The sequence below is a fragment of the Falco cherrug genome, chromosome 3 (genome assembly GCF_023634085.1).
Source record: "Falco cherrug isolate bFalChe1 chromosome 3, bFalChe1.pri, whole genome shotgun sequence".
NCBI classification, from domain to species: Eukaryota; Metazoa; Chordata; class Aves; order Falconiformes; family Falconidae; genus Falco; species Falco cherrug.
The window spans coordinates 46943896-47088074 of record NC_073699.1 but is presented as its reverse complement, the minus strand read 5'-3'; the positions used below and the strand labels follow the sequence as shown (position 1 = coordinate 47088074).

At 40.3% G+C, this 144179-nt stretch overlaps 4 protein-coding genes across 9 annotated transcripts in view; 1 reads left to right on the top strand and 3 right to left on the bottom strand.

Moving 5' to 3' along the window:
• Positions 1 to 2994: 2994 nt before the first annotated feature.
• On the bottom strand, positions 2995 to 10119 carry LOC102047420 (cytochrome P450 7A1). The gene is made up of 6 exons (XM_005443218.3): positions 9957 to 10119; positions 8429 to 8669; positions 7153 to 7766; positions 5682 to 5812; positions 4563 to 4738; positions 2995 to 3946 (listed from the first exon to the last, which is right to left on the bottom strand). The coding sequence occupies exons 1-6, from the start codon at positions 10034 to 10036 to the stop codon at positions 3647 to 3649; spliced, it is 1542 nt and encodes a 513-aa protein (XP_005443275.2). The 5' UTR covers positions 10037 to 10119; the 3' UTR covers positions 2995 to 3646.
• Positions 10120 to 25620: 15501 nt separating this feature from the next.
• On the top strand, positions 25621 to 42789 carry SDCBP (syndecan binding protein). The gene is made up of 9 exons (XM_055705450.1): positions 25621 to 25757; positions 30304 to 30369; positions 33269 to 33347; positions 37025 to 37134; positions 37454 to 37612; positions 39033 to 39208; positions 40438 to 40609; positions 41173 to 41264; positions 42073 to 42789. The coding sequence occupies exons 2-9, from the start codon at positions 30319 to 30321 to the stop codon at positions 42125 to 42127; spliced, it is 894 nt and encodes a 297-aa protein (XP_055561425.1). The 5' UTR covers positions 25621 to 25757; positions 30304 to 30318; the 3' UTR covers positions 42128 to 42789.
• Positions 42790 to 46966: 4177 nt separating this feature from the next.
• Positions 46967 to 86620, bottom strand: NSMAF (neutral sphingomyelinase activation associated factor). 2 transcript variants are annotated; one of them, XM_055704692.1, is made up of 31 exons: positions 86453 to 86618; positions 75962 to 76051; positions 75786 to 75864; positions 75630 to 75697; positions 75503 to 75539; positions 72706 to 72756; positions 70155 to 70226; positions 69715 to 69762; positions 69565 to 69617; positions 68929 to 69058; positions 67900 to 67971; positions 66928 to 67036; positions 64262 to 64438; positions 63257 to 63336; positions 61752 to 61842; positions 61593 to 61656; positions 61424 to 61475; positions 60303 to 60423; positions 59866 to 59997; positions 58038 to 58080; positions 57418 to 57581; positions 56301 to 56409; positions 54818 to 54876; positions 54041 to 54108; positions 52306 to 52373; positions 51947 to 52070; positions 51137 to 51220; positions 49943 to 50093; positions 49438 to 49540; positions 48312 to 48421; positions 46967 to 47325 (listed from the first exon to the last, which is right to left on the bottom strand). In XM_055704692.1, exons 1-31 carry the CDS (start codon positions 86503 to 86505, stop codon positions 47231 to 47233), a joined length of 2757 nt encoding a protein of 918 aa, XP_055560667.1. In that variant the 5' UTR covers positions 86506 to 86618; the 3' UTR covers positions 46967 to 47230. The 2 variants fall into 2 exon arrangements, 1 of the variants encoding a protein (XP_055560667.1); XR_008731333.1 differs by lacking the exons at positions 46967 to 47325; positions 49943 to 50093 and having other exon boundaries at positions 86453 to 86620.
• A 51643-nt stretch (positions 86621 to 138263) lies between these two features.
• TOX (thymocyte selection associated high mobility group box) overlaps positions 138264 to 144179 on the bottom strand; it is a 225191-nt gene continuing 219275 nt past the window's right edge. For all 5 annotated transcript variants that reach the window (XM_005443215.4, XM_055705182.1, XM_027811164.2 and 2 more), the window contains 2 exons: positions 142009 to 142160; positions 138264 to 139720 (listed from right to left, as the gene is read on the bottom strand). In XM_005443215.4, the coding sequence (XP_005443272.1) occupies positions 139684 to 139720; positions 142009 to 142160 (189 nt within the window). In that variant the 3' untranslated portion in view covers positions 138264 to 139683. The remainder of the gene's footprint in view (positions 139721 to 142008; positions 142161 to 144179) is intronic.

Below are 144179 nucleotides of genomic sequence, written 5' to 3'. Positions count from 1 at the left end.
AATGCATAAACATTTGGGTGTTCTGGCCATTCGTTAGTCATATCTGCCCTAGCAGAAGTATATCTCTTTTCCATTGGACTTGAATTTCTTAAGTTTTCTTTGAAAACAAAGCTTTGTACTTTCCATATTGGAGTAAATAATTTTTAAAGCAAAGTTGTTTATCATATGCATAAATACGTATCACAAAATAAAAAAAAATATTATAGTTATTTTAATTGCAAATAGACCTTTAAGACCATCAGTTTAGATTATTTCCATTAGAAATCCGTAGGGATTTACGCAAGTTGCAATGAGGCACTTTTTGTTTTAGAATGTCAACAATTTTAGAACTGACTTCAAACATAAATTTGTAAATAGCAGTCCAGCCTGACAGAACTTCACAGTTTTTATTTGCTTGCTCTTCATCTTCTTGGTGCAAAATTGGCTGAAGGCTGTAGGCAGAACCTAACATATTTGTAGCATTTATCTGGTACATTCTGAACATTAAAGACTGAGCTAATCCTCACTGAAAAAACCAATATGAAAAGTAAAACTCTAACAGAAACAGAAGCTTCTCCCTATATGTCTGCTGCAATGAAAAATGTGGCATGGTTCTCCCTAGCTGAACGTCTGGTTAAAATGCTGAAGTCCCTATGAAGGGTTAGAGAGATCACACCAATATCTTTTGTAATACCCTCTATAGATCAGCCCACGTAGCAAGTATCCAGAAGGAATGAAAAAGTTATATAAAAAGGGGAGGAATATAGTAGCTGAGGGGAGAATGGGTTTCAGAGTCCTGGGAAAGAAAACAGGCATCTGACCTAATGTAGACACTGTCAGCATAGTGGGGAAGACTAGCTAATGAGATCAGGTCAGTCAAGCAAAGCCCTGAGAGCATAATTCCAGTGGATCAGGATTAACACACAGCAGAGGAAGGAGAAAGTGCCAAGAAGACCATGCAAACATGGAGATGCTGGCTTTTGTATCTCCTGTGCCATCTCCGAAAACATTGGCACTTGGCAATGAAGTCAGTAACCTCCCCACAATGTTCAGGACTTGGCTTTACCCTGCAGAGTGAATCCTGTGGTGGTTTTGCCTTCCCCCCAGTTTTCTACTGTTGGTAGCACAGGCAGGACATAGGAAACCACAAAACCACAGATGAAATGCAGAGAGTGAATTTGCTTTCATTACCAGGGCATCCCTGAAGTAGCACCCAGGCAGAGGCAGACAAGTGGGGATGCAGGCACCTTGGAGCTCTGTCCACGCCACAGGATCACCAAAGCTGCTGTTTTCCCCTGTACTCATTCGTGCGGGTGTAGTTTACCGCTGTGCTTTGATCATTCCCACAGCAGGGCAGGAATCTCAAGCATTTTCAATAGGGTGCCTCTAAGTCTATCATAGGCCTATGTTATCTAAACACAGATGTCTTACTTGTCCAACACAGAAGGCTAAACAATTATTAGTTTGATATATGTGGTTTTTGACACCCTAGCTGAAAGTCACTTGAGCATGTTTGCAATCCTCCTCTCCAGTCTTCCATTATTTTCCCACACTTGGGTAGCTGGAGGTCGTATCAGCTCTAGGAGCTACTGAATACTTCAGTTTCTCATAGACCAAAAGAAACAGAATACTTCAGTTTCTTATAGAGCAAGGGAGCTGAGAGAAAACATTAAAGCCCAGTCAGATCAGTTTGGAACAGCCAGTTTGAAGGAGGCAAAGGATGTAAAGGAAGGCTTAATTTTCCAGGGAACCTAGAGTTGCTTTAGCAGTTGTCTTCTTATCTTTTATTATCTGCTGTTGGAATTCTATGTTGAATTCCTGTTCATAAAGGAAGAGTATATTGCTTAAAGCATTGCATAGCTTTGCTACCCTCAGAAGCTGTTGTTTTAAGTAGGATTTCTCTAAGAAAGGGGGAGTAGATACTCTAATGGTAATAATATGTGCCAGGGCACATGTAGTGATAATGTCAGACTTTCATGTATTCTCTGAGTCAAAGCTAGCTTACATTGAATGTGCTGTAATTTATATAAATCATACCAAAATATAATTGACAGAAGTATGAAAACAAGCTGTACATAAAGACTGGATACTTCCCTTACCAAAAGAATCAAAGTAATAATTGAAACCCATTTGCATTACACATAATAGTTGAATATTACATGTATCGCAAATGGCAACAAATCGGTGTTCTCTATTCTCCTTTAAGAAGGAAAAGAGATTAAATAAAATTACAAAGACAACACACAGCTAATAAATAATCACACACTACAGAATCTTTTTATTTACCTTTGAATATTTAGCACAGTGGATAGTGAGAAAAGAAATGGATACATAATTTAAAGCAGTTCTAGGACTCAATCCAAAATTCAGTGTTTAGGAAGACCTCTATCAGCTAGACTGGATGTCTTGCCAGAATGTGAAATTTGAAAATATCTAATAGTCCTGTACCTCGTCTTCTGTGATGAGGCTTACTTTTGAGTCAAGGACAAAAGGTCTGACCATAAGTCCTTCAGAAACATGCAAACCCAGGATAAAAACAGTATTTTAAATCCATTTGTTCTTTTCATTGGCAGATGATAAGAAAACTATCTCTTTCAGCCTGAAGATGTTTCATTAAAAAATGGGCTTTTGTGACATCCATCCATCCATCAATCATATGCAGCAGGAAAGGATAGGGATGTTAGAGAACCAAATTTTATTTTCTCTAGAACAATTGCTCTTATGGAAATGCCACCACTAAAAATGAAATATGGGGGCATACTACCCATGATAACTTTAATTGAATTAGACTAGGAAGACCTAAGGAGTATGACCAGTGGAGGCTACTGGAATTATGGAGTTCAGGCAACTGTGCAAAATCCAGCTAGAATACTGGTGAATATAGGGTAGCTATTTATTTATCTCCATATTGGCATTGGAGCTGGCTAGTTTAAAGCTGGCTTAGGTGGCTTTGGATAAGTGCATAAATCTTTGATAGCATTAAGACATTAAAATGACAAGCAGTCTGGAGATGCATTTGGTTCAGCCAATATCGTTTATTTTAATACAGTTACAACTTTCTGAAAATAAGTATATTACAATGAATATCATACAAGTTTTGTAGTTTCACTAGAACGTGAACATTTCTGTAGGTTTTCTTCAAGTCTTTTTCTAGTTTTTCATAAAACCATAAAGGTACTTCCCCAGGAAACTGTCCCCTCCTCACTGTGAATCTGTCTTTATACAACAAAAATTTTATTTTGTCTGTGGGGAGAACCACCACCCCCAACATTTCACTTATAAAAAAGAATAAGTTTTAACTGTAGTTGAATTTTGACAATCATTTTGAAGTAGCAGATTAAATTCTAACTAACTCTGGGAAAGTATTTGCTGACAGAAAAAAAAAAAAAGAACTATTGTACTCACACAATTCAAAATCTTAACTTGCATTTCAAAATGGTTGGTAAAAGGGGAGTCATTTGCATCAACACAGTGCATTAAACCCACCGCATGCTGGTACCATAATGGTATACATTATGCATTTTCCATTAGACTGATGAATTAGCATCTTCATACAGATTTCCCCCCAAGTCTTGCAATGCTTCATTTGTATACATGCATAAAACATATATAAAGCATATGTTATATAGTACATAGTTTATATGTATAATATAACATATGTATATATTCATAGGCATTTCAGTCTATACCTGAAATCAATGTCATTGACTGGTTGCAAAATACCCAGTCCTGCACGGGATTGGTCTAAAGAAGGGCATTGCACGTTATTGTCCACCAGCTCTATCTCAAAATATGAAAAAACCAAAACCAAAAATTGTTTAATTTCATGGACAGCAAATAACCTGCCAGGGCATTTTGCTATGCCTGTCCCAAATGGCATATAGTAATACTTCAACTTGCGACCGTTGCGGTAGAAGTCCGTCTTTTCTTCTCCGTTCTCATTGAGAAAGCGATCATATTTGAATGTCTGTAAATAAACCCACAAAACAGTTACTTGGTATTTTAATGTCTCCAAAGACTAGAAAATGCCATTAAGACATGAAATGCAGGCTGAGGAAGAAAAGCCTCTAGCAGTAAGTGTTGTACGGTAGCACCAGGCCCCATGGGGCTGTTTTAGAGAGGGTGGCATCTCAGTTCTGGTATGTGCGGCATGATCCCAGGTTCTTTGCTGGTAACTCTCCTTTTCTGACCTCTGAAAACAAGGTTTATAACCTGCGTTCTTGGTCATGCAGTAGAACTGAAATATTTCTCATTCTGTGCCTTTGGGAAAATACTATCCTTACCCTTGACCTCCCTCAACCCCCCCATAACGGTGATCTTTCCTCACGGAGGAAGGCAGTAAGTAGAAGGCTGTCTTGGGCTGGCAGCACACTTTTTGGTTAGACTGAAACATGTTTTGGAGCTAGTGCTTGCACTGACTTTATTCTTTTTCTTGCCTACCATTACGTCTCCAGGCGTAAGAGCAGACTGCCCGGAGTACAACAGAAAACCAGTCGCGGGGGCACCCCTGATACATGCTCTATTTAAAGGCATGTCAGCTTCTGCTAGAACTCAGAGTTTAATGCACTTTGCTAAATACTTACCAAGGGATCAGCATAGATTTCTGGATCAAAATGCAACAGTTGAGGATAAAGAGCTACGATATCGTCACTGCGAATGTTGTAAAACTCATTCTCCAAGTGCAAAGTGAAATCCTCCTTGGCAACTCGGAATGTCATGGATGCACTTGATAGCCTCATTGCCTCCTTGATGATGCTGTCTATTAGGAGAGGAAAAGGAACGATTACCATGGAAATGGTATGTGTGTGTCCTTGAGGGAGATCATGTATTTTGAACTATTTCAGACCCATTACCAAACCCTGCATTTATTAGAAGAAATATTTTAAAATATTTTAACAAAAACTTTCTAAATGCCTAAGAAAGTATCTTTCTCATTTCTTTTTAGCACTATTATCTCTTCTGCAGATAATACTGAAAACATAATCTGCTTTCCCCTAGAAAAATACTTCTAGTTGATGCAACAGAATATTTGAAAGTGAGACACATTTTCACTCTGAGATAAAGAACGAACCAGTCGTAACTGGAAACATAACAAGAAAAGAAACAGTGCAGTGATCAGGATTTTCTGAAACTTTAAGAGGTGGTGCATAGAAACCAGTATTCAGAAAAAGTAACTTGGGGGTTTTTTTGTTTCAACATAAGCTGATTTTTTTTTTAAGGCCACAGTAGTTAAAGGATGACATTTTCAAAACTCTCCATAACTTTGACACTTTTGAAAATGTGCCCATAATTTGAATAATATTAAGAAGAAATAAACCTAGTGGTGTTAGAAGATACTGTTTCACTTTGTAAGAATTGGGATATAAAATTTGGCAACGCTGTTTTATTTGATCTAAAGTCATTACTAAACAAAAGACTGTTCTGAATTATCCATAGGTCTCCCATACTATGTTATGTAGCTTTGTAGCCGTATCGAGACATGCCATTACCCATGAAAAAGTGCTATACACGTGAATTTTTATACTCAGTACCACCTGGGACATTGGGAAGACTGATTGTGTTGCTCAGAAACATGTAGGGTTTTGTTCTAGCATTTGTTGGCTAATTCCATAGTAATTCTGAGCAAGCATTTATCTGGTAACAAATAAACACTGTGAATAATGTGGGGTGATTTCTGGTACTCCTGCATAAAGTAATCCTACCTAGTACTGGCATATTATCCAGCTGTTTTCGGTTCAAGGAAATATGTTTGCCATCTAAGCTGATCTTCTCTCCAGCACTTTCCAAAATACTTTGCACTTCTTTGGTAGCAGCTGTCATTGCTTCTGGATTCCTAAGATCAAAAGAGCAGAAGTATAACATAATTTTACACTTAAGAATGTTTTAAAAGGGGTTTTGTCATTAATTTTCTTCCTGACTAAAATTTAGTTTGATAGCTGACAAGTTCAGCCTTTTAAAATGAAAATGTTGCAGGAAAATGCTGCAATTACACTTTTTCAGGTATTGGCAAAGGTACCACAGCTTCAAAAAAAGGAAAAGAACCACAAGTATTTGAGTCCGTCTCCAAAGACAAGCAGGACAGAACTGATTTGCATAACTCAGGTAATAAACAGTAATATCACTAAAAAGGAATGCCAGGAACAAGAAATAAAACAATTAGATTAGGGAATATCCCCACTGCGGGTAGAAAGTTTGGGAACAGGATTATATATCAGTTTTATAACGTCACTTATCCTGGATGATGTCCCATTACGTAGCAATATTCTGCCTCGCTGAAAAGAATCTTCCTAATACTAAAAGTCCACATAGTATCCTTTGCTGTCTAGACTTTCTTACAGACATGGAATGTATGAGCTATGGTGAAATTTGTATACATAACAATACAGGATGCAATAGTGTCTTGATGAAGGTACAATCAGGGTGTTAAAAGACTAAAGCCAGAAGACCTAATGCCAATGCATTCTTGGAGTGAAAAGCACTAAGGAACCTCAGTTTTTAGCGTTGGCAGGTAGATATGAGGGTGCAAGCCACTGACAATAAAAAACGTCAGCAATTGAGATACATACTTAAGAGTCAGTCATGTTGAGGTAGATTATACTCCACAGAGACCCACTCTAAAATGGACATTTAATAGTCTTATCTGAACTTGTGCACTGCTCTCATGAGTAACAAGTTCAGCAGCTGCAGTCTGCACTGCAGCCTCAGTAGGTTCTATCAATATATAAACTATTCTCTATTATCTATCTGTGAGAACAGTAATGAAGTTAAAGCTCATTTTGCCTGCTCTAGTGAGACAGTCTAAAAATGTCTGATTATATTGGGAGCCTTCAATACAATTAATGTTCCGACTGCAACCAACAACTTTAATGTCATATCATATAGATTTACTTCAAAACTGTCTTGACAAAGAGTAGCATTGCCCCAGTGTGCTTTTCTTTAAAAAAAAAAAAACCAAACTTCTGCAGAATTGCTCTGTGGTATTACTACTTGGTCTCAGGTGAGTGAAGAGTGTTTCTGTGGAAGTCCAGAACAACATGGCACTTCTGTTGTAATCAGTAAGCTTTTTGACACTGATGAAGTATCAAGCAGTGGAATTTGCCTGTATTAATGAACTGGTTTCTGAAAGATATGAAACTTTTTTCCTGTTTGGAAATAAGAAGCATTGGGACTTACTTAAGAAGATAGAACAAGCTCCAAAACGTGGCAGGAATGGTGTTGGCTTGTGAGGCCCAGAGCACTGCCACATGGGTCTTCGCTTTTTCCATGTCATCGAAGGTTGACAGAGTGTCATTCAGGAACATACGGAGAGTGACAAGCTCAGAGAGGTTGTCTCTCTTCAGGAGGTTCTTGTGGAGGAGTGCCTCTCCCAGCTTCTCACGTGCGCTGTGGGCACTCTTGAAGAGGTGGATAGGCAGCCCCGCCACGAGGGCTGGAAAGATCCTATCAAATTCCTTAAAGTTTTCAAGGGCATTTAGGATATGAGCTCTCTCAGTTTCCTGCTTTGATGATAGATTCTTGTCATTATTTGAATTAAATTCTTTACCAAAAAGTGTTAAAAAGCCAGACTCGAACATCACCTGGCAACAGAATGTATAGAGTCCTTCTGTCACCCAGATATTAGACTGAAGTTTAGATGTTCTTGACTGCAGCATGACGTACTGTAAGTTTTCCATCATTGCTTCAATGAGGGCATCTAGGGCATTACCTTGAAGCGTTCTAATGAAAGTCTGATGAAAATTTTCAGTGGTGTTTCCCTCTGCTGGGTCAATGCTACCATGCCCAAAAGCCTGTCACAAAATAAATTGTATGCATGATCAATAAGGCCTGTCATAACCTTGATGATAAATGTTAATAGAAATTAAATCCAAAGTATAACTTCATAGCTTACTAGAGAAAATAAAGGTTATCAGTACTAGCACTGATGCTTTCTCGCTGAGCCATAACAGTGAAGTGGGCAAATGAAATAGATTCAAATACATGCTCACAATTAAATGGACATGGTTACCTAGACCTTCATTCAGCTCCCGTTGACTTTAACAGGAGCCTTTTTGCTTACTTCAGTAAGAGTTTGACTGAGCTCCTACAGTGTTGCATCATTTTTTAAGGCATTAGGACCAAAACTTCCATAGCAGTGAGAACCTCCTGAAGAAGGTTTCAGCAAGCTACATTATCATTTTGCGGACGGTGTTAATTGTATTCCTGCTTTAGCAAGTTGGGATACTATGTGGCTAAACAATGTCATTCTTGGATAATTCAAACCATCGCAAATTTCCTTTCCATTAAGGAAATGGAAAAAAAGACCCCAATGTTTTAAACCAATAAAAGTGCAGAAATATGAAACCAATTCTATCTCAAAGGCACAGTTATGATATAGGGATTAACTGGGTACAACTGTCCTGCCAGCAGATACTTTGCATGTTAAATATTAAAACCATTTTTAAAGTAGTACCTTGGCAGAAGTAGCAAAATGGAACTTCTTCCAGTCCAAGTGTTTTCCTTGGCGTATCAATGCATGGTATGAAAAAGGGTCAGTGAGGAAATGAATGTATTTCCCCGCTACTCGGCAAGTGAAAATGTGGCCATGCTTCTTCTGCTTTTCTCTGAGAAATTCAAGAGGGTTGGCACTAAACTGCAAGGCACAGCCCAGGTATGGAAGGAACCCATTTTCAAGTGGTGGCTCACCTTGTCGCCTACAAAACACAAACAGAAACTGAATTTGTAAGTATGTATAAGGATCTCTTCCCCAGGACTACCAGGTAAGTAAAATACTGATGCTACATTTTTGTAATGTGAAAAAATACAAAAAAAACCCCAACCCAAACCACCAAAAAAATAGTATATTGACAAATATTATTCTCCCCTTTTAGGACTGAGCCTATTGTGAGGTTTATGGTGTGTAAGAAAGAATAACTTTAACAGCCTGTATTATAATAAACATAATAAAACACAGTTCAATTATGTCATCTTTCTTTTCCCTAGATCAGGAATATACTTTTCACCTGCAGAGTTGTTGTCGTTAGCTAACATACATAGTTATGTAATTGCCCCATAAATTAATAATCCATCCCATCAGTATCATCTGATAAATTTTTGGGCAACGGTATCCACAATTCAATTTGAATACCAAGGGGAATAGCCTTTTAGCGTAGAAAGTTTGTTAGTATTGGCATATCCCATTTGGACCAGATCCTGCTGAAAGCAGTGGGAATTTTGCTATGACCTTCAGTAAGCTTAAGAGTTAGCCTTTCAAGCAAACACATGCTGTAAGTTAGGCATATACTTAAATGATTTTTTTGTTATTCTGAGTCAGAAAATGACTTTCCTGAATAAGGACACCGTGGCTGCTAAAATAATGAATACTTTAGCTTTTCCAATAAATTCGTAATGGTTATTATCTGAAGATAACTATTTTCACCCTTTTTGTTAAGAGTTTAAAGTAAAACAAGTAATGACTGCTAAAAATACAAAGTTACAACAGGTAAGCAAATTATTTGCTCCTTAAGTAAATATGCCAGTAGGACAAATGCTTTTAAGGAATTAGACATAATAAGGTACATAAATATCTGTATTAAACTGTGTTACTATGTATGATAGACTGATATTATGAAAATGGTTGTAAATAGGTATTACACTATAATTAGATATAAGAAGGTATTAGCTGTGATTACAATGCGGGTGAAACTATAGCCCAGGACTTTAGGAAACCAGAACATGCATATTTTTGTTTCAGTTACTTCCTTTATTCATAGATCTGTGTCTACAGCTATGTCTAGGAATTACCTCACTATTAAAAAGCCCATACACAAACATGCTATTGTAACATAAATCTCTCAAAAGACCAAACTACAGTGTTGCCCATGCCACCCTGCACCTGTCCATCTGACAGTCTTCAGATGACACTTCTTTTAGTTATGTACACAGTATATTTGATAGAAATAAAAGCTAGGTACACTGAGGTACAACTGTAGATTCCTTACCTTCTCCTCCTCCCTTGAAGAAACCAAAACCCACAACAGAGTATTATCAATGTTCCCCAGATCCATGATGTTATGAACATTTCTGGTGATGCCCAAAAACTTCCAAGTGGAAAAATGGTAACTACCAGTATGGCAGGAGAGGTGACTGAGAATGATACAGAAGACAGGTCACAATTTATATCCAGTGGGTGCCCCACTGTATCTAATGGCATTCAGCCAACCTAGCAAGCTATTGATTAACCATTTCTGGAGAGACCCTGTATTGTCTCTCTTCTGACATTTTTCTTCAGAGAGCTTTGCTGGATTGATGTAGGCAGTTGCAGACATGGCCTTGAGCTGATGTCACACATCAGTAGCAGTTCCAAAGTAATCAAACAGCTGTAATAGCTGATAATTTGAAGGTCTGTCAGGTGTGGTTTGATCTATCCTGCAGATTTACCGATTACAGTTTATAGTTCAAGTTTAGCAATATATGAAATGGCTACCAACAGGTGTCCAAAGGATTCAAGCTAAGTGGTGGCTGCAGCTCATGTTGTCCTTTAGCTGCCAACCTGCTCACCCCCTCCCTTCTCCTTCTCGTGGCCTGCCCTGGTTCCATGTACCGCTGTGAGAGGGGATGGTGAGGGTTCAGCTGTGGGCAAAGGGATGGTTGTGGAGATGAGCTTGCTCCCTCTAACTACGTTTCTCTGGTAGAAAGGGAAAAATGGGCTTTTATAATGCAGCTTGAGAGAAAAGAAAGCAGGATTAGACAACCATACTGGTTTGGGGTTTTTTCATTGTCTTTGGATCACCCTTTATTTTCCCATTAAATTGTTTTCCCTTTCTGTCGCTGACCAGGGAGAGCTCAGACTCTAGCTTTGTAGCAACTGGCATCAAGCTGTTGAGGAGGCAGCTCAGGTAGCATATAGTGATGACTCATTAGTCATTCAGGGCCTAATATGTTTCTAAGAGAGAAACATGGGTTTAAGTCACTTCTTCAGGCTCACTTTTGTACCAGTTTTTGTTAGTGTCCCTACAGCTGTGTGATAAAACAATAAAGATTTGGAACTTTTGCTGTCCAAATCAAACACTGCACTGAAGGTGTTGAGCTGCAAACCTGGCAGATGGGAACATTATCCTGGCTTCAAACCAAGGAAGGCAGTGAGGCATGGGGATGCACATCTGAGGCAATTTTTAAGCTGCTATACTGAAGAAATAAATTATTTTTTTAGCATTGAGGTTTTCCCCCACTTAAAAAGCCAACTCCTTTTGAGTGTCAGCTCAAGATCCAGTCCCTCACCCCACTTCCATTTAAGCACAGGCGTACAGGCATTTCTTTCATTTTCCTGCTTTTTCATTAGCTGAATTTAGTCTGTTATAACAGAATGTATAGAATTTATAAAAGCCATGCTTTCCCATTTTCTGCTTATTTCCATTATGGGAAATTTCAGTTCTGGGTGTCATCTTTGACTACAGCCTATCATTCCTCATCCTTAACAAGTACGATAATTTGTGTCTAATTCTTATTGCATGTGTAGGTCTCAGCCTTTTTATGTCCAAATGACAACGAACAACAAAGTTGGAAGCTTCTGTCAGTCAGGAACAATGTTTAACCAGCAACAGATACCTGTGGCTCCTCAAACTATCATGCACCAGGTAGAGCTGCCAGTCACACTTTTTCCTTGCATGGATTGGGTAGTTGTACTGCAGTGTGATGATAACATCATTTATAAAAGGTATCCCGCTGCCAGAACAGGAGTAACTTCTCTAACGCTGCCCGCCTTCTTTCTCTTTTTGATTTGTGCATATATAATACCACTAAAAGTGTAACCAGGTGCAGGCAGAGAAGAGAAGCTGCTTGGCAGCCTACCTTAAATAATTTCTCTTTCTCTCAGGAAAACCAGATGTGCCCTGTCTTTTCCATTTAAAAGACCCTTGTGTGGCATCCCCCTTGATAAATAAGTATTATGATAGAACAGAGTCACTTTTTCCCAGTTTCAGGTGCCTTCTAGTTCCAGATCATCTCCCACCTAGTTTCTTCAATAGGCAAATCTACAGCCCCAAAGCCAGCCAGTACTATAGTAGGGTGCAGCCTGTGACATATGTCCTTGTGATAAATGTAAGCGGGAGCGCTGTTTGCCATAGATACTCTCCCACATTCAGCAGATGAGAAATGTCAATCTCCTTTCCTTTAGACCAGCGGGCATTAGGCTTTGCTGATTTTTCAGCAGTACCAGTAGAGTGCCCCGACATTCTGGATATGGTATTTTGGCATTCTTCAATTTCAGACAGAGCCACAACATCTGGCTGGACGTTGGGTCCCATTTCCCACTGCCAAAGCTCATGTTGTCCCACTGGTTGACAGATACTACATTTTCTGCAGCACACTGCATGTTGTGTATGAGGTTGGTTCTCTTGCCCCAGTCCAAAAAGGCAACAGGTAGGAGTTATGGATGCAGTTGGAAAAAACATACTGACTCATTTTGCCTTGGCTTTGTGAAGCAAATTTGTCGTGTAAATGGTAAGAAGAATATTAGTGCAAAGAACTGACATGACCCGGGCTCAAGACTCACCTCAGGCCAATGTCACCAGCAGCAATAAAGCACCCCATATCCTTGAATGTATAAGGCTTTGTCATTGCAGGTTTGAATGTGGGTGTTCATCCCTTAAGAACAGTGGAGAAACACAGTGATGCATTGGATGGTAGTTAGAAAATACAATAACTTTTAACAACTGTCATTTGACTTTTCAGTTAAGCCCTTGTACATAGTGAACTAGAACCAGACCAAAAAGAGCAACTAAAGAGGACGTGGATGCAGACAAAGCAGTACCCTGACATTTTACCTACTATGATGTGTTTAGCACAGACTGTCTGGCTACCCACACTGGCTGCAAGGTCAGCAGAGACATGGTTCTGCTTGCGCCTTCAGGACCACGGCTTTGTCAAGAATGATGCATGTTAAGAAAGATTGCACCACTTTCGCCAAAAGGGCATCAAGACATTTTTTACCTAGCTATGCCCGCTGACTGTGGGCAGAGGCTGCCAGGAGCACTCTTGTCTATCACCTCTGCTCCAGCCAGTGAAATACGTTTGGTTGTGGTCTTCATGGAGCCAACACTGTTTCCATAAATCAAACAGGCCCAGCTCACTTCTGTGGTAACTCGTGAAGCCTGAAAGCAGCCTTCTGGCTTGCTTTGTACAGCTGCTTGGAAACAACTCACTACTCATCCAAGTCCTCCCCCCGCCCCCCCCCCCCAGCTTCATGTCCTATGTTGTAGCTATATGGCTTTTGTTAGTCATGACCCACTCATGGTGTTTAAATAGACAATAATACATAGGTCAAGCTAAGGTGAATCGTTTTTTTTCCAGGGTTACTGATGGCTTCATAACTCAGGAGCACTGGTACACAGAAAGATGTGTTGGAGTTATGAGAGGCTGCTGATTACATTTGGCAGCAAAAAGCAAATTTGCACACAGCTAACCAGAAAACCTGCTTGTTCACTGGAAGTAAATAAGAGGAACAGCTTATAAAGAAATAATGTACTTTTTTCTCTTGTGTGTGTTGCAACAACTGGGTTAATAACTTTGGCCAACAGATGAGAAACACTGAAACCAAATGAAAAAAACAGGTCATCTGTGTGAAGGCAGCCCTGCAGTTCACAGGGCAGGAACAGTCTGACAGGCTACAACCGCCAGGAGATGGAATTGCAGCTATGAAACATTTCTGCAGCTGTGAAACAGTGGAAAAAGTGGAGCCATATTAAAGGAAAACCTTAAACAAAAAGTTGCAGAGCTGAGCTGTTTGTAGCTCAGAACCTTCTGCAGCCAGAAAACTGCTAATAAATAATTCTGTGTCACCACCTACTGGTAAAAGTCTTCTAATGGGACTTGAGTGTTCTACAGCATTGAACTATGCTAGTCAATTACATTTCTTGTTTCTAGAAAAGAAAAATGGTATTTATTCTACATGCCTATGTATTTTTCTTTGTATTTACATACAAGTATAGCTTTTTTGAAAGTTATCATGCTACTAGTTTCTGGGGAAGACTGACTTTGCCTTGTTCTGACAGTGGGGTATTTAGGAGCTGTTGATTGCTGTCTGTTCTGATATGCTGGGTAAGACCGCTGAGGTTCCTGAGGGCCAAGCTGAAAACCTGGCTTTTCTGAGGTCACTGTGAATGTTGCCATATTGATTTCAACGGAATCAGGTTTTACTCTTCTCCAGCCATGAGAAGCAGCTACTTTTAGAGAGGAATGACAGCTGTCATCACAAAGGATCCTGTACCAGCATCAGTGCTGGCTTGACAGACCCAACAAAGTCTAGAAACTGGAAAGCATCAGCAGTGCTCCAGGCATGGAGGGGAGAACGCTGGCTGCCGTGTTCACTAGTAACAACAGGCCTGACCTCCAGCCTCGGCATGCCATAGCCCAGCCTGCCTTCAGTGCCATTTCCAGACATCAGCACTGGTTCTCAGTGCCATTTCCAGACATCAGCACTGGTTCTCAGCTGTGTGTTGGCAAAGACCTGCCCTCACAGGGAGCAGTTAACAGCAGACAAGCCATTAAGTCCTGTGCCTCATCTCCATTGCACTCTGTTTTTTCTGCGTTTGCCCTCAAATTAAAATTACTACTAGGAAATGGAACTACAGCACTTCTTGATTGTTGCCTGTTCTGACCCCATCTTATTTTCTCTGCCATTTTAGGGCTCTGTTGAAAGAGCATAAACTAGCTGCTGTTACCAAGTGATCGTGCCAGAAATGTAGTATCTCCCCCACCGAGACTGTAATCTCAAAACTAAATACAACAGATCTCTAGCTGGATTCGCCTTTTCCCTGGTTTGGGTTGGGTCAATGGAAAAGGTGGAAATCTTGTATACCTGAATAAGAATAGAGCATCTAAAACAACTTGAGTAAAATGATATGAAATACGCTGTAGAGAATAATGCCAATCAGTTTAATTATATAATGAGCTACACAATCTACAATAAATTCATGCTACTGCAGTATCACTTTACAGGTCTATTTTAGCATCTGTCATGGTTGTTCAGAGAGCAGATTTTGTCTACATTGTACTCTGCCTTCTGCAAAATTTGTGAGTCATCTGGCTCCAAGAAAATAGTGTGCTCATATTTATTTTATTATTAATAATAATTTTTCTGTAATTTTTTTGAATGTAGTATGGTAGAGATACAAGTCTTTTGTAATCTGACATCTTTGTGATACCCTATCATTTTTTTCATTATGAAGCACTCTGCATACACAATGTCTTGTATTTGCATTATGGTAAGGCAATCAACTTTGGTGTGCTATGAAGTTGGACAGGCTTGGGAACCGGGTTTCTTTGCATCTTGTTTCAGGACCATTGCCCCTGAGCATTTAAATAATACTATGGACAGATGTTTCCTCTAATGACCAAGTTAATATTTACATGTTTATCTGAGAGTATCCTCTCAATGTGCCCATATATCAAATAGTGAAATTTGCTTGCTTACACCATATCAGTTCATTTTGCCTCTGAGATTTTCTTTGGTTTTTTGGAATGTCAATTCAAATACTAGTAACCTTTCCATCAAAACCTGGAACTTACAATGCCACTATCTTCCCTTTAATATCCAGCATTATAAATTAAATCTCCCTAACAAATAACATCCTTTCATTTGAATGAGAGTACTTTAATAATACGTTGCATTCTGGCATAACAGGTTTCCTTAAAATTGTAGAAAAGGGAATTAGGAAACTTATGGTTGCTGGTAACAATTGAGAATAGTAAGATTTAAGTAAGTTACTTTTTTCTAGGTATCACAGAGAAGAAACTGTAAAGAAAGAGAGCAATTATGGAAGTGGAGAACAAATAGAACTGAGATGGGAACACAAGCAGGATGCAAAATAAACCATGAGCCGTTATTACCATGAGGCATTATTGAATGAGTACTCAGTGCAGCAAACTGCATCTTCTTAAAGCATTTTTTTTTTAAACTCTGGAGTTGAATGGTATAATTTGATAACAAAACAGTGGCTTCTATATTATCCCATTACACCTAAAAGCCTAATTTCAGGTACTCAGAATGCTGAATAAGGAGAAATCAAAGCTTAAATGTGATTACAGAAATGATGCACCTCACTACTACCAAATAATTATTTGGAGAAAGGTAGTTAGGTAACAAGCCAGTAGAAGATTACTACACAATTGTCTGGATGAACATGACAAGCTATTCTGGGCTGCCCCAGCAGATGGAGTAGGGAATGTAACAGCACCTTCTGCCTCCTTTTGCTTCCCTTTCGTTTTCTTGCACTGCTGCAGTTCCTTTTTTGGTTTGGTTTTTTTCCTCCTCCCTCCTCCTTTTTTTTTTAAAAAAAAGTGCACCATCCTGCCTCCCACATACCATTGTAGCTTACTAGTTGCTCTTTTTCAACTTGTGGCGTGGATTCATCTGCCTGAGTTAGACATCCATTAAGTGTAGCTCTTAATTTATGTCCCCAACTTCATCATACTCACTCACAACTCCCTTTATATCTCCATTTAGAAGCCACTGAGATTGAGATGTTGGAAGGTCCCTATACATGCAAGTTGATATCAGCAGTAGCAAGTGGTGTGAGAAAATAGGAGTGGATATGTAGAGTGAAATGGTGCTGAAGACCTGATGTCCACTCTATCCACAATTTTTTTGTTGTTGTTTTTTTCTTCTGACTTCAAACTAGCTCTCTGGCTCAATGGACTGAATACTCACCAGCAGAACAGACTTTATGTCCTCCTGTATTGCAAAGGTTACTTTCATCTAAAATGCAAAAATGCACTTTGTGAAGTCCAAACCTGCCTCACCTCAATGCAAAGCAAAACATTGTAAGGGGACATCTGGAAGGTTTGTTTTGCACTCCTACTCCAAACTAAAATGCTAAAATAGGCATGCCCAAGTGTATTTCTACAAACATATGTAAGACCTTCACCCTTTTTACATACACATCCAAGAAAGATACTATTGCATATGTCTTGATGGATGCCCAAATCTCATGTTTGTCAGGGAAAAGATAAAAAGCTGGCCAAGCAAGTAAAAAAAAAAAAAAAGCTCCAAATCAGCAAAAAGGCTCAATCACCAACAAGAAAGCACCAAACCCTTTCACAGATACCTTGGCTGTTGGTATGTCAGACACCTTAAATGAAGAACGAAGGAGAGTAAGAGAGAAGGGTTATTTTGCTGTTCTCCTCTCCAAAACAGCCATTTAGATGAAATCAATCTGGTTTGAGCTTTAACAGAGTGGAAGATAGCTTCAAGGCTTTGGCAACATCATAGGAAAATAGGAGAAAGCAGAGACTGGCTGGCCAGTTTGTAAAGGACTGGGTGAGTATTTAAGAAAATATTAAGAATAACCAGTGACACTGGTACTTACTCTGTGAGAAGGATGGCATCTTCAGAAGCACTCTTGTTCACAGCTATTTCCATGTTCTCTGGGCAGGTGCTGATATCCCTCCGGTGCTGCTGCTTGGGTTTGTGCCAGTTCAACAAACTTCACATCAGGTTGCTAAGAGGTTGGCTACACACTCCTTTTGCACCTGAACTGATCATCTTGTACAGTGCCAACCTCCATCACTGCAGTATGAAGGAAATCAAAAGCTCTACCACCATATTGGTAGGTTTGGCTAGGAGCCAGCCTGGGACCTGTAGCCACAGTGCAGACTCTCCTTTCAGGCTGTGGCCACTGCAGATCTGAGGGGAGATAGAGGCCAACAGGGAACCAGCAGCTGGAAACCATCCCTGAGTTCCCCTTCCTGGTGATTTCAGTTGCTCTTGTGACCACTTTGGGATTGGAGAAGTCTCCAGAAATTTGGGGGAAACGGCGAAGCTGGATTAACAATGCCAGTTGGAAAGGATCTGCAGCCTGGAAATGATGGTGGCTGCCTAGTGGGCAAAGAGCAGTTGTCATCACAACTTTCCTAGGACAGTTTTTCTCTTGTTTCAGGATCCTCTATCACTTTTCCCTTGGATCTATGTACTAACACAGGGATCGTTCTCTGAGAGCATCCTCGGCAGGTTGTTGCTAGCCTATTGGCTGTTTTGGGAAATATTGCCTAAAACAGTTGTATATAAATGTGTCTTTTAATGTCAATCTGAGCTTCATTGGACTGTACAAAATGTGAAGAACTGGGTGAAGAGTGGGAAACACAGCTGTGTGACCGAGCTACATTTTACTCTTCCAAGGGAAAATACACATGTCCTTCTACTACTAGAATACTTGGATATTACATTTTCTCCATCTCTCTGTGCTACTTTCTATATTACAGTATTTATTGGAGGATACAAGTGAAAAGTTAAAGAATGAGTGCCTTTCTATATTGCAGGAGAAATCTGCCAGTCGTAGCTTCAATCTTTTTCTGTCATATATTCGTCTTCACGATCATATTTCTATGCAGCCAAAGCTTTTTTCCTCTCTTCCCCCGCCCCCCCCCCCCCCTTATTTTTTTCTTTCTTTTTTTGCCCTAAAGGGAACTGTGGCAGTGAACAATGCCTTCATTGTGCAGAAGAAAGGAAAAATAAGGCATGGTGTTGCAATAGACATAACATGAAAGCAAGTTCAAAGTGTGAGGCAGCTCAGCTGCCCAGATTAGATTAAAGAGATGAATATGGGACCATATAAACAAGCTGTCCAAAGCACAGCCCACTAGTTTTACATGTGAATCAGCCTTCTGGCCTAAGACAATTTAATTACGACTGCAGACAGATGGCTAATTTGAAAAACTATCTATCTGTGCTGATGTTTAAGAAGGAATTCTGATTTTCTACTATCATAATTGCTGTAATATTGCATTTGACCCATTTCTTTCTATACGTTTTTATATTATTTTTTAACTTCAATAAGCAAAGACTAGAGATTTACCTCTTATGGCTTTGCTTTGCAGATGAAAAGACTTAAACCACAAACAGAAAGACAAAAATGGAAAAAAAAAAACCCAACACTAAACACGAAAACTGACAGATGAGGGATGACAGGTAGATGTTACAGAGAACAGGACCTGAGGGAGACAAAGACAAAACACAAAGTAAGACATAAGCATTGAAACAGTTGGAAAATTTACAAATGGAAACAAATTATCGCTTTTCTTCACCAATTGACAAGCCATATAGCTCAAGACTGATCTCATAAATTAAACAGATTTGGTGTGGTCAGAAATGCTGTGGCAGCCTTCCAAAAAACACTCCTGAGCCACGGAAAGCATTCGGGTTGCTGAGTCAGTGCAGAGACAGATCCCCAAAAAAGCAAGGGCGCCGTGCCAACAGCAATACATGCCTTTGGGTGAGCCGCCTTCTGATCGCTCATGGCAATTCAAGTTCCCATGACAGTCTCCCCCAGAATTTTCTGACTGGTCTTCAGATTTCCAGTGGTGACAGATGTAAAAGGGAAATTCTAATTATAACTGTTCAGCAGTGGTAATTTGTGACCAGGGAATGATCTGGCATGAAGGGCAAGGAGGCTCAGCTGCAGGAACGGGTTAAACTGGCTGGAAGCGGGAATGCCAGAGACAGAACAGATTCCTTGCAAAGGAGTAAAGTTTCCCTTGGTGATGAGATATCAAACAGCCTCAGCATTGTCTTGTAGCCATCCTGAAATGGGAGTGCGCAGTGACCCAAGCTCAGGGGCCACCTTTGGGAGGCAGAGCTGGGCTGGGGGATGGACCCACAGCCCGGCTGAGGTGCCCGGTGTGACCACTCTTGGGACTGGTGCTGGTGCAAGTGTATATAAGAAATCTGCTTGTGACGCATCTTTGCAGATTCCATGGAGAACTGCATATTGCAGTGGGACTCTGCCCAATGCATTGTTCATTAGATTTTTCTTATATACTTAAGCACAATTGCATGTTTAATTCGCCTCCAGGGATATACCATCAAAATTCTCCAACAGATGCCACTAGTGAGCCTTGCTGAAGCGGTTGACGTTGCTGTCAGCCCCAGCTCTGCTCCATCTCTTTTTCCAGAGGTTACAGCATTGGCAGCCAGAGCCACACAAAAGGAGTGCCCACCTCTGTTCCACCACCCCAGCCCAGAGGCCAGCGCCTGTTCAGATCTATCCTCGCTGATGTTTTAAGGCAAAGTGCCAGGCTCCCATTGAGGCATTACAGCTTAGGTTTCCTCATGCTGTGCTTGCTGCAAGCACTTGTGCCCTGTGTTCATGAAGTGCGAAGGTGAGGTGGCCAGGGTGTCCTCCCCGTGCATACCAGCAGCCACCATGACATTTGCTGAGTGATTTCAGTGGAGCTTCTCGGGCAGTGGCACTCAAGCCTGACCAAATTCCTGCTGCACTTTCAGCTGATTCCAGTGCATCACTGTGACCCAGTAAATGCAGAACACGGATGTATGCTCTGCCAGGCTATTTTATTTACGTGTTTTGAGGGCAAAGGGATCTGTTTGTAGTCCTCTAGTCCAGCCTCATGCTTCATCTAGACCACAGAATGTCACCTAAATCAGAGACCATAACCTCAGCCTGAACCAGACTGTATCTAACATGAATGTATAAAATGTTGATTTAGAGACACTAGGAGAAAGGAAAAAATATTGAATCCCTGGGGAAGCAGTTAAACAGTAAAAATTGCCATTACTGTGAAATATACGCCTTACTTCTACTATGTCTATCTGGTCTTTACAACACAAAAACAAAAAATACAGATTTTTAAACACTGAAATATACACCAGAAATAGGAGAGAGCTGTTTGGGCTATTTAAAGTCCCTCCCAGCGAAGTCCCACTTGCGCATTAGGCACAGGAAGAGCACAGTCACCCCTCCCGTCTGACCACACAGAGCTCAAATCCACCCCTTCCTTGGCTCTCTTTCCTGTCTTCTGTCTCCTAGGACTGGCTCAGGGTCATGCATGAAGGTGCCGGTTGTCTGCAGGACCTCTGCTTCATCTCTTGTAAAGATTGGAACATGTCTAATGAACAATGAGGAGAGAGGAACATCTTACTGCTCACGCCCTGGATAGGCAGGCTGCAGAGCTGGATGCTGTTCGCACCTCTGCTGTAGTGAGAAGTCCTCTCGCCAGGCTCTCCACAAGCGGTTCCTGTACTTTCCTTATTTTCCAGTTGCCCCACTGAGGCTCTAGAGTCTAATCTGCAGAAGTGTTGGGTGCACACAACTGTGGATAACTGGCTAGCTGAAAAGGGTCACATAGACATAGTTCAGCTGGCTGGACAAAAATGCACATCGCTCTCAGCTTAGCTGAAGTAAAGCAAAAATACACTGTCTTTGGCTGTTCTTGTTACACAGTAACAGGAAGATTTCGGTGGGAAAAGAATGTTGCAGGTGGGAACAGATAACTACAGAAGAGAAACTAGGGGCGGGCTTGATATTTAGGCAACTAACCAATAATGAGCTTAACTTTTGTAATATGTATGAGCTAATTATAACAAGGCATAAAAGGTGACTGTAAGGGACAATAAACGAAGTCTGCTGATCACTCATATTGAGTGACTGTGTCTTCCCTCCGTCGCGACACACAACCATAAGTGAAGTCAGAAAGGTGATTTAACAAAAACATCTTCTATATTTTCACAAACATGAGACGTGAGTTTGTAGAACTGAGAGCTCAGAATAATGCATTATGAACATATTCAACTTAAGTGCCTGAATCCCCTGTGCGTATCCTGGGAATTACGATAGCAAATAACTGCATGATTGTTTGCACAGCACTCGGACACTAGAGTGTTACTTAGAAAAGACAGTGACATTAGTATTTCCATCTTTAGAGTGGAGTTTGAATAGGGGACAGGAAATCAGGCATGAAACTGCCAAGTGAACAGTGGAAAATCATACACTCGCTGAGCACCATCCACCCTGTGGGCTGGGGAGAGGACAATGAAAGTACTATATTATATTGCCCTTAAAAGAGAGGATCTAACATATATGATCAGGGAATACTTGGAATCTAACATATATGAACATATATAATCATATATGAACAAAAAAACCTCAAAAACTTCTTGTTTACAAAGTCTACAGGTGTAGTGCACAGCTTAGTGCAATGCAGCACAGTTACTTAAGCTGGTTTGGGGCAGGTTTGTTCTAGAAATACAAGCAGGAAACTCCTTGCACCTGGCTTAGAGCAGGCCCTGTTAACTCCCTCATAACTACCCCAGGTACAGGACCACTTCAATACAATTATTCTTTTTCCAGCACTGACAGGGTGCTGTCTTTCACAGTTTGTACATGTTTTGAGCGGCCACTGAAAATGTTTCATTGTTGAATGGGTGGAGAGCTTCCTAGTGAACAAAAGCAAAATTTGTTTCCATCTTCAAAGCAGAAATGTGAATTTTTGGGTAACAACCATGTATTATTTTATTAAGATTTTTACAACAGCTGAGACTGATACCAATCAGTAGGTGGTTTCTGTTATTCTTTGAAAGTTGGCACAAGACTAGTAAAAAGCCAAAACCAGTATATTGACGATGGAAAATTACCACGCTATTGCCCATCGGTGTTCTACTTTCAACAAGAAAAATCCGATAACTTGGCCATTTGTTCCACCTCTCTCAAAGAACAGATAATCTTTTTGCAAATACCTCAGGAGCTGATCAGGAGCCATTTGTTTGGGTGATTCACCTCTGACTCCTTAGAGCTCCCCAGTCTCGGTGGAGTTCTTATAAAGATATGGTCAGGCCCGCCTGCTGCCCCCTCCAGACTCTGGGGCACAGAATTATCTCCCCTGTCCCAGGTCCTCAGTTCATGTCACAGAGTGACTAAGGCATGTGCCAGACCCTTCCAAGCTTTGGTTTCCCCAGGAAGGAAACAAGACTAGAACTGTAGCTGGAATTGCTTTTGGGCTGTGTGTTTGAAGGATATTTGAAGGACCAAGACACGCCAAACTGCACTGGTTGCACAGATTAGCCATTTTCCAGCAATTATCTTTCTGTTTTACTATGTTTTGTTCCTATACTTAAATGAACAATAATTTTGAGAAAGCTTTTCAGTACAACAAGGTTCATTTTTCACTGTCTAAAACCTGTTCTTAAGCAAGAAGCAGCAGCCTCACACTGTACTTCAAAATATTTATTGAAATTGCATTTCATGGTACGTTTGGAGATGAGGATGATAAGATTTACTTCTGTTACCAAGGTGGATGTTCCTCAGGTGGATATGGGTGCCAGAGCTACTGCCTGTAACCCGGACTTCACTTGTTCTTAGATTACGTATTAGTAATAGTGCACACACAGTATGCTCAACAAATAATAGACTATATGGAGCCAAGTCTTTGGGCTAAGATATCATCATGAAGAAAATGAACATTCATTATGTGTGTAAAATCAGAAAGTGTGCACTAACAGTGCAGGTATGACATCCACCAACAAAGGCTGCTACCTTAATAGCAGGCTGTCGCAAAAGACCACGACAAGAGATGAAGTAATGTAGAAAGTACCAAATAACAACCTACCTTTCTGGAGAAAAGAGAGGTCTTTGCAATGAGACGGGTATTGAGTGCAAACCAAAAGAAAATATTGCAGTTTACTTATCAGCACCAGCACCATCTGGACGACTGTCAACCACAACCTGCAATTCCCATGCTATATGGACACTGCAGTGCTCTTGGTTCGCCAGGATGGGTACAGGGCTTCACCGTGCTGAGCTCATTGCAGGATGAAGAGTTACACACTCCGTCTGACACGCTGTGTCTGTCTGATGCTTGGTTTTCAGCGGGGGTTAAACCACGGCAGCATACAAAGTTTTAAATCTTTCACTGCACTAATGTTAAAAATCACTTTTGGCTACACAGAAAATTTAGCACTTCAAAAGTAGTAATCATCTGTCATTATTAAACCAGAGCTAGATTCCCTCCCTCCCTCCTGGCCCCAAAGGCACCTAACACAGGATTTTTGTGAATGCATACCCTATGCCCAAAACTGCACTTCATATATATTTAATGATCTGTAGTTGCATGACTCAGTAGCCAATGGTTCAGGCTCTGGTACACAGGAAGGTGCCAGCCTTGGCTGATTTTTGGGTGGAGAAGCAGAAGCCTTCTGAGCAGCTGGAGAAAGGCTGTTCCTCTGTAATTCAGCATTGCTGAGGCTGCTACCCCAATCCTACGCAGCCCTGCGGTGCTCACCAAGGATGCTGGCAACTGGCGAGGATCAAGAAACAGGAGGATTGGAAGATACATATTGCAACAAAGTATCTGTTTAGCCAAGGTGAGGTTATAATTGTTATAAAGCTCAAGTGATGAAATGGCCTGTTAGTGCTGGAAGAAACGGAATCGACCTTCCCTCTCATTCCCGCCTCTCCTTCCTCCTCCTCCTTTCTCTTGTTCCCAGCCGTACCGTCCCTTCCCTTGCTCTGGCTGCTGTTGGTGCTTGTGAGATCCTTTTGTTGCTGGTTTGGCTTACTAACCCAGCAGAAAAGCATTCATGTTTTTCGGTGGATTTGATTTCTGCTCGAGCTGTCCCACAGAAGAGCCTGACAGCTGCTGGGACTGGCTGAGGACAGGAGAAAGTGACTGGAGATGGGAGCAGACCTTCCTCGCTGCTGGCAAACTGATGAACTCCTTTACTGAATGCTCTGGTTTCTTAGCTGAAAAGAAGTGTTGGGGCGCTCAGCACATTTCATTATCTGTATGATGAACAAGATTTGACAACAGGCAAAGAAGGAGGCAAAGACTCTTAGCAAAGAAGGATTTTAACGACTGAAAATGGATGCCAGAGGAGTTAATGGTATAAATAAGGCCAATGCGGAACAATTATGGTAATGGAGTATGAAAGCCTCTTTCCGAGTGCGTTCTGGGATTTCCCTGTGGCTGGTGTTCTTTACTATCACAGCTTCTCCAGGGGAGCTTCCCCAGGGGACATGCTCTGCCCCAGGCGTGTCCGTGGGGGCGGCTCGGGCAGGCGCTGCCCCGCCGGCCCGTGAGCTGGCCCTGCCATACCGTGAGCTGGCCCTGCGGCCCCGTGAGCTGGCCCTGCGGCCCCGTGAGCTGGCCCTGCGATACCGTGAGCTGGCCCTGCGGCCCCGTGAGCTGGCCCTGCGGCCCCGTGAGCTGGCCCTGCGATACCTTGAGCTGGCCCTGCGGCCCCGTGAGCTGGCCCTGCGATACCATGAGCTGGCCCTGCGGCCCCGTGAGCTGGCCCTGCGATACCGTGAGCTGGCCCTGCGACACCGTGAGCTGGCCCTGAGACCCCGTGAGCTGGCCCTGAGACCCCGTGAGCTGGCCCTGCGGCCCCGTGAGCTGGCCCTGCGGCCCCGTGAGCTGGCCCTGAGACCCCGTGAGCTGGCCCTGCGGCCCCGTGAGCTGGGCCCCATCCCCGCCGCCCCGTCCCCGTCCCGTCCCGGCGCACCCACGCCCGGCCGGCAAACACGCAGAGCAGAGCCGGTACAGGGCAGTTAGCAGGGTGCGCTTTATTGCCGGGGAAAAAAACCAAGAAATGTTGGAAGATGAACAGAGAACTGTACTTTTTCCTTCACGAAGGTGACAGCTGGGAACCAATGAAGGCAGTGCAAAGGCAGTAAAAAATGAAGAATGCCAGCGGCGAGCCGCCGCCTAGGTAAAGCAAGCAGCCGGTGGGGAGCGTTGCCGGCCGCGGTGGGAGCGGGGGCCGTGTCTAACGGAGCCGGGCCGCCACCCCCCGGCCCCTCGCCGCTCCGCCGCCGGCCCCGACCCCCGCCCCGCGGCGCCACCTTCCCCGCCCGCCGGGCCCGGCCCCCTCCCGCCGCCGGCGGAGCATGCGCGGGGCCGCGCCAGTTCCGCCCCCGCTCCCCTCATAGCGGCGCTGCCGGGACCCACGGGAGCCGCCGCTGCCCCTTTCTGTGCTGAAGGGCCCTGAGGAACGGCAGCCGCCGCCTCGGACGAAGGTACAGGAAGAGGCCGCGGCCGGCCGGCTGGCGGGGCCCGGTGCCCCGTGTCCCTTTGTGCGCGGGCCTGGGGCGGCGGCCAGGCCTCGGCGGCGAGGCGGCGCGGCGGGGAGGGGAGGGGGCGCGGCGGGGAGGGGAGGGGGGGCGGCGGGGAGGGGAGGGGGGGCGGCGCGGCGGGGAGGGGGGGCGGCCGGGCTGCAAGCACGGCGGCCGGGCATGGCGGAGCGGGGAGGGGGCGTGCCGGGGAGGCCGGTGCCGGGCTGGCTTCACTGTGCCGCTGGCGGGGGCAGCGTTTGTCCCCGCTCCGCCGGGGAGCCGTGACGGGCTCCTGCGGGAGGGGGCGGCTTTCCGGGGGCGGCCGCTGCCGGGCGAGGGGCGCTGCCTCCCCGAGGGGCCTCTCCGTCCGCGGCCGGGGAGAGCGGCGGGCGAGCGAACGCCAGTGTGTCCGCGTCCTCCGGCGGTCGTGGGCTTGGGGGTGTCGTCCGACCCCGGTCAGCCCCCGGGGCCGTTGCGTGAGGGCCGTGCTTCTCGGGCAGCGCCTGTGAGGAGGCCGGGACGTTTGTAATAACTTCTTTTCAGACAGGCTAAATATTGCGGGGGGTGGAGTGGATGCGACCGGCCTTTTCGGGTAAGCGGGCCGCGCTTCGGGTCTGAAATGGAGGTAGCAGCTTTCAGAGCTAAATGTGTAACGAGAGCAGTCGCTCAGAGGCTAATTGGGTGTGTGTCAGAAGGGACACGCTGAGTTACGTTAGTGGAGGGCTCGTCTTGCGAAACGGTTGCTCAGTTCCTGATGTCTCAGCCTGACCTTCAGGAGGTTTTGCCCCGGATCTGCTTCAGAGGTGAATTTTGGGGTTCCGAAGTGCCTGACGTCTGGAAGTGGAATCCAGTGTTTCAGTACTGGCGTTGTGGGCTGCCGTAATGTCTCCACGGGCCACTGGCAGAAAACACCTGTGGGTGGTGGGGTTTGTTCTGGTTTGGTTTCTTCCCCCTCCCCCAGTACTGACGGCGGGTGCTTCCAGAGACGGCCGGCGCGGGGGCTCGGCGGGGCCCTGTGCCGTGTCCAGCTCCGCGCTTTGACCCGGGCAGCGTGCCCGGCAGCCCGGCTCCTCCCGGCTGTGCCGCCGAGGGCGGTTCGGGATCGCTCCCCCCCGCAGGGCTTCCTGCCGGCCCCCCCAGCCCGGGCCGGGGCCTGGCGCTGCCCTGGGCGAGCAGGATCTGCTGGGTGGGACGAGCTGGCCGGCAGCGGCAGCCAGGCGTTCCAGCCGGGGGCACTGAGAAGTGGGGGGAGTTCTTAGGCCATCTCTCCTGCTCCACACTCTTCCTTTGGGTTTTACTTTTGCTTTCCTAAGCGCTTGCGTCCCTCGCAAGATGCAGGAATATGGAAATGATCAGGGAAAATGATTCTGATGTCACTATAGGCCTTTAACAGAGAAAAGGAGGTTATAGTGACTCCTGTTTTGTGGTAGCTACTGCCCAGTGCCTCAAGCCACTACAGTGCCTGCTGGAACTCCTGCTTATGCTGTGAATAATGCTGCACAGAAGTTGTGGGGAAGTTCTTCCTGCAATTACTGGTCCCTGACAGTGACAATTGTTAAAAAAAATAATCATATTTTAAACTAGATACAGTATTTTTGTGGGTCTGGCCTTACCTGGCAAGGGGTATTCGTGTTACAACTGCCTGTGCAGAAATTGCAAATACCATATAGAAAGCTATGAGCTCACTGAATGCAGTTACCGGGTGACAGTTATTCTGGCTGGTTAGTTGGAAAACCAAAACCAATAACTAGTAAGATTACAAGGAGGGAGCTAGCCTGGTGGCTCCTTGGTACCATGGTGAATGCTTGGGTTTGTGAGCCTGTGGCTGGGGGTTGTAAAATGGCAGGATAAGCTGTTGCAGTGTTGTCTGTGATCCAAGAATGAATGTATATACTTAGCTTTGCTTGTATCTTTCTACCAAAAGCACTGTGCCTCTCTTTATAAATTAGAGGAAGGTTGAGGTTGCCTGTTGATGACAAATGTCACCACCAGTAATTGTGTACAGACTGAGATTGGTCTGTGGAGAAGAACTGAAGCTGGCTGAGGAATAAACATGCTGGGGTTTGCGGCGTGGAAGTGTCACTGGGACAAGGGATGCAGCAGACCCTGTGCTGTGCTCTGCTACTGTGCGGATGTCGGAGATCACAGTCTGCAAAAGGCTGCCCTTGTGCCCCTTGTTGCCCTACAACAGGGTGATTCCTTTGGGGACACACTGTCCTTTTCCTGCCTGCATGCTGCTGGGGGTGGGCTGACTTCAAACATGTACCAGTGCTTGGACCGGCACCTGAATCTACTAGGGCAGCTGTAGTGTAGAATTAGATGGTGAGTCTGATGCTGTGTCTGACTTGACCGCTGTTAGCAGCAGAATGCAGCATCTGGGCACCACTTACCTGAGCTTTGCTGGACTCCAGCTTGCATTTGCTATTACCTGTTTTGGATGAGCAAGAGCACCAGACTGTTTCAGGTCAGTACTGGATTAAAATGGAGCTTTAAACTGGGTTTAAGTATGTATGTTTAATTTATAAAGCTTCTAGGCTTCAACCATGTTTGGTTTAGTTACAACAATTAGTCAAAAATGTCAGTGGCAATTAATTGTTACAACATAACTGGCTGCACGTTCACAGTTTAGGTCTCAATTTAGGGCATGCTTTTTGAAGTTTTATTTGTAGCTTGATATGATACTGGAGCTGTTGAGCGCTCTGCTGAACAAGTAGAAAAGCTGTTGATGAGTTTAGTGTAATACAAAGATGTCTGTTGTGTTACTGCAATATCACATTAGACATTTTTTTTTTAAATCACTTGGTATCTGCACATACAGAAGCAGTAGCTCAAGGATTTGTGCAGTGGTCACTTTTAATCTGGAATTTTTGCGGAATTGCTACACTAATAAGGACCTCTATTGTTTGGATGAGTAAATGAATCCCCAAACTGGAAGATTTTAATAGAGCTGCCTCACTAAGGGCCTTCTGTAACTTGCAAAGCTGTATCAATCTTGTTGTCTTCTCTTTCTGTTGTCTTGTCCCCCCCCCCCCCCCCCCGAAAATGTTCCCATATGTTGATGTGAAATATTTTATTATGGTTTTGAAGAGTTCAGCTGACCTAGGTAAGAATGTGAGTGAGCTCTGGAAAAATGGGGTTTCCTGAAGCCTCAGGTGCTCAGCCCTAGCACCAGGCGAACTTCCAGCTCCGCCTTAGAGGATCATGTGAAATGTGGTGTGGGTTGTCTTTTTTTTTTCTGGTTTTGCTCCCTTCCCCCCTCCTTGGTTTCCTTTTGTTGTATTACTTCCTGATAAGTTGTTACAGGGCTCTCCCAACATCACATGAGAGCCAGCCTGGAGCCTCTGTGTTTTGAAACTCACTACTGACTGAATCTTGCTGGTTTATGGTCTCTTGGTGCAATTAATGTGCTACAGATGGGCATGGAAGGCAGTTCTTTTCAGTGGCTTATTAATTAATGTCATGGTTTAACCCCAGCAGGCAACTAAGCATCACACAGCCGCTCCCCGCCCCCCCTCCCCTGCCACCCTGCAGTGTAGGGGAGAGAACTGGAAGAGTAAAAGTGGGGAAAAAAAAAAACCCTCATGGGTTGAGATAAAGATAGTTTAATGGGACAGAAAAGGAAGAAAACAATGATAATAAAAGAATTGCAATATACAAAACAAGTAATTTGCGATACAATTGCTCACAACTTGCTGACCGATGCCCATCCACTTCCTGAGCGGCAGCCCCTGGCCAGCTTTCCCCGCAGTTCGTATACTGAGCATGATGTCATATGGTATGGAATATCCCTTTGGCTAGTTTGGGTCAGCTGTCCTGGCTGTGTCCCCTCCCAACTTCTAGTGCCCCTCTCTCACTGGCAGGGCATGAGAAATTGGAAAGTCCTTGACTTGGTATAAACACGACTTGGTATAAACACTACTTGGCAATAACTGAAAACATCAGTATGTTATCAAAATTACTCTTACACCAAATCCAAAGCACAGCACTGCACCAGCTACTAAGAAGAAAATTAACTGTCATAGACAAAATGAGGACATTAGAATATCAGAACTGATGAAGGTGTTTAGATCCTTTAGATAACAGGGTGAAAGCTTCTGCAGTTGTATATAAAATACTGTCCCAGTTGGGAGGAGGACACTAGGAGGAGATGGTTAGATTTTTTCCTCTTAACCTGCATCATCATTGCATCCTGGCCTCCTAAAGTCTGTCTTTGCAGTGCATCATGTGAAACTGTTTTCTCTGTATAGGCTTTCTTACCATTGAGACTTAAACTTTGACAACGCTAAGTTTATTAGGTAAAGCCTATTACACAAAGGCTATTGCTGATAATGGTTTAAATGGGTAGTCTTAATGGAATTTGTGCTGTGCCGGGTATCTGTAGTACTAAGACTTGCAGGTCACAGATCACTTATTTAACACTCTATGCCTGCTTGCTTTTTCTTAAAGTTGTAATACTAAGTAAATATCTCTAACTGCTAACCCTGTTGTTTGTTTGCCTCCCCATACCCAGTGAGACTGCATCAAAATGTCTCTCTATCCTTCCCTGGAAGATCTGAAGGTTGACAAAGTTATTCAGGTACGATGGGCTCTAATAAGATGAGTTTTGATGACAATAATATATATCTTGTGATATTTAATCCAGGGAAGGGGAGACTTTTGTTGTAGGTGAGAGTTCGTTTTACCATCACACTCTAAAAGGGAAAAGATAAAAAACCTGTGATGTTAAATATGATTAATGCTTATTTTACCACTGTTGGGTATATTTATTGTTTTATGTATTCATTAATAGTAATTTGTCTTTATGTTGGAATGTCTAGTTTTTTTGAAGTATAGGTACTTTGTCTTAAATAGACAAATGCGGTCAGTCTTTTCTCATACTTCAGCTCTGATGTGATGAATAGGTGTTGACTGCACTAATAGATCTGCTATCTCACTCCTGGTGTTCAAACCTGTGTCAGAAAACTGTCATGGTCAGTTGGGCACAACAAAAGAACACTGGGCTCTCTTAGTATCATCTGGCATCACAACTTGTCCTCTTGCTATTTCATGGTAGTGACCAGTTCTTTTAATATTTCCAAGATGCTCACATTTGTTTAAAACAGTTTATGTATAAGAATATTGGTAGCTTTATTATGAGACAGGATGAGGCTGAAAAAAATACCTGTGCAACAAAACAATGAAAAATATTAATGGATAAAAACTCCATGAGAAATTTGATATGAATGTATTTTACAAGGAGTTTCCTTGATTCCTTCAGCATTTTACCTAGCTCCCGTTCTTATTTCCTAAACTTAAACTGTATTGCCTGCCAGTTCAAACAGTAGCAATGAGTTATACTGCATTTTAATGTAGCTGCTACTGCTGTCCTTGTCCTTCTCACTGGGAAGCAACTAAGCAAACTGCACAGAACAGCTTATTAACTCTCCTGAGCTGTCCCAAAGTGGAGTGCCTCAGCCTCACCTGTGTTTCTGTGTGTGGGGTGTGCCTCTTGAAGTTGTGGGTGTTGTGTTGGGATTTCTCATCGTTGTCTGCCCACCCCACCCCTTTTATCTTATCAAAGTCCTTCATCTACAATCAGGTAATCCTGAACTGGGGGGGGGGAATAAAAGTACCCTGGAGCCAAGAATATGCTCCTTTGGCCTCTTAATGACCAACTGCTAGAGTTAATCTATTACATTTATTACAATTGTTAATTGTAACAAGTATGCCATTCCACTTTCACTGATATTTTTCATAGAACCATGGAATGGTTCAGATCAGAAGGGATCTTTAAAGGTCATCTACTCCAAACCCCCTGCAATAAGCACTAACATCTTCAGGTTGGACAGGGCTCTGAGCAATCTGACCCAGCTGATCTTGATGGTTTCCTGGGATGGGGCATCTACCATCTCTCTGGGCAACCTGTTCCAGTGTTTTGCCACCCTCTTTTAGTTGAAAACCCTTGTTCTGTTGCAATGGGACATGCTAAGAAGTCTGTCTCCATCTTTCTTACAAGCCCCTTTAAGTACTGAAAGACCACTATAAAGTTTCCCTGAGGCCTTCTCTGGGCTAAGCAACCCCAACCTTCTCAGGCTGTCTTCACAGGAGAGGTGTTCTGTCCCTGTAATCATTTTTGTGGCCCTCCTCTGGACCTGCTCCAACAGGTCCATGTCTTTCCTGAAGAGCTGAGCAGACGGGGAGAATCACCTCCCTCAACCTGCTGGCCACAGCACGTAGCAAAGGCTAAATTATTTGCCTCTCCCAAAAGGTACATTACAAAAATGCTGTTTCTTAAAATATGTGTCGGAGAGCAGTATTAGGAGAAAAGGAGGCAGCGTACTGAAAGATGAAGCCTGTATCCAACACAAATGTGTGAGATTAAAATGACTGCTGTTTAAAACAACATACTTGTTACATTAAATATTCTAACCTGTTCTTCTTGTCTAACGTTTCAATTGAAGGCTGTTCTTCTAAATACATCTGGTACTGATAAATGATGAGTCATTCTTGCTCTGAAACATTTTTCTAAAAACAACTTCCTGGAGAGTACAGGACTATGAGGTCTTCTATTTTAAGCGTGATTTCCTTAAAAATGTTAAGTAATTTGACTGTCACATTGTGTTAGATGATTTGTGTGTCCTGTTCAGTGTCAGGTTTCACTATGCATTTACCAATTTCACCCCCACCCTCACCTTTGACGTTCAACCTCAGGAGAGCTATTGGTATAGCTGTTTCCATCGCACTTAACAGGCCTTTCTAAGGCAGTTTTTCACTGATACGATTACACAAGGCCAAACATTAGTAGCTGAGGTGTTGAGAAGGAAGGAAGGAAGTTGGCTTTATTTTTAACTTATATTGTATTTATTAAATACATTCTCTTATATTTGTGAGTCAGTAAGCAATACAGAAATTAAGCTTAGTGTGTTTGCTGTAGTGGCAACTTCTGTAAAAAAAAATAATTTGATAAGTTCCATTTCTTTCAGAAGGTATTAATCTAGTAGTGTTGGGTTTTGTGGAACTTGCAACATTTAAGGGACCGTTGTAGAACTCATGAAGAATGTCTGTAAATGACAAAGAGGTAAAACAGCTGCTATCCAGCTGGAAAAAGTAATTGCAAAACACTCTACCAAAGTTCATACCTTGAAACTTAAAGTTATAAAGCTTTGTCAGCCAAGTTTAATGTGTCTTAAGGCTCTCTAACTTCCTTGATGACAAAAACAGAACAGGTTGACGGAAAAGCCTTTCTGCGTTATTACTGTAGCCTTGTCTCTGAGGGAGATGCAAGTTGATCTACTGAAGTACTTTGATACTACTACAGCATATTGTATTGAAGTTATTTATTTCAAAGAAAAACATGTGACTTCAGAACTTCAAGATGAATAGTAACTAGTGTGTACAAGAAAAAAACACACTTAGTCTTTGGCCTGGGTAATAAAGATGTAATAGACTTTTTTTTTCTTGTGCAAGATAACTTATGTGAGTGTCTTTGCTTTTAGGCCCAGACAGCCTTTTCTTCAAATCCAGCTAATCCAGCAATCTTGTCTGAAGCGTCTGCTCCTATTCCTCACGATGGAGGTAAGCTCATGTGCTGTATAGTATCCCAATGTTGTGGAATGCAGTTATGAAATACTAAAGTTAACAGTACAGTCAAAAATACCTATATATATGTAACCCTATTTATGAAAGGTGAGACTGTGCCTTCTTGGAAATGCCAGCACCCACCTTGGTGAAGGGTTATAGGAGTCAGAAAACAGTGTTTGCTTATAAAAGGAAGTTGTGGCAAACACTAACTCTTTCCTTTTCCAAGTAAGCCTAATGTAACAAGGTTTGCTGTTGGTACCATTTGAGCTCTTTTAAACTCTGACTCAAACACTTAGTTTTCCTTATTTATCACGTGTATATTTGTAAGCTTTAGAGGGCAGCATGAGACTGTCTTTCTTCTCTGTATGAGGTTGCTTAAGCACAAACACAAATCTCTTTCAACAGAGAAGAGCCCAGTTATAAACGATAACAATTAAAACAATTTTATTTTGGGTTCAATCAATTTAGGTTGAGAAACAATAAGCAAAAACAGCGCTGGGTGCGCGGAGAACTCAATTACTTCCACCACAGGCACACCTGAGTCCTAAAAGCAGCGTCTTTTCTCCCCGGATCCTGACCAATCTCTTCTTGCCGGATGTTCATCCCATCCCGCTCTTTCCCCATTGGGTTGTCAGGGTATGCCTTCTCCTCCTACTGGCTCTCCTTTGGTGTGCTTTTTTCAAATCTCAAGGTCTTTGTCTCCTTTGGCTGTCGTTTTCCTTATCTCCCTTGTCGGGCTTTTCCAAGCAGCGATTGCCTCAGGGGAAGGGGAAGCCATCACGTTGTCTTAAAGAAGAACCACACGTGCCCACTCGCCACAACTGCGATACAGGTCCCATATTTACACAGGGTACAACAATTGCACTTATCACAGTACATTCTATTTTTGACATGAATCATGACTGCGTTTATCACACCAGGAAGGTGGAACTTAATCTTACCATGTTATCAACATAAAGCTTCATACCATGTTAACAACGTAAAGCTTTATCAAGATAAAGCATTAGGTGAGATCTAATGCTGAATGACCTGGGAGCCCTGGGGGACAGCAATCTGGCCATGAGCCAGCAGTGTGCCCTGGTGGCCAAGGAGGCCAGTGGGATCCTGGGGTGCATCAGGAGGAGTGTGGTCAGCAGGTGGAGGGAGGTGATCCTCTGCTCTGCCCTGGTGAGGCCACATGTGGAGTGCTGTGTCCAGCACTGGGCTCCCCAGTTCAAGAGAGACAGGGAGCTACCGGAGAGGTTCCAGTGGAGGGATATGAAGGTGGTGAGGGGACTGCAGCATGTCCCTTGTGAGGAAAGGCTGAGAGGGCTGGGCATGTTTAGCCTGGAGAAGAGAAGAAGACCGAGAGGGGTCCTTATTGATGCCTAGAAATATCTCAAGGGCAAGCGTCAGAAGGACGGGGCCAGGCTCTTTTCAGTAGTGACCAGTGGCAGGTCAAGGGGAAATGGGCACAAACTGAAATGAAAGCAGTTCCTGCTGAATATGAGGAAGAACTTCTTTCCTTGAGGGTGACAGAGCCCTGGCACAGGCTGCCCAGAGAGGCTGTGGAGTCTCCTTCCCTGGAGACATTCAAAACCCACCTAGATGCGCTCCCGTGCAACCTGCTTTGGGTGAACCTGCTTTAGCAGGGGCTGGAGTAGATGATCTCCAGAGGTCCCTTCCAAACCTGACTAATCTGTGATTTGTACCTCCTTCTCCTCCTTTTCTCCCACAGACATGTACATCCATGAAGGTGCACAAGTATGTTTGAGGTCAGAACTCTGGGTTAGTGAGTTATACTTGGTCTAAAAAGCCTACAGCCTCTAACCAGTGTGACCAGCAGCAGTGCTGGAACAGCTGTCAACAATGCTGGTGGATCAGTTTGTAAAGCTTGGTGGATGTAACTTTGTCCCCTGTTCTCCTGTGGGTGCTGGTGTTTTTAAGATGACTTTTAAGGCAGGGGTTTGTATAGCTGACCAGAGCACTGCCTCTTGTAGATCCCTTCTGGAATAGATACTTACCTGGCTTAACTTCACCAGACCAGTTTTGAGTTAGCTTCAGCACTCCCTTCTTGGCAGCGTTCTTTCTGGTGTCCAGAGTTTGAATTTTCCAGAAGTTTTTGTGTCTGCCGGCCAAATGACAGAATTTTGATATCGACTTGTGCACTAATTGCTCAAGACCTGTGCGTAGCTAAAGAGTGGTTAATAATTTGGTATATCCCAAATGAAGGGAGGCCTACACCATCTATAGGATGTGCCAAACCCACCAAGAACCCTTCTGTTCTGGGAGAGGCAGGAGAATATACAACATCAAGAGCTTTTGGATGTGTTCTGCTATTTGGAGGTCTCAGTTTTGAATGAGAATGTAATACAGCGAGCAAAGATGCATCTTGTGTTGTGGTCTTTGATGAAGAACAGAAGAGAAAAATGGAGTAGCTGCAGAAGTCTTGTGCAGCGTTAATTGTATATAATCCTAGGGGCTTTAAAACACAAGGAAAAGTAGAAAGAATATTCATTGAAAGATTGTTAACCAGTATTGGTAAAACTACAAGCTGATAGATAAATCCTGAAATAAGATCAGACAGCTCTCATGTGAAGCAGTGTGCAAACATGACCACTGAAAGTATTAAGGAGCAAAAAAGTCCCTAGTTTATACTGGAATTCACCTTGCAATGACCTTTGTTCTGTCCCAGAAAAGTTACTTTCCGTTCTGGTCAAATGTAGATTCTTATAATAGCTTTATACTTAATAGTTTTATATATGTACCCATAAACAAACTGTGGAGCCTGCTTGCTTCCACGGCCGGCCGGCCCTTGCACCACCTCGATTTTCAAGTAGCCTGTTCTGTCCCCACCAATTCAGTGAGAACAGCAGGTGGACTCTCAGAAGAGTTCTTCTAGCTGCCACTTGTTAGTAGCACCAGTTAATCTGTGGAATGTCAAGAGCAGTATCAAGCTTATTTCCAGAGTGGTTTGACTCGAGGTCTGACAAGTCTGTCAGTTTAACTTCCTTTCCTCCCACTCCTTTCTGGTGTAGAGGAATCTTCTGCTGGGTATTAGGGGCCGTGTTTGTTTTGTCTTGTTCAGAAGCGTGTCTAAAACCACTTCAAAGCTATGAGGAAATGACAGCTACTTTATGATGACTGATACAGCAGACCGTGCTGTGGACCTTACAGCCGGGAAGCTGTCTTCTGCAGAAACTGCCATGCCTGGGATCTGGAATGTCCTTGGCATGGCCGTCTTTTGAGAGTGCTGTCTTGCACTTGCTGGAAGGTGGCTTTGCGTCTGTGTGCATTCTCCAGCATACCTGGTTTGGGGGTGGGAGGGGGAGTAGTTCCCCACTAATTGCCCAAAAGCTTTGGAGCAAGGGTGTGTCTTTATGGAGGGCAGCACAGTGTTGGTTTTGGAATTTAGCACCATGTGTCTAATGTTTGTGCCCTAAAGGATGAATGGAGTAACTGAACGTTCTCTGTAAGCTCTTCATCTCAGAAGTGCTGCTGGTTACTCAGCTAAACTGGACTAGAATAACAGCCCTGCTCCAAGTGTGTCTTCCATTGTAATTTTCAAATTAATGCGTTACAAAAGCACAAGATCTGTTGAAGTAATTATACATGTGAAAGCAGTAACTGCTCGTTCTGTTAAACCAACAACTGTACTGATGGAGTTTTTTTGTTTTGTTTTTCTCCTATAGGCTTATACCCCAGACTGTATCCAGAACTGTCTCAGTATATGGGCCTGAGCCTCAACGAGGAAGAGGTGCAGAGAAACTTACCGGTGGCAGCAGCTGCTCAGCCACAGGGTGTAAGTACCAGTCAAGCATGTTTCGGCAAAAGTATAAAGACTAAATGTATATCTAGCATTCTAGAGAGTAGATTACTATTTATTTGTTTTGAGTACCATACTTGACTGATAAATGAATTATTTTGACTAACAATACCTATTTTAATCTGGCCTTAAACCAAGCACTATATTTCCAGTGTTGGGGTAGGGGAGAGAGTGAAGAGAAGCAGGTGTTGTGAATTAATTTGTGTGGGTTTTTTTAAATATCACTTCATATAAACTGACATATACCTACTTTAAAAAAGTTGAAACTGTTGTCTGGTTATTTTGTTTTAATCAGCAACTGGTAACACGACCTTCTACTAATTACATGGTAGCTCCAGTGACTGGAAATGATATTGGAATTCGCAGAGCGGAAATTAAGCAAGGCATCCGTGAAGCAATTTTATGTAAAGACCAAGATGGCAAAATTGGACTTCGCCTTAAGTCTGTTGACAATGTAAGTATAGGAGCTTGCTTTTGCTTATACAGATATTAATGCTGGATTAAACTTGTAGTGAAGTTAGTGTATGGTCACAAAATTGTCTTCTATATAATGCTTGCTTATCCTTTATTGGGATTCTAAAATCCTTCATTAGATCAGTACCTAGATTTCCAGCTATCTGGACTAGGATCTGAATTTACAGTGACAATTTAACTTCCGTGTGTTTTGTAACATCTGAAAAATCCTTGTAAGTTTGGTTGGGGTTTTTTTTCCCCCACTTCACAGCATGAAATTGTCCTTGCAGAACTGCTGTGATACTTGTTAGCAGTTCAAGACTTCTTGTCTCTGTGGAAACACTGAGCGGTACTTAAAGCTCAGCAGTATGCAGAGAACTGCCCATGGCTTAAAGTAGTTCTTCTTATAGATTCTTGCAGTGTGTTGCTGGTGAGAAAGTAAGGATAAGGGTGGGCGTCATCTCACCTATATGTAAAGAGTAATTTCAGAGTAGGCTGCTTTTCAAATTTCCTTCAACATGAACATAGGTGCAAGGAGATCCTTAAATCTGCTTAGAAGCTTCTCTGTTTCAGTGTTGTTTGATTCTCAACATGGAAAATGCTACTTTGAGTGTTTGTTTTTCTCCCCTCGGGAAGGCTATTTAATTTGATTGTTTAAGAAAAAAATGTACTCAAGGTTTCATATAAGGTTAAAATGCTTTTTGTAGTTCTCGTAACGCAAGAAATGCTGATGTTTTCTTAGAGTAGATGTTTTTCTTGTTTTGTTTGTGACACCTCCAGCTCAAAGGTATTATCTACAGTTTGCCTTGATATGCTTTACTTGGTTTTCAGGGGTACTTTGACTAGAAATAGTTTTTTAACACCTTGAGTTTTTTAGAGGTGCTAGCAAGTCATAATTGATTAAAAAAAAAAGTTGAAAACAAATGGGGTTGTGAAAGAAGGAAAAATCTGGAACAGAGTTCCTAGCATTGCTGATTTATTCTCCAGCAATATATAGACTTAATGTCTGACAAAGGAATTGTTAGTTAAATGTAGAAGGAGATACGCAAGTTTACAACTGGTCTGTTTTGATCCAGTTCAGATTTCTTGTTAAAGCAGAATAATATTTACCCCTTTGAGTAAGGCTTTAATGTTTGTCTTTTTTTTAATGTTTAGAGATCTAGCCAGAACAACTTGCCCACTTCTGAATTTTATTCTAGCATTAATTATCTGTCAGTCTCTTAAAGACATCTATAAACAGGCTGAAATTTCAAAAACACCTCTTAAGGTGATATAGTTAGCAAATTCTTCTGTCTTTTTGGTTTGTATTACATAGAGAATGGAAAAGCTTAAAGGGCTGTGTGTTATGTCACTGGTCTTCATCTTTAGGGAAGAACTTCCTCCTTTTTTTTTTTTTACCCCCTTTTTATCCTCTTTTGTAGGGTATATTTGTCCAGTTAGTTCAGGCAAACTCTCCAGCATCCCTTGCCGGTCTGCGGTTTGGAGACCAAGTTCTGCAGATCAATGGTGAAAACTGTGCAGGATGGAGTTCTGATAAAGCACATAAAGTTCTGAAACAAGCTTCTGGAGAAAGGATTTCGATGATCATTCGGGACAGGTAAAGCCAACTGCAGATGTGGACTGTCATTGTCCATCTCAGAGTAGTAACTCTGGGGATTAGGTCTCCCCTTGCTTGAGCAGGACTGTGGGCATAATAGAATCTGTTTGTCCATGTACTTCAACAGTAAAGATACTCAGAAATGATCCCTTTTGTGGGGAACAGTCAAAATGGTTATTAATTTGTTATACCTCATCGTGCCCGGAGTGTGCACGGGATACTTGCATTTTCCAAGGTAAACTAGTGAGTGATAGCACAAATCAAACTTAAAACTCTGAATTCAAGAGTTCTGTGCTTTTTTTTTCAGACACAAATTGACCGTTGCTTATACTAACTGAAAAAGCAATGAAAGATGGTAGCAAAATACTTGCTATGTTAATGAATACATTTGCATTTTTATTTAGCATGATACTTTTCTTGTGAACTGTTCCTTACGTGTGGATTAATGTTAGTTTTGCTAGAAGTATGCTTGAACAATACAGATATTTAAATAATGAGCTCATAGCTATTTGTATGTAGTAATAATAGGTCAGATTCAACAGAAGTCTGTAGGTTATGAGAAAATGGATGGTATGACTAGGTACATGTCCTGAAGCTTTTTCAATGTTCATTTTTAAGAACCAAGTTTGACTCGGTGGAGGGAATGCTGCTTCCATTGGTGCAGCTACTTCTACCCATGTATTGAATCAAACTACTGCAAGCAGTAGATTCCCTGCTCTGTCTACCAGTCCTGTGCCCAACTCCTCGCCCTCTTCCTGGATTTACTAGCTTTTTTTTAAGGCACAACTTAAATGTTTATGGTCTGTAAAGCAGTAGAAATGTTGGGGAAGCCTTGTACTCCAGAATCCTGTGGTCTGCCTATAACTGTTAAAACTGCCTGTGCTATTTTATCTACTTTGTAACATTTGTAGAGAACGCTTAATTTTTGGTGGATGTTTGTGTGTGGGGGTGGGTGGGTTGATGTTGTATGCGATTTTTGTGTTACTATTAATCCAGATGGTGAAATGCCTGTAGAACAGGGAAAACATATAAGGTTTATAAACAAGTATATATTAATATCACAATACTAACAAAATCAAGTTAAACCCAACTACTTTTTGTTGTAGTTGATGTGTAAGTCTTTTAGAGTACAATTACCTTTTGTAAGTCAAGGATGCTGAAATACTGTGTGGTTCTTTCTGTGGCTTAGTAGACTGAAAGAATGGTTTTGCATTTTAAATGTCTTCTAGGCCTTTTGAACGAATCATTACTATGCATAAGGACAGCACAGGGCATGTTGGTTTCATATTCAAGAATGGAAAAATAACCTCCATAGTGAAAGACAGTTCTGCTGCAAGAAATGGACTTCTTACAGAGCACAACATCTGTGAAATTAATGGCCAGAATGTGATTGGATTGAAGGTGAGATAAGCAGCATATGGTGGGTGTGGGCAGCTGTGAGTTTGTGTGTGTATAGTAACTGTCTTGGAGATGGCAATGGATTGTAATATATTGTTTGATGTTCATAAAATCAGTCACTCATGAAAGGTAACAACTTGCTTGGAGAGAAATGTGTATTTTGAGGCTTCTTTGCAGTTCTGTATCTGTAGGCAGGGCAACACATTCTCTTCCTCTCTGCCCCTACCTGGCTAGGCTGACCCTCAGTTTTTATCTTTAATCTGACTTTGCTGGCAAAACAAAGAATAGGCTTCTCTTCCTGCCAGCCTGTGTCAAACTCTAGTAGGAATTCTGTGTATAGTGTCTGTATCCCTTCTCTAGGCAGTTTGTACTAGTGATAATGTGATAAGCAAACATCTATGAAGTGGTATTGCAGGTTCAGTGATTTGCCCTGAAGGTTAAATACTCCACGCAAGGAGTTGTGGGTCTCTTTAAGCTGCATGAAATGTCTAGAAAAAGCTCTCGAACAGCTGCTTTATTAGTCAGCTCAAGTAATGTTGCTCATATGACTTGTTGTTTAATAACAGGACCCCCAGATTGCAGACATCTTGGCAACAGCTGGAAATGTAGTGACCATTACTGTCATGCCTTCCAGTATTTATGAGTATATAATAAAGAGGTAGGTAATAAACAAAGCAAAGAAGCCGTGGTGTTAATTATAATCAAGTTGACAGTGACTGTTTTTCTGTAGGTTAAATAAAATGTACTCATGCTAAGACTTAATTAGAAACTTAACATGAAGACTGGAGAGGGGGTGGGAGGAATCTGAAAATTTGCTTCATCTGATGTTTTATTCAAACTGGTGTGTTTTGGTTGGTTTTAAACTAGTCATGTGTTAGTAATGCTTGTTTGCCTTCTCTTGAAAATGCCTTTTCTAAATGTAATTTGAATAAGACTTGAGTTTCTGAGAACTTTCAAGTACTTAAGTAACACAAATATTTGTTACCTTGTAACTAAAACACTGCTTCTAGCGCAACTAACTCGGGTGACCTACACGTGACTCTTGGCAGGATGGAGGGTTTTTTCTAATCCTTTGGCAGCAGTGGCTTTCTACATCTAAATCTCTCCTTCAAAAATGTTTTTGAAGCTGCTAGAAATTAATAATGCTTTAGGTATAATTGAGTCTTCCCCCTGCCCTCTTTCTCTCACTTGTGGTGCTACTCTGCTTGCACACATGCCCGCATCCTGAAAGATGGTTGTAACACAACTCTGTTACTAATAAAAACATTGAGTATCGTGGGCTTCCCTTCTGTGTGTGCAGTTTGGTGCAGCTCTCTGTAGCAACATATTTGTCAAAAATAGTGGAATAAAAGGCCAACTTTGAAGTAGTATTGAAGGGCTGGCAATGACAGAGGGACAGTGATCAGAAGCTTTAGTGGTCTTCTGCAGTTGTCTTACAAAACTGAATGCCTTTTCCTTTTCTTTAGGATGGCAACTAGCATTATGAAGAGCCTGATGGATCACTCTGTTCCTGAAGTCTAAACTTGCATCATGTATGTGTGTGTACATATATATAATGATGATTCCACTAAACTTGGGCTATTATACTCGGTGATTTTTTTTCTTCTGCACACGAGCCTTTCTGGAGGCTAAGAGAAGATATGCTGCATCAAGCATTTGCATCTATAATGGCTGGGAATGTTACAGTTCAACATATCTTGTTTATTCACAAACTGTAAAACTTGTAGCCTTATATGCTTGACAAATGTGAAATTCCACTTGTTATGACTTCTTTTCATAGGTCTTTTGGTTTACTACTACTATAAGCCATTGCAACTAAAGGAACCAGATATCACTTGCGAAGTCCCATGTTGTTACCTAGGACAATGCTGTGCTTTGTATGTCTAAGACGAATGAGTATTTTTACTGCTTTCTGTTCGCAAGAGTAGATCTGAAATAGCGTATTAGAAGTATGGCTAGTACTAGTTAATTTTTTGTTCTAGTAAATACTGTTTACACAGGAATGCCAGTTAAGCTGAATATAGCTAAAGGCATCATTCAGTAAGCGTATTAAATAAAAGTAGTGTACAGATACTCATATCTTTTTATTACTTGTTATACAAATTGTAACTAAAATGCTTATCTCTTGCCTTAACCATGTTCTTAAGGATTCAGAAGTAACCAAATAAATGACTGAAACTTTAGATCCTCTGTGTGTGCATACTTAAGATGAGCTAAGACGGGCTTGTTGAGGCCAGTTTCAGCCAACAACAAAGACATGATAGGAAATACAATTTAAAGTAGTCTTCTAAATAAGCTTGCTGCCTACAACGCTGAAATGTTTTAAAAGGGTAGATCTGGGATAATTTAAACAAGATCTGTGTAACTCTTCTCATACCTTCAGCTTAACACATGGCATGGCAGCCTAGCTCTTCTACAAGATGTACTGATTGTATAGATGCAACTTTATTTTAAAACTGTTTGCAGCTGACTGGGTGTACTGGGTCTGGTTGGGATGGAGCTAACTTTCTTTGTAGCAGTGGGTATGTGCTGTATTTGAGACTTGTGACTAAACCAGTGTTGATAACAGCCATGTGTTTGCCACTGCTGAGCAGTGCTTGCATGGCGTCAGGGCCTCTTCTGCTTCTTGCTCTGTCCCCTGCCCCCGGGGGGTAGACTGGGGGTGACCAAAAGGCTGAGAGGGAACATAGCTGGGACTGCCGACCCAAACTGACCAAAGAGAGAAATGCCATGTGGCTTGACACCATGCTCAGCAATAATCTGGGGGGAGTCTTTTCAAAGTAGTTGTTGCTTGGAGACTGGGCATCAGTCTGCTGGTGGGATGCGGTAAGTGATTGCCTCTACATCACCTTTTTTTTCCTCTCTCCCCCCTTTTACTTAGTTGAACTATCTTTATTGTAACCCACAAATTTTCCTAGCTTTTGCCCTTCTACTACTCATACTGTCCTGCTGTGGGGTGGGTGAGTGAGAAACTCGGTGGGGGCTCACCTGCTGGTTGGGGTCAACCCACTGCAACTGCTCATAGGCATGTTCAGCTGAGACTCTGTAAGTGATCTAAGTTAAACACTAGTCTTGGGGAACAATTTCCTCAGCTATGAAATGTAGGAATACTGAACTTCAGTCTCCCTTATAGTGGGCATTAGCCTAAAGTCAAAGCAACTTGCTTTAGTATAGGTATGAGTTGTTGTAAAAGGGGTGTAAGGAATCAGTTCAGCTATACTTCTAGAACTAACTTGGATCCAGAATTGGTCTGGGGGTGGGGGTATCTTAATTATTTACTTGCTTGTCCATCTAAGTAAAATAAAAGATGACTACAGGAGCTCCCACCAAGAGGAAAAGTAAACAGTTCATAGCTTGGCATTACAGTATAGTCTCGTGTACTGTCAACTTTATCGGCCTGGGTAGCTAGTTGCAGGTTTCTTCAGTTTGTAGGAGAAGCAGCAAAGGTGGTAGGGTTGAGAACTTTTGTTGTGGGTCTGCACCACAGCTTCTGTTCTTCCTGGGAGTGCTCAGAGTTAAGCTCAGCTCTACCTGTGAAGAAGAGTCTGTCTTGTACCTTCCTTTTTCTCTAATTTTTCAGTTATGGTAACTGAGAGGAAAAATTGTTACACTACTTCAGGCTGAAGTGGTGATCAAATTCATCCTGGGAGCCATTTTAATTGGAATATTTGGTTACTAAATGCTGTGCCTCTGGAACCATGGTGGCAAGCACTTAGTGGCAGTCATTGGTGACTTCATGTGGTGCTGGTAGGATTCAGCCTTATGGGCATAGGGCCTGTAGCAGTCATCTTTTAAGTTCCTTGGCAAGCTAGGTCACTTTGGTATGAATCCCTGGAGCCTCGAACAATGTATTATTGAAATTCTGATCTCTGCCTCTAACCAGTTTTTACTTAGGAGCAGATGATTCAGCAGGGAGGGGCCAGTTCTGTACCTGTTCAAGCTTTAAAACTCCTTATTTAAGTGAACCTGTTACCACATTACAGCTTGACCGATGGGGTTTAGGCCACCTGAATCTTGTGACTCCCCAAGTGCAAGTCTGGCTAAAACATAAATAGGTAGAGACAAAACCAGGTTGGAGGAATATACCCCCAGAGGAAGAATACACTTCTAGTTATCAACCAGGTAGCTGTAACAACAGGGGCCATCCCTTGGAAATAGGAGGGGTAGAACTTCAGTAGAAGTACTTAGTATACCTCCAGCTCTGCCATACAGCAACCAAAGTGAAAGAACTGATCCAAACCCTCTCCTTTCCATGCAGGAACAAGCTTGGACAGAAGAGTAAGGTATAGTTAAATGTACGTACACCAATAAACTTGGAGTTAAGCTGCAAGAATGTATCAGTCAATATGTAATTCCTTGCACGCATCTGATCAAAAAAAAACCCCAAAGATACTGATGATAACCCTGTTACTAGGTTGTAACTTGATTCCCCTCCTTCCCTCCCTTAAAAAGCTGCTTCATCACCCAAAGCAGCCTTAGCTGACTGAGCATTCTGTTTCATGAGTGCGCTTTACAGCAGAAAACAAACCTCAGCTGCACTTGAAGAGCTATGTGTGGTATGTATCCATATTTAACTAAAAGTAAAGGGTATCTTTTCTCTGAGGCAGAGAAATTTCAGATGTCACAAACTTCAGAGTCATTTTTCCTCTGGTTGACATGAGTGGGAGGCCCCCTAATGACAAAAGAGTCTAGTGTGCCCAAAATTGGGGTAAGGCAGCATCAAGGAAACAAGTGTGAAGGTGCATAGCATATTGTTGCTCAGGTAGTTCTTTTGTGGTTTTCAAGCACGCTGGCATATAACTTGAGTTGCAAAATTGCACATTAGCAGGTACAGAATACAAAAATAGGATGTGCTGAAAGGAAAAAGGAGTTACAGTGCACCTCTTAAACCCAGGCTTGTACTGTAATGCAGAAAACCAAAGCCTTGGGGGCCAGGGACAAAATACAATAGGGTGGAGGTAAACAAGCAATATGACAGGCACGCTTGAAACACCACATAAAAAGCTTTTAACACAATCCAGAAATGACCCAAGACATTTCCAGGCAAGCATAGAATGTGATTTTCTATCTCTTCTTTGCCTACACAGAGATTTATTTGGGAAATATAAATACAATGAAAGGTGAAGGATCAGGGCTCATGCTAAATATTCTGCAGCAAGACTGGTAACAGCAGGCACAGATGATATGGCTTAATACTTTGTCACATGTGCCTTCACCACACATACTCATTGATTACATAAAGATTCAGTTATTTGCTAAGCCAAGTGAGTAAAGCAGCTGAAATACCAGTTTGCTTTGACATCATGCTACTACCTTACTGAAAGGTAAGTTCAAACTCCAGCATAATAAAAAAAAAATTGGGAGACTGAAAAAACAGCACCTAACCATAAAACAATTGTTTTACAATGCCAGAGAAACACCTGTGCCCTGAAACAGGTGTTTTGGTATCAAAACCAAGGCAGGATATCTATAGACAAAGGGCCAGCTGAACATAGTTTAGAAGAATGCTTGGACTGGACACATTGACAGGCCACCTTAATACCAGCAGTAAAGAATACCATCAGAGAAATAAATATTGATCTTGGGTCATACTGGGGCAACATCACAACTACTTGTTGCTGTAATAAGCCACTTAAAGACTATTTCAAGTCTAGTTTCAGAACAGCTTATTGCAGGAAATCATATCTTAAGTCCTACAGAGTGTAAGCCTAGTACAACACTGCTTCGTCACTGGGTTAAGACAAGAAGGGACTGGATAAACACAGGAGCTGTAGCTCTGTTTAAAGGCTCTATTTAAATTCCATCTCAAAGATTGTATGAGTTGAAAGAAGTTGAGAACACCAAACAGAACAGGACAATGCTTAAGATTAAATATTTAGAGAAGGACAGCACCATAAGTGATAAAAGGCAGTAACAGCAGATCCTAAAACTAATTTCAGGTCCATTATTAGGGGAAGACTGATATCAACACATTACATGTGTTCTCTGTTAAGAGGATCACTTCCTTTCAGGCTAATATATTAATACTGTTTCTCAACAGGAAAAAACAATACAGAGTATGTTCTTATTCTCTATGCCTTTGCAAATAGCCACCTTTAGACGAGATAGTAGACTAGACTGACCACTGCTCAGGACGGCACCTCCTTGAGTGTTTGAAGTAGTATTTACCACTGTATGCATCGTCACTAGGAAGAAAGGTTGCCTACACAAGAGGTACATACATTATGTCATGAGACATGGCACTAAGCTGCAAGCATTCTTAAAGACTTAAGTTATTGCGAGTGTTTCCTCTTTGAAATCTGTTCAAACAGCAAGGTGTGATTCATTCTATGTAAATTAAACAATGACTGCAAAGACCTCTTTAATTATGAAAAATAGGTCTTTAATTTCATCTCAGATACCATTTTAGACAAGCATTTTCAGTACAATAGTTGATGAAAAACAAATGCATACACTATGGAAGTTAAGAGCTCTCAGTGAAGTTACCATGACATAGAAAGTCATAGCTGAACAAAGCTTCCTATCTGGTTGAACTTCAGCAGCCATCATTGCACAGAGTTAAGTTCCTTTAAAAGATTTGGTTTAAAATAAAGAGTTCATTTAAATGTCTGGAGGGAAAGGCACTTAGTATTGCAGTTTCCAGAACATGATTTGTTTGTCTTCCCCTCCTGTAATAACACTGTTGCACTGTTCATTCATCCACATGGACATTACAGCACCTGAGGAAAAAAAACCCCAAAACCAAACAAAAAAGTAAACCCAAATGCAAATAAAAGTGGTAGTTGAGAGGATGGAACAGATCTTTTTAAGAGCGTTTAGGATCGTATGATCGTTAGTTTGGATTACATCAACACCACATATACTAAGAACAGTTTTAGTAGGCTTCCAACTGGCTGCTTATATTCACACTAACAATCTCACCCTACATTGCCTCAGCTGCCCTGGGGTACTTGAGGGACAATGTCAATTGCCGTGTAGAATGCAGAACGGCACACTGGCAAAAGGATTCATAGGGATAAGGGGAGGAGGTTTCTTCAGAAAGTGAGATTTTCACTCCGCCATTTGGACTTCTCGTATTAAAAGTGTATTCACATCTTCCAGCATATGCTTAGAAGCTCACTTCTAAAGCTTCCCCTAGGTACAGAACGATCTCTACACACATCGAGTTCCAGAGTACAAGCTCATAGTAGGGAAGTTTGAAATAACCATTCAGGAAGGCAGCCATAAAACCGAAGCTGAATAAAACTTGAGGTTTTTTTTCCTTCACACATCCTGATTGCTAATGTACTGGAGACTGTACAGATACCTTTAAGAAGGCTATAAATCCCCATCCAAACCAATTTATCTAGCGAACTTCACTTAATTTGTTGTTAGACTTACAGTCTGGATAGACTAACGAAGTATACGATGCAGCCTGTACTACACTTTATTAGGGTTATGAGGTAGAAAAACGGTGACTTCTGTGATATTGTGTGAATTAGAAAAATGCCAAGTCATTTACCTTTGGTCAGTCTTGTAAACAGCAATATTCCTTCACTGTTAGGTTCATGTGGACCTACTTTTAGTTCTGGTGTTCCAGATAACGCTATCATCATGAAGAACTGCCCACTGACTGAGCAGATGACTCTCAAACTTTTCAGTACTAGCAGGGCTGGAAAACAGGAATCTTCCATCCAATTTGAGAATAGGAATAGCTCAGGCATACCTGTATGTCCTTTGATTCTTTCAGTAACTTTTCCTCCAAGAAGGTCCCAAATCAATAATTCACCGGATTGACCTCCCGATAAGATGGTATTTCCATCCCATTTGAAGCACCTGCAAATAAGTCTGTAATTAGTTCACTTCAAGCTTTTGTATAATGAGTCCAACACTTCCAAACTGACTAGGCCAAAAAGAATTGAAAATGGAGGTACAAAACTGAAAGAAATTCTACCCTTTAACAGTCTTTCCAGAAAGGTTATTGCCAAATTATTTTAGAGGGTTGTGTCCCAAACTTGCTTCTCTGTCTGCCCTAGACCCAGCCAGACCTTCCCCTGGCAGAAGGATGAAACTAATTCCTGTAACAGAAGAGGACCCAGTCAGCTGTACGCGTGTATAGTACCCGAGTGCTCACATGAACTACCACTTTTACTTCTGTCACTTCGCGTTCCTGAAACTGTCATCTAAAGTGCAAAGATGAGTTTCAGGGAAATAACTGAGCAAAACAAATAATATATGCATCTATCTATCTATCTATCTATATTTACGTATACGCACACACAAGAAACCAACAAGGATACTCCATGTACGGCTGCTATATTTTTACTCCAGTAACTGAGTTAGCATTCTGCGGTTTGTCAGGTAAACAGATAAAGAACTGCATTTTTTTTTTTTTTTTCCAAACCAAAACCAACACTAATTATGATAGCCAATCTTCTTAAAATTGTCAAAACAAAAAGGAAGCATTGGAACTAAAAAAAAAAAACCAACCAAGATTATTAACAGAGACGATTCAAGAAGAATCCTTGTTAGAAATTTCAGTGGCTCAACTGCTGGAACTGCTAGTTAGCTACAGTTCCCATAGTCTTTTACGGATGTTACAGTTGCTGTTGGAAAAAAACCCATGAGGCGATTTACTTAGATACTTGTTTGTTTTTGTCCCAGCTTGGAAAGCTTGACCATAATGCACACAACATGCTAGAACGTCAGCCTTTGCACTTTAAAAAGTGATTCAATAAAACAGAGTTGCCAGTATTACTGCCCCTTCCATTCTGCTGTCACCAGCCAACTATCATCTCCACAGTCAACTAGTGGGCCACACAGCTTCATAACCTGAATGGTGTCAGAATTACCTCTGTGGCTCATCAGTAGTTACAGAAGATATAAGCATTCCAGTTTGTACATCTATTACTTTAAAACAATTGTCCTCTCCTGCGCTAAGTAGATGTCTGCTGTCTGTACAAGAGAAAAAAGCAAACAAAAGAAACAATAACAACAAAAAAGCGCATGTTTAGACATTCAGTTATAGTTACCAAAGCAATCTGGGATACAGCGTGTTGGATGTGACACTGCCTGACCTACTTATTTATAGATAATTTACTGTAAATTAAGTCTCTAAGCAAGCAATGATAAACAAAACCGGTTAAGAGTCTAGACCACTGGTCTACAGTCTAGTATGGCCTTGTGTACAATTAATAATTTTTTTATAAAGGAGATGTGTGCCAATCCAGAACATCTCACCATCCCCCTTGAAGTAGTAATTCCAATTAAAAAAGAAAGGTATATTACATGACACCAGGAATAAGATTCCCTTTGGAACTCCCAAGGATGCGTATTAAAAACTGAAATCCAACGTACCAGGACTAAAAGCAGCATCAAACACAGTCCCAGAATGACATGGCAACTGGTGCAACACTGTTGCTGTAGTAACATCCCAAACACTAATGGTACCCTCTTTGGTTCCAGATGCTAGTATAGTGTTTGCAGCATTAAGGTTGATTGTATTTACCTAGAAGTTAAACATCCCATGATTTTCCTATTCTTTCATGTCAGCCATCTTGAGACAGGTTTTAAACATACACAAAACAAGGGCATTATCTATGAGATGATATTTTATTTACAAAAAGCTTTTCCATTTAATTCTGCAACATCCTTAATTAAGTACAATTATTAAAAATCCTGCCTGTAAAAAGTAAGAGATAGCTCCCTTTGATGATATTTGAAAATGCTTTTTATTTGCAGAATCAGAAATGCAAATTGACATTTCCGACTACTCTGAATACCCATACTCTCCATCTAATCTCCATCTAAATACAAGAATTTACCCTTAAGAGTAAAATTCTTTACTTTTAAGTCTTCCTAGCTGTCAGCTGTTTCCAATTCTCTTGGGCAGAGTTCCTAAATGTTATCAGAACTGTGTTGTAGTTTAGTAGTTGCCTGTGTTGTGACCTGTTAAAACTATTATGAAGGTTTAAAACACAGTAATTCTAAATATCCTACTAGAGTGATATTAGAAGCTTAACAAGTGTGCAGTTACATATTTATGATTCACTGCACACAATATATAGTTATAGTGAAATTCACTGATATGTTTTATAGCATGGTAAACAACTCAGAGGAATTCTTTTCCATTTGCTTGCCATTGGCAAACATTAAGAAGTTGTTGTAGTAATAAAAATACTTGAAAAACATTAGTCTTATTTCAAAAGCAAAGCAGCAAACACCACGCCCCGCAGTCTTTCCTGTCCCAGCTGGAACTTTGTACGTACAAGCCAAGCAAGGCAAATTAGGCACCTCTGTTTCCACTGTTGCTTCAGTCCCCAGGACAAGGCCATTCGAGCAGGGGAGCAGGGGACACTGGCGCAGCACGCATCAGACAAAAACCCCCAAAACGAAACAAAACACCCCTACACACACACGCTTCCCAAAACAACACCCCCACTTTAGCCCCCTAACCTAATCCTTGTGCTTTAGCACTACAGGTTGACTTTGATTTTAATAAGTAATTCATTTTCATATTCTGACATACTCTATCTCTACCCACATACTTACACTAACATCGTGTTCTAGCTCTGCAAGCAGTTCGAAGTGGTGTTTCTTATTGCTCAAGGTCTCTCCAGGAACACAGTGCCACACCTACAACACAGATATTTAGGTTTGCTCAAGGAAGCATTAATATAACCCTGGATGAGTTTCCTCAGTACTGAATTCTCACGTTCCCAGGAGGGCTGCTTGTGTTAACTGTGGGCCTTGCCTACATGGCAGAATACAGCAACAATAAACGGCACCTGAACTCATTTACCCTAAACAGAACCACATATGCTGATTCCAGATAGCTTACAGAAGCCTACCCAAGTACAGGTATATCACTGCACTGAACATATACTTACCAAAAAGCTGTACAAGGAAGGCTTTGGGAAATTCTTTCCTGTCCCTTATTTCCAAATTATCTTTCTACCTAACTGTAGGCATGCTTTTTCGCTTAGCAAGTTCCTGGTCCACCTAGCTGAAGAACATAAGCTACAAAACTATTAAACATTTTAGAAGCCTATTCCACTCAGCAAACAGAATCACCGGTCAAGGTCTCAGAACATTCTAGTTCCTCCAACAAATACAGACTGCCTCCAAAACTCCCATGTTCAGTTACAATGAATTAAATTTCTTTCAAGATAACACTTCAGCTTTGAAACAACTGAGATAAAGTTAAATGAAGAAGATATTCTACAAACAAACTTACTATGATACTAGCTAAGTTATTATTCTAGTACAACAGGTACGGTACATCCACTCCAAAGCATTTGGCTGGCTGACCATTACAAAGTACTAAATAGTTATTGAAGTATAACAACCCCACATACAAACCTTCACAGTGGAATCCCAAGATGCAGAATATAAACGCCCATCACGCCAACAGATCTTACTGACTGCATCATCATGTCCCATTAAGATGTCCTGCTGTCTTCCAAATGCAATTGAATAAAAATAGCTAATAGGAAAAGGTTAAAAAAGCATTACGTCTTCAGAAAATAAACCCCTTTTTTCCAAATAGATGAAAGTAGCTTTGCTTTTACAGTTTCTAGCAGAAATCTACTGAAACAAAAAGTAGAAACATAGACATTGCATTTTAACAATGAATTGCTGTATCATTATCTGAACCCATAAACATAATGACCAAGGCACTTGATGTAATTCAGTAAAGTCAACAGGAAGTAAATACATACATATGATTGTCCCATGAAGAACTTATGACAGTGGTATCTCCTGGTAAAATTAGACAAGATGACAAAGCCTGCAAGAAAAAATAAATAAAAATAATGTAGTGCTCGATTTCTTACCCCAATTCAAACAGATGTACATTAACATGCTTCTGGAGAACAAGCAGCGTTTTTATTCACACAACATAAAAGTGTTTTATGAACACTAACTATGAAAAACATTATGGGTTGGACACTGTACAGCAAAAACACTTAATCCCTCATAAATATACAGGTAGCACTGAAGTTCAAAAATACATACAGAACTGACAGATCTCTGTTCTTTAAATGCTGGTATTTCAAAGTTTGCATACATGGTATGCAATTTCTCATTCTGGAGAAATTGTGTCAGCTCTTCATCTTGTAAGCTACTGCCAATTTTACATGCAAACAGCTAACAGAAACTAAAAATGAAGGTTTCCTTTGATGTTTGTTCTCCATGACAGCTACTTACCATCTCAACTCTTCCAAACAAATGTAACCAATTCCTACTATTCTCAACAAGAAATATTCTTTACAGACAGCAGCTCAGCTACATTACCATCATGGGAAGCAGCAAAAAAAAAAAACCAACAAAACAACAAACCCAAAATAAAAAAAAAACAGTCCATTGCCTCTACTAGTATCATTACTTGTCACGTTTTAAGACTGTTCTAAAAAACAGTAAGCTGCTGGACTGTAAAAAGGTTACTGCCTCTTGCATTGCTGCAACAGATCAGCACTAAAACTACAGAGAGAAGAGTTTTTTTTTTAAAAAAAAGTCCTCCTCAAGCAAAAATAACCTTTGGCCTAGGAGTCAGCAAAAAGCTTCCTTTTTACAGTGCCAAGAAACAACATTCCTAACTTTGCTTGGCTAAAGCATTAGGAATTACTGTATCTCAACTCACCTGCTAGCATGTGCCATGGCAGGCCATGGGGTCTTGACCCTGCAACTTAATTGGGTACCTGTTAGAGCATGCTATGGCTTCTGTCTGGGTGACACGTTTGCCTTTTTTGTTCCCTCTAGAGATGAGGGTACAGAGATGGCTGCTACATCTTAGTATCTTGCCTCAATAAAGGATTCCAAACACGACAATTGGGAGTGAATCTCTATGACCTAGGTCAGGCCACAGTGTTCAAGCACAGAAAAATTAAATACGGAATCTCTTTTCAATTGCTGTTTTAGAAGCAAGGGAAAAATGTTGTTAGAGGTTGCCATGACCATGGCTCATTGAGAAAGGGCGGCTCAAATTCACCCAGCATAGATTCCACCCCGTGCTTGATTTTCCTCTGCCAGCTGACTCGCAGCCTTCAAACACTTGGGAGCAGTAAGGCAATGCTGGATGTGAGCACATGGGTGGAATTTAAGCTTTGTGATTCTGGTCCCAGTGGCAGTTCAAGGTTGTTCAGGAAGACTCCACTGCACATGCCAGACTATCTTTGTCTTCTGCAAGCCCTTCCTTGGAGAGCAGGGCAACTCAGAACAGAGCTAGCACAGAAGTGAAGTGCAACCATTTAATGCTTCCTTGCCATGTTTGCAGAATGTGCTTTGTCTCCCTGGAGGCCTGAGTGACTATCAGTTCACTCCACTAAATTATTCACACACAATACAGTTGAGTAGGCAGCGGAAGAAAAGAGGCATTGATGCATGCTAAGAACCATTTCTCCGAGTAGCTTTCAGAAGATACCCAATGATCTTGTTTCTATTTTGACAGCAACTTACCATGTTTGAAAAGGACACACTTCTCTGGATTTTTTTTGACTCTTTAGAAAACATCTTCAAAGTTGAATCTGTCAATGTACAAAATTGAAGACAAAATGACCGGTTTATATTATAGAAGCTAGTAATTTTGCTCCTGTTTGAATATTCAAGTATCTTACTATGAAAAGCAGGTATAGCTTTCTCATAGTCTTTGAGAAACTCTTTATAAAGCTTGTGATTTGAGCCTGGAACTGGCCTGTTTTGTACCAGTTACAGACAGACTGCCCCATGCCTATCAAACTCTAAAAGAACTCTGGTGTCTAAAGGGAGAAATTACCACCTTCCCAAGCCTAGACAGAGATAACATTGAAACCCTTGAGTCGAAGTGATCTGAAACTTAACAAATTTATATACTTCAGCTATTTAATTACAGGAAATATTTAACTTAATTTCTATAATAGGTGACTTGCAAAGGTGACAATCCAAAAGCCAAAGAGAAGTAGCTTTCACATATGAATACTGAAATCCTCTCAAACAGTAAGGAAGAATTGAACGTGAAGCAAAGACAAAATTCCTGCATTTGGCACAAGATAGGGCCACTTTCATGACTGTAAAAAAAACAGATCTCAGTGATTCCAGAAATATCCCATTTAATGTTATCTTTTTTTTGCTCTCAGTGAAGATATTAATGGGATTCAATCTTAACTACATTTCAGAGTTTCATGCTGTTTTGTTCACAAAACAGTAATCTGCATTTATGCTACAGGTTCTAGTAAATACCTCTGAAGTAATACTTACCCTGGGATGTAGTGAAAACAGAAGACCCATTGCAAGTGACTGCTATTCCAGTAATTGCCCTGTTTAATACAAATAAGTTTATAGGTGATTTCATAGGTTTTGAAACTTAACCATCATACTGTAAATTGACTGCAGGTAAAATCTGTTATTTGATCTAAGAGCTAAAACACTGAAGGAGATTAAAAGCACCACAGTGGTATCTTATATACCTAGAAACAATAATATACCTTCATATAACATGTGAAATGCCAGTACACGTTTCCCATATTGTTCTGCATGAACTTCATCCTCATCAGAAAGGACATTGCCATGTGAGAGGATAAATAGTTGCATAGTCCACCTTTCCAATTTGGGATTAGGCAAAAAAAACCCCAAACCCAAACAACAAACAACCAACCCCCCCCCCCCCCAAAAAAAAAAAAAAAAAAACCAAACCAAAACCAGAAAGCCAGCCAGGAACCTGCCTACAAGCAGATACTGAATACCTCAAGTGTCAGGAAATCAGAACTTGCATGTCTTTTCTACTCAAATTTGACACTGGCAAAGTCACTATAGTCTAGAAATTCAGACATATAGCTTATGTCAGGGAGTTGGTTAGGAAGGACAAAGCACTCTGCACAGCTAAAATCCTGTTATACAGACCTGTTTATTATTTTTCTCAGCAGTCCTCAGGAAAATAAAAAATAAAAAAAAAATCAGAAGCTGAAATTCAAGTCTGCTTTCAGGATCAAGATTTCCCTAACCCTAACAATCTGGTAACAGAGGCACTTTCTCACTACAAATATAATCTTGTTTTCTGGACAACAGAATGCTTCTTTTCTAGATTGGGTTACAGTCACCAAGAAAGTAGTTGCACTCAGGGTAGTAAGAAATCCTCCTACTAGTCCAGCCACTAGGACAAGGGATGGCACCAAAGCAAAATCTGTTCTTTAAAATATAGCTGATGTTGTTCATTGTTAGGTACTTTCAAAGTTCACCTGAAGTGCCCCTGCTGACCCATGGCTTCCTAGGAATCCATCAGAACAATAGTTTCGTACCTGGATTAACAGAAAACCTATAGCTGGAGACTTGGCAGACTGCTCATACAGCAGCAGCTCAAGGTGTACAGTAGCTGAACTTAAGTGGGTTAACCTTTCAAATTAAATGAGATTAAGTAGTTAAGTCTTTCTGGGGTTATAAATAAATAAATGGAAGTCTTTGTGTAACTGCTGCTACCATAGTTTTAGAGATGGGTAAGCAATATCTGCTTCAGGTACTAAAATGATAATGAACTTAGCTCTAGATCTGTATAAGAAACAAACGAACAAGCAAGCAAAAGATAATCAAGCTGACATATACTCATCTTGTGTAATCAAATCAATGAGCTGTCTCACAAAGTATTTACCTTAAACCCTAAGACATCATTCAGATGGAGATGCAGATACCCCTACCCCACAATTAAATTGAGCAATTTTGACTGTAAAAACAAAAGAATAGTACCTACTCTTTGTGAATTTTATATTGCTCATCTAATTTTAGTTTGGCAATATTATTCCAAGCAAGGGTTATACTTTCTTCTGTCAAATCTTCAAATGATTCCTCATTTGGAGAAACTGCAATAAAATGCCACAATAAAGTTTCATCACAAATAGAAAATAGATTTCAAACAATGAGGTAGCTGAAGTTGCAAACATAAATATGAAAGTACAGAAATCATGCAGAGCTCCAGAAATAAGAATTTTTGGCTAATGCAGGGAGTGACAATATCACAAATTGTTTTTCCAAATTTCTTCCTGGATGCATTATCTTACACAGTCAAAAATATTATTTTTCTCCCAAAACTGGAGCTTTTAAACTGGAGACTTTACAGAATACATTTCCAAAATGGAAAAAAACCCAAAACCAAACAACAAACCAAAAATGTTTCTGCAAAGATGTTCTGGTGTTCCATTGAGATGTCAAGAGCTTTCCAAATGGAAAAGTACCAGGGAAGTCACCTACTGTTACAATACAGCACATGCTTTTATTATTCTGTTAGGAATGTCACAATTTCTTCACACTGCACTGTTGCGCAAGGAAGTTATTCAGTCAACATTGTCCCTACAGTATGTAGGGAAAACAAAGTAATTTCTATACAGATTTTCATTCAAGTCTTGGAAAAGAAAACAAATTTGGACATTTAATTTAAATTCTATGGGTTTATTTGCAACAAGCCAACGGATCTCTCCAAAGACATGCCTGTTCAAAAACTGAACAAATCTTCACATCATTTAGAATGCCTGGGGATACAGTCATTGAAGGTGTTATCATATTAGCTTGATTTTGAAGCGTCACGAAAGGTCAAGGATGACAGTCCTCCCACAGCTTCAAAAGCAGAGGTTGAACAGTCCCAGAGAAGACCATTCAAACAGAAGACAAACCATCGGACAACACCTGTATTTTCAAATTTGAAACTGGTCTTGCCCATTTTTCTTTAATAGTTAGTTAATGGATTTATTTTGAGTTGGCCTACAGGAGAAGTGGCCAAGAGAGCTGTATAATGAGATGCTGTGGGAGAAAGATGCAGTACTTCTCAAAATTACAAATCTGCTACATTGTCAGTTTATTTATTAAACATTTACCTGGAGACTCAGTTATGGAAACACTGTGACTAGATGTTCCAGACAAGCTTTTCAACTTCGGTATTATCCTTCGAGGATGAGGAATTGTAAACAACTGTTTTGGCGTCTGTCCAAACTCCAAGATTTGTGTCAGCAGAGCTACCTTTTCATTGGGGTCCATAATACTTTACAAAAACAAGATATTTAATTAAGCCAAGTAGGCAAGTATTTTTTTTTCTTGTCCTCTCCCCTGAAAGCATGGGCCTGCACATGCAGTTACTACTGCACTATAGGCCATCACAAATTCTTACAGAACTGATTTACCACAGATGTGATGGACAGTCATATGACAGCTTCCTTATTTTGTTTATGTACGATGACAATATGCTCATAAATTAAAAAAATAAAGCAATTTCAGAAAAGCCGGACTGACAAAGTGTTCACATAACAATCAGTCAATGCATGCTGAAACTGAGAAACCTGACGCTGGTTCTCTGTGTATTTGGGAGTATAAAATGGAAGAGCTACACCATTCACATACAGAGCACTTCTACAACCAGCAAAGAACCTGGAGGGATACTGAGAAATTTAGCTAACTGCTTTAACAAACAAACAAAAAAAAGTGGATTCCTGTTAATTACCTGTTTAAATCCACTCCTCCTTCATAAGTTAATGGGTGAAACACTAGAAAATAAAAAGTTTATTTGTACAATGTAGATATACAAGGCTTATTTTCTTTGTTTTTATAGTAGTTATGCAAGATGAAGTTGTGATTCTTACTCAACTTGGTTATACCTAAGCAACCAAGCTATTTCAGCAAACTATAGAGTTTGAGATCTTGTGTTTTAATCCTGGGTTTCTTACCTGAAAAAAAGTTAGGATTTCTAAGAAACTCAAAGAAAGTTTCAGAAGAAATCAGTCCTTTCATAAATGAAGACTTATTTAAGCTTCATTAAATAACTCCCCACACATATACACAATAAAGGGAAAAAAAAGCACAGTTGCATAACTGGATCTCTGGTTATCTTCTCAACAGGTAACAAAATGTAGTAAAGAATGATCATAAAGGTCCGCCTATTCACCTGTTAATTTGCTATGAGGATAGCAGTTATACAGTGAACTACTTTGGGGTCTCTGCATAAGAACATGTACTTTATCTTTTGACACAGGTTCATTCATAAACAGATAAATTCTGTCTCTCTTTTCTAAAGTATCTGCAACTCGTTATGCTAATAACAATCCATGCTGCAGCAGAAATAGCATGTTGTGCATAAAACGTGCTCTTATTTGAGAGATAAAAATATAGGTGCCGTAATTTAAATGCTGATTTACCATATTCAAAGCCTCTGCCACATTATAATTGACACTTACGGTCACTGTACGGTTGGATGCCAACCCCTGCAAACCTAAAATATAGCCAATCATGATTTAAGGACATGTGGGTAAGCATATTAAAAAAAAACCCAACAACAAAAAACCCACCACAAAACAAATCCCATCATCTTACCCTGGAAGTAGTAAGCACGGGCTACTAAAATGAAGAGTTGCTTATTCCTTCCCTCCCCACTGTTGTAGGCAGGTTCTCTTTTGAAAGTTATTCTAGTTTGCACTTAACAAGGTATCTCAATATTGTCTGTTACTTGCAATCCTTCAAAAGCATCAGGGGTTCTGGAATAAACACCCTAAAAATCTAAAGTGCTAGTGTTCCTTTGCCAAGGAGACATTTCCTTACTGGGTAGCAAAATACAGCAGTTTGATATTTAGCTGTAAGTTAATAATTGCTATTACTGTTAGATTTAGATAAATTAAACACATCATCATAGCAATTACATAACAGCCCCTTTTGTGAGCATTTACAATGGCTACATACATGCTCTGAATAAGCTTGCAAATAGTGAAACTTTCCACATGTACAGTAAAAAGTATATACACTACTGCAGTAGTATATATGTGCATAAGGACAAACCTAGTCACTTGCACATTTCTTCCTTCATTCTTGCTCCTGAACAGTTATAGCCCATTAGCCCCTTCTTTCCCTTGCCACTTCTCTCAGGTGGAGTTTGGAAAATTGTATGGATATTCTCACACTGCAATCACGGTGTAGGGAAGTTAAATACATGTTCATGTGGAGATCCTACAGATTCCTACTTTTAATCGGCAGACACTAATTCCATACTACATTGCCACACAACGCTGTGCGAGAAAGTAACAGCAACGCTATAGAATCTTCTTGCCTACTATCTTAGGTACATCTTCAAAGATGCAAATTACGATGAAGGCAATAGACTTTACTAGATAAGACATCGATTCCAGTAACAAAGAACTGCATTTCCTTTAAGGACCAAGCATTCAAAGCAGTTTTGAACGCTCAAAACAAGTCAGACACAGATATGCTGTTATTTACAATTCCTGTCTAATTAAAGCATCCCTTTTTTTTATTTTTGCAATTTCTATAAAGTGTGTAATTACCATTGTGAGCTGCAACTGCTTCACTTCCTTTCTGCTTGCAGCCAAATATTAGGTCAATCCATTCATGAAGATGTTCTGATACATACTGACTTTCTAAAGCTTCTTGACTCTTCCGCAGAAAGTCATCAGGACCTGGCAAGAGAAAGGTTAATTGCAGGAGAAGATACCCCATTCAGTATTGGTATCCATCTCTGTTCATCTTCCTTCTTGAAAAAGAAACCAAACAAAAAACAAAGCCCAACCAACCTCAACAGCCCACACCAAACCTCGAGTTTGCTACAAAAGTTAAATGCGACTATTAATTATCTCAATGGTTTAAAGCAAAAAATCCTTCCTAAGAAAACAGAACGGGTATTTTTGAGAGAACCACCACCATATCCCAGGAATCTAGATAATCTTGAATTAATTCATAATACAAGAAGTTTGACTATTATTACCTGATGCCCAAGGGGGAAGCTCTACATCTTCAACTATCTTTCCACCTTGCCTTTTTCCCAAGTCCAACTTCAAACTGTTTACTAGAAAACTAGAATCATTTTCATAAAATTCTGGAATCAACTGGAAGAAGAAAAAAAAAGGAAATTTTGAGATTAGCCTAGCTTTGATCATTTATGTCAAATACAGTCAGTAAAAACTAAAAGTCGTCGAAGTTTGTATGTCAAGTCCTAAAGCTGGGTAGTAATTTTTCCAGGCTTTCTTCTTTGTCAATAAAGTAGTACTGGAAACTTCCTCCCATTACATCCTTCCAACTACTTCTAGGCTTTTTGAGTACCCACAAGGCAATTCTTTGAGATAAATTCAGAGTGGCATAAATATTTTTAACACGTAATGTGTGGCATACAAATCCATAACATCTAAGAGTATCTTCAGAACTGTCATTGCATAGCTACCTTCTTATTTTTAAGATATCAGGTAAGAGTCAAGACAAAAGTCTAGACTAAAACGAGAATGATAACAGAAGTTTCAGAGGTTAAGCCAATTATTTAAGAACCACCATAGCTAACCATTAACTATAGATATTTTTTTTAAAGTATCACTATTTTAGACTCCTTTATCAAAGAAGCATTAACACCCACTATCTGACAGTTAATCATTCTCAACATATTCTACAAGTTATGGTTTCTCTAAGGCTCAAAAAACTAAGATAAAACTACAGTTTAACCTCACCAGATGTACTGTTGTAACACAGCCAAATCCTTACAAGATTCCAGCAGACAATGCATAAAATTGCATCTTTTCAGCCCTATTCCACTCTGGTAATTCCCACTTATTCCAATAACATTCACAATAACACTTCTATTAAATTAAAAGCAGACACAGACAAGCAATCATGGAATTACAGAGAAAGAAGAAGTTAAAAACGTTAAAGGATTCATAAATTGCAGTCAACAGCCCCAACAACCCCCCCACACAACTACAATCCACAAACAAACCCTCTAAAAAATCCAACCAAACACACCCCAGCCCCACCTCAAAACTCTCAAATCAACAGGAGACATCTATGAACAGAAAGCTTAGCACAGATACCAAGGACTTCAATCATTTTCCATCCAATTACCTCTTTGAAATCTGTTGCGCCATCCAAACAGTTCTTCCATGTTTCTGCAAGACTAGATAACATGTATCAGTCACACATTTGTTAAAAAGCTATTTTTTAAGGCTTTGCACTCCCTTGATGCATATCTGAAAACAAAACCAATTCAGGTATAGACAAAATGTAAACAAACCTGTTGAACATTCTGTCAGCATGATCAAACTTTCCATTCTGCAGACACAGCATGTATTCTGGGGCTAAGGAGAAATAAAAAAAAAACATCAGCTTGCTCCAAACTTTGTCCACTTTGGAGGTAACGGTCTGCTCAGAGAGCATGTAAAAGCTGTCTTACCAACTCTAACAAGGTAAAACAAAACATAACCCGGAGATGAATAATGGCTCCCATACATGAACTTGGGCTCTGGCATTTCCTGATAACGTGTCTGCAACATATGAAGAAGAAAGAGAGGTCTGTTTAAAATCAGCACTCCTGCTTTCCTTCAATATTAAACACATACACACTTTTTATTTTTTTAAGACACAGACTAGGACCACCCTTATTTATTTTTTTTTTGTAACAATAAAAAAAAGCTCTAATAACCATAATCAGTAAATCAAGAAAGTAAAAAGTTGTTTTAAGTTATATTAGAGAGAGAGATATATATATGATATACATATATGTAATTTGTGTGTGTGTATATATATATCATCCAGAATTACCAGGGTTTTTTCCTCTCTCACTTTCACATGTAACTGCAGCGACTCAGCTTCAAAGGAGTCCAAACAAATACTTCCTTTTTGTCTTTCATGTGAAGTTTAATAAGTATGGAAGAACATACTGACTTAATTCAACCTGGAAGACTCTCTCCTGTTTGAAGCACCTAGGTGTTACCCCTAAAACCTATCATAATCTAAATAAAGTTACTTTTACTGTAGGCATGAGACAGCTAACAATTTAAGGACACAGTCAGATCTTAGAAAGAAAACTGTGTACTGTTATTGAAAACATAACATTTATCATGTTCCTACCTTCAACAACCTCAGGAAGCTTTACAATTTTGAAATATTTAATCTTTTTTGACAATATAATGCAGTTAGTCTGGCAATATTTTTGCTATGCTTCATTAAGAACTAATGAATGTTCTAAACCAATATGGTTATGTTCTGTAAATTTCAGAATAATTAACTTACCATAGAAGACAATGCTTTTATACAAAGAATTAAAAGCTAAGAAAGGGAGGATCTTCTAAGCTTGTAATTATGTGTTTGCTTACGTAAAGGAAGTCTGCCTACTTTGAGAAATAGAAAAAGTTTGTGCACTATTATCTGCATGTGCAAATTTTAGATTGGTGCTCTGATCTCTACGGATCCAGGTTTCCTCCCTTTGAAGTACTCTCCCTCGATTCAGCATTTTTCTTAAATGGAAGTACTTAAGTTTTCTACCACTTTGTCTTGTATAATTGATACATGTATTTTACATTATGCATTTAAATCCATTGGTCTTGAAGTTTTATATTTCCGTGTATGTTTATAGCATCCCAGTACCTGCCATACAAACGCACTCACAATAGTTGAATGGATTTGGGGATTTTATTTTAAAAGTGAGGTAAAACATTTTAAAGCATATCCATATGAAATGGCAGTAAGAGCAAGGAAACAGGTTCAAATGCTTTTAAATCAGTACCAATGAAATCAAGCTGAAAGGAAATGTGCTATGTTTACAGGTAAGTTTGCTTCTGATAAGGTTTATAGTTTGGTATCTACGTAATTCCCAAAACCTGCTTGACAAAGCTCCTTTTACTGCCAATATGTACAAGGCCCACAATGCACAGCACGTAAAAGCCAAGATATACATACCAATAGCCTATCCAGCCTTTCCTTATTCAGGGCACCAATTGGTTTGCTAAGGTCACGGAACGTTTCAGGCTTGGTCAGATCTAAAAAGATATAGTTAGACTCTAGGCATTCTACTAGACGGGAATGTACTCTGATCAATACTTGAAACCAGAAGACACCCCACCCCACCCCAAACAGCAATAAAACAAACAAAAAACAATGCAGAACCCCTCCAGTAACTTCTGCTCCCTAACTGCAAAAGAATAAAGTCTTACTGTAAATGGCTACTCATCATCTTCCTTCCAAGCAGATGTAATCTCATAGCTCTTGCTTCATTCAGAACTAGTACATGTACATGACATCACCTACTTAGCACAGGTCCTGCTACCTGAGGCACAAAATCAGCTGGTATTGTCTTCCTCCTACTCATTAACTATTCTGTCAGGCTACAGTTAAATACCACCAAACAATTGGATCGAGGTGTTTCAGTGGGTGCTGATGAAAACAGAAATAGATTCCCCTACTCTCCTCCTTGTAGAGGGACACAATCCTCAAGAGAACAAGCTTCCAACACAAACTGCACTAAGACCCTTAATCAAGTAACCAATTTTGGCACAGGCCATTAGTCTCTTCCTTTCAACTTACTATGCTAAGAACTATAAAAGAACAACCGGATCCTACACATTTCAATTAATCCAACTTGTTCCATAAAAACCAATTTTACCGGTTCCTTTGCATTTATTAGTCACAGACAGTCTTTGAACGCTCAGTACTGCCAATTTTCAAAGTGACCAAGCAGATGCTTGGTGCATACTCTGGATGTGAAGAGTGAAGTTTTTAACAGAAAAAGGTGAGGTATTTTATCCACTAAACTTCAGAGGAGGGGTAAGTGCACAATAAAACTTCCAAGATCACTAATGCCAGGTTCACTCTGATGTAACGTTAACTTTATGCAGTGTAAAAGCTGCCCTGAGACACTGCAGGTTGGACATAATGCACTAACATGCCTTTTTTGTATACACATACCTAATACTGAACTAGAGTAGTCTGCTATGATCCAGGGAAATACAGGATACTGGGAGAGATCGTTGCAGCTTCTATCAGCCAGATTGTTTAGATGAAGAAGATACTGGTAATTTGATATATGTCCTCGCTGCCATTGCAACATGTAACTTTCAGCTGTATGCTCTGTAATATGATTTTCTAAAATAAAAGAAAACATTAAGAGTTTTGTGGTTTGGACTTCCATCCCCAAATTATACTGTGATTAACATGCAAGGTACTGTAACATTAAGGGCACAGTTGTTTAAAAGAACAAGCCAAAATTAAGTGGTAACTTCATGCTTCAATAGCTACCATATTGTATACGTTTTTTTAAGGATCTGTTCAAACAGGCCTGAATGGCATTCAACAACAACAACCATGCAGAAGGAGTGCTGAAAACATGGAAACAATGGATGGGAAAGAATTTTAACTGTTATGGAGGCATAGAAAAGTATTTGCAGACCATGAACAGCCCTCTTGGCAATCAGGCAATCTTTAGGGTTTCAAATTTCTAGAAGTAGTTCTGCTGGAGTCAAGAAAAAAAAAAATTAAATATATTTTCCTACTGGACAACTAAGGATGCCCACTAACAATGACTTGTGGAAAGAAGTTATGTTCGTATGTGAACAGGATTCAGTTTCAGAACCACCAAAACAAAGAGACTTGGGGAAGATAAAACTTGACCACCACTCAAGAAAGTAGAAATTACGGACCTGGAGTTTCCATTTGAAGCATTAGGCAGGGGCTCAAGATATTCAATATTGCACTACCCCTCTACTCAATGGCAAGAATACAAAGTTATGCTGCTGGACAACGAAATGACCTGGGAATGTTGATTGCATTCTGTCCCTCCACCTTAAAATGAAATTAAAGGCCTTTCTTTGTTATCTTCTCTGGCAGGTTTATCAGGAGAAAGTGTGGGGTGGGGGAGAGATAGCTTTGCACAGGGTTTTTTTTCGGGTTTTTCTCTGTTTTTTCAATTGTTCCTTCCATCGATTCAGAGTACAGCACCTTGGCAAATGCCTGAAATAGAACTGAAGGACTGCAACCATGGCATGATGGCAAGAACAGTCCAATCATCAAGTAACCACAGTGAAACCACATCCTAGCTACAGAAAGCATTATACGGCACATTTCTGGATGATTATTTTACCACAACTGTGTTATAGGCTGCTCTTCCCCATACTTAGAAGTCTTTACCTTTTACCATCATTTGCTGCTGAAGCTATAACACAAAGCTATAGAATTTCTATGGAACATCAAATTACTCTAATATTATCACTGAAAATATTAACTAGAAGAAAAGGAATTCAGATTAGGACATGATCGGCCTCTATTTTAGACTAGCATAGGCTGGAAAAACATATTCCAATCCTCCCTTCACCTTAGCACCTTAAATTCTACATGTAAAAAGCATTAGCACCTTCAAAGAGAGGATTTTCTGCTGTCAGACAGCTATTGAGGTGCTACAAACACCTTTAGAGAAAGGGCTCACCCTTTTTTGATTTCTAAGCTCCAACAACATCATCTTCATCTGCATCTTGAAATTTCATCTTTGAAAGTTATCCAGAAAAAAAAAGTCTGAAGCAGGGTAACAGCAGCAGTTATTTCAGTAACAGGGAAAACCATATCAGAACTTACTTCCTTTTCAAAAGGAAAATCTAAAAGACTAAAACAATTCTTAGGGGAAGTGATTGTTCCTGTGTGGCCTTTCTACTTTGCTTAGTGATGTGGGGAAAACGTCAACTGATACTTAGGCAAATTCATTACAAAACAGAACTAGACCTCTGGTACAATAACAGAACAGTACAAACTTTGCATAAACACTTTCAATATTGGCAGTAAATGTGAGTTTCAATGTTTCAGTTGTAGTAGCATTACAGAAAAACTATTAGGTTTTTTTCTGCTTGTTTTTCCTGCACACACTAGTCTATTTAGAAAGTTTCATAAAGTTTCAGTTCATGATCTGCAAAAGACAGGTATCACTTCCTAGAAATTAATGCAATTAAGATTTAATAGAAAGGAGAATTTAACTGTTTCAGAATGGTAATTTTCATCAATCACTGCTACGAGTGAGGAAAGCTCACATACTTAAGTGTACACTGGAAATCCATCCATTACGGGAACTTTCTCAACAGGATTTTCACTTGGACATAACTGGTGGCCGGGGGATCCACCCACAATTCAGTCAGCCTTTCAGCAAAACACAGTTTAGCTGAGTGGATCTTATTTACCCCTTGCTTTGAAGATAAAGTGTTTGTGGGGCTTTTGTTGGTTTGCTTTGTTGTTTTTGGTGGGTTTTGTTTGTTGGTGGGTTTTTTTGGGTTTTTTTTTTTTGTTTGTTTTTTTTTGGTTTTTTTTTTTTTTTTTTGGTGGGGGTTATGTCAAACAACAGTGTGTATCAAGTTGCAAATCAAATTTCACCTTAATAATGCTATCTCAGCTTCCACACTCAGCTCTTCAAATGAAGAAAATACATGCAACTTTGCAACATTCATTCTGAACTTCGCTTACTTCCATCAAAAATTTTTAGGGCCAATATATCTGTTTATTCTTCTCATTTTTCCCACAAATCAACAGAGCAAAGCCCAGACAAATTTACGTTCACAAAGTACTACAGACTACATTAATAAATAAATACTTCAAACCTATATATGTTGCAATAAGGAAATAGAGTTCATCTCGATCTTGATAGTTGTAGAATTTCAAGTAGATGTCAGAACATAGATCATTTTCTGTGCAAAATACTTCAAGTCCCTTAGAAGTTAAGGGGGGGGGGGAAGAGGAGAAAAGTAAATGACAGCATTACTGACAAGCTGCAATATTAACATTTTTTAAACAGAATATTCCAGTTACTAATATCTAAAACTTAGGACTGTAAATTGGGTAGCAGTTTTGCCCACATATTCTGACATTTTTATAATTTCTATTTCCAATCATAAAAGCATTCAGGTCACACCCAGCTGAACAAATAGCTTTATAGCTAGCCATACACTGGCTCTGTCTAGATTGATTAAGCACAAGTAATACACTTTTTTTGTCCTAAGTGAATGGGGTGAGGCAGAGTTAAATGTCTATTTAGTTCAAATGTGTTTTGAGACAAAAAAAATTCATTCGAGACTGAAGTTTCAGTGTGAACACTGAAAGCATAAGTTCAGAGGTTCTACTGAAGCACTCTCATCGTCTCTTAGCCATGTACAGCAGAACTCATCACTCCGCATTAGTCTCAATCTGAACCAGTGATCAAACTCCCTCCATGAATCAATCCAGAGAGAAAACACACCATGAGAGAGCAATTCATTCTATCCCAAGATAAGTGTTAGAGATAAATGGAATTAATTGCTCCCTGGAGGTACTCCCTTCTCCCTTCCCCTACACTGACTGCTTACAAAAGAAATTTTTCATCCTTGACAAGAGTTCAGCCTTCCTGTTTTTATCTTTTTCACAACACTGGGAACGAGAACACTTAAAAACCAGAAAGGATCTGTGAGCGCAGTGCGCTACTTAATTCAGAGTTTTTAAAAACATTTAGCTTTTACCTAATGACATACAGTTTCAGCTGCTCATTTTAAGAAACAATATATACCGAAAGACATAAAAAAATATATATTTGAGCTTACCAGTGGCATTAGCCCATGTCTTCTTTTATAGATGCGACGTACATTTTGCAGTGTTATTTGTACTACTGGCTTCTGGGGGGGGCAAGAAGGGGGAAGAAAAAAATAGAGATATTCTAGAAAGTATTTTCTTCTACATTAACTTCTCCAGTCAGTCTGGAATACCAGCAACACGAAAACAATATCCATCCATGTCATTTTAGCAGTAGAACAGAGGTGTTAAGCAATTATGTTAAAAAGAAGCAGCTTGTCTTTGCTGTTGGTTCTTGTCTGAGTAGCAAAGCAGTTTAAGAATAACGAAAGAATAGCGTATTATCACCCAAGTCGGTTGCCAGTTATAATAATCATGCAAGAGAGGAGCAGAACACAATAAGCTATACGAAAAAATAAGGAAGCCATTGGGCTGCTGGGCAAACTGTTTGCCAATGGTGCCAGCTGGTGGACAGAAATGGAATAGCACGTTGTCATCAGCTGTGAAACGCGTTTTCCTTGCCTGGACATGTCTCAGCAGGCCACTAATACTCTAAAAGTATCACTGCTATTTCTCTGACAAAAGTTCCAAAGCTGTAACCTGTCTGCCACATGCACTCAGGTTTCCTCTAGAGAAAAGAGATTATTAGTTTAATAGAAAACGTACCTAAGATCTTCCAATATAAAGTAAATGCACATAAAACTCGCACTAGGTAGGAACAGCATCACAGAGTAAGATTAAGAAATTTATCTTAAATGCAATGTCAAAAAAAGTGATGTTTAAATATTAAGAGTATGAAGAAAGGATATTTTGTGCTTTGTCAGTAGGAGGTCAGCTTTAAGCAAGTTGGCACAGAATAAAGCCTCAGAAGCAGATATACACTGAATGCAACAGAGCAGCACAGATAAAGGAAAACTAAAGAGCTTCTGATTCTAACTGAAAATAGAGCCTTGGAGATGTGCGCCATGTCCATTTAAGAGGAATCATACAGAAAATGAAAACTGTCCACTAGAGGGGCAGCGTGCTCACACCATATGCAAGATTGTCTACGAGGCACTTACAGGATATCCATTAAGAGGTTGGAAGTACAAGTTAGCATCAGTAACACACACATGCCCTGGATTAGTCACCAGTGGTGTCACCATTTCTGCTTTACATTCCATATGCAGCGTTTCAGAAATGCTTTGAAATCTACAAGTGAAGAAAAGGAGTAAGTTTACCTCCAGTTCTTTCTTAGGTAGAGCTACCCTTAAATTCTTTAGAAAGGTTTTAAGTTAGTTTATAACCTTGGGACTCTACTAAGCCTATTTTAGACATGAATAAAGTTCTTTGTTGAGAACTCTACTTAAACAGGCACTCCAGAAAGGAAAGTTGCTACCTTCTGCATCAGTCTCAGAGCAGTAAGCCAGCTGATTTTTCCACACAGAGCTTTATTTGGCATATACTGATGCCAAATTTGCAACAAATTCACAGATAAATGAACAGTGTGGAGAGAGAAAAAAGTATCACATTCATCTTCATAACACAGAATTTCCCATTTCCATTCCAGATGGTTCAGAATACAAAGATGATAACTGCCTGAATTAGAGAATTTATGCTGCCCCAAACAAGCACCTTGTTTGTTAAGTACTCTCGCAGTAGACTCATCAACCAAAAAGCTGAAAATAATTTCCAGTAGAAAGTGATTAGAAGGATACCTGTTTTTATCAAATGATGTTCTAGCCAAGCGTGACTGCAATATAGCAGTTATCTAACGTGGAAGAAAAAAAAGTTAATATGGTCTATGATTCAAATGCAATTAAAATTTTATTATTAAAACAGTGATAAAGAGCTAATCAGTTACTTACCATGGCAGCTTGATCTCCCATCTTATCTAGACAAGAAGCCCTGTAAAGCTGAAAAACAGGGAACTTTAAGTGAAATAGCATAGAGAACTCCCACACAGCTCAGAAGTCAATACAAACTGGAGGGGCCTTTAGCATTCTTAATGACAAGAGTACTAAAAGAGATATTATTTTTTCTTTTTAAAGTAGGACATGTTTGTTCGTTGCTACTGTCATGTTATTACTTTGCCTGTATACTATACCCGTGCACAGTAAAAGCTAATATGGGTAGCTTACGACAGGTGTCAGAACTAGATGCTGTGTTCAACTGCTACATTTTAAAAATAGATACTACAAAAATTTCACCTTCAAATTAAGTATTTAAATACAGCTCTCCATTAAATATATATATATAAAAAATAATGCTGTGATTAAGTGTGTAGCGATACCAAATAACCACATACCTGATGCAGAGTTTGCACAACATCTCCTAGTTTCCCAGCAACATCCAGTTGGAATAAGTGCTCTGTTCTACCCTAAAACCAAAAGTACATTTACTACAAATGAGTTTAAAATAAAGCTCAGTGAAAAAAAATCAAAACTAAAAGCACTCTAAAACCTGGTCAAAGTATGCTATCAAAGGTTGCAGCATACCTGAAACATTCCCAAGGCAGATGTTAAACACTATTTTTTTTTCTTTACAAATGTATCCTTCCTGTGGTAAGCTCTTTGTGCAGTATTTAGTCCATTATTTATGCAATGGAACATAGTAACTTTGAAGTGAACAAACCAATACAGCTTAAACATCAGTAAATATAAAAGTGCTACATATATAGCTAAATATATATATATTTATATTAGGTACTATATACCTTTTTTTATATATATATGTATTTATAAAAGGTACTAGCTAAATATAGAACTAGTACCTGCTCTGTGTACTTCAATATCAGCTGAACACAAGTAAATGTAGAATTAGTAAATGACATATCAAACAGCTACTGTGTATCTTTTAGACAAACAATACCAGCCCGTCAAATCTTTAAATACTAGTCTATAAAAGTTACCTTTCTCCTCTACATAAATAGTTTTGAGCTGAAAAGATCCTAAAGCCAACCACAACCTGTTTTGACCAGTTACTTATAAAAACCTCGCTAACATACCACCCAGCATGTCCAGCACACTCATTTTTCCCCTTCAGAGTTTTCCCAGCTTTCTTAAGTGTCGTTTCATAGTACATAGTTCTGGGTTTGACTTAAGCATATTCAAAGTATGTGCATAGATCGACTGGCAATACTTTTACACATAACTCATATTTAGCAAAGGTTGTGGGATCCCTTGATGACCCCTAATGTAGTATAAAATGTATCAACACGTTTCTGTAAGGTTTTGTAATTTCTCAGGCTAGTCTTTACAGAAGAAAAAAAAAAGTGAGTAGTAAGATGACATCAAGGCATTGATCAGTGGGTACAACCGGATTGATCTGAAACTGAAGGAAAGAAGACAAAGAAGCCTAGATGATCTTCAGTGAAATGTACATGATCTGAGCTGAACTGACAGCAATCCAAGAGGAAAGCATGCTTCAGGAAGCAACTGGAGCTTGAGTAAAGGGAGACAAGAAATCCAGTAACATTTAGATAAAAGCCTTGTAACATTTCACCCAGAGCACCATCTTCCTTCAACAGCGAAAGCACGGGTCTCATAAATCCTAGTGGATGATCCAACAAGGATTGCTCACAGACAGCAACGTAAAAGCTTTTGTAAGCAGTTCTCTCTGTAGCTCTCCAGCCGTATACAAAGACAATACCTCAGTATTTTGTAATTAAACTGAAACAATCAGTGCAGGACATGGAAGATAATATGTACTACCAAATTCCCGCACTCAATGACATGCCAATGATTCAAGTAGAAGATATTCAGCAACAACAGAAAAAAATCTGCAATGATTGAAGACAAACTAGATTTCTTGTTTTAATATGCAGAAACATAGCTGCACTTTGGTGAAGTAAATTATAATGGTTAACTGTCAGGAACATTTTAGGTATGAATGAATCTTGACTTAGGAGAAAATAAAGTGAAAAGCCTTCCAAACAGCCCTTTTGATTGTTTTATTTTCACTGTGTTGGTAATGTGGTAAGGTATTTGTATGATGCTTAATAAATTTTGCACATGGAGGCTAAACAGAAAATAGAAGGACTAGAAAAAAAAACAGGTTCAATATATAAAGAATGCACAAAGCAAACAAAGAAAATGTAAAAATCCCTGTTTAGAGACAGATCTAATCACAAAACCAACCTAAAGCAGCTGTTGAGAGAACAGAGATCAACTCTTGCCTCTTCCCTGCTCATTACAGTAACACAAATTTATGTCTCTATCATTCTTGAAATGTCTTACTTGAACAAATATGTTGAGAAATATCATTATGTCTGTTTCAATTCCAGGGCAAATACGGTGTTTAATGACTCTGAATTTTCATTTTGTGTTTTTGTTTTAACCCGTCCTGCATTCCAGGTGAAAAACTCTTACCTTGAGGCCTCCAGGCTCAGAATCAGAGGAGACCCACTCCATCAAGAGAAATCAACCAGAATTAAGCTCTGATTTATGCTGTAAGCAGTCTTATCTGCCATTTCTTTGAACTGTGAAACACTCAGCTGGGAACTATCAATTAGCAATCTTATCTCAGGTGTGAGCAGAACTGATGAGAAGCCATTTAGCCAGGAAGAAGTGTCCACTGGATACTAGCAGTCAGCTGACAGCTCTGACTGTTGAGCCCCCAGAGCCGCACATCAAGCTAAATAGCAAGTGTCAAGTCTGCAGTATGTCCTCCAAAAAATATCACAAGCCAGTTATGGAAGAATTCAGACACTTGTTTTATCAATATGCACAATTATTAATTTTTTAAGCTTTATTGTCATATTCCTCAAATGATAATTATCTTACCCTTTCAGAAATGGGAACATAAATCCTTGCAAAACATTAATTTTCTAAGATTAGCAAAAAAAGAAAAATACTTACTCTTACTGTTTTATAGGGTGCAATAATGTTTCTTTCTTTAATGAGAAAAACCTGAAAGAGTAAGAGATGTTACTGCTTCAGTCCTTAAAAATAATAAATAAATCAGAAGTACTGATAAAGACAAAGCTGAGAACACTGTTTAAGCAAGCAAAACACTGTTGCAATATCCTGCTTTAGCTACCCCAGACCTACACTGCAGAAAAACAATTGCCTTTTATAGCAGCTGTGTCCTATTTAGTTCAGAGGCTTACTTATCTAAATAGTTTATTAGTGGGTTTTTATTCTAATCATATGACCTTCAAGGAGATACAACATTAAAGGCAATATGCACTGCCATCTCATTCAGTGGAAGGATCGTCTCCCTCTTTCTTCTGGTGGCCCATGCCCTTAGGGCTCTGTCCTGATGGGCATTACCCCATACAGCAATTCACAATATAAACTACTGTGTAAACCTTCTCAAATGAACCTTCTTCCACTTTCAAACATTTTGCTTCCAGTTCCAGCCACCATGAACACCAGATTTCCTCTCTCATCCATCATTTTGTTTCTATGATCCTATTCTCACACCTGAGAGAATCTTCACACACACACACAAACACACACCCCAAACCCACATGAGTACTCTTCAGAACAGACTTGACTGCTAGCACATTGGTTTGTAGATATTACCTTACTATCAGCTGTCTGAGAGAAGCCAAGCCAGAAGTAAGTTGTGGTTTTGCTCTGTTTGTAGGGAAGGCTCAAACTTGCTCAGTCTCAGGTCTGAGTGTTAAGACTCAGGATTGGTTCTGAACTGCAAAAACCACACTGGACTGCGCTACTAACTGCCTTCTACTCCACGGCCCCAGAGACTTGGCTTGATCAAAGGGCTTTTTCCTGCGCCTTAGTTTGTTTCCTACAGCTAGCACACCTGTGGCTTTACACTCCAAGGCATCATGGCAGCAGTCTCAAACCAAGAGCAAACACTAAACTTGCAAGAACAGATGCTGTACCATTCTCTAGCCAAAAGCCTTCTGGCTGGCACGTGCAACCTTCCCACTTCCCCTTGGCTGGCAACAGAACCAGCCTTCACCACATGACCACTCACAGCACTGTCCAGCTAGAAGAAAGCGAGTGGTGTTCTCAGAAGCTTACAAGCTCAGCATGCCTCCCTAAGTGCTACATTAAAAAATAATGGCAATTACTGCTTTCATCCAACATCAGCATGTACAGATCTCAATCAGGCCATAGGAGAATAGGAATCAGAGACACCTGCTGTACACTCAGATAGCTCTTCTGCAAGAAAATTAAACATTTTTCTACACTGAGAGCCCCAAACTACATTAAAAAGTAGAAAATAAGAAAAAAAAAAGCAGCAAGCGGAGCAAAAACTTTAGGAAATTAAGACATTATGCTATTTTGGAGCATTTTCCTCCAATTTTATCTTGAGAAAAAATAGTGAAATAACCTCCTCATTCCCATTTGCTGTATTTTATAGCCACTGGTTTCTATGTTGCCTGTTACGTAAATCAGTTTCTTATCCAGCTAAACATTAACAATTTTTTTGAGCCTGACGTTCCAATTATTCACTACGTGCAGCTTCCTATAAGGCAGAAATTCTTACACTTAGATCATGATTTGTCATATGTACAACTAACAAGTGCTTCACACTTGAAAGTCCCTATGCCTTTTATACAAAATACCAGCATTTATCATGCCAGTCAACTATTTCAGAATGTTTCCCCAAAGACAGAAGGATGACTGGCAAGCTACACATGGGAGAGGCAGGGAGCGGGAGGTACTAACCACTGTTGCCATTTTAAAAGTTAATTCTCCTTTCCTATGAGATGTTTTTATAATCATTTTTTTTTAGAACATATACTAAAGATGTATGGTGGAACAATGGCATAGAACAATTAGAAACGTATTTTTAAAAAACCACTTAATACACTAAAGAATTCCCAAGACAAGAAACTCTGACTACACAATACTCTTCACAGAAGCAGTTTCAAGATGAAAATAAATATACTGATTACTTTAACACAGTCCACAAGTTTCTCCAGCATAGACAAAATTAAGTGCTTGAGTTCATTTTTGACTGTAGCAGTACTTAACTGAGCAAAGCTATCAATTTCAGGTATTGCTAAAGGCAGATTTTACAAAGGTGTTGGAATGTTTAAAAGGTTATTTCCCACCTCATCCCTGTTTTTTCCTGAAATGAAAACAAACATTTTTTGGAAACTTTTACAGCTTTGGAACACCTATTAGCTGCAATTTATCAAAGCTTGAAGTATATTCCCTTGGTTAACATTAAGTATGAACATATCCAAGTTAATCACAAGTCATGATTGAAACTCGAACTCAATATTTCAGGACAGCTATGGAAAATTATTTGGTGGACATACAGCACAGTACAATGTTTTCACAAAGCTGAACTGCAAGGATCAAGATGGCTTTGCCATTACCACTACACACTGCAGAAAGCAGGAGAAAGCAATACTGTAAGACCAAACCAATTATGATTAATAATCAGTTTAATTTCAGTCTATTCTCCTTTTTCATTCAATTCTAAAATTGCTTTAAGCTCCATTATAAAATGCACAGTGCAAAAAGTTTGCTTTAACAAATTGACTTAATGAAGTCATTAACAGTTTGAAATCTCCAGTATCAACAGCTTCACATTAATGCGAAGATTTTGACACTAATTAGTTTTGTTCCCAGTTAACCCCCCCACCTTAAGATTCCAGCTTTGAGGAAGACACCATTAAAGAATGTAACCTTGCTCATTTACCAAGAATCTGTTATATGCAGGTCTTACCTGGTTACTTACAACAGAAATCCCTCCAGATGTATCCCTAAAATGTAAATAAGATATTTGAAGAGATGGGTGTTTCAGCTTAAAAGAAGTTACATATATATATATATAGTAACTCAAATTCACGTACCGTGTGAAAGGGTTATTTGCTTCATTATCTTCCGGGGCTTTTATACTAATGCAGTCTCTCAGTGATATCTGCAGCAAGTTATAAAAATACATACTCCTTAAAAGCTTTTTAAGAAAATCTTAAGTTACCAAGAAATTGTAAGTTGGCACTGCTTACCTTGATAATGGGTCGGATATTGTCATCAGGTTCAAAAATTATTGACTTTGAGCAAATTTTTAGAGAGCCTCTGAATTTTCTAAAAGGAACAGTGAAAAAGAAAGTATTTGTATATGTGGTAGGAGATACATGAGACTAGAATGATTCCAGTAAATGAAAGTATGCAAGAGTTGTACCTTTCATCTCTGCAACCTTTATTTATAATATGATTAGCTGTGTGCTGCTCAAAATAATACTCCTCCAGGTTAAGAAGAAGCAGGGAAAACCTACAAATAAATAAAACTATTTGGTCAAAAAGAAACCACCATAACAGTTAGTATTCCAAATAAAATATACCAGGTGTTTGGGAAGTCTCCACTGATTTCTGTGCCATACCCCACACCCCAAGAATAAATTAAATTATTTTTTTTAAAAGAACAAACCCATATAGAAAATTTGTATACATGTATACACATGAAGATCAATGGATGTTCTTCCAACATATACAAAGTTAGATATTTGATTCTGTTCATATGTCTCAGGTGGGAACTATCCTAACGTAGCCAGGGTTTCCGCCTACTAAACATTAGTTTCGCGCTGATCAGTGTATGCCAGTCAAAACATGCAACACCACAAAAGGAGGGGCAAGAACTAATCACTTGGAACAAAGGAGGTTAGATCTTTCTGAAGCAAAGCCAAATTACATTGGTCTAAAATGTTAAATGAAAACATGGTTTTTACAACACAGCTGAGCCACATGCCGGATACCCTCTGAGGAAGCATTACCTTCCTCTCCGACCACACTTCTGCACTTCCTCTGTACCAATGCCTGTTCAACTCCACAGGATGGCTGTTTGTGAACTAATCCAAGAGACAACAAAACCCAACAACAAAATTTAAGTCTTCTAAATATTTAGTTGCAGGATTGTAGTGATGCCGATGCTGGTACGAGGTAAAATGCAAATAGGCTAGATTAGACACAACATGAAAGTGCATTCTCTACGGACTTAACTTAAAAAAACTGTTATACATGATTAAAACTCAACTTTACTAACAAGGTGAACACATGGTCATCGATGTGTTTCAACTGTGGGGAATGCCAGTGGGTATTGGCACAGCAGGAGGAGCAGAAACATATCACTTCAGCTGGAAGTACAACAGCTTGTTTGTGCGCAGCACTAGTTTGATCTGCAGAAGTACTTAGCATTCATTCACATCCATGCTTTGAGCTTTTTGTACTGTGTTCGCAATGTGCTTCATGAGAAATGCCTGTGACAATGCTAATAAACACCATCTCCCTAGAGCAGTACTCAAACAGCAGTAAATATGTTGAGAGTTCACAAAATGAACTAAATATACTGAATAGCATGCTTGTTAAGAAAGCATATATCACAATAGGAAAAACAGTGTTATTGGCAAACACATCTTATTCACATAAGATTTGTGTTGTGTCTGTTACATTAAACAGAACATAACAATAAAGGTTTACTGTAACTACAAGTAACAGTGGGTCCATATATTCAAATCTGCTTGTGTGTACAAGACACTTTGTCCTAATGCTCTGCTGCCTTTTCAAAATGGCATTATCTTAAACTATCTGTTTTCAAAAGAAGAGAGGTAATGATGCCATTAAGAAACAAATTATGTTAAAATTTTAGAAAACATGTGAATTAGAACAGTATATGCCATACAAAATTCAATACAAGTCTCCAAAACTCTCTTCAGCCTCTACTGTTGCTGCTACTATATGGTTCTTGAATATCTCTAGTTTCCAACAGGGTTTTAGAGGCTTTGCCTTCCTGTAGCTTTCCTCAGAAGACATAACTTCTTGCCTTCTGTTTCTCATTAAGTCTGTTCTTCAAACTTACTGTCACCTATGAAAGCAAGTACTATCAACAGGTGTACACTGAATTTCCAGGTTTCTCAGGCCTTGGTGACTTTGAAGGAGGCAAATCATTTTTTTCATATCTATTTTGATCACTCACCTTCAGGAAGCTGAAATAGAAGGTCTAGCCCTGCATTTTGAGGAAAAAAAAAAAACTTCACTAGGAACAGTCTACAAGCCAAGGGAAAAGATGAGTATGAAACCATAGCAGCTTCCACACAGTTACCATTAAATTCCATTTTTCAACATATCATCAAGTTGAAATCATCTGGGATGAACTTAAACAGCTTTCAGTCAAAGCGTGATAGGACTTGCTACATCTGAGTTTGCAAAATCCCAGAAATATTAATAGTTACATTAGGATATATAAAGAACAATTCACCATCAGAATGCTTTTCTTCCTAGTTTGTATAAGAACGCACATTCAACTTATATACAAGCCAAAACATTTAAATAAAAAAAGTTCAAAGGTAAAACCCAGATTTGTTTGAAAAAAAAATTAAAAAAATCTTCCTCTACCCTTATCAGGGGACAGACACTACTGACATAGGGAACAACCAGCTTCACAGCAATGACATCCACTGTACCACAACTTTTCTTCCAAGAAAACTGGTAGCACCTGGTTGATAGAATGCATTTCTGAAATTGTTCGTTCTTGGGCTCTTCCCTTTGTCTCCACCTATTCGTTAGACAAACTCCCCACATTTTTTACACTTTCCAAATTCACCTGTTGGCAGCACTGGTAATTACTAAACTTTCCTTTTAGGTCTTTGGTAAATACAGGAGTCCTTCATATGTTCAAGACAACCCCTGTTTTGACATTAGAACATTTGCTCTGTTATTCACAGTAACTACAGCATGTTTACATAAGCCAAAAAAACATGAACCAAGAGAGTACTTTCAAATTTCTCAAGATAACCATCCCCTAGAAACTGCAGTATCTTTATACTCAACACCTTATGCATCAATTCACCTTCCCAAAACCAGAAGCTGTGGGCTACTGGGAAGGATTTGAGGTACATTCTCCCTGGCATAATCCTCACTCCTGCTTAATCAGATGATTTCACAACAAAAAATAACACACAAGGTATCCACAAAAACTCAAGATAAACTTTTCATATAGGCTAACTAGGTACTGTGGGAAGGTGTAGGTTTCTTCCTTTTTAAATACAGTATTTACCAGCAGCATCCAATTTACCCTTCTACTATTAGTCTCTGTGTCTCTTCCACATGACTATTCCCTAACCAGTTTCACAGGGCATTGCTGTAGAGCTCCTTGCTGGATAGCAGTTACCTCCTTTGCCATAACCTCATGCTCAATTTCTGATCTCAGTTTTGCTGTCTTGAGAAAGGGTTATTTACTAGCAGATGTTAGTATGTCATATAGGCCAAGTGCATTTTCCCTGTTTTATCTTTCAGTTCACGCTCTCCACAGAGCCATCCAGGTGGTTCTGCAGTCTCTTCCAAGAATTTTTGCTTGTTACTACTCTCGTACTTGCAAGTCCACTTACTCTGACCACATCTTCCTATATTTTCAGCCTGCTATAAGTCACTTCTGCAGGCAGAGCCAGACATCATCTCCACAAAGATGTTAAATCTCCACAAATACAATCACCAATCTGTACTCTTCTCAAGTACCCATTGCAACTGGAATGAACTTAAAGCCTGTCCAAATATTGTCACAAAAACTGCACCTTTCAAAATTCCACCTTTCTTGGCTATAAATGATCCCTCAAACCACATGATTTCATGGTCTGCTTCTTCACCAGGCCAAAAGAGCATATGATTAAAGACACCACTAGCTAAGAAGAAATATTGTTATCCTTCTTCCTGGAGTTCGGCTGTTTACATACACCTATTGAGTCTATCTTTAACTCTTTTTCATGGTACTGCCAGTGTCTCCAGCTCCCTGGAGCTTTCCATGTCTCCTTTTCTCTTTCTCTTCTCTTTCAATTCCTCATGATAATAGTCCCTATTACCTTCATTTCTAAAAATATGTTTTCAAGTTCTAGTTATGATACCATAAGTAGAACCAAAATTTTCAGACCTGCATCTCAATTACTGGCTAACAAATCTAGATAAATTCAAGTTACTGCTAATTATGAACTTTGGAGATTATGAAGCATGATCCCTGCAGTAACAATTTCATTTGTCTGTGTTAATGATCCACAGGGTTGTCAAAAAAAAGGAAAAGTCTAGTAGCATCATCAGATGTTCCTAGAGTACAGTCAGAGCTTTTTATCTTCAAAGAACAGACTTCTTCCATGTAAATAAGCAGAGCTACTGATAGTTATTCTATCAACAGGGTTCCTCTTGAGAACAATTACTGCACAGGATGGTACTTCAGGCTTGCCACGAGGTTTAACAAGTATCTACAGAGAGCAAGGGAACAGATCAGTCTCTGGTATGTTGCGTGAGTAGACAAACAACATTGTGAAGGACTGGAAAATTAGGGAATCATTCACAATAGCTATACAGTTAAAGCCATGGGGATCTTTAAGATGCACCTAAGCAGCTGGACCTTAGGCTGACTGTCTTCCAAAGAGCTAAAGAAGGTATTCCAAAGACACTTGTGATATCAAGATGATAGTATATAAATTTTGTATGTCAGTCAACTGCTGTGTAGACCTATGACAGGAATTTGTATGCACACTTAGTATAGATCCAAAATAGTAATTTAATTCTTCTGTGCATGAAAGGAAGAAAAAAATCCAACCCCAAAACAACAAATAACAGTAGGAAGAGAATGCACGATACCCTGCATAAGAAACTGATTAAATCTGTAACAGCTGAGAATTGTATTTTGGTGTTCAGCCACTAAGCAGCTGTACTGTTCCCTGTGACAGCACACACTGTTAGCTTATGACTTACCACAGTGCCCTGGAAGAACAGCCTGGATCACAAAGCCAACGTCAAGTCAAGTAAGACTAACCCAGTTTGTTCCCAGTCTACTCTTGCTTGCCTTCAAGTCTAACTGGAAGGCACAAACACCCCCCCTCAATCTCACCAATTAATCCAGTAAACTGGTCTTCCAGTGAGAAGGACTGGACAACTTCAATAATGCAATTGGCTCTCCCCCCCAAATATAAAGAAACCAATAAAAATAAAATAATCACATGACCCTTGAAGCAAACCATAAGTATTAAATGGGAAATGTACAAAAATACTGTAATATCTAAAATGAAAAAGTTGGGCTTTTTTTTTTGTACTTTTAAATTGTCAGCAAGAACCAGCATCTTAAAAAAACAGTGCTGGTTCTAACACAAACAGTTGTGGTTTTTAATAAAAAGCAAAAGGATCTTCTACATTTGCCTGCTATTCTCAAACTTTGTATTCTCATAACACAGAAATAATCAAATATCAGTAACTATTCCATTTCAGGCAAATGGAAAAGAGTTAAGTTTGAGATATTTTTCTTATCATCAGCAAGTGGTTCATTTTAATCCATTTTCAAAATGTATAACTCAACTGTTACTTGACACTTCCCAAGTATAAATGATTTAACCAACATTTATTAAAAATCTACTTAGAGAAGTGTAATGCTATATCTTCTTTTGGAAAGCAACTCATGTATCTGTTGATGCAAACCTCTTTGAATTCAAGCAATAAAACTCACAGCTTAAGGTGTATTACAGGATATTTTTATACTGACTTCCTAATAAAGACACATTTCACAGGTTTATGTTCACAGATTTTGTGGTCACCATGCTATTTAATGGCTTGCAACAGACAGATTAAGTTAGTAAGCCACAGTTGTGTCTTCAGAGGTCATTTATCATTTTCTTATCTAAATAAACCTTATATATTCTTTTGAAAACGACAAGGAGAGACAAATTAGACAAGATTTTCAAAGAAAGCTCAAACCTCATGAAAGTATCCGTAAGGGGTGAGAGTTTGAAAGATGTTCAGTGCTTTATATTATGGCTTAAGTCTGGTCTTTATCCTTAAAAATCTTACCAATAGCAAACAAGCTTTCAGAAAACTTCTGAGAAGATGATTTTCTTAATACATGTGATCATTTAAAAATTGGAACTTAAGGGAAAAGAAAAAAAAAAAGCTTCAGTAGCTTCACTGGTCCACCAGCCTGAACTTGCAATGCCACAGAAACTACTTATGGTTGTGGAAACCATCCACTTCCAACTGAAAAAGCTATCACATTAGCAGATAGCTCACAATACAAGCTTCTGTTCACAGCTGTGGAGTTTCCCCAGGGCAGTTTTGCACAGATTTAGTAACCTGAATCAGCCCACGGAAGGGAACATGAAGTACCAGAGACAGTACAATGTGAAGGAGTTAAGGGCAAGAACAACGTGGCCAGGAATGAGACCCTACCCTTTGGAAGGCAGGAAGCCTGCGCAGCAGCTCTGCTGTCAGAGATGCTAAGAAGCAGTTTCACTTTCTAGGATGAAACCAGTCGGTAGCTACCACTGCCACCAGGGCAAAGCCCTAAGCTTTAGGGTGGGTGGAAGGGCACTTAAGCTGTTACAGATCAGGTTCAATGCAAACCGTGTATTTGAAATCAACAGCAGAAACAGCTTGGAGGAGGCAGGGAAAGAACAACATGCTAGGCAAGGGAACATCTTCTATTATGACAACTGACACAGCTGGGGGGAAAAAAAAGCAACACACAGAAAAAAACAACAACCTTTAAAGAACGTAAGGAGTTTCCCAGGTCTGAAAGAGAAGGCAGATTTTCAGTCACGATTGTGTGTGTCTGTCTGTCTTAAGGGTGGGGGCGCACGAGGGGAGACAGTAGATAATCAGTCGTGCACACCTCCACACACCCCCAGATAACTCTAATGAAGGCTCTAACAGCTTTTGTGTTGGAACATCTTCAATTTCCACTCAGTGTTGTAAGTATACAGAACCTGGTGGAGTAAAGGTTTTACTTTTTAATAGCGTATGACAGAGCTGTTTCAGCTTAAAAAGGTAAGCATCTACACTTAAGGGAAGTATTAGATTAAAGCATGCTAATATAATTTTTCTTGAAGACTCATTTTACATTTCTGTCTTTGTATAGTCCCAGAAGAATTACATTAAGAAAATCTGAAAAATTCCTATGAAGTGATGTGGAAGGTATTTTCTTGTGAAGGGAATTGGTTTGAAAAGCAGCTTGCCAAGAAAAGCAGAACTTAATCTACAGGAGCAGAAAGACAGGGGTGACATAGGTAAAACCAGTAAACGAACAAAGCAGTTAAGAACTGCGGTTGCTTTCTTCTAAACACAAAGTTCAAAGTGACCTGTTTACTTTTTGCCTTTTTCAAAAAGCTGCCATATAATTGACACTCTGAAAGGGCAGATAATGAGTCAAGAGACAGGAAAACTAGGTAAACGAGTCACGAAACTAAGCAGCAGCAAAACTTCGCCTCCTATTATGTCATACCCTATACACAAGGTTTAGGAACCCAAATGGCACCCAAACATTCCTAGCATTGTTCACAGTATGCAACAATGAAGCAAACCACACTTTACAACTACAAGTCCTGACAAGATGCTATAAAATATCCTGCAAATAGAGTGTGTCCTATCAGGCTTAGTCTACGTTAGAATTTTACTGTTACTTTGCTTGATGTGCATGTCCCTCTACACTTCACTTTGAAAAGAGCTTGTCTGAGATCCAACAACATGGTAGGAAAAAACCCCAAAACAATAAACCCAACAAACAAACAATTTCTTTTATATGCTAATGTCACCTACCAGCTGAAGCCCTGGACTTGTTCAAATTGGACACAGAAATGAACATGCAGGGCCCAGTGTCTTAGCAAAATCCTGATTACACCACCCAGAGAAGGTACCCCACTGATCCTGCTTTAAATTCTTAATCTGTGGTTGAATTCTTACCATTTCCATCATTTCATCAGGAAAGCACATGCTGGAAATCTACTTGGACACAAGGATTTCAAGTGGCTGATCCAACACACCTTGCACAATCACTTGACCTGATATTGGAAGTACAACCCTGATAATGGAAGGACATTGTCAGGGATGCAAAAGCAGGCCGGCCCAATCAAGCAGCAACCAACAGCTATGTAAAACCGATTCTGAAATTAAACATAATGAAAGCAAGCTGTAGGACTCAATTGCTGATGTTTGAATAAAAGCCTTCATTATGTACATTGTGTCCCAAGAGAGTAAGATAAGACTACAGACCACACAAAATATCCATCCACAGGACCTACATGGTGGCAGTAGGCTGCTCTGCAGGAGTGATGCTCCCAGCAGAAGAGATGAACCTCTCAAACGGGAAGCTGAGCAGTGTGCAAGACAAACCAGCAGAACCATTTCATAAAGAGCCTCTCTATGAAGTGTTTGGTTGCCCGTGTTTGGGCACACTGCCAATAGAACCAAGAACTCAATTTATAAAGAGAACACCACCGTGAGCCAAACACCACACCGTTTAATTTGAAGTTTTGTAACTAAAGCTGTTGAAAAATGGATTCTTGTTCATGAGTGCCAAGTATTTTAGGCATTAAATAAAGCAGGTAAGCATGCAAACAACACTAATTTAAAAAGGACATAATATCTTTCTTTACTCTGAACACCTGGGCAAAGTGAAAACAGAGATGTACACAGATGAAATTGAGATAAAATACAGATGAATTTGAATGGAAAATTCCTGCTAGAATGAACCTTCTCAGTAGGGACTAGGATTTGTTCAATCAAATGTAAATTTAAACCCGCTCCTTGTCTCAGTGTGCACACACAGGACACTTCAGTATTTTCTTGTTTTCTTCTAGAGAATTGCATACAGTCAGAGAAGTAGGTTTATGTAACCAGATATTAAAGCAGTCCAACTAATTAGTTAAGAGGAAATAGTTCTTTTCAGATCACTTAAAACCAATCTGATCTTCCCCCCAAAGCAACTGTATAAGAGGATTAACTTTTTACCTACTAAGTTTCACAGTACTCTTAACTAGAACTTCTACAGGTTACATTTTATAGAAAGTGTTGAAAAGAAAAGCTCTCCAAGGCTATCCCTTCAATTAAGTGACAAAAAGCTGGCTTTTTCCTGCTGTTTTAAGGCAGGACTGTAAAGAAAACAGGACACAAAGCTCACTATTTCTCATTTGGTATTTCAGAGCCCAAAATCTTTTAAGTCACTTAGATGTTTTTAAGATTTCCTGATTCAGAAAAGCACAGGAAGAGAGAATGGGAGAAGACCTGATACAGGGTACAAATTATACACAAATTTACTTTTATTTTAGACAAATATAAATTGTTAGGTAAGGGGTACAAACAGAGAAATTAATTTGCAGAGATTTAGATAGGAAAAGCTGCCAGTGCAAATTAGAACAAGTCTCATCTTTCATGAGCTGCTCAAATTACAAACCCAAATAAGATGATCTTAAAATGCCTGAGCAAAGAAAAATATTTCTCATTAGAGAATTTCAGTAACTGCAGATCAGTAATACTGACAGACATTGATATGTTGGGTTTGTTTTCAGGCCTTTTTAGAAGAGATTTAGATGCCACTTGGGTTCTTTGGGACAAGTCTGATGAGTTCTGGCCACCTTCTCAGCTTCTTCAGACAAAGGAGACTACATACGATCCTTAACAGAACTAATACAGTCATTCTTCACACTTTTCCTATACTTCAGGTATTTTACTTCAAAATTAAAAACCCTTCTCTTTCTACACAGGAAATCCGTCCATTCCCCCTGTGATCCCTCACACACAACTGAAACCACAGCAGCCCCCAAAAGCAACAAGGAGAACCGATATACAAGACAACAAAAAGCGAGCCAGAATATGTCTGTACTTAGAAAACACTTTAAAAGTTGCAGTAGCTTCATGGGCTGAATAGCAATGAATCAGAGTTTTTATAGGGACAAAGTGAGACCAGCGCTTTGTCATGTGTTTTTCTCACCAACAATAAACAGTGCTGCGTAACAAGCAGAGACCTACATCAGGAATTTGCACGGGATCAGCCTGTCCAGCTCCCGTGCCTGCTGGCTCCCCAGTTCCTGCAGCAGGAGGCAACTGGGGAGCCCTGCTCCCCCCAGAGAAGACACCCGTGTCCCTCCACTACACGACCCATGCTAACCTGGGCTCTCATCTTACAGAGATTTCATACACAGCGATAATGAGATGGCAAATGGTTTTGACACTTTGTGACAAGCCAGATGCTGATAAGCCACATAAAAGAAACAGGACACTACCTAAAAATAAGAGAGTATATTCAGCATGTACTCAAGACGTTCTTGCATGTTCGGTTAGCCACAGGCAAAGAGAATAGATTACAGTCAGAAAGCAGGAATGGGCTAATTGAACTTAACACTTTAAAGCGCCAGCACAGAGTCTGTAATTTAAGGGCTGACAATACACTGATTATAATGTTCATAAAAAAAAATAAACTCTGTCTTATAGCGAAGCAGAGCTGTAACTCCATGCCACTAACACAACTGAGAACAAACAAATACAAAGAAACCTACAGACGCTATTTTCAGGCAGTTTACACACGGCAAGCTGCATTCGTATTTTCCCAGGTCTGTTCTACAGCCTTTTCAGCCTTAACTCTCGGGAATCATCAGCCACCTCATTAAAACAGCAACAACAACGAGGGCACAGCCCGGTACAGCGCTGGGCGCAGATCCCGGCGCTCCACCGGGGCCGGCTGCCTCTCTGGAGGCCGCCCCACCGCCCCTCCGCCGCCCCCTCCCCGGCGGAGGGGGCAGGCCGGACTGGCGTGGGGGTAGGCCGGGGCGCCGGGGCACCGCGACACCGGGCCCGTCTCGCCAGCGAGGGAGCGGAGGGCGCCCCTGCCGTGGGGCCCGAAGCCGAGCGGGTGGCCGGGGCCGCTCACCTCTCCTTGGAGTACAGCTCCCGCTCCAGCCGCCGCTTGCGGATGAAAGCCATGGAGCCGCCCGGCCTAGGTGCTGCCGCCACAGCAGGCCAGGCCAGGCCAGGCCAGGCCGCGCCTCAGGGAGGCGGGGAGAGCGGGCCGGCCCGCGGCCGCAGACAGGCAGCCGGTCTGCCGGGCCCGGGCGGGGGCGCCCGCGCCGTTTATACCACCGGAGAGGCGGGGGAAGCTGGCACAAGCAGCCGGGAAAGCCGGCCTGTCAGCGCCGAGGGCTCTGCGTCCTCGCCCGGGCTGCGGCGTCTCTGCGGCCCCTCAGGGCCTCCGGGAAGAGGGCGCCGGGGCCGCTGGGCTGCCTTGGAGGGGGGGACCCTCTCCGCGGGAGCGCCGCTGGCCACACCACGCTCCCTCCCGCCATCCCTTGCCTTAAAGCTTCAGCCGCTTTACGTGTATGGTTGCAGGCACGCAAGTGCCACCCGTGCCCGCGGCTCCCGGCAGCGGGGACAGGCTGCGGAAACGCGCCCCTCGGGGCCCGGGGCGACGGTGGGCCCGGCCTCCCGGCCGCGTCCTGGGGCGGCAGGGAGCGTCGTGCTGGGGCCGAGAGCCGCTTTCGTGTCTGCACGGAGGGAAGCGCACCCTTCGTTACCTAGCGAAAAAGCCTGTTTACTTGCATTAAAATAAAAATTGTAAATATAATGCCACTGCAGTGAGACCCCCTCTGCCCATAATGTGTGTGACAGATGCCGTCCCGGCAGGGGGTGAAGTTCTGCCGGGTGTTCAAAGCCCAAAGAAAAACTCTGCAAAAGGGGGAGGTAAATAAAATCCCTCCGTTCATATAAAACACTTCATATAACTGCCATTGTATCTGAACAATTCATAACGTGTTTACTGACATGATCTCTTGTGAGGTAGAAAAATACTGCTACATGCATTTTTATAAGTAAAAAAATCGATTCACAGAGGGAATGTAATTTTTCACATAGGAATAAAAATAATTACAGGTGTGTAGGCCTCAAGAGATTGTCTAATCTAATCGCTGCTCTGAGGCTGAATCCGGTATATATATGTTGATCAGTGTTACTCAAATATTTTCAATTTGTAGACCTATAAGCGTGGGTATGAGAAGTATATATACTGAGGTTTGCTTTTCCCAATTGTCTTTCAAGGACTTCTTAGGCGCAGTTCACAGAATCTAAGGAGGTGACAGATCACAGTTTGAAAACCAGTGATATCAGCTGCAAGAGCTATTTCTCCAATTGATTTGTAAAGGCACCTGTTTGAAGAAAATCTGCAACACTTGCATGTAGCTTGTACAAATGTCTAACAGCATTTATGAATATGTATGTCCAATATCCAATCTGAATTTTCTTTGCTGCATTCCTTGTTGTCATACTCCCCGTGGAAATGGACCATATTTGTTATGTTGTTAAGTTTTAATAAATATGTGTGTGTAAATATATCTATATTTATTTATACAGCTGCTTATATGTGCAGATATGTATACCATCTTCTCATAGACTAAACAGTTTTGTTCAGTTTCCTCAGAGAATGCACTCATAAATGATTTATTCTTACAGTTTTACTCTGGCTTCTTTCCAGTGTGACTTTTGTCTTTATCTTAAGGTATAAGATAGCAGTCCAATTGAGGCATCAACACCAACTAGAGTGCAGTAATTATATCCCATGTATTAAACATGAGAGGAATATCTATAAATACATCCCAGAAAAAAACCTGCTTTTCTTGTGACAGAAACTGCTGCTCAGAACCTTTCCTAACATGTTGCCACCTAGTTCTCCCCATTTTATGCTGTGTCTTTAAGTTCTTCTCGGGTATTTTGCCTTAGCCTTAATGATTTAATCAGCTAACTTTAGGCATTTATACAAGTTATGAAACTAGTTTTGAAATCTGATTCTGTCTTCTAGCTCTCAGGCTGGTGAACACCAGTTTTTTTATGTATCTATATTCCATAGCATCTTGCAGATCACTAATGGAAATATTGCATAGAACTGAAGTGACTACAGATCCTTATGGGTTCTCACTGCAAATGCGCTCAAAGTTTGATTTTTGCAAGGAGCATGCCAATTGGTTGGTAGTTTCATGACAATTATGTTTCCTTTGCTTTTTGTTTTAATGAAGTGGTGTCTAAATTGTACTAAACTCAAGATCTATGATACTTACTCTTTTTCTACTGAATCAGTGAAATTGATTGTGAAAAAGAGCATTAGACTAGTGTGAGAGCATCTGACAAACTTATGCTAACTATGTCTTCTTCATCATGGAGTTTCTTCTAGAATATCCCTAAGGATCAAAATTAATCTGGTTGTCTTTGGACCTCCTTTCCTTAGATAGACACATTTTATCCTTTTATAGTTGCCTTGAACCTGTGTGGTCTTTTAGCAACTCAGAGACTGTTCTTGCTGTATTATTAAGTAAATTTCTTCAGGCCCTATTAAATAGAATACATGCAATTAAAATAGTTTTTAATGTGTTCCATTTCTAAATTCTATGGTAAGATAAATTTAACTAAGTATCTGGGCACTTCTAATGCATTTCCAGAACATTTTCTTGTTGCCCTTTATACCGCTTTTCACCTGTCACTCATCTTGTACTGTAGGCTTTCTGATTTTATTATTTTATTCATATTCTTTTATGTTACTTTTCAGTTATGTCCCTTTATTGTGACTTTTTTTTCAAGTCCTTGAAGAGCTCTTAGTGTGATGTTAACACAGTCTACTTAAGCTTCCTCTGGTTTCTTTTGTTTACATCAGGATAGCTTTCTGTTGTATGTTTAATTAAAAATGGATCTATTGTTCTCTGTAGAAAATCTAGGTTAGCTTTTAATGACTGAGCTTAGGCCTAGACCATACAGAAAGGAGGTTAATTAACTCATATAGAATGTCATGCTGTTATGATGAGCCTGCTTTTAGTACCTAGACTAGCTTGATTAAGGTTAGCTTAACTATTTCTACATAACAATGCAATTCATAGTTGGCAGCGTGAGCGTGCTTTTTCTTCCTCTTTTAATTATGGTAGGGAAGCCTATTTTGGTAAAATGTGTCATGATCACTTTCACCCAGTTTACCTTCTGCCTTTAAAATCAAAATGAGTTCCTCCCCAGTTGTCATGCAATTGAAGTTGGTAGTGCCTCATATAACTTCCTCTGCCCTGTGTAGCAAAAAATCATCCCTAAAATATCACAATAATTTGCTGGACATTTTATGTCCTGCCATATTGTTTTCTAACTCATATTCAGGTAATTGAAATCCACTGTTCTCTCCTGTGCAAGCTTTTTGAATACCTTTATTAGTTGTTCAGAGTAAGTCAGAAAAAACATCAGCTTCCTCCTTTTGAATACAGCTATAGCCTCTTATGAAAAATAGGCCCCAATCGTGTCATACTTTTACTTCCTCCTTGCCATTTTCACCAAGAACAGTATCTTTTGTCTCTTCCTGTGTTCAATATGAAATGAGTCATCCTCCCCTGATTTCCTGTGCCCATTTTCCATAGCATTCTTATATACAGCTATCACTGATGTGTGACACCATATCTCTGGGATGCTACTGAAACCATATTTTTCCCATAGGTTCACTAGATCCCTGGCATTTGACTTCAAATATGCCAAGATATTTTTCATTATTTTCTTTTCTGTCTTAATACCTACTTCTTTATTTTCTCTTCCTCTCTAAGAGTCCTTATTTCTAGCACTTTTTAACTGACCTTTTTTAAAGTCCCTTCCTAATGTTGTCAAAAGGTCTGTGAATCACTGTCCTAAATGCTTTTCCCTGTCTTTGTTGAATGGACATTATTTCTTCCCAATAGTATTATGGAACAACACCCCATGGTCAAGTAACTCAGACCCTCTGCCAAACCATCCACAAAACTGTGCCTTTAACCCCAGTATTTGTCACAGAGCAGCCAAAATCCAGTCCTCCCCATAAAAATATTAGTCTTCTGTCAAAGTGCTGTGATAATCCTGTCAGTCTGGCTGGTTTCCTTCATTCTAGATTTGTACCAGCATCTTGCTAGGGATGTCCTTGTCTTTGCTTGTATTTTCCAGGTAAGCATCCCTGCTCGTTTTCCTGAAGAAACTGGTGGAGAGCAAGTAACAGAAAGAATCAGAATGACAACACTTAGAACCATTATATTTTCACACTGGTAGTGCCACCTTAAATAAATAAATGGTTCTAATCAGTCAGTGCCTACGTATCAGCACAAGCTTAAAAATGTACATAGATTATTCTTTCATATATACATATGAATTTATATTGCACGATATGTACCTTAACATCATTGTAAATACAATCTTCATGTCTCAGGTGTAATACTGTGTCAACAGTTTTATTAGGGAAGGTTTTTATAATAGTGGGTTTATGGCAGCAATTCTTTGGGGTATTTATCTAGTAAAGCTTTGTCTTTCAGGTGCCTAAGAAGCCTCAAGTAATACAATGCTCAGTGTTCCATGTCAATCTGTTCTATTGTATTGAGAACTTTTAGACATGTTCAGAATAGGCTTAACCTCAACTATTGAAATCAGTGGTGAAGTTCTTACTGAACTGTTGGGAGCTTAAAAGACTCCTGTGTGTATTCAAGAATTCATCCAGTAATATGTTTATTCTGCAAGGTATGTCAATGGCCAACCCATGACACATTAACCAAAAGCAAAGCTAGTAAAGAATACAATACTTTAGCTTATTGTTATTAGAGTTAGTCAGAAAATGGAAGCACAGTTTTTTCATGGGAAATAGCATAGTCATCGCTCACTGTTTTCAATGACATTTAAACTATTTAAAATAAGTTTGCAGTTTTGTAAAGTTATCATTTTTTAAAGATACAAATGAATAGTTTTGCTTTCAGCAAAAGTTTAGGGCAGGCTAAATTCTGTAAAGCAGATGATAGCTCCAAGTTCTTTGTGGCATATGCTATCTTTTCATTGTGTGTGTACTCAGCCTAGAATAATATATCCTTAACTGGTACGTCTTGTTTCTACCACAGTAACAATAATAGAATCAACATCAGCAACAGGAACAATTAGATGTACCATGGCTTACCTGTTGCCCTGATCTGATTGATGACTTGAGGTACATGCAGAAATTCTCCTAATTTAAAAGTAATCATATAGAGTTTACCTTGATAATACCATTGCAAGCTCTGGTGTGAACACATTTAAATTTATAATCAGTTTTTTCATACTAAATTCTTCTAAGTTTTTTTGAGCTAGTTGTAAATCAGTTTGTATGTGTACACAAAGAAGTTTGTAAATATTTAACAGATTTAAAATCAATTTTAATTAAACCAATATCTGTCAATAAACAGATGTATAATTTACCATTGTACCTGGAGCAAAACAACCATAAAGGCAGATTTTCAGTGTCAGCATTTAAAGCTGTTCTGTAAGTAATACCATGAAGGCAAGGAAGAGAGACTTTTGTACAATTATTTTACCCAACTGTCACGACGGAGGGAAGACACAGTCACTCAATATGAGTGATCAGCAGACTTCGTTTATTGTCCCTTACAGTCACCTTTTATGCCTTGTGATAATTAGCTCATACATATTACAAAAGTTAAGCTCATTATTGGTTAGTTGCCTAAATACCAAGCCCGTCCCTAGTTTCTCTTCTGTAGTTATCTGTTCCCACTTGTAACATTCTTTTCCCACCACGATCTTCCTGTTATTGCGTAACAAGAACAGCCAAGGATAGTGTATTTTTGCTTTACCTCAGCTAAGCTGAGAGCGATGTGCATTTTTGTCCAGCCAGCTGGACTATGTCTATGTGACCCTTTTCAGCTAGCCAGTTATCCACACCCAACAATTTAAATTCATGATTTTATGTAAAATTAATGTTTCTAGTGACAACCCTCTAAACTACACCCACGATTAAATAGAGTACTTGACTATATATATATTTTTTTTAATTTTAGTTCTCATTTGAAGAATTAGGTAGTTAATACATCTCCTTTAGATCGCTATACTCCTTCGGTAACATTACTACCAGCTCTTTTTCATAGGTTAAGCCATGTAGAATTTCAGCCTCTGGTTTGGTATACACTGCTCAGAAAGATTGATCCCTGCACTTCATTATGGAGGTGTCCTGAACAGGACTCGTAAAATAGTACAGAGTGTATGGTAATCCAGAAATAATCTGGTACAGTTTATATATATCCATGCTGCTGGGGAATACAACAATACTGATTTAGTCTCTTTAAAGGCATGTAAGATTTAAAGATCAGAGGCAAAATTTTAACAGAAAGGAATACATATACTTTATTAAAACATTCTGACTGTACTGGAAATAAAAGCTGAGTATGTTCATCAAGTAAGATGCCTCTTCACACCTTCAGTGACTCAGCTACTTTATGAAGCTGATGACTTGGCTCCCCTCCAACATTCATACTTCATGTCATTAGATGCATAAGAGTCACTCTGCTTTGCTGTATAGCTACTAAATATGATACCAGAGATGTTGATTTGAAAAGTGGATGAGCAGTTGAGTCATTTCTCTGTATAACGAGTGTTTGAAGGAAAGGCCTTTCTGTAAACTTGTTACATGTAGTCCACAGGACAGTGGAGCTGTATTTCATTTAATAGTAATAAAAGTAAATATGGATAGTAGTGGTGAAAGAAAACCCAACAAGTCTCAGGGAGGGTGGGAGCACCTATTGAGGACAGATACATTATGCCAAAGTAGTATACAAATACAGCCTTACACATTAAATTCTGTTTTCTTTTTTAACCACCTCTAAAATATAATGGAAATTTAAAGAGTAACTTGTAATGTCGCAGGGTTTTCCCCATTTTTGTATGGGCAAATTTGATTTGTTGGCAGAACATTAGTTTCCAGATGAATACATTGTTTTATTTCTTTCCTTGTGAGCAAGTGCATGTGACTATATGTTTAAGAATATGTATGTACAAAACTCTAAGTCAAAGGAAAGTTTAAATCCCACTCTGTAAATGCAAAATCACAAGTCTCCCTTTTTTAGTCAACAGGCTCAGTGTTCTGCTAGGAAGAAAGTGTCCTCCCTGGCAGATGGTGGCTTACCTTGGACGTAGGGGAGGGAAAAGAAAGCAAAAGAACTGAGATGCAGGGCTAGACTGTCATTTGCTTAGATAGGTTGTCTTTAAAACTTTTAAGTTTTCAGCTAAGAATATTTTAAATGGCTATGTTGTTTTCCATAAGTAATAGTCCCAGAGATGTTGGGCCATTTATTAAGTACTTCTGCCCTGTTTCCAACAACATTCCTGCTGCAAAGAAGAGTTGTGACAGAATGATATTCATGCTTCCATTTTAGTTCAGTAAAACAAATGCATAATTTAGACTAATTTTCAGACATACATGCAAGCATGTAATATTTCTTTGATATATATTCTAAATTATTGGTTGACTGTATCCTGCTTTCCACAAATCATAACCTAGTTCAGCAAAGGTAAAGAGCAAACCTATGACAACATAAGTTCCATATAAAAGATAATACTGTGTGATGAACTGGGGAGATACAAGATCAGCTCAGCCAAAGTCTGAATAAACAAATTAGACTGCTTTCCCTATATTGAAGAACACACAACAAATGTATAAAGGCCCTTCTTCATTCCCAACTAGAAAACCTGACACATTTTGTATGATGTGTAATACACGTGTCCTATGAATATATTTCTGAATGCAAGACCAGATTTTTTCTGAACTGGAAAATGCTGTCTTCTCTATCACCAGTCGATAGAGTTATATTTTATTTCAGAGCAGCTGGAGAAGTGACAAATGAATACAAACAGCTCTTGTATTCAGAGCGATTGTTTAGAACATAATTTCTTCAGGAAATAATTGTACTTGAGGCACTAAGGATGGATTCTTCTCACTTAAATTTAGCCAAATATGTAAGTTAAGCCTCTAGTCTGAGATAGTCTTCCGTGTTTCTACTATACATCATGGAGACAGGTGGGTGATTCACCGTTCTTATCTCTGACATCACACCTAAGGAGAATAAATTGCTATAGGACCTCCATTCACTATGGAGAGAGTCCAGATGACTGTCTTAAATTAGACATTCAGTTTTAAGGTAACTACAGCTCAACAAAATAGCCATGTGAGAAAAGTCATGGATTATGTTACGTTATTTATTAACAGCAACCCCAAAATTGTCCTAAGGATCAAACTCACCAATTGCCATCTCACACACATGCAGGAGTAACTGCTAGCACATTTTAAGCATGTCAAAATCTCTGTGGCCATGCTGGTCTCATGAGTTATAATGATCAGACATGCCTGGACAGGCTTTCCACCAGGCAGCATTGTGTTCACTGGGAAGTTGAACATTGAAAGTTCGCTGGACATAAAGCACACTGCTCTTATAGCTGCTGTGTAAGTTGTGCTTTTAATTGTGGTGGAAACATAGCTACTATCAGCTGACTGGTTAGAAGGAGAGAAGAAAAGGAGCCTTTTGCATTTTAAGAGGAGCAGAGGTGAAATTCTGGGTTCTTGTGTGCTCTGAAAAATTTCCAAAACCAAGTTAGCGCTTCTGCTCAGTACTCATAAGGATATGGTAATTTTTGCAGTATCACATTTAGATTTCCCACTTGGTATGATATGAAAGAGAAAAATTCAGTATTTGATATTGCTGCCTCATTATAATAGCCTGACTTCAATAGCCTTCTGCTCAAAGAATTGGAACAGAATAGGGTGTGAGAAACTGCTTAGGACTACACTCAGCAATATGCAGAAAATAAATTGAACTGTTCCTCATGCTATATGCCTTCCAATATTTAAACATTTTTTAAAATTTTCTAAAGGAAAAGACTATTAATGGAAGAACCTGTTCAGCTTCAAGGTGGCTGCTCACTTCTTTCAAAAGAATGCTGGAAACATGGTTTAGACATTGAAGCTGTATTTGTCTTGTCATTCTTGGGTGGTAAACATTAAAGAGTTCATATGCTACAATGGCATACTTTAAGTAAATAAGATTTTTTAGAAGTCTAAAGTGAAGGGCACCTATTCTTCTAAAATTTTGAACCTGAAATCCATTTCTTCAAAGCCACCTGTGTGGTCAACATCTCTTAATGGTCAGACGTTAAAGGATGTAGGACTTTGGCTGGCAACTTAAGCAATGAGCTGTGGTGGTTTGGGAAAAATGGAACAGAAGGCAAAAAAGCCAAGAGTATGGTTCATCATCACTACATGGATCACCACATCTGTGTCTAATAAGTGGGATGCATTCTTCTAGCCAGTTGTACCTGTGAGTTGGATGTTTTTTACTCTGGTTGTTTTCCTTCCTCTGACTGTAAGGATTTGTAATCTGTTCATGTAAGCAAACTAAATTCTTTGGGAAAAGGAGCATCTTTTGGTTGCATTTGTATAATATGTAGCAGGATATTGTGGTCCATGACACTAAATCAATTACAGCAACAGAGCTACATTAGTTGTTGATGTTGTTGTCAACTGGGCCGTAAGAAAGTCAAGAAAACCAGCAAGACCTCAAAATCTAAATTAAGTTATGAGACCATAAGTGGATGCCATTAGCAAAAGGAAATGTTAGGATGGACAAGGTAAATTTCTGCCTGACAGCATTTGGTTGACATTCAAGTTTTCTTCTACTCTGACCACTGCTCCTCACTCAATCACTACAGCAGTATCCAAACTCTTCCAGAATTTGAAACCTTGTAATTTAGGGGTAATGTTCAAGTGAATTTGTCTCTTCAAAAGTGTTCTTCAGTTTTTGCCAGCAAACACATATCTCTTTGCAATGGGCACAGATATTCCTCTGGCTGGTCTCCACTGCTAGCTGTGCTCTTGTCACTGTCACATCTGTCCAGATATATGACAGCTTTTTTCTCCACAAACTTTTTCTAGATAGATTTAGAAACTGTATTAAGAAGCAAATAGTTTTTAAATTATATGGGTTTATAATGTCATAGGAAAGTGAGAAACAAAGCAGGCGGAAATACAATGAAAAGCCAGGAAGTTATCATATACTTAAATATGCATTTTAAATGTAAATACTGTCTGAATATATAACACTGATTACACATCTCCCAGTGCACTTAGAACACTCCTAGACAACACATGAAACCACTTTAAAAGCCAAGAGGTATGTGCAGAGCTTTCCTGCAGGCTTTTCACAAAATAGATCTAACTGTAAACCACAGGCTTTTGTGAAATAGCGACACCACAAAGGTTGGTTCTTCCTTACATTTCATCAGAAGCTGTAACAATAAATGCTAACTGTCCACACATGATACAGGAATGAATTTGTAAAGGGAGAGATGTGGTGAACTGTTAATAGAAGACTTTTACAAAATCACCTATGATGTTATTTTTGCTTTTGTGACTACTAGGTGACAAACAGGATTTGTAGTGATACTCCACTCTGCTCTCGACCACAGCAAGTCCTGGCAGACCGGTATTCTTGAAGCTTGTTTATTACTCACCAAGGCACGACCTGGAATTTTTAAAATGCTTGTATTTATTGTCCTGTCTGTGGACGCTCAGCTCTCCCAACTTCTCCTTTCACTCTCAAGTGTGTTTTATGAGGTGTTAACATTGCTTTTCTGCCCATTCTAGGGCTTACATCTACTTGGCGGCTGATGCACAGCTCCGTCTGATGGTGGAAAATCAGTATGACAGACCCGGGAGAAAGCTCACTCCACCTCAGGGAATGAAACTTTTGGGATTGGTTCCACCCTAACAAATCATAAACTTGCTATGTATTTATCTACTACATTGATGAGCATTTGAAATGAATTTTTATATATTTTAAATAGATAAGAACTGGAAAAATAATTTGTATAAAAGTTTTCTTAGAAGTTTGCATTACCTACGCTTGTTTATGCAATGTTTCATCATATAATAAGTAGACGCACTAAAACCTAAACATTTGCCTTGATGTATCCATTTCAATTAGTTTAGGATGCTTGTTTCTGACAGAGGTAGCTTCTGTATGTCAGGAAACAAAATAAGGATTTATACAACCAGTTTAAGATGTCCTTCATTAAAAAACCCCTTATATCAGAGCTTTAGGATATCACCATATAATAAAAATTGTTATGAATTTTCACCTAGGTGAGACCTCCTTTTGAATTCTAAACAGCAAAGATTTCAGTCACAGAGGGGAGTGTAGTTCTTCAAACCTTATAAACCGAGAAAACAGAGGAAGCCTTGATTTATCAAGGTATGCAAGAAATTCTGAAGCTAACTGGGATTCTTATTAGATATGCCCTAGAAGTAGATCATCAAAAGCCTGTGAAACTATTTCCCTGTACTTCTATCAAAAGGATAACAGGTCAGCTTTCCTTAGTTTAAAAAAGAAAGAAAAAAACCCCCGAAGTAGAAGTGCTGTTTCACATTTTTGGTCACTTGATGGCACTAAACTAACACTATATACATATTAATCACCAATAGAATTAAGACCATTTCCATGCCACTGTATTTTTTTATATTTTTTTTTTAAGACTTGGCCCGGTGAAAGTGTTTTGTTTTATTGAGGGCAGATTTCAGACATAAAAGAGATTAAAATATAAGCAAACATAAAACCAAGAAACAGTTGTGAAATCTGGCTGACTGTATCCCGTCTGTCTTGTTAAAGTTCATGACATACTACAAATACCACGATGTAATGGAATACATAGCATTTCTGAGAAAACCAAAAGTCAGTTTTCTAACATAACACACCAAAGACCAAACCAAGCCTTCCAGCATAAGATCTGAGAGAAATATCTGCAAACTTTGGACAGTGGGGGTTTCCAGCAAAATGTGTGGCCATTAGGTAGATATCTACATGAGGCAGAGCATGTGGCCATCCTGGCCTTTTCCGTGTCTCATTATCTACAGGGAAATTGCCAACATTTCAGAGCTAAATGTTGGGTTCTTTGTGTGAATGCAGAGGTGAAGTAGGGGGAGCTTTGCTTGGATGGTGTCAGTCATGTAATAGGAAGTTCCTGGTGCAATAGATGGCTGAGGAAGGGATTGTAGCCCACTGTGTCTCCCAGTAAAGGTATCTCCTCACGGACTGTACAGCAAAATGTCTGCATTGTCTTTATTTGCACTTAGAAATCTGAGCACTCATAAATGGAGCCTTTTCCAGGAATTTTCAGGAAGTGATTAGAGTGATAAGGGAACCTTTTTATTTGTCGGAAGTTTTGAGCCGTCGAAGTATTTTCCCCTTGTACAAAGGGAAAAATAACATCTTTGAAAATTTTCACAGATGAGCAATCAAAAATACTTTTGTTGGCTCAAATAATGTATTTTTTCACACAATGCCTTTTCTCTGGATGTTTTTAACTTCTTTTTCAACAAGAAGTTACTTAAATTTGAAAACCTCCAGAAGTTTTGAAAGATTTTTTACAACCTGCAAGGGCAACCTCTTATTTTGGAAACCTAAAGCAGGCTATTTCAACAAGCTGAAAAGTCAGGGAGGGATTTTTTTTTTTTCTTCTTTTTCAAATGGGGATTACATTCAAGCCTTTCCCATAAATAGGTTTTAATGAATCTGTAAACACAACAATTTTTGGCACAACATTCCCAGGCAGCTCTAGAAAATGATGCTGCAGATTGCAGCCTCTCCTCTTTCTGGCAGCACTCCTGAAAGAGCTGTTGTGACCAACAGAGCAGCGCTTGCACATGGGGACTTTCCTAGAGCCGAGTATGGGAAATCCAGTGACATCACATGTGCCTGTCCTGGCTTAAGGGGAAGGAAATGGGGTCATTGTGTCATGGTATCTTAAGACAATGTGGGGTTTTACAGTTGGAGCCTTTTTTTAAAACCATAGAATCATTTAGGTTGGAAAAGACCTTTTTGAGATCATCAAATCCAGCTGTTAACCCAGGACTGCTAAGCCCACCACTAAACCATGTCCCTAAGCACTGCATCTACATGTCTTTTAAATACCTCCAGGAATGGTGACAACCACTTCCCTGGGCAGCCTGTTCCAATGCTTGAGAGCCCTTCCGGGGAAGAAATTTTTCTAATATACAGTCTAAACCCCCCCTGGTGCAACCTGAGACCATTTCCCCTTGTCCTATCACTTGTTACTTGGCAGAAGAACTGGCACCCACCTCGCTACAACCTCCTTCCAGGCAGCTGTAGAGACCGATAAGGTCCCCCCTGAGCCTGCTTTCCTCCAGACTAAACCACCCCAGTTCCCTCAGCGGCTCCTCATCAGCCTTGTGCTCCAGCCCCTCCACCAGCTTCGCTGCCCGTCTCTGGACACGCTCCAGCCCCTCAATGTCCCTCCTGCAGTGAGGGGCCCAAACCTGAACACGGCATTCGAGGGGCGGCCTCACCAGTGCCCAGTGCAGGGGGACGGTCACTGCCCTGGTCCTGCTGGCCACACGGTTTCTGACACAAGCCAGGGGGCTGTTGGCCTTCCTGGCCACCTGGGCACACTGCTGGCTCATGTTCAGCCGGCTGTCGACCAGCACCCCCAGGTCCTTTTCCTCTGGGCAGCTTCCCAGCCGCTCTGCCCCAGCCTGTAGCGCTGCGTGGGGTTGGTGTGACCCAAGTGCAGGACCCGACACTGAGCCTTGTTGAACCTCACACACTCGGCCTCGGCCCATCGGTCCAGCCTGTCCAGATCCTCTGCAGGGCCTTCCTGCCTTCAGGCACATAAACACTCTCCCCCAGCTTGGTGTCATCTGCAAACTTACTGAGGGTGAACTCAGTCCCCTCTTCCACATCGTTGATAAAGATATTAAACAGAACTGGCCCCAACAGCCCTGGGGAACACCACTTATGACCAGCTGCCAGCTGGATGTAACTCCATTCACCACCGCTCTTTAGGCTGTTCAGCCAGCTTTTTACCCAGCGTAAAGTACACCCGTCCAAGCCATGAGCAGCCACTGTCTCCAGGAGAATGCTGTGGGACATGGTGTCAAAGGCTTTATTAAGGTCCAGGTAGACATCATCCACAGCCTTTCCCTTATCCACTAAGTGGGTCACCTTGCCATAGGAGATCAGGTTCATCAAGCAGGACCTGCCTTTCATAACCCCATGCTGGCTGGGCTCCATCATCTGGCTGTTCTGCACATGCTGTGTGATGGCACTCAGGATGATCTGCTCCATAACCTTCCCCAGCACTGACATCAGGCTGAGAGGCCTGAAGTTCTCCAGATCCTCCTTCCTACCCTTCTTGTTGATGGACATCACATTGGCTAACCTGCAGTCAGTTGGGACCTCCCTAGTTAGCCAGGACTGCTGGGAAATGATGGGAAGTGGCTCGGTGAGCACTTCTGCCAGCTCCCTCGGTACCCTTGGGTGGATCCCATTTGTCCCATAGGTGCGTGTGTGTCTGAGTGGTGTAGCTGGTCACTGGCCATTTCCTCTTGGATTGTGGGGGCTTCATTCTGCTCCCCATCCCCGTCTTCCAGCTCAGGGGGCTGGGTATCTAGAGAACAGCTGAGCTTACTATTAAAGGCTGAGGCAAAGAAGGCATTAAGCACCTGAGCCTTTTCCTCATCCTTTGTCACTCTGTTTCCCCTCTGCATCCAATAAAGGATGGAAGCTCTCTGTTCAGCCAGGCCAGTCTTCTTCCCCGCTGGCTCGTCTTTTGGCACGCGGGGATGGTCTGCTCCTGTACCTGTAAGGTGTCCTTCTTGAAGAATGCCCAGCCTTCCTGGATGCCTTTTCCCTCCAGGACTGCCTCCCAAGGGACCCTTTCAGCCAGGATCCTGAACAGGCCAAAGTCTGCCCTCCAGAAGTCCAAGGTGGCGGTGGTGCTGACCCCCCTCCTTATTTCTCTGAGCGTTGAAGACTATCATTTCATGATCGCTATGCCCAAGACGGCCTCCAGCCATCACATCCCCCGTAAGTCCTTCTCTGGTCACAAACAGCAGGTCCAGGGGGGCACCTGTCCTGTGTGTCTCACTCACCAGCAGTGCTAGGACATTATCTTTCACACACTCCAGGCATCTCCACGACTGTTTCCTCTCTGCCGTATTGCATTTCCAGTGGACATCTGGTAAGTTTAAATCCCCCACAAGAACAGAGACTAGCAATTGTGAGACTTCTCTCAGCTGCTTAGAGAACATTTTGTCTGCCTCTTCATCCTAGTTGTGTGGTCTACAACAGACTTTCACCATGACTTCTGCCTTGTTGGCGCTCCCCCTGATTTTTACCTGTAAACACTCAACCCTGTCATCTCTATAGTTAAGCTCTAGACAACCAACACATATATTGTGTTTCTATTCTTTTATTACCTAATATGTTATCATTAACTTGTAGTATGGGAGACCTGGAGAATTCATCCTGAGGGGAAAAGACCTCTTTGGCTTCACCAATTATGGAGTGCTGGAGCATTTATATGCAGGTTTTTTTTCATGTTGTCATTGTCTAACTGCTGCAGAAATGATCATGATGGACTCACTTTCTCATATCCTTATGAAGAAGTATGGTGTTTTCTGGGACTTTTGTGGACTTTACAATGGCTTCAGTTAAGTGGAAGATTTGCAACTTGCCAGCCAGTGAATCCATTGTACCAAAATTTTGGTTGGATTTGTCATCTTGTGTGTCCTTAATCAAGTTAAGCTTGAGGAAAGGATTTGGTCAAAACATTACAGTGATTTCCACTGTATGCAAAGCCAATTTCTGTCCTTCCTACTCATGAATGTTAATAGCTTTCCACAGGAGGTAAATGAGGACAAATTTGGCTTTCTTGGCTTAAAAATACCTTGTTTTCATGGCTATCTGATTATGTACTCACTAAATTTAATCCAACTACAACAAACTGAATCTGTTCATGAGGTTGGATAAATGTGAGCTAACCTAATATAAACCATGTGAAAAATCACACTGTTCTATGCGGTACCAGTCAAACGGTATTTGAAAAATATATGGAAATATAAAAATACATATGAAAATTTTCTCAAAAATAATAGATGCAGGTCTAGTCTTTACATGAAAAATAAAAGCATACGATCTCAAGCCTAAAATCAGACTCACAAACTCACTGCCAGAAAACAAAGAAGAGAAATGGAGAAAAGCTCAAGAAATCCTCCTTCTAATATCACACACTGTCATATAAGATTCCCACTGTTCCATGTCTTAGTCTCTTATGCTTCTCATACATGTGCTGGAACTACATAACACAAAGCCTAATTTTTTATAGGCCTGGTAAAAAATGATCATCATTTTAATTACATGTGAAGGTTTGATTATGGTTGTATGCATGCAGCTCAGAAACTGCCTTCTCCTTATGTTGCTGAACTTTGATGATTTTTAAAATTTTCTTTGTCATACAGCATAAATTGAGTTATTTCTTCTTTTATACATTTACAAAGGGTTTTAAAAACATTGCAGAAGTAATCAGTCTGTAAAGATTTGAATCAAAAACCTGGCATTTACTGAAAAGGCTGCTAGAGGGACTTTCAGGAAGATGGACGCTCAAGGGTCTGCTTGGCTGAGGGGTGAATTTGCTGCCAGAATGACATGGACACAGCTACCTTGCCCCCTCTGTGTCTTCATGGAACCCCATGATCCTTATTCAAACTGATTTGCATTACATTTCTACCTGAATAAAATGTGATAAAATGGAGAGATGACTGTGACTTAACCAGAAACATTCCTGGAGACTCCTAGGGAGACCTCTCATGTCCACTCACTCTACTACTTACCCATTTTAGCTTTGATCAGTCATTAGCTATCTAACAGGGCAGACCCACAGCTCTGCTGTACTCAGTTCTGTCTTATCTCTTATAATTATTTACACTCAGATATGCTAAGATTTATGCATCTGACAGATATTTAGCCTAACTGACTCTTCATTGCAAATAGTTTTGGCTATAGGCCTTCCTAGTTGGAGAATGTGCTTGTCAGATTTTCATAATAAAACTGAAAGATAAAATCTTGGTCTCAGTGGATAGGTTTGTATTTATTCTTGAGGGATAGCCCTAGCAAGGCTCAAGATTGCAGCTTATCCATTTGGCAAACCTGGCCCCAGCAGAATACATAGGACCTTGCATAATAAAGGTTTGGTTGCTTGTTAGATGCAAACGTTAAATACAATTAAATACAAGGGTTTAATTAATCATTAAATTCAAGGAAGTGGATGGCAAAAGGATCAGCAGTGAAAACAATCCATGGCTGTCAACAGTTAGGGAATGGGGAGATCAGAGAGTTTGGTGTGGCCCCAGGCTGCTCTTGCAAGATGTAGACATTGAGATTGATGGGAAAAATCACTTTGTGGTCACCTTCTAATTCTGAACGGACTTGTGCCTGAGTGTAAAAGAGGGAAGGAATTCTTTGCATCTTCTTCTGCCTTGCAGAGACCGAAGAGACGCTGTCCATATGATTTCTCTCATTCTCTGTCAACATTTCCACTGACTTCAGTAGAAGTCTAAATTAGGGAAGTCCAGCTTTAATACCTTTTTATGCCTACAACTTTCCCTTACAGAACCTACTCATTTTCACAAATTCACAGACTATATTTTTACTTATAATAAAAATAAAAATCATTCAGTTACAAACTTCAGACAAATGATTAGTGCATGAGTACTGAAAGCTGAATTCAATACGAAGAGAAAAAAAGTTGTGAAGCCAGATACTAGGCTAATGGAGCTTGGCATAGTTCCCTTAACATCAGTGGAGCTCTGCTGATTTATCCAAACTGAGAATCTGGCCCATTAAAATTTAAAAATAAAACTACAAGTACCTACTAAATTTGAACTTTGTACTTTGAAATATAAGGCAGACACTTTATCCACAGGTCTGTGCAGTCTTTGGTTAAAAACCACTGGAATTTAAACATATTATTTTTGGCCACTGGAAAGTGCTGGTATTGTTCCCTGAAAGAAACAGAAACATGTTGTGAATTTAAAAGAAAAATTAATAGAAAAGTTAAAAAAAAAATAATTAAAGAAGGCTATAGAGTTCACACAAAGTGCATTCCTTCACCCCAAATTAACAGCTGTGTGCATGAAGATCTGCTCAAGAAGTCAGACTTAATTTAGCTGTTTTCCCTCTGCAATTAGTGTGGTAACAGGAGCGAAGACTTTCTTTCCTCTCTTTACTAACAGTTCATTTTCCTTTTAATCTCCTAATTCCAGCACTGAATAATGTGTGAAATTTTGGAAAGACACTCTTTTAACAAAAGTGCAATTACAGTTGTGTGTGTTGATGGCACAGTACCTTGCCGATAACCATCCTCTCTGCCTTTGCAGCTTCTCTGCCTGCTGTCACCTGCAGCCCAGTGTACCAGTCCCATGGGAGGCTGCAGGGTCCTGGCAGAGACCATGGCTGAAGGTAGACAAGCACGAAGGCTCCCTAAAGTATATATGCCTGGAAATATATAGGTAAGAGGAACTGACCTGTCAGGCCATGGATCACAGATTGGGCATGTCTATGAGGCCGTGAACAGCCCCATAACTCCGAGCTGGAAAAAGGGGTGGTTTTCCTGTTACCGTGGGTTAAGCACAGCAAAATGTGAGTTTTGACTTTTCAGACAGTGGTAGAAATCAGGAATAATTAAAACAAAGTTAATGATCTCAGGTGGAAATTGGAACAGAGGATGTGCATACCCAAATAAACATGCATACCCGAATCCTGTACTCTCCTGCACTCTTCAGCCACTGGAAGCCATGGGAGTGTTTAACACACATCTACCTGGCTATGTAACAGGAGTGATGGAGGAAACCCATACTCTGATCATCCGTGTTGTCTGATTACTCAGTAGTCCACTGGCATGATTTTGCTCTGTGCCAACTAGCGTGTTCTGCCATTATGGCTAGATTCAGATTTGGGGTTTGGAGGCACTGGGGACCATTCCCACAAGGGCAGCATGAACAAGAATGACAAGACTTTGCTGCCTCCACCCTCCACAGTTCTCCAAACTGTACTAGCAGCTTTTGTACCTCAAACATGTCAGCATATCAAACCCAAGGCATGCAACCCTAATTTTATTTTCACGCTGCAAAATCACTGTTTTGGTAAGCTGCAATGCACTTTTGCATTACTGTGAACATTTTGCGCACACACTCGTACAATGATAACCATATGTTAGAGCCTCAGGGGTACGACGCTGGACCTGAAGAAGACCTGAAGGACAGGTGGTACCTAGTGTAGACAGGATCAGGTCAGGCCACTTTGCTTCAGGGCCAGAGAATGGTCCCTGAGCAGGTGTTATTTAGTAGTACAGCCATATTCACAGCAACTGCAGTACCAGGTTCAAATAGTGAATGTTAGTGCTGCAGAATAACTTACTCCTGTGAACTGAAATGCCACCTCACAGAATATAGCAGATACAAGCGTAGCAAAGGCTTTTATCCTAAATGTGCTTTAGGTAAGCATGTTAATGTAAAGATATGAAAATAAACTAAAATATCAAAGTATAGATCAGTCTGGCATCTGTTTTCCATTGCAATAAATATTTTAAATAATGTCCCCTTAAAAAAAGTGTTCTCAATTTTTAGACAAGTGCAACTCATTGATATGCTGTATTATGCCTAACAAACCAGAACACAACAATAATAAAGCCCCATGTTTTATTGGACAGAATGCATAATGCAATCTTTTCCACCTAGAGAGCTTCCTCTTTTCTCACTGGGATGAAGTAAGAATATGAATAATAAACTAAGTGGTAGTTCTAAGAGACTGGTGCTCTTTCTCACCTGTGGAAGTCAGAAAGACGGAAAACAGGAAAAGCATCTTTCAAGTAAGAGATGGGTATTTTTGAAAACATCAGGTATGAGGATGTTTAAGTTCAGGTAGCCATTAACACAGCTACGCTCATGCAACTCCTGTTGCCTTAAATGTGTATTTAGCGCTGATCTGTATGCTAGAACACTTACATATTCCTGTTCAGTTATTGAGAGTAAATATTCTTGAAACAGACTGCTCAAGACTCGCTACAGAAAACCCACTTCAAGCATAGCTGAACAAACTTTATAAATCCTGGGCCAGGAGAGACACAAAACAGCACACCAATGAGAAATATATATTCAGAATGGTCTTAAGATACAATGCAAATTTTAAATTAGTTTCTGTTTTGATGGACATTCTAGTCTATAACGGTCAGATTTTCTTAGGAATTGGGAAACAACCTGAGTCTATGGGACTGCTCCCCATGGTGCAAGTCTGATGAAATCATGTTGACATTAATACAGAGCCAGAATCACATCCTACCAGTGTAAGGACAAAGGCAAAGGCTCACTAGCTGTGCTAAACAAAGGGTTTGAGCAATAACTTGGCTAATTGCTGCATGTATGTGTGGAAATGTGCTTAGAAAATGACAAATTCTTCTGCCACGTTTCAAGAACAGTGCTCTTAGGTCTGATGTCTGCCCTCTTCATCTGCAACCCACAAACAGTGTGGGATGTACATTGGAAAATGCATAGGGTAATTAAACTTGCCAGAACACTTTCTCCTCTTAGGGACAAAGAGGTCAATGTTTTCAAATATTGGCTTCTACACTTAGGCACCTCAGTCCTCAGTTCAGCATCTAAGATTCTTGGCCCTGGTTGCCCCAGTGAATTTCAGAAGAATTGGTGTTACTGTCTAAGGATTAGGTGACTGCTCTTCTAATCACCCCGTTTTTAGAAATGCAGACATGCTTCTCTACTGGAAGATGTCTGACTGTTCTGCAGATTATGCATTTGTGGCAGATGGCATTTGGCCTTCAGTTATTGATTACAAAAAATTGAAAGCATGTGAGTTTACATATAGAAGTTTAGCTAAAGTAACAAAAAAAAAATCTTTTTTGATACTGTATAAGGCAGTAAATATTAACTTAAAAAAATTCCATTTGCCATATGGTCTTCAGGTGATTTGATGTAATTCAAAACAGGCATTCAGTAGCCTAATAGTTTTACCGTATCACAGATGAGTGCATTCCCTTGAAATACATTTTTAGTTTGCTTCTCAGGCCTTGATTCTTCTGCTGGCATTAGAAGCCAAATTATAGAAGCAAAGCAAATTCCAAATTCAGTCCACAAGCCCACATTATCAAAACCCTCTCCACTGGAAAAATATTCATGTCAGGCTTGAAATACCTTAATCATATTTTTCTTCTTCATCCATCAACACAATATATGAGGATATGATGTAGAAGAGCTAGAAGCTACTCAGCAAAAGCTCTTCCCTGTGTTGTCCAAGTCATTTCAGAGAACTGTGATTTGAGTCTGAGCTTAGGCTCATGGGTTCGTATTTTTAACATGATTATGCACATGCATGACTAGCACCCATACTCGAGCGCACATACTGCAGATTTTAAGTCCGTGGTTCCACACACATCTTAGTTTGTTTTGTCACTGTGTCTGAAGCAGCAATGATAGCTCTGCGAGAGGCTTTAGAGAAAAGGTTTTTTTTCTCTGCTGTTGTGATTTCTTAAAATAACAGAAGTATTAATGTGAAAACCTTGAGTTCAGATGGGAAAATATTCAATCTGAATGACTATGTATTTGTAGATTCAGGAAGTTTAAATACCAATGAAATATCTGTCTGAAACCTTAGGTAAGCAAGCCCACTTCACTTGCACAGCCATTTATTAGGGCTGTTGTCTAGCAGTTGATGCATGATCTTTTCCTCTCCAACCTACTTCATGTAGATCCGATATTAAATAAGGAGGGTAGTAATTCTACTGGGCAAACATGTTCTCTAAGTGTGGCCAATGTGAGCCAAGCAGTGTGTAGTTGACAGATACAAATATTTTGTTCTGTTTTAACCATACGAATCAAAGATTAGTGTAACAGACAACGTAGCTGGCAATCGCCTACTAAATCATGTCTTCTCAATCAGTTGCTCACTATTTTTCTCAGCATTATATCCGTTTACATCTAGTATATACTCCTGGTGATTTTGTTTTAAGCAACTGGATTTTAAATGGGACTGTTTCAAATGGCTAGAAAGATGATGGAGCCACTGGTTCCTTAAAAGATTTTCAGACTCCCCCCAAAACTCTTCACGAATCACCATTAGTGAAGTGGGACTTCACACACACCAGTTCACCAGGGACAGTATATACTAAAAATGCTTATGTTGTTAGCATGGTGAAGGACTAAACATGTGCTTTATGAGAACTAGATACTGCCAGAAGGCTGAGCAGACAGACCTGTGGTGGACTAGCAGCACAGGACAAGTTAGGAGAACAAGGAGACCACACTTCATGAAATATGACATAGACTCTTCCCTGAAATGAGCTCTTGCTTTGCTGAGTTACCTGTGTGGCAAACCATTATAAGATATCACTGCTTTTTTTACCTTAGCCTTTAGTACATTTAAAGCTAATATGGGTAAGCCTAGTCCTATAATCGTCATGTTGCCATGCTGTCACACCACCAGAACCAGCGCAATTTAGACATGCGCAGTGGGCACAACAATTATTTTGGCATAGTGGCCATTCTGTCTTGGAGAGCCTGGCCAGGAAGAAGGTGGTGCCACCACCTTCTGGGGCTTTCTTATTCTCTTTGCAGGTTAGCAAGCACAACCAGGAGCATCTTAACTGCTCAAAGGTGCCAGGACAGCAGTTGTGTTCCTTGTTAGGACCTGAGCACAGAAAAGGGAGAGCCGCCCCACTCTTTCTCACTCATGCGTGTGTATGGGTAGTTATAAGGCTCTTGGTGTGGGAGGGACAAGAATTGTGAATCATCACAAATGCTGCTGCTAGGTATCACACACTCTTTTTTAAGGCTAACACAGGGATACTTACGGGAAACTACAATTAAACTAAACATTATTTCTAACCTTTTATTAATGAGATCACAGTTCCTAGTTCAAAGCAGGTGAAACAATAAATACATAGTTTGAGCAGAGAATGTTAAATGATATATGGAACTTCTTATTAAGTAAAAGTAAAAAATTATGTTGCAGACATTTTTTGCCAAGCTCTTGTTGGTGTTCCAAGAAAAATTAATAAATGACCTACTATAAAAGCTATTCTCTTATTACTTTTTTGAAGCTTTCATCAAAAATAGGTATCTTGAGTGTGTTGGATATTTCTGCTTCTTTTGATGATTTACTGTAACGTTAATCTCCACAATGTGGTTGTGTTAACACCTTCCTGCTGCTAAACCAAATTTCACCTTCAGACACAGAAGGACTAAATTTTTAGACAGGGATAATCCAGGACTCAGCAGCAGTGGATTTTGGAAAAGTGAGTGAAATATAACCCAAGCTGGGCTGACTGGGTTGGCAGGCTGAAGCTGAGACAGCTTAAGAAGAAATGAGTCTTTAAAGATCCTGTGTGTTGATACTTCAGTAGTATGTTACTCTTCTGAAATTTCCAAGGGACTTTATGAGGACTAGAAAGCACTATTTCATGGCTGCTCAAGACCAGGTGTTTTGCTTAGGAACAAGAGGAGTCCACCTCAATCCATTCTGGCCTGTCAACTGCTCTGACACCATTGATCACTAGACCTACTAAAATGGCTGCAGATCCCTTTGCTTCAAGTGTACATAGAAATTAGAGTTGAATGTTTTCTCATGTATTACAAAGTTACAGGTACTACAGTGACATGAATTGCATAAGTCTGGTAGACGGCTATGCAGGCAGATAAACTTAGGAATGTTCTCAGAACCTAAACAAGACCCTCAGAAGTTGACGCTATCAGTTATGTGTATGACATCAGTCTGATGTAGGTGAACCTCTTCTTAGGCTGCAGTCTGGGTAAGGGATTGCTTGGATGAGGCTCGACTAACAAAGCTGCAGGGTGTTCACTAGATAAGGGCAACTCCTGAAGGGCACAAAGGAGATGAAATCTGAGCTATGGTTTTCTATAGCCATTGCAAATGAAGTGGGAAATCTTAGCTCTAGTTACAGGAATAAACTACTATGGTGGTCCATTGTCATGCGAATGTAACTTTTCCTTTAAGCACTTTGAACAGTTTTTTATGCCTATACATATATATACATATGTGCATGTATATGCAATGTATAGCAATGTGTTCTGTGTCAGCCTCTGCTTGGAAAAAATCTAAGTAGGAAGTTTGCTAGCGAGTGTTGTAATGATGTGTTTATTTTCTGTACCTTGTTTGTGTAAAAAGGTTCTTTAATTTACTTATTTTTTGAAGTAACTGAGATCGTCTTTTAACTTGAAGAGCTCTTTGGCTATGCCTACATTAGCAAAAGTGCAGGCCAATAGGAGTGGATCTGTAGACTTTCATATTATATGCATTTCAGAAGGTGTTACTTTGGGCTAATCCTATTCTGCTTATATGGATTGAATGCCTGTCAGTGCACTAGGTGTGCTGCTGGAGTTGTTGGTTTTTTTAAAAATAATTTCTGCAAGTGTCCACAGTTCTGAGTGTCTAAGCATTATCCTTTAAACATTTGACAGATGAGTTTCAAGGAGCTTTAAAAATCTTTGCAGTTCCAGAGTGGTTGAAATAAGTGCTGCTATCATTGGTTTACAGTTCACATACTAAAGTATTGCATAACTTGCCAACAAAGAAAGTCTTTGTTTGAACCAGGGATATATGCCATGTATGTATGACTCCCAGCTAACTTTTAAATTTCTCTTCAGTAGTTTAAATACAGTCTTTTTCAGAACCACAGATGTCTAGATTTGTACCTCAACCTGTGCAAAATAATATCACCTAATGGTGATCGTTGCTCATCACCTAATAGACAAAATGGGCAAGAAATACCTAGGCTATATCAGGTTTGTTCTTTGTGACCACATGATGTGAAAGCAAATGCTAAACACAGCCAGAATAGAGTAGTATTTCAGTCAAACCATATTAACTTTGTGGTACTCTAAATATCTATGCAATATGCAAGATTATATAAATCAGGCATGCGACTTGTAAGCAAAGATATTCACCAGCAAAATGTTGTGACTGATTTATTTAAAATGAATTAATAAATAAGAACCAGACTGTGCAATACACTGACACTGATTTTTGACTTTGTAAACAACAGTGACATAGATCTAATTCAGACTTACTTTTATTTAAAAAAAACCCACTTTTAAATCTTGTCTAGGTTAAAAATATCATACAGCAACTTTTTGTCTTCTGCCACAAGTCTGCCCTCTATTTGATCAATGACATTTCCTTTGAAAAATATATCTAGCTTCTGAAACTACAGTGTCCATCAATGATATTCCTGGTTGTGAAAGAGCAACAAGAAGTTGATATAGCAGATAAGGTTACCGACATATCTCCAAATAGAATTTCCTCTGTGGCAATTTTGAATAGTCAATTTTGAACACTTATAGTTTCCCAAATAGACAGTGAAACTTTATTATCTCCAACTGGTTAAGGAGATAGGGTATTCTAGAGTAAAATAGATGGCTACCCCATTCAATCTATCCTTCTGCCTACAGATGTGTTCGCTGTCTGATTGGAAAAGTTTTAAAAAAAGTCTGCACAACAAAAACCATAATACACCTGGCCAGTTGTGGAATGCTGATTTCCTAAAACATATTCCTGCCTGACTTCTGTAAGTAATCCATTTATACCAAGAAGCATGAGGTTTCATTATACTTAATTATCTTAGCATAATTATAAATGCTAATGGTCACATAATTATCTAGATCTTTTTAAAATCCAATCACTCAACTCACTATTTCACTCAAAAGGTCTCTTGGGGCTGTAAATCCTGTATTTTGCATGAAATAATATTTCCTTGAATTTGTTCTTCATTTAACTGCCATTAATTACACCATATAACCTCTTCTTATATTTTGGAATAGAGAAAGACTGGGTGCTTGTCATAGTTTTATATTATCATTACATTTCAGTGCTCATTTTGTAATTTAAAATTGTAAAAGAATACATAAAAACCTAATGAATGAGTTGATGACAATCATAGAAAATAACAAGCTTTATAAGCACTATTACAGCCACTACCTTAAATCATCATGCAAGCAGTCCTACTCAAAAATATGTCAGGTCTGCAATCAATCCAAAGTTGAAGTATGTAGGTGTCTACCAAAGAGATGAATCCAGACTTTAGGATTGTATGATAATACCGTTTTGCAAAAGGCACCGTAAAGAGTTCCTCCATAGTCTGAAACTGTCAGGTAGTTCTCACAGATCCCAGGACCCCAGACCAGTTAAAAGGCTTTGTAATCACAGATGGATGATTAGTACTTTTTTATTCACCCCTTCATTTTAATGTCTTATTTCTGGACAGCCCTTCTTTTGCACCATTGCAGATAACAGGGTGTTGCCATTATTGCTGGAGAGTGCTGGACTTAGATCAGCCCTTCCTCCCACTGCATGGTTCGCTGCTGCTATCATCACTTAATTCCACTCCATGCCCACAGGTCATTAAAATCATTACATTTTTCATTTCAAGAATCTGACTCTTACCATAAAGCCCACTATGGAGTCTCTTTTCTTTAATGGGGAGTAACACACCTGCATCAGGCAGAGCAGGGAATACTGCTTGCTGTCCTGTGATCTTTGTTTTTCCAGCGTACAAGTGCTGCCCCTGATCACCACTCTTAATAACTACCTTAGCTGTCACCTCCTCTTTCATGCCTCCACATGTGTCAGCAAACAGGCTCCTTGTCTTCTCATTCTTCACCATTCTCTGTTCTTATCTCTTTCACAGTGTGAACCGGATCTTCTTGCCAAAATGTGACCTTCAGCATCTTTTGGAGTGTTTGTACTCTTATTCCACCACTCATTGAATGAAGTCAGCAGTGCTCAGGTGTGCTACAAAGCTTTGCTGGTTAGGCAGAGACCTAAGCCCATAAGTTTCACAGGCCCTCCAGTGCTGTTCCTTTTCTTGTCTCACGCTTGCATCTAACCTTGCACCACTGAAGTTAATGAGAGCACCCATTAATATAAATTCAAGCTGTACACCCTAAGCCTGGGCCTAAGTGTCAGTAAAAATGATGTGACAATTAATAAAACTGTAGCCTATAGGTCCTAAAGCTGGATTAATGACAATACTGACAAATGAAACTAAATAACAGTAGTTTAGGTCTCCGATGTGAAAGCAAGCATGCACTGGTCCGGCAGAGAACTGGGAGACAGTCTGCTGTAAATGTGTGGTTCAAACACATCAGCAATTAGCGGTGTGATGCAAAATATCAGCAGTACTTTGAGTATAAAGGAAAGTGGGTAGTGCTTTGCAGATTTCAGGTGCAGAGAAAATGGGCTCTACTCTGTTGCCCATTTTGATTTTAGGCTAACATGGCAGTATTGTGCAATTTTGCTATATTGCCTGAACAAAGCAAATACAATGATTTTATCATCAAGGCTAGTTCTTGGCAAAAATAGGTCAAGGATCTTTAGCTGTTTAGGAAAGCATATCTCAGAGGATAAATCAAGGTTTATAAGGCTCAGGACTTCTGCAACTAGCTAAAGTTTGTAGAATAGAATCATGGAATCATTTAGGTTTGAAAAGACCTTTAAGATACGTTACATCTCAAGAACATCCCAAGTTTTTAATCTTGTATTTTCTCCCTTGTTGTCTGCCCTTCTCGTGTTTAATAATTGGAGCCACAGTTATATTTTTAGAAAATGTAATACACCACAGTCTTTCTCATTCTCTGACTCACTTCTGGACCTTCACCCACTCAGTGCTGTTCTGTCTCATCCCTTCTGGTGTCTTGCTGGAGCCCGAGACTGATAGAAATCCCCTAAAACTTGGGTAAGAAATGTGGGGGTTTCTTCTCAGGAAATAAAGGATGATGCTTCACAGAACCACAAGTTTAGATGAGTTTGGAAGGCACCTCTGGAGACTGTCTAGTCCAAACCCCCCTGCTCAAGCAGGGTCAACTAGAACAGGTCACCCAAGACTATGCCCATCTGGTTTTATGTATCTTCTCTCTGTGCTGCTCTCCTGTCTTCTAGAAAGAGAAATCACATTTTCAAGTTCCTAGCCCATGAGCCATCTGGGTGCAAAATCTTAACTTAAATGCAGCAGACAAAATATTTCATCACAGATTTCATTTATGATTGTTTATCACTGGTTTTAATATGATAACAGTGTTTGCACATGCTTGTGGAATCCATAGTGCCAGCTATAGACCCCAACACACCTATTTGAAGAAGAACCTGCTTGTTATTTTGTTTGTTGTCTTGTAACACATGAAAAAGGATTGTGTGTGTGTATGCACATATATACACACATGCATATATATAAATACATATGCATATTTATGTGTATGCACATATATATACATACACACATGTATAAAAGGTGTTTCCTTTGTGTACATGTGAAAAGTATTGGCAAAGCCAATTTCACTGCTTTCTTCCTTTCATCACAAAAAAAGGCGTTCCCCTGTACATGAAAGCACAGGAAAACTCACATCTGCCCAGCTGCAAATGTGGAACCAAATAAATATTGACAACAGTAACAAGTAATAGAAAAAAATTCATTTCTGTGCTTTGAGTAGCACAAATTAAAAAACAGTCTTTCTTCTCATGTCAAAAAGATTCTTCTCAGATCTAAAAAGACATTATTGGCTTATAGGCATCATTCCACTATGAAAACTGTGAGTTAAGTGATTAAAATTGGACTAAGGAAAGCCAAATAAACAACACCCAGAAGAGCTATAAAACATGTCATTGATGAACAATGTCATTATTATCATGCTCATGAGTACTTCCATTTGCAGAGACAATGGGTCAGATCCCCAGCTAAGTGAAAGAATATACATTCAATTGAAATCAATAGACCTACTTTGGTTGCATATAAACTGCTGGTTGTTCATTCCCCTACTGCTTCTACACTTCTTGATGCGGTTACTAATATAGCTTGGCAACTATCATGGCTGATGAAGCTGACTGAGTGAAGCAGGGAACAATGGTAAAGTGTAACTGAAAATGCTAGTATAACTGTAAATCTTGACAAACTTTGTGGTCAAAAACTGCCATTTTGAGTACTCAGAAAAAGACAGAATTTCTAAGAGTTCTTTCAGATAGTCTTTCCTTGGCCAGCATATGACATTTAGGAATATCTAGAAACAGGTGTCCGTGACCCAGCAGGGTTTACAGCACAAAGAAATTGTAATCCCTTTAAAATCTGTGTATCCCGTGGGTTGATCACCACAAATGGGGGTGAGATAACCATAATGCCTTCTCTACAGTGAGCAAATCTTCTACACTAATAGCATGATCACGTAATGACTAGATGATCTCTTCCCACAGGCACTCTCAGTAGTGAGTTGGGAGTTATTTTGGCAAGTTTTACTGAAGATCATTTTCGGTTCAGAAGAGGCATTCAGCTTCATTCAGAAGTACTGTCTCTGAAGCTACTTCTGATCAATAATATCTAGTCAGAGTGCAAAAATTGCTTTGTTGATACGGCTTTTTGGATACACACATCTCTTGCACAGCACTGGCTCCACTTTTTTTATTTATTACATTGAACAGGAGACACCTCTATTTGCCTTCATGACTCCCTCCAAATTTTTTTAATTTTAAAGCCATCAATAAACTGATTGCAATCCAAATAATTTGTTACATTGCAATAGTTTCAGGACACCAGAAATATGGAAATAAGTAATTTCCAAAAATTTGTAAAAAAAAGTTGTAGTAAGTAATTGATGTGAATTATTAATTGCAAATGTCTATGAACATTGTATGAAATAGCCCAGAAGCTACATTTCCCAAGTGAAAAGAAAAGCCTAACTAACTCAAACTTGCTTGAAGAAAAAAATTAAAATTGTCCCTCTTTTTATTGGGAGAAAGAAGAAATTGATAGCAATAAACATTAATCATAACTAAGAATTTTTCAAACAACCAAATGTGAAAAAATAATACGATTTTTTTTTTCTGGGTTTTGTTAATGCAAATATGGTAAGGTCTGTCGGTCCAATAGTACTGTAAAAAAAGGGAAACATTTCTATTTGTATGTATGTACAGCGTACAGTGTAGAATATGTCAACATCAGATACGTACTTTCCAGTTGTAACTGAAGAGTATGTTAGAGAACAGCTGTGGAAGAAGATATTTTCAAATCAGCAATCTGGTCATCCCATACCCATGAGTTTTAAAAGAGCTGGCAAAGGAACTCAATGAACATTAATGCTGAAATTTAGTCAGTCTTGGAGCACTAAAAAAATTCCATTAGACATTTTTTAAAGTTACCATTGTATTTTAATAGGTAAGAGGAATAGTCTAGGCAATTACAGGCCTATCAGCCTCTTCCTGTTCAAATAATAAACAGCTGACATAGGATAAGCAAACCAAAATGCTAATATAGTTCTGTGCTACAGTTCCTTTTAAGTGCTAATCTAGTGCTAATCTAGTTAACAGCAATTCACATGCACAGATGGAAAACAGATCCTGTCTGATCAACCTGATAGGGTTTTTTTCAGTGAAGTTGGGTGATAAACATAATGATGCTTGACTTCTGGAAGTTTTTGACAGGGTTCAGCACAACCTTCAGGGCGAAAGCTGGAATGATAAAAAGTAATGTGGCAAAAATAACCGATAGGAAACTTTATAACCAGTCCTTGCAAATGGGGGGAATGTGTTGGGCAGAGTTACTTCTTCCCACTGGGAGCAGATCTGGAACCATTTCATATCTCTGTTGTTGCTGACTGGGTTTGCAGATGATAGGGAAACTGTGGGAAAGGCAAGTGATGAAAAGGAAGGGGTGAGCTGCTCAGTGGAAGCAAGTTTTCAGACAGTCACATGTAATGTCACTCAAGTCAGCTCTCTGTGCAGAGGGAGTCACCAAGCTGTGAAAAAACAGCTCAGATCGGTACAAGTGCGTATTGTGTGGCAGTGGGCTGCAGTGCTGATGTGATCCTTGGACTTACGTAGACAAAGTGATCTTAAGAGCTGAAAAATTATATTCCCCCTTCAAGTGGCATGAATCCGACACTTACTACAATCCCGTGTTACTGTTTTCTCTGCAGCCCAAGGAAAATGTTTAGAATTTGGAGAGCACTCAGGGAAGAGTCATGACAAATACAAAAGGACAAGTAAACATACCTTGGAGGGAGATGGGGACTGCAAGAGCTCTATCTGTTCAGCTCAACAGGGAGCAGATAGGAGTATGCCTTTGGTCACAGTCCACAGCCAACTGCAGGGGGAAAACAGGACAGGATAGATGGTTCTTCGGTCTGGATGTGAATGTGTAGATCTTTATCCAGTGCCGAGAAGTTGAGGACACACACACAGTCTGTGGTAGTTAAACACAACTAAATTGTTTACCAAAATCCGTGGTGAAGTCATCTGGAAAAATCTCAGTTAAGATCACATGTTCTTTAAAGTGTTTTTCATTATGGACAGGAACCAACACAGTGAAGTCCTGTGGCTGATCGCTGAGTCAAATCTTACCCACAACTTTCTTCCCTCCAGTCCAGCATATTTATTTCACTGTCTGGCAGGAGATGAAAACCCACCATTTTTGTACCTTCTGCACACAGAGAGCCTCTTAGAGCCAGGAGCTGTTCTATTTGCTTGGGATAAGCAATTAGTACCGGAGTCATCTCTCCTATGCCATCTGCTCATGGCTCAGCATTTAGGACTGTGCCTGCACCTGCAGCAGAGCGTGAATCAGATAGGCTTGTACAGTACAGGCAGGAAGGCAGGTTAAGTGATCACAGTGGTATCTTCTCTCTAGATAATCTTTGATTCTAGTTAAACTAAACCGAGTGGCTTTATTTAGTACCATTCTTTAGCGGGACTGGATGGCACGCCAAGATCTATTTACTTAGTAGCACCAGAGGCAGCCTTATTGAGACAGCCTAAGAGCAGAACAACCTTACACATAATAAAACAATTCGTATTGATGGGTGTGCACTCTGAGTGCACCAATGGGCCTTATGTGCCTTTACCAGACTTAGTGCCCCGACAACATTTTTTCCTGATAACTTTTCCTTAACTGTAGCTTGGAGATGATTTAGATTCAGTGGAGCGACGCTTTCTGGGAAAAAATCTACTTTTAAATCTCCTTTACTTTTATCTTTATACTTCTGTTGTATTTTTCTTTATTTACTAGTTCCGGAAAGTGGTTTATGATAATTTTTTTCCCCTCTCTCAGGGTCTGTGTGTGGTTATCACCACATATAATCTTTGCATAGCACAAGCATAACAGCATTTTAGGCAGTTACATTAAGGACTGGCTGCTAGTTATCTAGTCCTATCAAATATGAATTTCAGCTAAACACTTAGCTGTTGGAATAAAATAAGGATCTTTCATAATTTCTGTTTTCTAAATATTGTGTTCATAGTATTATAAAAGCCTGTATTCTCCTCAGCTATTTGTCTGTACTGTTGTAAAGCCCAGCTGTTCAAAAGACAGCTGGACAATGACATAGTGTCACTTCTGTAAATCACTGGGATACAGGCACAAAGGAGGGCACACACACCACATTGCATTAGTAAATGCTTTAATCTCAGAAGGGTGGGAAAGGATCTCTTGAAAAATTCTGCTCTTTGGCCAAAACTGGGAAATGCGTTCAGACTGAAAACTGAAAAGGAAGATCACACTGAATTCTACACAGTCTGGGAAGGGAGGATTAGATATAGGTAGAAAATTGGGTTAGATTCCCAGTCTAGCCTAATTTCCAAGTTAAACGCAACAGTCAAATATTGTGGTAATGCTGCCTAATCCCAAGGGCATCTGCACATTTTACACAAATGGTTGTTCATAGCTAGAGCTTCACTTCAAGAATATCATCTCCACTACTTCTACTGAGGGAAATCCTTTAGTCCTGTGGTGGGGACATTGTAACTTGGGGTGGGACAATGGATTGGTGTCCTTTTTGGAAATGGCAGAAAATGGACTCAGGTTTTCTGCTTTCTGGCCAAAGACTACTGGGGCTGCTGTCATCTGCGAAGAGGGATTGGTCCCTCCTGAGTGCTTTTAGAAAGCAGTTTGGAGAAAACCCAGTGTCTGACAGTGTCTCTTGGCAGCACAGAACCACGTGCTAAAAGGGAGGAGATGAGCAGGACTTCAGACCTACTTCTGTCCTCAGGTTCTCCTAGTAACTACCCAAACTCTCTCAGGCTGCTGAAAGCCACTGTGAAAGCTGTTCCGAGACACCTACCTTGCCCTGAGATTGCACTGAGTGCTTATCTGCCTAACTCCACGTGAAGGCTTTCATTTCAGGAGTCTAGATACATAAAAAGTAGGAATCTGCTTCAGCAAACTGCTGAGCTTTGTAGCCTCAGCCTTCCTCTACACCTCATTAAAAGCCTGCAGCAGAAATTGTGCTTGCTTGATATATAAGCATGTAGGTTTTGTACCGTTCAGGTGAATAAAGTAAAGCCTATAATATGGACAACATTTGTTAACATTCTGTGAGGGACTGCCATATTGACCATGGCCCTGAAGTAAATGGCCATGACATTTCCTCAAATATACAGAAGGGCTTGAAATCCTTAGAGCTCTTACAGAACACAAACTAGCAAACCTAATCCATTACATGGAAAAAAATTCAGGCCTGCCCTTTCCCCATTGTTGTTTGGCTGGGTAGATCCTTTTCTCCAATTTTGCTTTTTGTTCTCACAGTTTTCTGAGGCTTCCCAAGCTCCCACAGCTCCATACACTCTTTCGTTTTATGGACAAAACATGGTTGTCCGTATGACGTCTCACCTACTGATCATGTTGCTTCTTTCTCATGTTGCTATCAGATCGCCACACCATGGAACAAATATGTAACAAAATCTGTTTTGTGTGATTTTTTTTCTACACTGTGGGATACTCAGGGTGAGAAATTTCCTCACCAGAACCTTTCTGAGATATATGGATGTCCTTCAAGAAGGCCAGGAATTAGAGGATGACCACCTTCATCAACCCACCTTTTGTACCGTCTACATCCTAGGGTTAGGTTTTATGTCCTATGATGACCAATGCCTCACAAATACATATATTCTTTGCCCTTGCTGCAACGCCGATCCATGTGCTGTTTAACAGACCCTTGAGCACAGACTCGATGCAGCACTGTCTCTGTAACAGTGCCGTTAGTGCATGTGGCAATGTCTCCACTGCACAGCCAGGGAGTTAATTTTTCATTGAAAACTACAAAACTCTTTATTTGGATCAGACTTGGATTAATTTGTCAAACCAGACTCACAGGGCTGGCTATTATCCTTTCCAGGGGATGGTGATTAGATCTGTACATAGGTTGGGGGTCTAATCTCTGTCTTATACAGTAATAATAAATATTATAGCCTTCTTTGCTTTATGTTTTTCTAGCTGTGCAATCTGTCAACCAGTTTATCTTCTTTGCTAATTAGGCTAGGGGCTTTGGGGGAATTATACTGCAACTCCTAAATCTCTTCCTGATTAGCTTCATGTTTACCTTCATCATTTGATTTGATAGTTTTTACTATTATTTTAATACAGAAGAATACAATTATTAATACCCTTGGAAGGGGCATTGGTGCCTTGACTGTATAACAATGGTGTCAGCTGCTACCCCCTTGCTGTGCATTCCCAATGCTGAAAGTGGCTTTAAATACCAGTTGGAGAACTGCTTCTCTGTGCTTCCAGTTAGTGTTTGTAAGTAGCTGTCGGGAGGGCTGCTTTCTCACTTGCATTACATTCTGGAAAAGCGTAAAGAAACAGATTTGTGTGGTAGATGTGGGGATTTATCCCCTGTCGGAGCACTAGCAATGGGGACTGAAAGGCTTCTTTATTCTGCCAGGAGAGAAGTTTTCAGCTGGAGTGGAGGCACCGCCTGCCACACTGCATGATCCCTGAAGTAAATGAGATGCGTCATTTGGATAACCATCAGTTGGTGACCATTGGATTTTGCCTTTTGATGGGAAGTAAAGACAAAGTTTCCCAAGAAAAACTTTTGCCTTCTTTCTTTGGGAACTGAGGACTGTAAGCAAGGGACTACGTAAATACTCACTCTTCAAGGAACTGTAGAAAATATAAAAAAGACTCTGAAAATTGTTTTCTAAGTTTAAATTCTGAGGTTATGAAAGAAAATGGCAAACTACACGTAAAGAATCTTGGAAGAAAATATTTTCTATTTAGCTGATAATAGCTAAGGGCAGTGTTTAGATGAGTCAAGGAAAGGGTGCTCTGGAAAATGGACATCATAAAAATGCCCCTTAGGGGTTCATGTCAAAAGAATCAATAACTTTCTCAAATCAACCCAAAACAGGAAATGAAATGCAAACCCACAAAATCTGCATTGGAAAAACAAAAATTCAAAGGAAGTGAAAATTACATTTCCTACAGAAACAGTGCCCTGGCTGCAGGGAACATTTACAAACTCTTCTGTGTTCTCTTTTTCTGGTTAAATGAGTATCTTGATATGCTGTATTGTTTTTGCATGGTCAACAGCTATAGGAAAACATACTTACATTGCAGGCAACTAAAAGCATCTATTGAAAACTTCATTTTTATATTTCCTGATTTTTTTTTTTTATTTGAACCGTGAAAACATAGCATAATATTACTACAGCTGCTTGGATTTAATAAAGAACTGAAATGACACAGAATCAAGTGAGTTGTGACAAAGCCCTGTAAGTGATGCTGGTCTGGTTTACAGGCAAAAGGAATGTGAAGAAGTGGGGAAGCACAGGATCATAAAATCCTAGTTTGGGGACGTGAGCTTAAAAGTACCACTGGGGCCAGGGCCATCAGGCGAATGAAGAGTTTGCTCTGCCCTGAAGGATACTCATCTCTGATAGTTCCAGCAGCAAGAAATTATGGTTGGTGGGAGCAGGGTGGGGGAGATGAGGAGGCACAGCCAGGGTCATGAAGCTCTATGTTAGACCAGTGTCAGCATATGCAGGACACTCTATCCTGTGGTACTTGGAGGACAGAGGAAAGAGGAAAATTAAGCTAATATCTTAACAACAAAATGTTGAGTACAGTGGGTACTCCAGGTCATTTTAGTGTATTTCCTCCTCGAGTCCAAAATCTAATGGATTTGCAGTAACTTCAGTCAAGACAGCTTAAAAATTGATGAAGGCAAGCTTGGGGTGTACTAATCCTGGAGATGAAAAAGGGGAGAAAAGTTCCCCAGACCAGCTTGTACGTACTCTGCGCAGCTCAGTGCCTGCAGCAGGGGCTGAAAGGAAGATGGGGAGCCAGGGACAGTGTCTTCCTGCAGGACACCAAACCAGTGTCTCTGGGACCTGACAGGAGCAACCAGACTGTGAGCACAGGAAGGGTTGCCAGAGGGGTCCATGCCAAAAGGAGATAAATGTTCAAAACTCTCCATCTTGCTGCCTTGACCACAGCCAGGCAAATTTGGGTGTTTCCATTTATTTAAAAAAAAAAAAAAAGGAGTGACCTAGCCACCTAATTCTCAATGTCTGTGATAATGAGGGTTTTGGGTAAACACTTTTTGGAACTTAAGCTTCTTAGAGCATTAGGGAGAGGAAATCCTCAGATGTCACTTGTACTGTGCCTGCTTACTTATTATAACACAATGTGTCATGGAAGTGCAGTGGATGGCTACTCCTGAGTGTAGCGCAATAGCACACTGCGATGGCCATATGTGGGGAAATAAACATCTTAGTAAACTCCTTATCATGTGACCAGTATTGAGTACAAATCTACAGAACAAGAAAAGCAGCCTTTTGTGCCATGAGATTATTTTTAACTTGAGTTTTCAAGTAGCTATCAGAGATTACCTCTCATCTTTCACAGCATGAATTTCATGTCCATATTGTTAGGAAATACAGAACAATATGGAGAGCGCAAAGGAAGAAAGGAGGAATTAATGTACCTAAATCAGCTGAGTCATGACTGAAATACAAAAAGGAATTCTGAAGGGTTGACATTGAAACAGTAATGGAAAAAATCCCTCAACTATAGCTACAGGGTTACTTACTACAGTGTTTTTGATGGGAATTATGACAGGGTTCCTGGGGACTCTCTTGCTTCAATTAATTAAACTCACACTGAAAGGACTACTTCAGCCCTTCAATGATTTTTTTTTTCCATGGGAAAGTAGGAAAAGTGATTTGAAAATAATTTAGTGAGCTTTTTTTTTTCTTTTTCTGAAGTTGAAGGCTTTGAGTGGAAACCAGAGCTCAAGCCACAGACCTGAGTCTGGGAGCAGAGCATGAGGTGAGAGGTGAAAGGCATGGAGGGGAGGGCAGTCCTGCAAGTAAGAATCAACAAAATCTCTCAAATGTCATCACCTCTCATATAAATTTGTTCTCCTTTCTTTTTTTCTGTATTCCTACTGATTTTCGCCTCTCACCCTTAATTCACTTTTGTTTCTGAGCTGCAATATGCTTTTTCAAGAGAAATTTGAAATTGTTTTGTTATGTTTTGCTTGCTTATTTTATTTGTAATTGAGACAAAAGGCTAAGTGTTCCTTTCCAGGCAAAAATCACAGAATCACAGAACAGTCAGGGTTGGAAGGGACCTCTGGAGGTCATCCAGTCCAGCCCCTGCTAAAGCAGGTTGCTGAGAGTTGTGTCTGGGTGGGTTTTGAATGTCTTCAGAGAAGGAGACTCCACAGCCTCTGGGCAGCCTGTGCCAGGGCTCTGTCACCCTCAAGGAAAGAATTTCTTCCTCATATTCAGAAGGAACTGCTTTCATTTCAGTTTGTACCCCATTGTCCCTTGTCCTGTCACTGGGCACCACTGAAAAGAGCCTGGCCCCATCCTCCTGACACTTGCCCTCCAGATATTTGTATGCATTGATAAGGTCCCCTCTCAGTCTTCTCTCCTCCAGGCTAAACAGGCCCAGCTCTCTCAGCCTTTCCCCATGAGGAAGATGCTCCTGTCCCCTCGTCATCTATGTAGCCCCCCACTGGATCCTCTCCAGTAGTTCCCTGTCTCTCTTGAACTGGGGAGCCCAGAACTGGACACAGCACTCCAGATGCAGCCTCACCAGGGCAGAGAAGAGGGGGAGGATCACCTCCCTCGACCTGCTGACCACACTCCTCCTAATACCCTCCAGGATCCCACTGGCCTCCTTGGCCACCAGGGCACCCTGCTGGCTCATGGCCAGATTGCTGTCCACCAGGGCTCCCAGGTCCTACTCCACAGAGCTGCCTTCCAGCGGGTCTGCCCCCAGCCTGTGCTGGTGCGTGGGGTTGTTTCTCCCCAGGTGCAGGACCTCACACTCGCCTTTGTTGAACTTCATGAGGTTCCTCTCTGCCCAGCTCTCCAGCCTGTCCAGGTCCTGCTGAATGGCAGTGCAGCCTTCTGGTGTGTCAGCCACTCCTCCCTGTTTTGTATGACCAATATGAATCATGCTAACTCCTGTGAGCACTCGGAAGGGTGATAACTAACTCGTTGGAGCTGTATGGTCTTTCAAAACAGTCTGTGATTCTCCACGACATCAGTCTAACTCCTAAAGGAGATACCACTCCCCAGATTTTGCCACATTCCATTTTCTCACAAGAAAGACAGTTATTTGAAACTATCTTCCTTTTTGAAACAAGTCACTTAGCAGTGCATTATTTTTTTCTTTCTGAAGTTGGACATACGGTAGTGCATGTGGTAAGTATGAAAAGAACATTGGGTGATAAGAAACATACAATTAAGCCCATGAGTGATAATGAACAGATGCTTCCCTCCCACAAATGCTTTCTCATATCAAATGAAATCTGGCTGCAAGATTTTATCAGTTCTAGGAGTTTACTCAACTTTAGAGAAAAAACGTGACCTACCTTGATAATATCCCATATGGTTATCTCTTGCCCCAGGGCTTTTACCTTTGTGGGTAGGTTCTTGTTGTTTCTGTTAAACTGATTTTGCCGATGTTGGCAAAATTAAAAACACAACCGCATGTTACTTCTTGTGAGTTTACAATTGACAAAGCCAGTGCACACATGCTAACTGATGGTGGATGTTTCTCTGTACTCTTACTAACTACTGAGAGATTTTTCCTCTAATGGGAGTGGGCAAAGAGAAACCCAACCAGTTTGTATCAGCAACATAAGCAAGGAAATGCTGGCGAAAGTAGTTTGCTATCATATTTGATCCAGGGCAGCCAGGATAGGATGGTTTCCAGCAACAATCTGTCTTTAACATGTTGAAACTTCACTGATATTACTGCACTAGTATTTATTACTGCACAGCAGAAGTGCCTGAGCAGAGATATGGACCTTTCACACGGGGACCTACACAGGTCTCAAGCAGGCTGGATAGCTGTGAGCCCTTGGAGCTGTGGGGTGGTCAGTGTGGCTGGGTGGGCAACGTGGCAGCAGGGCTAGCCTGGTGCCTGCACCCACCTGCTCTCCAGCTCTGCCACTGCTCTGCTGTAGAGCCACCAATCAACTATGAAGTTCTCTGTGTGCCTGTTTGGTCCTTCCTTTTTACTTGTCCTGATGTTTTAGATTGAAACCTCTGTAGGTGAAGGATGCATTTTATCATGTGTCTGTCAAGTGCCAGTCTTGGCTGGGAAATCTCAGCACTCCTGTGTTATGAATAATAATTCCAATAATAAAGGCAAAGCCTGACCATCTGGCTGCTATTATGGTAATGTCTTGCTCCGTGACAGTAGGTCACTGTGCAGCTGCTTCTCTGGCTCATTCTGTATTGGAAAAGACTACTCTCTGGCTTTGGGCTATGTCTCCATGGCTTGAAGATAGAAAAGTCCTGTGGTAGTGCCACCTGTCCTAGGTACGGAGGCTGATAAGAAGCCCACTGTAAGGAGAATATCACTCAGGGTTGTATACTGTGATACTCAGCTGCAAACAACAATTAAGCCACTGGTTTCATCCCCAAAGTGAGAAACAGTCACTGCTTCCAAGTGAACATCTTCTCAGATCACTCCATTCATGCCTGTCTGGTGTCTGGACAACATGGTCCATCCCCAAAGAGTATGAACTTTCCGCTTTTATTCAAGCATCTATGGGTAATGACAGGATTATGACTTAGTAGCAAACCTCTTCACCTTCCAGTCAGCTCCATCTCTGGCTCCTGTGACATGAGCTAGCTGACAGTAAGGTGTTGGTGTGTCCTCCCTGCCCACCTAACTCCATTTGCTTCTTGCAGATTGCTGCATTCCTGGTTGGCATACAGCAGACCCTTCCGTGCTTTGAGATCAAGATACCACTATAGCTGTGAGTTGCAAAATGAAACAAAACATAAATTAGAAATTACTTATAAGTGCACATTTAATGTTGATCAGAGTTTTCAAATGTGGACTTTTTCATATTATAAGATGAAGTGTGACTCGTGATGATAATTCACGTGGCTGAATATAGTGCTACTGATAATAATACTCGACTGGAAAACTGTGAAATGCTTAGCCTCACTGTCTATTTTTTTCTTCCATTAGCTGTTTTATTTTATTCCATCTACAGTTTTCTTTAGTTTGTACAATATGTTTGGCACAAGCTACATTAAAAAAGTGCTATTGCATTTGAAAAATGATTTTTACTGTCTCAGAGAGATAGCTTGCAAATTCAAAATTGAAATTAAAACTCCTTTCCCCTCATATGCACGTACAACTCCATAATAGACAGGGACCTGAGCATAACTGGACGAGCAAGAATAATTTCAGTAGTCTTTCCTGCGAAGACCAGCACCACTGTATGGCTGATGCCTTGCTCACAGTGCTGGCCAGTGCATCTGCAGGGCCATGTGATCCCAATGATTCCTTGCATGAGGCACAGAAAAGGTGCAAGGGATGGATGTGTCCCTTTAGCTAAGCTGTGGCTGAAGGCACACACCAGAAGGACCCATCCTGGGACCCCAAACCAAACAGCTTAGTGTGGTCCAGCCCCCAGCCCAGGGCCAGCCACCCCTCAGGCAGGCTGGCTGCATCCATACCACACAGCCTCAGCACAGGGACCCCAGTAACCCCACGGCAGCCTGGATCTGCAATGTGCAGATCAGTTTGTGTGAAGGTTTCCTTTCTCAAAACCCATGATGAAGGTTTTATAGCATATGGCAGGAAAGGGAGGCTGTGTGTGGTCACGGGAGTGGGCCGCTTCAGGCTGATGGTCATATGGAGATAGTGCTGGAGTACTGCATAGGGCTGGTACCATCTTGTCCATCCTCAAGGACAAAACTAAAGGGTTTCTTTCCATAAGGAAATGGGCTTAAAATCACACACAGGCCTAGAGTGAAGGGGAGCTTCACTCCAAGAGAGACCCCAGGAGTGAGCAACCACTTAAAGCAACACAGATGTCAAGGACCAAGAGTGAACTGGTGAGCTAAGTTACTTGGCAACATTGATATATCCTGTAAATCGCAAATATTTAGGAGAATACAGTTTATTTACTTGTGGGTTTTTTTACCACTGATCAGGCCAAGCTTGCTCATATCCAGAAGTCATAACAGGCTGTAATTTTTTAAATCCCCATGGAGGGCTTGTTGCAGCAGTGTCCTCAGGAGAAAGGCGGGTTCTCTGTGTGGCCCAAAGCAGGTGGAGCATTCACATGTCATATTGCAAATTGGATGCTTTATTCCTTTGGGAGCACTTCCTTTGTGTGAGGCAAATTAAATCTCTGGCTTGTCTGAGGACAAGGCAAGAAGACTCTGTTTTGAGGACAAAGGGGAATTTCAACCCTCTCTTGAAACACACCTTAATCAATTTTAAGTGTTTGCTTCTGCGCCTTCACCTATTTTATCTGTTTTATCTTTTGAAAAAACATGCACCATAGCATGGAATTAAGGCATTCATTCAATAACATTCTGTGCTTTTTTTCACTCATATATTTCTGCAGTCTATGTTGTTTTTCTACTTTTTAATTCAGTTGTATTCAAAACAATGGCAGAAGTCCCTTTAGTCTGAATGGTAGAGGATGAGGCCTTGCTGGAGGAACACTTTCTTAGGTTTCTTGATTTGCATGTGTCTCTCAAGAGGAAATCTGATTCATTTTGGGAAAGGCATGAAAATCCCGAGATAAATTTATTTTCCCAAACAAGATAAAAGGAACCATTTGGAAAGTAACCAATGCAGGCAAGTCAATTACACCAAATTATTAATATGAGGAGTTACATTTTTTTCTGTTTGTAAATATGCAGCATGAGTCTGATGTTTAGAGAGATGAAGTAGCTGTTTCTTGATATGCAGCTAATTAATGAATGGTTCATTGTAATTCAAGTAATAGCTCTTCAGAGGCTATGCAGGTCATGGTTTGGGTCCATTTTCCCTGACTGGATGAACATTATTCTTTTAGAATCTATTTCCCTGGTACAACTATTCACTGTGACAAAATCATAGTAATGATTATTTGCTGCTATGATGAGAGTTCCTTTCATTAGAGCATGAAGGGAAGGGAAGGGTGAGCAGAGCCAAAGCAATGTGCTGAAAAACTTCCATACAATTGGAATACAATTCCATACAATTGGAATACAATCCTGTACAATTGCAATACAAGTCCATACAATCCCAGACATGGAGACGGTTCTTACTCCCTCTCAGATGTTTTACATGTCACACAATGGTCAGTTTTTCAGGTGTGACTGAAATAGTTGGCAATGGCCAATGACCCAGCTTCAAAGGCCAATGACCCATTAGACTTCAAAGCATGGAGAGTGGATGGAGATAAGAGCAGAAAAATGTTGGGGGAGAATAATAAATGAATAGGTAGCTCAGCAGATTTTCCCATCCACTTACTGCTGCATTGGTGTGCTGATGCAGAATTTTTGGGTGTGGAAATCTTCCAAGAGGCAATTATTAGACTCTTTAACAGCCTGTGAGAGGTATCTCCCATAGCGTAGATGTCTGCTGTGCTCCTGGGTCAGGTCTCCAGGAAGGCAGGCAGTGGAGCCAAGGCATTATGGTGGAGCAGTGCTGCCAAGGAAGGGACAAGATCTGACGTTTAGCTGCTGTGAAATGGAAAGCCAAGAATGTAATCAATGACAAAAGTAGTTCACTAGCTTTTCACCTGGGAAAATGGATCCACATCCATTGAGGAGCATCAGATGGGACAGTTACCCACTCCTGTTGTAATGACTCCGTGGCAGAGGTCTCTTATCCAACCCTCAGTGCCCACAGAGGGGAATGCCTGTGCCCCAGCTATGGCCCATGGCTAAGTGATGTGCTGATGTTTGGATTATTTGGGGAAAAAAAGAACCCAGACAACAAAAGACTCCTGTTTGCCACTTTCCTGTCCAAATTTTTCTCTTGATGCAGGAGGTGCATCACAAAAATAAGCCTCGGATCAGCAGTTATTTCTGACCCATAGATTATGTTTGCTTTTGTTTCATATCACAGGGCCTTGTGGCTGTCTTGGCCTGCCTTAGGTTTTCCTGGTGCTGTTCATTGAAATGTTTTATTTTCCACCATTGCCTGTAGGCACTGACATGGATTAGCATTGGCAGCACAAGGCAGGGGGCTTACACACCCTGATGCTCACTAATTACAACCTCCTGAACATCCTAACAGCTATAATAATACAGTGATGTATATATGAAGTCACGGTCTGTCAATGTATTGCCCCTGTGGTGTAAACCCTGCAAGCAATATACTCATGACTGGAAATCCCCTTATTGCATGGAGAGTTTTGTTCTTTGGAGTGGTTTCTATTTACATATCCTCAGGTTCTCTGAATGTCCAACAGAATGCGATACTGCACAAACCCATATCTTGAAGACACATGAGGATGCAGTTTTCTTTCTTTTCCTCCTTCATTTCTTGCTTCTGACTCCCTTACCTTCTTTTTCCCATAGCTACTTGCCAACGTTTTTTCTGGCACAGTGGCTGAAGTACCCAATCTGGGAAAACACGTATAAGGTTTATTTGTTTGTTTTAACTCTCTGTGTTAACAGTTAATGCATTTAACTTGCAAAATACCTGTCAGGGTCTAAATATGAGTTCAGGCACCTAACTTCTTGTGTGTGAGTTGCTACGTTGCCAGTGGTGAGGTGCAGTGCAGGGGAACTGCATTAGTACATTTAGTCCTAAATGAAACCCCTTAACTTTGTGCAGTGCAACTATAGGAGCTTCTTCAACCAGTTGATCAACTCCTAATAGACAGAATTACTTCCTAGTTGTAGTGCAGACATCGGTTTTTAGGCTCTGCAAGTGCTGCAGAGAAGTTGGCAGAGTGCTTTTTTTCTTACATAACATGTACATTGGAAGTGCTGATCCTTCTCCGCTGACTGCAGAGGGAGGTTCTTAACAATGTGCCTCCATTGGGTGCCAGAATTAGGTCCTAGTGCTCTGCATGACCAATGGGATGGGTACTGGACACCCCTGAGCATCTGGAGAGCTCTTCTGAAATGAAAGAAAATGGCAGATAATGTCTGCTCTGGATCAATGGTGATGACTGTGTTAATGAAGAGATTCTGGTGTTTTCTGTGTCCTGCTCTGCTTGGCTCTAAATGAGGTCTTTGGATGACAAAGAAAGATCTCACAGAATTAAAATTACTCATGTATGCCCTCCTAACATCCCCTCAGCATGTGCCTAGCAAAGCCACATTAATTTCATTGCTAGGGGGAATTCCCTACCTCCAGAAATGGGAGTGGATTTGCCTGTAGTAGCAATTAGGGTTTCCAGTAGTAAACCCTCTCTGGTTTTCATACACTGAATGTATTCCTCACAGTAATGATATAAAGACAAAAAAAGGAAGATAAAGGGTCTGCATCATTATGTGTGACAGAACATATACACTGCTTTTGCAGAGATTGGCATAATCATAACTAATCTCATGGAAAACTGTAAAAACATAAAGGTTGTATGAAAAGATACATAAATCAAATTTATGAAGTAATTTTATTGGGCTTTTTTGGATGTAAATTCTTTTAGAGGACTCATCAACCAATTATGGTATGAATCTTATTTGATGATAAGAATGATGATGATTAAAATATTAGAAACTAGTGAAAACTTCACTTCTGGGGAAAAAAAAAAAGTTAAAAACAAGCCTTGAGGCTAAAATGTTAAAAATAGACATTTTTTGTATGAAACCATTTGCACGAATGAAACTAATAAGTTTTTATCTAAACCATCTGGTGGAGGAAAAGCATTAAAATGTAAAGTCACGTATTGAAGCCCCCAGAGACTTCTTTTGAGTGCTATATGTTAAAAAACATATATATATATATATAAAAGGAAAACTGTATCTTTTCTTTCATTTATCTGAGGCTTTGCTCCCCAGAGTCCAAGATTTAACCAGTCAGCTTTGCTTTGGCAACCAATACACTCCTGCTTGTCTTTGCATAAAAGTTGCACCCTCAATATAATGCAAACTAAATTAATTTCAGGAAAACGATCAGTGGGTTAACGTCTATGATTTCCTTGGGAGGTTTTTTTCCCCTTAAATAAACCTCTACAGGAAACTCAGATACAAATGACGTTCACTTTTGCTTTTTCTGTACATGTAAAACCAGGCTGTGAAACCCCAGTTTAAAATGGCACAATGTACTGTAACACAAGGTGTGTAACAGGAAGCAACCAACAAAGACTTTCTCACCCCCTTTCCCAATTTGAGGCTAAATAACCGTGATCTGCTGGGCTTTCTTTCTGTCCTACGTGTAGGGGATTTTGTGTGAAAAAGAATTGCAGACAAACCTAGATTGAAAGGGATCTCTGGAGGTTTTCTGGTCTATCCTATCCCCACAGCCACAGCTGGTGCAACTTAGATGGAGTTTTCCAGGGCTGTCCCCTTGAGTTTTAAGTATTTCCAAGGACATAAATCCCACAGCCTCTCTGGGCCCCTGTTTCAGTGTTTTCAAACTCTTATCTGGTGATTTTCCCCCCCCCCAACATGTAATCAGAACTTTCCTTATTTCAGCTTGTGGCTATTGTCTCTTGTCCTTCATGTATGCCTCCAGAAAGATTTGGGCTCCTGTCACAGCACTCTCCAAACTATCAAGCTGCAACAAGGTCTTTTACCATCTCATACCAACACACTCTTCATGCCCGTCCCTCTGCTGCCTTCTCCTTATCTAGGACCTGCTCTCTCTTCCTTGGCTGCCCAACCACTTAACAAACCAGCCACAGCTGCCCCTCATCTACATCGGCCAACCCACCGCCCCTGAAGCCAGCCCACACCTGTATATTATCAATGCTAATTAACCCAGATTCATCCCTCTACAATTCCCCCTTTTTTTTTCTTCTCTTTTTACATTTCATACCTTATGTTTTTAACAATCATTACAACCTTTTTACAAATAAATTTTTCATACAGTCCTCTAAATCCTCTACAGGCTCTGTGTTTATAAAGACGCCCTAGGCAGTTACACGCTGCAGTAAGAGCTCCCCTTGGATTCCTCTCCTTGAGACTAACCAGATCCAGCACTCTCAGCCTGTCCACCTGCGCCCTGTGCTCCAGCCCCTGACAGTCGTGGTGGCCTCCACTGGATTTACTCCAATATGTCAATATTTTCCTTATCCTGGGATCACTTTTGGAAATGCTCTCACCTCTGGGCTCAGGTTCCTTCCCAGTCCAAAGGTGACAACAGTACAAGAAGACAGGATACTCTGTTTCTGGCTTTTGATCAAATTGTTCTCAAAAAAATTCTCTCTGGAGAGTTGAGAAATACTCAGCCTTGCAAATGTATCACCCATGTACTGCAGAAGCATGACCTTCCTGCCAGGATCAAATTGTGTGACTATCTTCAGTCTGTTTGCAGAGGGCAACTTCTGCTGGGGACTCAGGTGCAGGACAGCCCCGTTCCACTGCCATGAGTCTCCTCAGTGTGCAGGTGTAAGTATATGTAAGGTGCTTTGTTAAAGCTGACGCAGAAAGTCAGACAGGTAAAGGACTTTGTTGAAGTCTAGGGAGAAATTCTGCAAAAACAGAGAGAGACATAAAGAAGTCTGAGGGGTATGAACAGTATAGTCAAAATTCCAGTCTCACAAGCTTTGAAATTTTAATCAAAAATTCCAGCAACGTGAAGCCAGAGATTACTCAGACATCTCTCTCTTGTTATTTTAATCTTTATAAAGTTTACAGTTAAGTTTGAAAGTAATACTTGACTGTACACTTATGACTTAAAAGTGGAAAACTGCTAAAGACAAATAAAACCTGGAAACCTCCCCCTATTTGTTATTTGTAAAATCTCACCTGAGTTAATGTTGTCCTTGTGGATCTTAGCACTGCTTCACAGTTTTTGAACTTTATTTCTGACTAAAGCAGAAGACTGTTTTTCAGAACTCTCAGATCTCAGCTACTTTTCCTATAAATTACTCTTGTCCCTGGGTACATCACTTACCTCCTTTCATATTCATCTCTTTAACAAAACCATGTAACACATGCTTGTATGCCAGAGGAGTGGAGAGGCTCAGCTCATTATTTCAGAACTCTGAGCAGAAGTAGATATCAAAACATGAAGGCTTTCTCTACTAATTAGGGCATCAGCCTTATTTATTCAAGTGATGACATGCTTTTGAATGAACTTTGGAACTTCATGTTTCTATCTAAGCCATGCTATGTAGAGAGCAGGAAAAATCTTTCTTGCATCTTCAGTATTTAACAATATGACTGCACTGATGACATAAACATGGGTCTGTGTTTCACTGTGAAGAAAGTCAGTGTTACAAAAGCAACCTGTGGACTTTGTGTCTGCAGAGGGCTTACCCTGGCACAGTTGCTTTGCTGGCATGGTAAGGGGAACAGCCCCTCTGCCCCTGCCCTCAGCCCTCAGCCCATACTGGAAAGGCTTTGGACCTTTTTACTTCCACTGAAACCAAGCTTTTTGGGAGCACCAGATCAGCATATATGCTGTGCATAGACCTGGGAAGTTCTAGACTTGATGTATCAAAGTATGAGAAGCTGATTATTCAGTAGAGATTTTCTTTTTCTTTCTTTCTTTTTCTTTTCTTTTTTTTTTTTTTTTTTTTTTTAAGTACTAGAGCTGTGCAGATTGTAAGGAAAACTTCTTAGAAAGCTAGTTTAGAGTAGCATCTGAAACATGTGATTCTTGGAGCCTTCAGAGACTTCTGCATTATAAAATATGTGCCCAGCCTTCCATGAAACAGCGGCGCATGGAATATCGACTACTTATAGGTTTGATTTAGCTAAAGAACACATGTTTTACAAAGGTATCCTTTTTTGTTCTAACATCTTTTTTTCAAGTGGTTGTGCATCCACCATGCTGCTTGGTAAATTCAGAATTAAAGGGAAAAGGACTTCACTTCCAGTTTGAAATTTTCTGACCTAAACTTCCAGCCTCTGGACATGGCCACGAGTCTTCTGGTTCTGCCTGCTGTGTGCACTCAGTATCTGCCGACCGCATCCTCACTGCTCAGCTGGCTGGCGGTCTGGGAAACACTGGTGTTCTAAGGGTTACTGGATTACAATTGTTCTCTGCAAACAAAATTCACATCTGTTCTGACAACTTATTTCAGCCTAATGCAACTTGAAAAGGTCGAGATTAATCCCAGAAAATCAGACTTCTATTTGAAAGGCCAAATCAACTTTAATTGTAACACATGGCTATTTGTATTGGCGTTTAGCTGCAGCCGTTTGTTTATCCTTCTTTCCATTGGTATTATTTGTTTCTGAGCTCGCTACTAAAGCCCACAATGCAAGCTGAAATGTTTTAAGTAACATAACAAAAATAACAGCTGACATCTTTCCTTTTACAGGTTTCCATTGACCTAGGGTATTTTGTGTGCAGCGCTTTTATAACTTTTGTTTTAGTCTGGGGGGAAAAATCATAGAAGGAAATGTTGGCTCATTTTATAAAGATTAATGGTGTCTGCTGTACTTTCACACACCCCTCTAGCTTGTTGGCTTTACCCATCAGAGCCCAGGGAGGATGAACCACTCGCTCTGGAGTTCTGCCTCCTATCAAACTTTGACTTGATGGCAGGAGCTAAGGGGTTTAAAACCCCTTTGTGTTACAGCAGTTGCAAGCTGTGGTTTTGTGTGTTGGTGAGGTGACTAACAGGAGCACCCTTCCCTTGGCGTGGGGGACGGGTTGGTGTACCACCTCTCTAACCACTCTGCCGGCTCCCGGCAGCTGCTATCAGCTCAGCCATCGAGCCATCAACTGACATCTGAGCTCTCCGATCCCCCCAAAAGTGACAGGACAAGAGAGACTCATTTGGCAGTACTTTGCTCTTGCTGTTTGGCCTGGAGAAAGATACTCAAAGTGGTAAGATTGTTTAGCAACAGCTGGCAAGCACCCGGGTGCGAGCCTGATTTTCAGACATGACAGGCACTTACAGGAATGTTGCCAGATACAGCTGTTTAAAAGCCTTAATAAACAGCAAGTCAATACTAATCTTTGCCAAATTAATCTTTTCCTTGACAGCCCATCAGAGCAATTATGCTCAGACTCGTTGTAAACACACAATTGTCAGAAGGTAAGGATCTTCTCTGCAGTATACTGTTGATTTTTGCACACACCTTGTTTTCCAAATAGGAAGGTTTCCTTTTCTTTTCCCCTTCTTCTCTTTCTTTTTTTTCCTCTCTTATTTTATTTGCTAGCCAATTACATGTTTGCCAGCTTGGTATTAGCCTGAACAAAATTTCATTGTAAAGTGTCTATCGCAGAGAGCCCTTAATAGAATGTGAAATGATGACAGTTGCAGGATCCATGCAGATGCACATTTGCTGGTGGGTTTCTCTAATTAGGCAGTAACTGTGACAGACTCTGAAATGTTACAAGTCATTGTTCTCACTTGTCCTCTTGTTGGTGGGATAAGAACTACATTTGAGTTGTGATTTAAAGTGCTGCTGGGTAATAATAAAATACATGACTTTGCAAAGGAAAGCAAATGCTGCCTGCAAGACCTGACACAAAGCACCTCCTGTTCTCCAAGGTGCTCAGCACCTCCTGCAGCACTGCCAGCACACTGCTATACTCACTAAATAATATTTTATTTAAACATAAAAGGGCTTGAAGACACCAGGTAAATAATTAACGGGGCAATGGTTGTATATCTGTCTATCTATCTACACCTACACCTGTATCTGTATCTATATATCTATATCTATCTACCTATCAATGGGAGTTCTGGGGAGTAATTCCTGTATGGGTTACATACAGCTCTTTAGTTCCTTCTCACAGTGTGTGCAAAACAAGGATTTTTTTACCTACTGTGTTTCCCCAGAGCACAGAAGGAGATCTCTCTAGGTCTGCCATGTTTACAGGATCAGGTAAGAAACAGGCAGATACAGTCTTGGAGATGGTAGTTCAGGTTGAGATTAAGTCTCAGAAGCTTGAGGAAGGTGGCAAAAGCATGTTTTGCCTTCCAGTAATGAGTTCTTATTGTCGGATTTCCTGTTTACGGCGAAGCCTTGCAGGGAATATTTGGCGGAGACGCCGCTGGAATCAGGAGCAGTGAGATCAATTCGGTGAGAGAGAGAGAGAAGTGGGCACGAATACATTACATTTCATTGTGAATGGCTGGGGCCCTCCATGAATACATTACTTACTGCCTGTGGGTGAATGTGGGGGACAGAATCCTATAGCAGGTCCCTTTGAAGAGCTTCTTTGGGTCAGAGGCAGCAGCTGGATGGGATTTCTGCTCAGACCCCCATGGGTTTGGTGATAGAGACTGGGACTCACATTGCCAGAATGGGGCACACTGAGAGCAGCAGTAAATTTGAAGAGCCTTTCCTTTTCAAAACCTCTGCTTACCTTGGGGCAGCCAAATGGGATTTACATCTTACAGAGTGCATATGTTGCTAACCTTTCATTGTGCCTACCACTGTAAAAAAATAATTAAAAAAAAATATTAATTTCAATTACTGGAAGACATTATTTCCCTGGTTACTATCACTTTGAAAAATGTCTTTATCATATTTACTTGCTGTTACTGTGTTGCTTCAGCGTGTAGGTTGTTTCATTCCTGTGTGCTTTCTCATTATTGTCATTATGACAGATGGTGACTTACAACCAGTGGCTCGGGTATGTGTGTTATTCTGGTGCCTAAGCCACAGCACTTCAGTGAAGAACGGGGCGTACCCTCATGAACTCCAGTGGAGTTTCACCTGCTTACAAGAAGATGTCAACCTGCTAGGCTCCATCCATGGACAAGTTGTGTCTGCCAATACACAGCTGAAAACAAATAGCAGACTGCCCTTGACCAGCAACCATTGCTTTTTCCAAAGGCCAGACAAGAAGAACTGACATTTACGCGTGGAAGTGGGATCTTTCCTTTGCAACAAAGTGGCATCAGCATAACCCTGGCCAAAACTGCTGCTCCTCCAGCACAGCTACCCTGTTGGAACAGGACCCAGGCACAGAACCACACACAAAGCACTGGCTGGGTAAGGTGCTGTATGGTAAACACAACGCAGGCTTCCCTTCTTACAGACTGAGAGACAACAAATAGCCAGAGGTTCATACAGAATAAGTATTTTATTCATGATGTATTTTTTTTATTTACATTAAAGTTTTCTTGTATTTTGAACTCCGCATGGATACCGAAATTAACAACTTTATGTGACTGCGCACCTGCTCTAAAAGAAATGAAGATAACACAGTTCTTTTCCATAAAAGAAAAAGAAAAACTGCCTGTCAAAATCAAAGCTGATTTTTCTTGTCCCCAGTAATTATGTTCTCACTTTAGAATTAATATGAATGGAAAATGTAGTTTACTATAATATAATAAATAGAAGACATTGGGTAATTAGTAGTGCTGGTATATTTCTAAAGTACTAAACAGACAAACAATAAACTGTGAATTTAATCACAAATTCTCATACAGTTTCAAGACAGGAAAATTAGAGCTCTCAGCTACAGTCATTTGAGTAATCACATCTGATCTGCATTATTTATTAGTTATTACATGCCAAGTGATTCCGATTGTACATTGCCTGAAATCATTCAAAACCAAGCATGCCTTTGTTTCTGTTTTGTTTTTAAAGAAAAATCAGTGGCACTGCATAATGTTAATTTTATCCGAGTTGCTTGCTTTATTTCACATAGAAAATACAAATCAGTAGTAATCTCCATTAATTGGACAGGCATTTGGGATGAAATCCTCCAGAAATGTAGTTTCAGAGCTATCCCTGATCCAAAACATTGACAAAATACCTTCTTTTGTTTGTTTGTTTGTTTGTTTATCCCTTTCCCTGTGGCTGTGAACTTACCTTTCACTTTAGGATGTATTTGTGATACACTCCTTAAAACTCTGTAGGACATTTTGAATGTATAATAACATAGCTGAATCATATTTGGTAATATTTCTGTTGGTAATGTTTTTATTCCACTTGACTAATTAACCAAAACTGATGAAGTTCCAAGAAGCAGCATTATGCAGTTTTATTCAGTTAGTTTTGTTGGTTCAAGTCTTAGTTTTGGGCAACTTCCTGCTACAATGCTTTAAAAGGGGAACTACCTAAAATGCCTTTTTAAATTTTTTTTTTTAAATTTTCCCTTAACAACCAAAGAAATAGAGAAATAAGTATTGGTTACCTTCATTTTCTGCCAGTAAAGCAGGTTTGGTCTTATATATGTCACTGTAAAAACTAAATAAAATATTCACATCAGTTGTGAACAATTTGTGCCAGCAAAAGTTAAAGCGTCAAAGAAACTTCTTTAAAATGCTAACAAATTTACTTACAAACACCTATATTTATTATTTCATAAATAGGCGCAACAGGTTCCATAAAAAAGATTAAATACAGACACAGTATGAAGAAACAATAATACATAGCCATATGTAAAGGTTATAATTTAGCTGTCTCCAATCTGTTTCTGCATCTAATAAAATATCAGGTAAGCATTTGGCAGTTTTATACATAAAAGGACTTAAATGACATTTACTAACCAGTACACATAAAGTGATTTTCTTTAAAAAAAAGAAGCATTTTTTAGGCAGTACAAAATAAATGTGTTGCTCTTTATCAACATTAGGTTTTTTTCCCTAGTTTTTTGTGTTTATTTCATGCAACAAAGCCAATATTTTTAATTAATATCATTTGGGAATATTTTACTTTTTTTTCCTCCAAATACTTTGAAAATATAGAACTATTAGTCAGTTGTTTAAAAATGAAGTAAAAATATGAATGTTTGCCAATTTAACCCTTATTGTGAAATCAATAAACTGGAATGAGCCAGTTTCAATTACAATTAGCTACAAAAAACATTCACATTTTATACTCTAGGAGAGTGTAACATAGATGCTATTTACAAACTTGCTATGACTGCTACATCAAGCCATTTAAAAAGTCTTTAGTAGTTTCATATAAACACCCATTATGAAAAACCAATGGAAAATCCAGGACTTTTATCCGAGACATCTACAGTTGCTAAGGCAGTTACTATCGCAGCACTTCACAGCAAAAACCAACATAAAATCTGAATGGTCCAAGTTTCCTTCAGGGAAGAAGAAAAGCAATGTCCGTTAAAGGATCTCAGGGTAGGGATGGAAAAGGAGGAAGAAAGAGAAAAAAATTTTTTTTTTGGGGGGGAGGGTGGGGAGAGGAGAAAATGAAAGAAGCAAGACTATTTTTTCCAGAGTGGGTGACCCACAAGCTCAAATAGTCCTAAGTGCTTAGCAACTTGTATTTCCTAATAAAATGCAGAACTGCCTTGACTGCATAAAGCAATCCATGATGAAAAGACTCCCCTGCATTCCTCAGTGGAAAGGAGAGGTGTTTCAGATTTTCAGGTAAGGTACAGTGCTTTGTCCCTCTGCATGCCCCTGTTCAAAGAGAAGAAGAACAAAGGTGATTTTAAAAAAAAATTGTCATTTTTTTTGTCCTGTTCTTCCAAAAAAAACCCCACAACCCTACTGCATGTCATTCATTCCAAGCATATCACTGAAGTATGGCTGCATTACCAGAGTAATAAAAAGAAAAATCTTAGTGCTATAGTGGCATGTAGCTACCCGGAGACCTCATCTAGCTCTAAACTACACAGGACCGGCACATGGGTTTAAGCCCTGGTTTGGGATAACCTGCAGTAGTGGGCTGGTAGCACTGACTATCCCTCCCTCACAAACCATGTAGGTACAGCTGACAGTTTAGCACAGGTCTCCCAATGATACTCCATCAGCACCTTAAAGATGTGCCCACTTCCTTAGAGGGCAGGAGAGCTTAGCTACATGAACATGGGTGCCAGCAACTGACATCTCTGACCTATTTTATCTAGTAGTAGAGCCATAGCCAAAAAATGATGGTTGGCAGGTTCAGGTAAGCACATGGAAGGGAACACAGAAGCTTCTGGCAAAGCCAAGTAGACCAGCTCTCTGCTGGAGACTAGGCTCTACGGGAGACCTTCCACCAACGCGCTATGTCTGGCACACTTTTACATTCTGTTCTTGCTGGGTTCCAGCTTCAACTGAAGCATAGCAGTTCAGAGCAAAAGAAGTCGTTTACTGGTTTCTAAATTGGAACAGTCTGTAGAAGTCAGAAAAAACATATAATGTAAAGCAGAAGAAGCATCACTGATGGGGCTTGGTTCACACTGCAGAGTTTTTCTGGGAGAGGCTTTACTCTTAATCTCCTGCTTCCTCACCAAAACCCAGGCACCACTTATGTTCTTCCACAGCTTTACAGTTTACTTTGTTTGCAGTCCAAGAGCAGCACAGAGCAGTTTATGCCAGTGCTATAGCAAAGACAGGTTAAATCCATGCACACAGATTCACACAGGCATATCTACACAGTATGTACAGGGTCTGCTCAGAGAAAGCTTCTGCTGATGGAAAGTTATGCCTAGTGGGCACCAAGAGGGCACTGCTGGGAGTGTTTGCACATTGTTTTTTCCAGAAGAGACCAGGAATCAAAGCCACAGGTGATTATGGCTTGTTTGACAGGGGACAGTCTATTCAGAGCTCAGTGTAAGTGGGTATAAAGGTCTGTGGGCTGGGCAGGCTCCTACGAGGGCCTGCAGCACAGATCAAGACATTATGGTGGTACAGCACAGGAGCAAGACTGTTCCACTGAATAAGTGGGCAAGTCATGGGGCAACAGTGATAGGTACAGGGGAAAGTGATGCTGCTTTGCAGGCTAGTTAAAGCCTGCCACAGTGTCAGCAGGTCCTAGTCAAGGTGTTGTTCTCAACTAGTAACCAGAAAAGATTTTTGTTCAGTTCGTTTGAGTTCCAGAAACAAAAGCAACTTTAAAACAATAATGCAAGTGAATTTCTTAGTCTGATCAAATGTAATGGGTGAAACTGGTCTTTAATTCTGCTTTGTGTTCATTTGTCTGGGTTAGATTTGACACTGTGGTAGCAATCGAGAGCTTTTATCTGCCATTGTCTTGAGGGATTCATGACAGGGTCAAGGGGAGGTTAGGCTGATGAGCATGTTCACAAGGCACACTAGGTATAATTTAAAACTCAAAAGATACCTTCTGTTCAGAGTCTTAAACGTTTCTAGACAGTTTTTGGGACAGTTACATGGCTCCACACAAACCATGCTGCAGAGGAGCTTAGGGTTTGAAGGGGCTACTAACCTTATGGCAGAGTCATAGAGTTCCTACAGGTATGGTGTTTTGGTTTTGGTTACAGTCATGTGATCTTCATGCCATTCTTTTCCATGTATCTTGTATCCCATGCATCACCCCTGCATCTCACTGGTTTGGGTTTTCATGACCCAAAGTAGTTTTCACTGACAGCAAGCTCTCCTCAGCAATGGCATATTTGGAGGAAACAGTTCATGCCATTTGCCTCTCAAGTAGGAGGTAATGATCTTAAAACATCTTTCCTACACCTTTTACTTGAGATTTCAGTTCTGATTTTCTAAGGAATCGAAGTTCTCTAAGACCAAAGGGTATCTGCTGTGATAAGGTGACAACAATGTCTAATAAACGTATGTATTGAAAAATTGTTCTCCCACAACAGCTAACTGCTGAATAAATACAGTGCCATCAGAGATGCACTTCTGAAATACTGTATGGAAACAGGCAATAAAGTTGTTGCCAAATTCTCTAGCAGATATTTGTGTCATGAACGTTCCTCAACACAAGGTGGCATTCACTGGCTGCTTACCCATTACTGCAGTAGTCATTATTCCAGTCCACAGTCTGTGCTGGAGGATTTCTGCACCCTGAACGAACATACTCCATTGCTTGGGTAACAACTTGTGCAGCTGTTGATGTTGGATTGATGATATTCTGATAGTCAGGCTGAAGAGTAAATCCCTAGAGGAGAAAGCAAGTACATTACAATATACGGAAACCAAGCAACAGGTTGGGTCCTTAGAAAAAAATCCCATACTGTGAAATGGTAGAATACTTTTCCAGGTGTACTTTAGGTTATCAAACTTCAAATAGAAAAAAAAAATAAAATATGTGTAGGCACTTTCTAAGTTTTAAAATCTTTCTTTGGTTTGAGAAATGAAACACTGCCAAATTGTTGTTAGCTATTGCACAGTTCACAGGATGGAACTAAAAGGGAAAGAGCAGAAACAATTCAAAACCAAGAGAACAACTCAATCAGCACTGTGGCAAAAAGGTCTTTTTGCTCCTTAGAGCTTCCATTTAGATTAAACGTAAGGATACACACTAGTCATTAATTCCCAGAATATGCAACTGAATCTTTTTGAAGGATGTAGGCAGCAGGTGGCTGACTGTTTTATTAGACTACACCTATTCACATATTGTTCTCAAAACCCTTTTTCTTCATTCAGTCACAAAGGGACCATCTGCTGCTTCTTTTATTTGTACTTCTCTCTCAACTAAACAGAAATTCAACCAAAGCTTTTTAACAGTTGTTGGACTAATGTAGTGAAAGTAGCAAAGAATAACTTGCTTTTTGAAACCAAGAAGACAAGGAACAAAAGTGGAAGTTACAAAGAGACATCTAACCTGCTTCCTGAAATATCTGTCATCTGAAGTCATAATAATTTTTAGCTCTTTTGATATACGAAAATGTTTAAATATTGTGTTTCAAAACCAGTGGAACAACTGAAATTTCAAGGCTGCTGTATCTGGTTCACCCTGTATAAATGTACATCATGTTCCTGTAAAGTTAGAAGAACTACATTGGGTAAAAGTATGGGAATGCTGTATGAAAGCAATTGATGTCTGTTGAAAAAAAACCACACAGCAAACTCCTTCCTGGGGCAAGGGCATACAATTCCCACTGAAGTTAACTGGATGTGTAGCTGTTAAATCAGAAACTAAACTCGACCCAAGGTACCCAGTTTGAAAACCCACTCCTTCTGGCTGAAGTCCACATATAGAATGGAATTAAAGCTCATAGCTTTTAGTTTTAAATTCTAGTCCATGATGTATGATCGCTTCCTCTCCACAGCCTTTATTAAGACAGAAATTTTGTGGAGATCTGGGTTTTATTTCTGCAGGCTTAGCAAGTCAGCCATGCTACCTTTGATCCAGATAAATGAGTATTCGGAGTTTTCACCTGCCCCCCCCCCCCCCCCCCCCCCCCAGCTCCCCAGCCACAGAAATCAGCTTCCTTCACATGTAACATGTCACTTTCCTCTTCACATCCCTCTTTCTTGGTGCATTGCACCCTGGCTCTTCCCCAGAGGTCCCGCGGGTGTTCTGCCCTGCTGTGCCTCTTGTGTACACTGTCACCTCACCCCACGCCTCCTGATCACAAATTTTAGCCTAGGCCATAAATGAGTGCAACTTTCTTCAATAATCTTTTCTGTACAGAGAATATCCCGAGTCACACTTCAGTACCTCAAATGCTTTTTGAAGTCTGACTTTGTCCCTGGTGACTCCAAGGAACAGAATATTAGTAGTGGGCAAGTTCACAGCTGAATTCTATATCTAGTTGTCATTTAACTTATATATTGTCCTGCTAATAAGGGAAAATAAAACCCATCCATGCGTAACACCCATGCTCTGTACACTGCCTTTTCACCTACACATCAGGCTGCCTAAACAATCCCCATGCCTGCAACAGATCCAAAGGAAACTCTGAGCAGACCTCCCAATGGCTTTCATCGGAGTTCTGGGTAATTAGAAGGCAGAAAAATGGGGTTTTTATATCACCATCATAATTTTTATACAAAACATCACCCATAAGGCCTTTCTAATTTATCTATAAGAGGGAACTAACCACAGAAACACTTCCTACCCTCAGGCACTCAGGTTTACCTTTGGTAGCAAAGCCCCCGAGCTATCTCTTATCGGTCTTTATGAAACAATCATATATATGAGAAAAACATGCTATGAGGCCAGTAGCTCCAG

Coding starts and splice junctions, on each gene's coding strand:
- LOC102047420 (XM_005443218.3), bottom strand. CDS start 10,036: ATGTTCATAACATCATGGATCTGGGGAACATTGATAATACTCTGTTGT. Junction 4,739..5,681: donor GGATAATATGCCAGTACTAG/GTAGGATTACTT, acceptor CTCTCCTAATAG/ACAGCATCATCAAGGAGGCA. Junction 3,947..4,562: donor AAATCTATGCTGATCCCTTG/GTAAGTATTTAG, acceptor GTTTATTTACAG/ACATTCAAATATGATCGCTT.
- SDCBP (XM_055705450.1), top strand. CDS start 30,319: ATGTCTCTCTATCCTTCCCTGGAAGATCTGAAGGTTGACAAAGTTATT. Junction 37,135..37,453: donor CAGCTGCTCAGCCACAGGGT/GTAAGTACCAGT, acceptor TGTTTTAATCAG/CAACTGGTAACACGACCTTC. Junction 39,209..40,437: donor TCGATGATCATTCGGGACAG/GTAAAGCCAACT, acceptor AATGTCTTCTAG/GCCTTTTGAACGAATCATTA.
- NSMAF (XM_055704692.1), bottom strand. CDS start 86,505: ATGGCTTTCATCCGCAAGCGGCGGCTGGAGCGGGAGCTGTACTCCAAG. Junction 72,757..75,502: donor TTTCTGTTGTAAGTAACCAG/GTAAGACCTGCA, acceptor TTACTCTTTCAG/GTTTTTCTCATTAAAGAAAG. Junction 69,763..70,154: donor TTGTGCAAACTCTGCATCAG/GTATGTGGTTAT, acceptor CCTGTTTTTCAG/CTTTACAGGGCTTCTTGTCT.